The 144,179-nt window shown below is 33.7% G+C and overlaps 5 protein-coding genes, 2 long non-coding RNA genes and 1 pseudogene across 7 annotated transcripts in view; 3 read left to right on the plus strand and 5 right to left on the minus strand.

The window, feature by feature from the left end:
- Nucleotides 1-3,613: 3,613 nt before the first annotated feature.
- Nucleotides 3,614-4,885, plus strand: LOC136273957 (uncharacterized). Its single transcript, XR_010712197.1, has 3 exons — nucleotides 3,614-3,682; nucleotides 3,865-4,331; nucleotides 4,462-4,885. It is a non-coding gene; the product is annotated as an uncharacterized lncRNA (long non-coding RNA).
- Nucleotides 4,886-13,280: 8,395 nt separating this feature from the next.
- LOC117685603 (uncharacterized) lies at nucleotides 13,281-18,168 on the plus strand (annotated as a pseudogene).
- A 1,575-nt stretch (nucleotides 18,169-19,743) lies between these two features.
- On the minus strand, nucleotides 19,744-20,541 carry LOC136276057 (uncharacterized). Its single transcript, XM_066086831.1, has one exon. The coding sequence runs from the start codon at nucleotides 20,539-20,541 to the stop codon at nucleotides 19,744-19,746; it is 798 nt and encodes a 265-aa protein (XP_065942903.1).
- A 4,016-nt stretch (nucleotides 20,542-24,557) lies between these two features.
- On the minus strand, nucleotides 24,558-27,338 carry LOC136276059 (uncharacterized). Its single transcript, XM_066086841.1, has 2 exons — nucleotides 25,960-27,338; nucleotides 24,558-25,842 (listed from the first exon to the last, which is right to left on the minus strand). The coding sequence occupies exons 1-2, from the start codon at nucleotides 27,336-27,338 to the stop codon at nucleotides 24,558-24,560; spliced, it is 2,664 nt and encodes an 887-aa protein (XP_065942913.1).
- A 10,762-nt stretch (nucleotides 27,339-38,100) lies between these two features.
- LOC136275817 (uncharacterized) lies at nucleotides 38,101-46,030 on the minus strand. Its single transcript, XM_066086018.1, has 4 exons — nucleotides 45,726-46,030; nucleotides 43,622-43,744; nucleotides 41,644-41,758; nucleotides 38,101-41,538 (listed from the first exon to the last, which is right to left on the minus strand). The coding sequence occupies exons 1-4, from the start codon at nucleotides 45,964-45,966 to the stop codon at nucleotides 41,400-41,402; spliced, it is 618 nt and encodes a 205-aa protein (XP_065942090.1). The 5' UTR covers nucleotides 45,967-46,030; the 3' UTR covers nucleotides 38,101-41,399.
- A 50,549-nt stretch (nucleotides 46,031-96,579) lies between these two features.
- Nucleotides 96,580-107,342, minus strand: LOC136276061 (uncharacterized). The gene is made up of 4 exons (XM_066086852.1): nucleotides 107,247-107,342; nucleotides 99,571-99,746; nucleotides 97,194-97,399; nucleotides 96,580-96,648 (listed from the first exon to the last, which is right to left on the minus strand). Exons 1-4 carry the CDS (start codon nucleotides 107,330-107,332, stop codon nucleotides 96,580-96,582), a joined length of 537 nt encoding a protein of 178 aa, XP_065942924.1. The 5' UTR covers nucleotides 107,333-107,342.
- Nucleotides 107,343-129,304: 21,962 nt separating this feature from the next.
- Nucleotides 129,305-141,628, minus strand: LOC117688010 (uncharacterized). Its single transcript, XM_066086616.1, has 4 exons — nucleotides 141,272-141,628; nucleotides 133,640-134,080; nucleotides 132,903-133,115; nucleotides 129,305-132,678 (listed from the first exon to the last, which is right to left on the minus strand). Exons 2-4 carry the CDS (start codon nucleotides 134,078-134,080, stop codon nucleotides 132,421-132,423), a joined length of 912 nt encoding a protein of 303 aa, XP_065942688.1. The 5' UTR covers nucleotides 141,272-141,628; the 3' UTR covers nucleotides 129,305-132,420.
- A 2,452-nt stretch (nucleotides 141,629-144,080) lies between these two features.
- Nucleotides 144,081-144,179, plus strand: part of LOC136273958 (uncharacterized) — a 709-nt gene continuing 610 nt past the window's right edge. The window contains exon 1 of the long non-coding RNA XR_010712198.1: nucleotides 144,081-144,179. This exon is cut by the window's right edge and continues 63 nt beyond it. This is a non-coding gene — a long non-coding RNA (uncharacterized lncRNA).

Raw genomic sequence — 144,179 nt, forward strand, 5'->3', positions numbered from 1 at the left:
AATCAAATACATTTATTTTATTTTATTCTAACATTGATTTTAGAATAATTTGAAAAGTAAACAGTTTATTAAAAAGTCTAACTTAACGGAAAATGTTGCTTGCATTCATTGATTAAAAATGGAAAAAAAACATGTTATACATGTACTGTAATTAAACTAATATTCCATATGCAATGAAAACAAAATGGTGAAGTTCACATGTAATATAAATTATTATTGAATTAGACATTTCCTTTGCAGAAGTCAGAATGTCCTCCAGAAATATTGACGCATAACGCAATATCAGTGTGCATTGAGGGACAAGAAGTTACATTCCTTCTGGAAAATGGCAACATAGTAACTGCTCCATTAGAAATGGTGGAGTCTGCACTACCACAAATAGACAATTGCAAAATTGAGCAGCACCTCCTTAACAAATGTAATCAAACTTTAACTGTATAAACGACATCAAAGGACAACAAAAACATCGCTATTCAATTTTTGTAAGGGAAATTCTCTCATCGAAACAGAATTGCTTCAATATGTTACTAATATTTGTCTGCCTAGTATGTAAAGTTAAAATACTTGGTAAACTTAAAAATCTTTCATTCTAATTTGCATGTGTGAGATATAATTAAAATGTAGAAATTTTACTTAAACTAGGATTAGGAACTCAAACAGGTCATATTGAATTCAATATTTTGAAATGCATTCCCATTTTCTGGTAAAATGAACATTGCATGAATAGTAAGATGAAAAATAAAAATGTACTTGAATTAGATGCATGGCCTCTATTAAGTTACAGTGTTCATGTGATTTACTATTCAGGTTTGTTTAATTATTGTAAGTGTGACATTGTTTATATTGCTATCATTGTAACAACAACAAATCTCCACCCCAACCTGGTAAATATTTTTGCCATTATATTAACATATTGAGGGAGCCGCATTTTTATTGATCAGTTTTACTTGATATGTATATATAATTTTTCATGGGATTTTGCATATGTAGTTACATTGAAAGTAATTGGAATAGGTGTATGGTACAAACAATTCCTGAAACTTAGTATTTTATAAAAGCCATTTGACAGAATGAAAATGAAAAGTAAGACCAGTGAATGATCGTGCAATAGGCATCTTCACATTAAAAAACCTTTGCCATTTTAACATTGAAGTCACACAAAATAGGTTTTTTTTTATTGACATCTACTTTTTCTTTGTCTCATTTGGTGCTCTATGTTTTGAAGATGCTCATCAACCAACAGTTTATATTATTGTTACAACTCAGTTTCACAACTTTTTATAATGATGCTTGTGTTGTCACTGCTTACATTTATAAAGCATTACCAGTAGGTATTCCTACCTTGATTTTCTGAAAATTGTGCCAAGAAAATAATATAAACTATGCAATTGTGCTAAGATACGATATTGTCATAATCTTCATCCTTGTTGTTTACCATTTATATGACCTCAGATATTACAATGCAGATTTTATGAATCAGTACCATTCTTAATAACACGGTCAAAATTATATATAATCAATATTTTTATCATATAATTTTTAACTTTTATAACATTGGTGCAGCAATATTTTTAATGGAAAACATTGCTTAAATTTATGGAACTGTATTTTTTATTTACTGACAAAATTCAATCATTTTGTTTTTGCCAAAATAGCATTCAATCAGTATTAGTGCTTAAAAATGTCTCAGTTATTTAAAAATTCTACGTGCACTATACTTAAAAATGCCTATGTTTGCAGCTTTCCGCAATATATATTTTCACCCTCAAAGATAAACGATTTGCTTATAAACCTGCATGTTCATGTTCAATCCTCACATGTAGATATTTTTCCATTATATAGGAAAGTTGTAGTCCCAAAGTGATTGAATATTAATTAACCATTCAACCAATTTTGTTAAAATGTCTGATACGCAAATACATATTTACAAGGTTTTTTGTAGTTTAGCAAGTTTATTTTGTTGACCGAAGATTTGGAGTGTTTACATGTTAAATGTTTTGATCTTAGCATTCTTTGTTTACAGAAGCTTTGAAGTGATTACATGTTCCATGTTTTGATCTTAACTTCTCTTATAATACCGGTAAAGACATTAAAGCAGGCAATTCTTTTATTTTATGATAATCTAATGATGATGATTGTTGCAGTCATGGTTATGACTCAAACATTACAATGACCAAAACCCATACAATGTTGTCAAAATATCATTCCTATGATTGGTTATTCATCATACTGTGTCATATTTTTTGATAACTGAAGGTGATTTCATACTAAGTTTATCAATATCATACTTGTTTACACTGATAAATGTTTACAACGGTACTTTTACAATTTTCAGTTAACCAAATATATACTACTATATTAAAATAATAGACTCGAATTTTTTAGCTTTAAAACCGATAAATCGGAAGAGTACTGTCTTTTGTTTAATATATTCTAAACATCATTGGAAATTGGAGATTACCAATTTGTTTTTATTTTTTCTTAATCAAGCTTCGCTAATTAATAATCAACGAAAATTCCTCAAAAGATTCCGGAAATCATCTGAATTTTTGGATTTTACAATCTTTAACACCATTTTAACTCAATTCTTCACCTTCTCAGACCAACTCATTTGTTTATTATACCCCCGCTCCGAAGGAGAGGGGGTATACTGTTTTACCCTTGTGTGTCTGTCTGTCCGTCCGTCTGTCTGTCTGTCTGTCTGTCTGTCCGTCCGTAACAAAAATTTCTGTCGCATTTATCTCAGCAACTATTTATCGCAGATGCTTGAAATTTTTACACAGTGTTTGTTAAGGCATGCCATATCGTGGGATATATTTTTGTACCAATCGGACGTCAACTTCCTGTTAAATGACGACTTTGCTTATTTTTTAACCAACATTTTCAAACAAATTTTCGTCAAAGATTTCTCAGCAACTGTTTATCGCAGATGCTTGAAATTTTTACACAGTATTTGTATAGGCATGCTATATCGTGGGATGTATTTTTGTACCAATCAAACGTCAACTTCCTGTTAAATGACGACTTCGTTTATTTTTAGCCAAAATTTTCAAACAAATTTTCGTCAAAGAATTCTCAGCAACTATTTATCGCAGATGCTTGAAATTTTAACACACTATTTGTTTAGGCATGCCATATTGTGGGATATATTTTTGTATCTATCAGACGTCAACATCCTGTTAAATAATGACTTTGTTTATTTTTTAACCAAAATTTTCAAACAAATTTTCGTCAAAGATTTCTCAGCAACTGTTTATCGGAGATGCTTGAAATTTTCACACAGTTTTTGTTTTGGCATGCCATATTGTGGGATATATTTCTGTACCAATCGGACGTCATCTTCCTGTTAAATGAGTACTTTGTTTATTTTAGCCAAAATTTTCAAACAAAGTTTCCTCTGTTTCTTTCTGTACCAATCGGATGCCAGCTTTCTGTTAAATGTCGACTTTGCTTATTTTGCATATTCACATCAGAGCGGGGGTATCACTAGTGAGCATTGGCTCACAGATATCTTGTTTATTTAATATACATTTTCATCGTCCTCTTTATAAATGACTTGATTACTTTGATTGTTTGATTATTACTAATTGTTTTCATAGACTTATTTTTCATTTTCAGTTGTTTCAGACACCTGTTTCATACATGTACACATACATGTACATATTTGGGTTCAAACATTATGGTAAGTCTATAGAATTAGGTTGAAACAATAGCTTACATGTAAAGTTTTAAAAGTGAACATTTTAGTGGAAAAATTTCATATTGGAATTTGGTAAACTATTTTAATTTAGGTATCATAATTAAATAAATGTATATTGAGATGCTAATATTTTGATACATCACATGAATTTTTGTTTTTCCTAGATTACTATATACTACAATAGTGCCAAGAAGTCCCAGTTAATTACAAATGAGGCACACAAAAAAGTCTGTAAAGCTATTATATGGGGAAAAAATGTTGAAAGATCAATTGTTGATATTATAAGAAAACATAATTTGAGGAGGTATCTTCAGGAGCAGCTTCAGTTGTTGCCGATGAATGCAAAGAACTCTGTTTTAAGAATTCAAGCTCAGTTTTACAAGCTCGGGCTCATCATGATATTCTGTCTTTCACTTGGGACAAATTTCACCAAGAACTCACACTAAGAGCACCAAATACATTGAGGATTGTTTCATCAATGCTGTCAGATGTCCCTCTAAGTCCAGAAGGAAAACCATTTCTAAACTTGATGCATACTATATCAATGGCTCTACACAGCAGATACAATCAGATGTCATTGACCCAGTATCTTTGTGGATTTGTTCTTATGCATGGAGGATGTACAATGAGGGTATGCATTTTTGTAATAGGATAAACAGATATTTTTGAATGAGCATTTCAATTTTACAATTTTTATGAAATTAAAACATAATAATCAAATACTTTCATGTTTAACTACATGTATGTACTTTTTTGTGAAGGATATAGACAGATTGGCCCGAACTGGTCTTACTATGACATCCAAGTCCTTAACCAACAAATTAGCATCATGGGAAGACTGCCTGTACATGAGTGTTGAAAAAATCAGAGAAGGCTGGGAACGTGGAGAAAAGAAAAAATATCAGTTAGTAGGCGACAACTGGGATAGAAATATTTTGCCCTCATATAGAACATCACAGCAGAAGGCAATATCGCTCCATTTGTTTCAAGTGGTATGTGTGGTGGACAGAATTAACCCAGTGTGTGTTGAAAGACCAAACCAGAATCCTTATGACTTGAAGTGTATTGACTTCATCCCATCTATGCAGGACCAAAATTTGTTATGCAAGGAGTTGACATTTATAGTTGCCACTGCATTGCTGAACAATATAGATCAACTTAAAAAAATTCAAAATATTTACCCATAGCATCATTGATTGATTTTTGAAGAGACTTATTTGACATTTTCATCTTGCACGATGAACATCTGACAAATTTTGAGTCATCGTCGGGAAGCGAAACGTTTCCTTTAGAAATTTCACAAGTGAAATACATTACCAAACACACTTGGGTAATTTTCTCTTCTTCAATAAGTTCACTAGATGTCGCCTTGGTTGAGGTTAAAGCCTTCACATTATTGAACAATCGTGTTGACAACTGTTTAATTCTGTAACTTTGCCATCTCTTAATCTTTGACGCCATGTCATCCCACACCGTTAACTTCATCGATACAGAACAATCACCAACAACAAGCTAATGCTTCTGGATGGGAATTTCTCGCACTATTTGGGCTGACACTGGTCCAGTCGACAACACCTTTACCTGTACAGCAACCTTATTAATAACAACATTAATCTAAATATTGTTTTAAGTAAAAATAAAGACCAATTCATTAAGTTATATTAAACTATGTCTTAAGAAATTTACAAAAAGAATCCAAATAAATTGTTGAGCGATTCAATAAAATTGTATTTTAAAAATAAAACAGTGCTGCCACATATGCTGTTATACCCCTGTAAAACAGTTACTATATACACCTGTAACTCTATAAGAAATGATGTCCAACATTTTGACTGTTGGACTGAAACTGCTAGATTGTAACTGTTAAAAAAGACAGTTGACCGGTGGCGTCATATTCCGAAAAAAAAAAGTATTGAATTAATAGATGTATAACAAAACAGTTGTTGACTGTGTCTCGGACAACAGTTGATCTGTCCGACCGGCTCGCAAACTTGTTACTACAAACTGTTGCCCAAAGCCGACCCCAGTAAACAACTGTATATTACCTTGTATTCAATTAGGCATAATACATGTTATTGCTTCACATTGTGCTGAATTGTTGATAAATCAATTACCACACATTCCTAATTTACACAGAAAACCAAACCTTGTTGTACTCGGGCGTTGACTGCACATCCAAAATCGATTTTTTCTTTTCTCCTGCAGATTCATCCGTTGTTAATTTTTTATACGAGAAATTCAATTCCCTGCATACTTCTACCTTCGTCCTATAATTTATCAACACTTATGTTTTGGACGAATCAACCCGGCTAGGAACAATTTGGACCTCCGTGAGGTTCAGGGGGGTTCTTGCGTTGCTTTCCTCCATCAACGTTGAATGTTTCCCCACATCAAAACAAGCCACCTTACTGAATGTATCCCGTTGGACTTGTACACATGCGTTGAAATATCTGCTGTTAGTCCGACTTGTTTTAACTGGTGATACATTTTGAATAAATCCACATATGCTCGCTTTTTCTTCAAGTTTAATTTTCGTGGCCATTCTTGATTGCTTGGCGGGAAATATACAAAGAAAATCCGATATCATCCGAGGAACCACGAATGTTCAGGGCCCGTAGTTTTGTACTTTGCTTTAAGACTCAGTATTGAATGTAATTTTATTTTATTTAAGTTTTACCTTACACAATCAAAAACTTCTGTTAAACTTTCCAAACATCATTAATTTATATTCATTAAGAAACACATCTAAGAATTGAATTTGCCTTCTTCCGTCACTATTCGGATTGCCCTGTCCTCTCATCCCGAGAATTAACGAAGACGTGTACACTTCGACTGTGCATGATTTTACGCATCTCTTTATTTTCGTTTAACTTTTTCCTGAATGTTTTCATATAAAATTTACATTAATATGTAAAATATAATGACACATTGCAGTTTATAGAATTTAAAAAGGTAAATAGGATAAAGCATTAAGCTATATATATAGCGCCTATGAAAAACTAACGTACATTATGATTTGCTTATTCGAGACAGCAATAAATTTTAATATTACAATTTATCACAGGTGCTTGAGGAGAGGACCGCCCCCCCCCCATTTCCTTCACCCCCACCCTCAAGTGTCATATATTAATGGAAGAAAATCATATCCCCTTGATATAAATACAATTGTATTTACATATACGGTAGAAGGGGATATGATTTTTACTTCAAATGTTTGTTTTAATTTTGTGCAATGATTGTATACATTATATTATAAATATGTCATATAAAGATACTTTTAAAAAATTAAGTAAAGTCCAGGGGCTCTAGATACCTGTGGCTGGGGGATGAAAGGGGGGTGGGTTGGTCCTGTCCTTAACTCAAGCACCTGTGGAATTTATTGACATGGTGTGATTGTGGGTTGTCCCAAAGATAAACACATCTACTTAAGGGTTCTTCATTTATTCAGATACATGGATTAAAAGATTAAGTTATCAGCATAAAAATAATCAATTTTTATAATAAGTTTCAGCATAAAAATATACAATCATATTCAAATACATATTCATGACATCAAACTTTTTGTAAAGAGGGATAACTCTGATTATAATGCATCCTAATTTTAGTGTCAAGAAGAGTTACTGCCCTTTAACACAACCTGCAAAAATATAGAAATATGCTCTATATCTTTATCAATATCAATATTTAATTAAATAAAAACAAACTTTCAATGTAGCTTACATTATATCAAGATACATAAATTGAATATGAGAATATAACTTTGCAACGATCCCCTGTTTATGGAACAAGGTTTCACAATCCTAATTACTCAGATTATGTTCCTACTCTCTAACTTCAAGTATTAAAATGGTTCCAACAACTAACCTTTCACATTTATTAAAATGAGATACTATAGCTTAGTTATCAAAACTGTCAAGTACTTGGATACTTTATAAAATACATTCTTTCATAAATAAGGTATTATATCCTCAACAAGTAGAATTAACCAAATAATTCATTAAAAATCTCCTCCTCTAAACCAAAGACATACATAACAGAGATTGGCAATTCTGTCATTAGCGTGTTTTGTTGAAACATATTACGGGACCAACCTTGCTTTGAGAACTACATATAAGTAAACTTAAATAATGATCTTAACCAAAAGTATATTGTTTTTATGAAAAATGTGAAAAAGTTTTAGACATTTTTTAGCAACAAAAAATTGAAAAATAAGATTAATAAATAGAAAATACATTGGTCAACTATAAATCGTTGGCGAAATCTCGGATGACAAGTAGCCAACTGCCACCTAAAACTCCTCCTTTAATATTTTTATAAGACAAAAACTCATGAAAATATAGTATTTTTATTTTTTTTTTTGGTAATAGGGCTTAGCTGCCTAAATTTCGATATAATTGTTTATTAGAGAGATATACTGTTTAAAACTGGGAATACTTAACAATAAGGACCGCGTGGTTTCGAACAGTTGCCAATCTCTTCTATTTATGTCTCTGTCTAAACCAATCAATTACACATAAAAGATGTAACTCACCTGTATGTAAACATCCTTCTCATGTTGTAAAAATTTCAGAATGTTCAAATAATGATCCCCCACGAAAAAAAGGCACCACATTAGGGGTTCAAGTTTATACATAGGAGTTATACTAAAAAATCGTTAAAATGTTATCCTCAAAAACTACCTGGTCAAGTAAGCTAACACTTGTGTGGAAGCATTCTCTGGTTCTGTAAATTCAAAGTCATTCAAATAATGATCCCTGCGTGTAGAATAGGACAACAATTGGTATTCGATTTCTCACAGACATAAATATATATATATATATATATATATATAGAGAGAGAGAGAGAGAGAGAGAGAGAGAGAGAGAGAGAGAGAGAAAAAATCTTTAAAAATACTCTTTACTCAAAACCCGAATGATCAGACAACCTGTAAAAACTTGAGTGAAACAACCTCAGGGAAGGTTAACTTTGTCAAAGTCATGATCTTTGGGCATAGGGAAAAACTAAGTAAGAAACCTAAATTTTTATTTATAATTTTTTTTAAATTATTTCAAAATCCATATACTGTAGAAGCAGAAATATTCGTTGTGGATTTAATTTCGTTATTTTCGTTGGCCATATAATTAAACGAAATTAAATCCATGACGAATTTTTAACCCAAGTATTTATGAATGCAAAGAGATTACGATATGACGAAATTAAATGCCAACGAAATCTTATTTGGTTTAAAAACAACGAAATTTTGACCCAACGAAAATATATGTTTCTACAGTAGTTATTATATAGAGTATTACATGTGCTTATTTCCAAACATTTTGACGTACTGTTGATTCTGGTTGTTTACACTTCAGAACCCTGCACATTTCTGAAAATCATTTTTACAGAATATATTCTTCTACAAATATTTCATATATGAATCCGTATGTCACAAACGTGACCTTCTCATGTTGCTCATGTGAGCAATGTGGCCCATGGGTCTCTTGTTTTAGCAGAGGTGTTACTTTTTCCTCGAGCATTCCATTTCCAGCAGATGTTTCGGATTTTTTGTGAAAGCTTTTTGTTGAAGTATCCCTGTGTAAAAGTAAAGTATTTTAAAAATATGTGGAAAAATTTTTATGCATCACATAAATAAATATGAATTACCCATGGATCACCAAAAGCTTTATGTCCAATGCAAGGATAGTTCTGCGTACATTCCCCTACTTTCAAACAGAGCAGGTCTAGACAAGATAAAATATGCAGTTTCTTGGTCAAATTTGTCCCATTCTTTAAAGATCTCTTCTTTACTTAAAAGTTCCTTGATCAGTGGAGAGTAAGTAGGGATGAAGGAAGATACATCAGTATAATCCTGAAGTAAGGTCAACATTAAATACATTTCTTTTTAAAACTTTATTATGTTAAATAACTATGAGATTTAAAAAAAAATAAACTTATCAAACTAAGTTAGTTTTACCTGGCCTTGAATACTGGCGTCATGTGTTGGTTTTTTTTCCAGGGGTTTGAGTTTCCACCTCTTCGACTATTATTCCTCTATATTCAGAGCATTGGTTTGTAGTGTTTTGGTCACGATCCTTTGTGACTTCATCTACAACAATTCCTTTGTATTCCTTTTTTTGGACGTAGTGTCTTCCTGAATGTGGTCCCTTGACGCCTCAGGTTCATTGGATTTTTGCTGCTCCTTTTTAATGTACTGTAAAATCTTCCGCGCAGGACCAACCTTCCTTGGAAGCATCCTTAATATATCCTCTTCCGTTAGGTATAAAAGACTGAACCCATCTATTTCGTTGTCTGTAAAATCAAATCAAATACATTTATTTTATTTTATTCTAACATTGATTTTAGAATAATTTGAAAAGTAAACAGTTTATTAAAAAGTCTAACTTAACGGAAAATGTTGCTTGCATTCATTGATTAAAAATGGAAAAAAAACATGTTATACATGTACTGTAATTAAACTAATATTCCATATGCAATGAAAACAAAATGGTGAAGTTCACATGTAATATAAATTATTATTGAATTAGACATTTCCTTTGCAGAAGTCAGAATGTCCTCCAGAAATATTGACGCATAACGCAATATCAGTGTGCATTGAGGGACAAGAAGTTACATTCCTTCTGGAAAATGGCAACATAGTAACTGCTCCATTAGAAATGGTGGAGTCTGCACTACCACAAATAGACAATTGCAAAATTGAGCAGCACCTCCTTAACAAATGTAATCAAACTTTAACTGTATAAACGACATCAAAGGACAACAAAAACATCGCTATTCAATTTTTGTAAGGGAAATTCTCTCATCGAAACAGAATTGCTTCAATATGTTACTAATATTTGTCTGCCTAGTATGTAAAGTTAAAATACTTGGTAAACTTAAAAATCTTTCATTCTAATTTGCATGTGTGAGATATAATTAAAATGTAGAAATTTTACTTAAACTAGGATTAGGAACTCAAACAGGTCATATTGAATTCAATATTTTGAAATGCATTCCCATTTTCTGGTAAAATGAACATTGCATGAATAGTAAGATGAAAAATAAAAATGTACTTGAATTAGATGCATGGCCTCTATTAAGTTACAGTGTTCATGTGATTTACTATTCAGGTTTGTTTAATTATTGTAAGTGTGACATTGTTTATATTGCTATCATTGTAACAACAACAAATCTCCACCCCAACCTGGTAAATATTTTTGCCATTATATTAACATATTGAGGGAGCCGCATTTTTATTGATCAGTTTTACTTGATATGTATATATAATTTTTCATGGGATTTTGCATATGTAGTTACATTGAAAGTAATTGGAATAGGTGTATGGTACAAACAATTCCTGAAACTTAGCATTTTATAAAAGCCATTTGACAGAATGAAAATGAAAAGTAAGACCAGTGAATGATCGTGCAATAGGCATCTTCACATTAAAAAACCTTTGCCATATTAACATTAAAGTCACACAAAATAGGTTTTTTTTTTTATTGACATCTACTTTTTCTTTGTCTCATTTGGTGCTCTATGTTTTGAAGATGCTCATCAACCAACAGTTTATATTATTGTTACAACTCAGTTTCACAACTTTTTATAATGATGCTTGTGTTGTCACTGCTTACATTTATAAAGCATTACCAGTAGGTATTCCTACCTCGATTTTCTGAAAATTGTGCCAAGAAAATAATATAAACTATGCAATTGTGCTAAGATACGATATTGTCATAATCTTCATCCTTGTTGTTTACCATTTATATGACCTCAGATATTACAATGCAGATTTTATGAATCAGTACCATTCTTAATAACACGGTCAAAATTATATATAATCAATATTTTTATCATATAATTTTTAACTTTTATAACATTGGTGCAGCAATATTTTTAATGGAAAACATTGCTTAAATTTATGGAACTGTATTTTTTATTTACTGACAAAATTCAATCATTTTGTTTTTGCCAAAATAGCATTCAATCAGTATTAGTGCTTAAAAATGTCTCAGTTATTTAAAAATTCTACGTGCACTATACTTAAAAATGCCTATGTTTGCAGCTTTCCGCAATATATATTTTCACCCTCAAAGATAAACGATTTGCTTATAAACCTGCATGTTCATGTTCAATCCTCACATGTAGATATTTTTCCATTATATAGGAAAGTTGTAGTCCCAAAGTGATTGAATATTAATTAACCATTCAACCAATTTTGTTAAAATGTCTGATACGCAAATACATATTTACAAGGTTTTTTGTAGTTTAGCAAGTTTATTTTGTTGACCGAAGATTTGGAGTGTTTACATGTTAAATGTTTTGATCTTAGCATTCTTTGTTTACAGAAGCTTTGAAGTGATTACATGTTCCATGTTTTGATCTTAACTTCTCTTATAATACCGGTAAAGACATTAAAGCAGGCAATTCTTTTATTTTATGATAATCTAATGATGATGATTGTTGCAGTCATGGTTATGACTCAAACATTACAATGACCAAAACCCATACAATGTTGTCAAAATATCATTCCTATGATTGGTTATTCATCATACTGTGTCATATTTTTTGATAACTGAAGGTGATTTCATACTAAGTTTATCAATATCATACTTGTTTACACTGATAAATGTTTACAACGGTACTTTTACAATTTTCAGTTAACCAAATATATACTACTATATTAAAATAATAGACTCGAATTTTTTAGCTTTAAAACCGATAAATCGGAAGAGTACTGTCTTTTGTTTAATATATTCTAAACATCATTGGAAATTGGAGATTACCAATTTGTTTTTATTTTTTCTTAATCAAGCTTCGCTAATTAATAATCAACGAAAATTCCTCAAAAGATTCCGGAAATCATCTGAATTTTTGGATTTTACAATCTTTAACACCATTTTAACTCAATTCTTCACCTACTCAGACCAACTCATTTGTTTATTATACCCCCGCTCCGAAGGAGAGGGGGTATACTGTTTTACCCTTGTGTGTCTGTCTGTCCGTCCGTCTGTCTGTCTGTCTGTCTGTCCGTCCGTAACAAAAATTTCTGTCGCATTTATCTCAGCAACTATTTATCGCAGATGCTTGAAATTTTAACACAGTGTTTGTTAAGGCATGCCATATCGTGGGATATATTTTTGTACCAATCGGACGTCAACTTCCTGTTAAATGACGACTTTGCTTATTTTTTAACCAACATTTTCAAACAAATTTTCGTCAAAGATTTCTCAGCAACTGTTTATCGGAGATGCTTGAAATTTTCACACAGTTTTTGTTTTGGCATGCCATATTGTGGGATATATTTCTGTACCAATCGGACGTCATCTTCCTGTTAAATGAGTACTTTGTTTATTTTAGCCAAAATTTTCAAACAAAGTTTCCTCTGTTTCTTTCTGTACCAATCGGATGCCAGCTTTCTGTTAAATGTCGACTTTGCTTATTTTGCATATTCACATCAGAGCGGGGGTATCACTAGTGAGCATTGGCTCACAGATATCTTGTTTATTTAATATACATTTTCATCGTCCTCTTTATAAATGACTTGATTACTTTGATTGTTTGATTATTACTAATTGTTTTCATAGACTTATTTTTCATTTTCAGTTGTTTCAGACACCTGTTTCATACATGTACACATACATGTACATATTTGGGTTCAAACATTATGGTAAGTCTATAGAATTAGGTTGAAACAATAGCTTACATGTAAAGTTTTAAAAGTGAACATTTTAGTGGAAAAATTTCATATTGGAATTTGGTAAACTATTTTAATTTAGGTATCATAATTAAATAAATGTATATTGAGATGCTAATATTTTGATACATCACATGAATTTTTGTTTTTCCTAGATTACTATATACTACAATAGTGCCAAGAAGTCCCAGTTAATTACAAATGAGGCACACAAAAAAGTCTGTAAAGCTATTATATGGGGAAAAAATGTTGAAAGATCAATTGTTGATATTATAAGAAAACATAATTTGAGGAGGTATCTTCAGGAGCAGCTTCAGTTGTTGCCGATGAATGCAAAGAACTCTGTTTTAAGAATTCAAGCTCAGTTTTACAAGCTCGGGCTCATCATGATATTCTGTCTTTCACTTGGGACAAATTTCACCAAGAACTCACACTAAGAGCACCAAATACATTGAGGATTGTTTCATCAATGCTGTCAGATGTCCCTCTAAGTCCAGAAGGAAAACCATTTCTAAACTTGATGCATACTATATCAATGGCTCTACACAGCAGATACAATCAGATGTCATTGACCCAGTATCTTTGTGGATTTGTTCTTATGCATGGAGGATGTACAATGAGGGTATGCATTTTTGTAATAGGATAAACAGATATTTTTGAATGAGCATTTCAATTTTACAATTTTTATGAAATTAAAACATAATAATCAAATACTTTCATGTTTAACTACATGTATGTACTTTTTTGTGAAGGATATAGACAGATTGGCCCGAACTGGTCTTACTATGACATCCAAGTCCTTAACCAACAAATTAGCATCATGGGAAGACTGCCTGTACATGAGTGTTGAAAAAATCAGAGAAGGCTGGGAACGTGGAGAAAAGAAAAAATATCAGTTAGTAGGCGACAACTGGGATAGAAATATTTTGCCCTCATATAGAACATCACAGCAGAAGGCAATATCGCTCCATTTGTTTCAAGTGGTATGTGTGGTGGACAGAATTAACCCAGTGTGTGTTGAAAGACCAAACCAGAATCCTTATGACTTGAAGTGTATTGACTTCATCCCATCTATGCAGGACCAAAATTTGTTATGCAAGGAGTTGACATTTATAGTTGCCACTGCATTGCTGAACAATATAGATCAACTTAAAAAAATTCAAAATATTTACCCATAGCATCTAGAACACCAATATAGTGCACAGGCAGGACTGAAAACTCATCAGGTAAGTGTACACCAACAACAAAACACTTCCTTAAATCTATGAAATACATGTATTAGAGGGCTGGATGGTTGTGGCCATTTTTTAGACTGCACCGGCCTCCTTTATTAGAAGAGCTCCGTATAAGCATATAAGAAAGTACATGTAATAAGATTTAGAAGCTAAAATTTATGGAATTTTTCTACTTTCAATAATACCTTAATAAATCGTATCTGAAAATTTGAGAAAAATCTGATGATTAATCTGTTGACCTCCCAGCCTCCTTAACTTACTTAGGTTATGCAATAAGTTAAATTTGTTATTCCAACTAAATTGATGGAGGAGGATTATTATTTTAGATTCCACTCGGCCTATTTGATTGCAATGAGCAAAAAACACAGGATGCCATCAAGCTGTTAAAGGAATTTTCTCAAAAGTATGTTCCTGTCAAAGATGGTGAAATTGTGGAAGAAGTTTTCTTTGGAGGCAAGTACATGTAGTTAAAAAAAAACCAGGATCCTGACCCGTAAACCGTATATATATTTTTTAAATTTGTTTATATTAATATTTTATAACTAATCTTATTCTACAATTTTTTAAGTGATCGCCTTACAGATGAAAGGATCCAGTGTGCTCAGTTATCCATGGCAAATGCTGCTACTCCTCTAGAAAGTTTAAGAGGATTCATCTCAAAGATTGAAGATTTCCATCGCTTAATGAATTTCCTTGAGGTACCATACTTATGTTTTAAAACTAGCTATTGAAGCTGCTGAAAATTGTTGGCCTTCTCTCACCTCATTATTTCAAAATGGATTTTAGGTTGGGAGATGGATATTTTGATATAAAAAATGTGATTCTCAGATTGTTACATGTAGTAAGAATTATCTTTGTCATGTAAGGTACATGTACTTCACATCAGTCCATCAGGAGAGGATTTAATAACAAACAATTCTTCAAATGTGGCCTGGAGGATTTTTCTAAATATTGAATTATTTAATTATCACCAGTCTTTTGAAAACATTTTCTGACATGAAAAAGTTCCTGTAATAAATTCAGTGCAATTGTAAATGTTGCTGAAAGCAAAACAGATTTTAATGCAACACTTTTTATATATCTTTCATTTACAATGTTACCTTAATGGGTAGTTTTGAAACATTATGTTGTATTAAGGTTTCCTGGTATTTGATTTGTGTCATTACCTTGTAGGCAATTTGCACCTTGACATACAAAAGTACTTCAGCTGGAGATAGAGGGACATTTGCATATTTCAGAAATATTTTAAATGCCAGAAATGTGAAGGGTGAAGTCAAAAATTCCTACAGAGCTTACAAATTCCTACTATATACCATATTTGATGCAATGTGTTGTGTGCTGTTTTTTAAAGAATTTGGACTACGTAGCACAGAGGAGAAAATACCTGTGCCAGAACTGAGTAGCTCTGAAGAAAAAGTTTCGTGGATCAATGAAGTGAGTGAAAGAATAGTGAAATACTGGTTTTTTGAAAATACAGATTTAGTGCAGGAATTGAGAAATGTTTTTGAAGATGAACACCATGTTGAAAACTACTGGATCAACACTGCTGTTGAAAATCGATTTCCGTGCCACCACTGTGACAAAAGTTATGCTTTAATCGAAAGCTTAAAGACCCATGAGTCTCGAATGCATGGTTATGTTGACTCCTCTCCTAAAGGAGATAAAAATGATGAAAACAAAGATGAACTTTTTGATTATGTAGTGCATTTGTTTAAACTAGGTGCACTTCACAAAAATTTAGACACAGCTGTGGATATGGGTGATGGCCATAGATCAGTAAGAAGTGCAAAATATGAATTGCCCATATATAACAAAACCAACAAAACAAAGTATCTGATAGGAAGCATTCACATGACAGCCTTAGTTTCTGGTACATTACAAGCAGACAAACAGGAACAGTTGATCGCTAACAGGTTTGTAAACTTAAGTGGTGGAGCCAACAACAACATGGCATTAGATGAATATGTCGAACTTTTAAACAGAGACACAAAACAGGCTTGCAGTGGACATCAGACCAAAACCAGCATTCTCAAGCATTCCAAGGAATATCCTCATCTCATAGATGCAATTAAGCACATAGACATGATAAATGAAATAAAAAACAGAAAAGGAATTCATAAATACCCAAGCTACAAGAAAGATGTTTTCAAAACAGCAAATGAATTATTTGAAATTTCTGCCTTCAGTGAAATACCTGGTAGAACTCTGACATGTAGAGCAATTGTTTGTCCAAAACATCCGTTCGTAGATGCATATAAGAAACTACCAACAAAAATATTTAGACATGTTCCAACATTGCCTTTTTGTCGTTTAAGAAACAAACATATTTAAGTTTATCACATTACCAGTTTTATACTCATCAAAACTTATAAGTGTTCACCCAGTACACTAATGTATTTACTTGTCTTGCCGTCATGGCGACTGATTTCCACTTAAATTTCAAATTGTTAAGAACAATGCATTGACCTTGACCTCTGGCTGCGACCCGAGATGTTGACCTTTTCTCATTATCACTTACATTTCCAGTTTGGTTCAATTTTGCTCATACCTTTTGAATTGAAAAATTTCTGGATCCGCGCATGATTTTGGCCATGTTGAGGGGTTTTCTTTATAAACTATCATCGAACACTAAAATCAATCACAAAATAATGACAATCATGTTAAGCATGCGCAGAAAAATACCAATGTTTTGACGTTTCGTTACGGGTAATTGATTTCAATCATTGTTGTTTTACTTTATCTGTGTTATTGATGAGAAGACATATCAGTTATGAAATGTTGAAAATTTCACATTTTATTTCATAATTTCAAAATTATTCTATTTATTGAGGTGAACACTTAGAAGTTTCGTTGAGTTTAGGAATCAAGACTAGAATTGAACTTGCCAAAAACATACAAGTTAACATGGTTAATAAAGGAAAATTATAACTGAATTGTAATTGAATTTTTATATATTTCATAATTCTGTGGTTTCAATCATTTATTAGTGGACATCAATTTTGTGAAAATCAGTTTCAATGATATGAACAGTAATTTTGTGGCCAGTGATAATATCGATACAATGTAATATAAAAAATCTTTAATGAACATCTAATTTTGTGGACCAACCCGATAAATGAAAAAATTAAAATGAATATTGATGAAAGTCAAGAAACTAGTAACTCAACGACATGAAAAATTGTCAAAATAAATTTATTGATCTTCATTGTCTGAAAGACATGAAAATTGTTCAGATTCATAAAAGTATGAAATAGTTTCACTGTCGCTACTGCTGTATGTATCTTTGGCTGTATCTTCTGATGTGACACAATTCATAAGTTTTTCAATTGGTAATAAAATACAATGTCCACAAGTACACAATTCTGCACAAATATCACAGCAGTGGTGCTGATTTAAAGACTTCTTTACAGTTTCCATTTCAGCACTGGTATGAAAATTCTCCATAAGCGTTTGTCGTCTGCACACATCTGTTCGTAAAAAGGTCTTAACTTCTGTATCTAATTGTTTACACTGGTATGAATTATACAGTACAACTGCCACAGATGGTAGCCCATCTCGTCCTATTCGCCCCGAGATCAGCAACATTTACAGGAGGTCCGTAAATTATGACGCTGTTGCAGAATTTAACATCAATTCCCATACAAAGGGCACTTGTGGCTAGTACTATCCTAGAGAACTGTCATTTCCAAGTTTGTCTATTATTTCTGATTTGCAGTCTGATGGTGTTTCTGAATGATACATTTGAACATAGTTTAAGCTATCAGGGATTTCACTTGTTAAAAAGTTAAAAATGGTTGAAACATCCTTGATAGAGTTGCAATAAATTACAGTCCTTGGAGATTTTTCTTTAAGGTTGTTTCGTTGTAAGGAATTTGGCACCTTTTTTTACAACAAATTTAATGTTTTCTTTATTTGGTGACAATCTAAAAAATTCACATTTTTCTTATCAATTCCCAATACATTGAGCACTCTTTTCTCGATTGTTTTTGTGCAGGTTGCGCTTAAAGCTAATAATACTGCATTCGGAAACATTGACCGCAACTCTCCTAAATGCCGAAACCATTTCCGAAATGCATCGTCTTCATTTCCCATTCCTCCCCTGAAAATAATCCAATTTACTCTTGATCATTTATTTATATAGGCACATTAAAATGTTATTATGTTAAATAATTTTTTCACATTTTTACTAAAATGTTTTTATTAGAGATGTTATGCATTTGAACATGACTGTACATGTAAGATTGGTTTGGTTTGAACATATTTTATTGCACAAACATATACAAATGGTTCGAACACAAGTTCTAAACAACCTACGAGGTTCTTACCAAGGATTACATGTATGTGTGCAGTAACAAGCTTCAGACTTGAGTTGTTTTATTGCCTCCTCGGAGAGGGTGAGAAACTACAAAAGTTACAACATTTATAAGTACATGTAGACATCAACATGACAATCCACATTTCACATCATGCCAAATTTAGAAAATTCGAGCGTGACTCATGTACATAATGTAAGCTGTAAAATCTAACAATCATAACATGTCAAATTTACTTCTAAAGAGTTCAGGTAAGTTATCGAGACAGCGAATTATAAAATATATGGAATAAAATCATGTTACAGAAATAATAAGATAGTCCAATCTATGGTTTACTTAATGCTAACGTCCTGCCAATACACAAATCTCTATTTCTGCTGTAAATATGATGTGACATGTAAAAATAACCGATGCACTTAAAATGTAACGTAATTATTCGACACTATTAGCAATGCAAAGACATGACACTTTGAGTTTATAAACATCCAAGCCGTGTTTAGTCGGTTAACAGAAAACCATGATGTATGGCGCGAAGCCTTTCTCATTATAAAAATATCCCTCCGGATATTAGATAAACTTAAACAATCTCAAACCGGATAAAATTGAAAAATTATCAAAACAAGTAACAACACACTCCCCTTCTGATTTTGACTAGAAATCACCATTTAAGCAAACTATATCAATATGTAAAAATATAATCAAATTTGACAAAATATTCTGATACTAAACTGGTACAGATATCATGTATAAGTACATAATACAATAAATCCGATCCTACACACGAATACAAACGTTGTCAGATTTCGGTGGCACACTCACTTAACCTCAAGGAGCTTCACAAGTTGGGTGATCGGACGAACATAGGAAGTGGACGTATCCCCTCGCATTACCCGCACTTTGACCTTCTTCGCTTTTGAAGGCCTCTTCGATTACTCCCATCGGCCAATGGTTTCTGGGGGATCCACTGTCTTTCTGAAGCACAATGTCACCTTTATTGAAGTGGATTCCTGGCGATTCCCATTTTGGTCGGGTCTGAAGAAGGTGAAGGTACTCCGAGCGCCAGCGGGTCCAAAAGTTGTCGGCAATATACTGTACTCTCTTCCACTGGTTTTTGATAGCATCTTTCTGGTCGCAGCTCGGAAGGTCAAGATCATCCAAAGGATTCTTTTGAGTAAGCAGCTGACAAGGTGATAATACCTCTGGTTTTTCTGGGTCCGTTGATACTGGCACTAAAGGTCGTGCATTTAGAATGGCACAAACTTCAAGCATAAACGTTGGTAGAACTTCATGTGTTAGATCATGTTTGTTTTGTAGTAACAAGGCATCTAGGATCCGTCTACAACAACCAATCATACGTTCCCAAACTCCTCCGAAGTGCGAGGCATGGGACGGGTTGAAGATCCAAGAAATTCTGTTATTTTTCAAGTAATTGGCTACAGGGCCCTTCTCAATAAATTGGGCATCCAACTCTAGCTCTTTCACACCACCAACAAAACTGGTGCCTCTGTCCGACCTGAATTGTTTAACAGGTCCACGAATGGCCAAAAATCTACGAAGAGAATTGATGAAGGAAGAACTGCTTAACTCCTCAATGAGTTCGACGTGGACAGCTCTTGACACCATGCATGTGAATAGAATGGCCCAGCGGTTATGGTTTCTTTGCATGCCTCGTGTCTTCCTGTAAACAATAGGCCAGGGTCCAAAGGTGTCGATGCCAACGAATGAGAATGGTGGCCCGGTCTCTAGGTAAGTCTGCCATTTTTGTCCAGCCAAAGCTGCCTCTAAGTTTCTTGTATGTGACGCAACTTCTAAGCACAGAAATGATTAGTCGCTTTCCACCCACAAGCCAAAAGCCAGCTGCTCGTATAGCACATTCTGTTAAGTGACGTCCTTGATGTTGTATGTTACTGTGAAAATGATGTACTAGGAGAAGTGCAATATGATGGCCTTTGGGTATGATGATTGGATGATGATCGTCTTCATATGGTCGATTAGTGGAGATGTGCTGCAGCCGTCCTCCAACTCGAAGGATTCCGTTTGGATCTAAGACAGGGTTAAGGGGAAGAAGTGAGCTGTTTTAGGTGGTTTACTCCCATTCATGATTGATTGCACCTTTTCTTGATACACTTCATGTTGTACTTCCTTTATGATGAACTGCTCTACAGGTAAGTGATGATTTTGTTTTTCTCTTTGGAAACGCACAGCAATCTTCCTTAAGTTTGTGATAGCTCTCTTGAGACTATTCCAAGATGATAATTTTGTAAATCTGTCAGTCAAGGATAAAACTTTCTCTTGAGGATCTGATGTCTCGGTCTTCATGTTCACAACTTCTTTCCTGATCTCTACATCGTCGTCTGGCTCCACTACAGGGAAATACTCGTTCACATGAACAAATTCATTGACAAGAAATTCTGGTCTTTGTAGCCATACACTATGCGGAAGACTGGAAGTCTTAAAACTTCTGGTGGCAATATCAGCTGGGTTGGATTCAGTAGATATTTAGCCCCACTGCTCAGGTCCACAAAAGGATCTTATGCGACTCACACGATTGCACACATAGACATGAAATCGTCTCGCCTCTGCTGAGATGTAGCCTAGAACTACTCTGCTGTCTGAATAAAAGCGGAATGCACTCTTTGCAATGTCCAATTCTTTTTTTTTACAGTTTCTGCCAATTCAGTAGCAAGGACTCCCGCGCATAACTCCAAACGGGGAATGTAATGGGAATGATATTTCAAAGAATGTACACAATACTACATATCATTCAAATTTGACCTTAACTTCAAAACCAAGTTCATTTGCAGACACATGCAGTGCAGTAAATAATCTCAATGTGTAAAGCCTTGTGGTCTGACACTGCTTTATTTCTTGATATGCATACATATAGTATATGTATATACTATTAGACTAGTAAGAAACTGAAAAATAAAAATAAACATACATTTAGAAAGGTTACAATGTGTTTCTAATCCTTTTATGACATATTTGACAACTGTTCCTTTTATAAGTATGAAACATTTATGAGTCAAATCTAGCATGATCTTGAATATAATATTTGCTGTACAACCTTACTGAAAATGTTGCTATACAAAGGTTGCTTTGAGTATACAGAAATTGACTAGATACTTGTTACACAAGTTATAGCTTTCCAAAAAGCTTGCCTGACTAAACAAAATTATTCAATGGAAGCATGCATGTATCAATTAGGCTATCGTATCAGAAATGAATTTTTATTTTCGCTGCTGATCATAAATTTATAAATGGAACATGCAAATTTAAGACGAAATGTTTGTCTTTTCTTCGATCTAGAACATGTACATATATATCACTTGAAATTCATTTATTTTATTAATTCAATGTTTTTAGGAATACACATATCATATAAGTACTTGTAAGTTTGAAAGCTGGAGAGTAAATAGTCGTTTTTTTTTTCAAATTGTGTTTGTTATATTAATTGCAAAATCAACTGAAAGGCATTTTTTAAAACTTCCAACCTTATGAAATATGAGAGGGTATACAAACACGTATTGTGTTTGAATGTGTGTGGGCAGTTTCATTAAAATCATCTTGACAAGCAATTAAAGAAGGGTGAATTCTAAAATTCATGAAAAAACCCTAACTGTAACTTCAATTCAATTAGAATTCCTTATTTGCAGAACTTTTTATTATTTCATGCTCCTATAAAAGTGGAAGGGGGGGGCAAATCCATGATATTTCCATTTATCCTATAAAGTTAAGAAAGTGCCAGCTGTCAAAAAAGAGGGGAGGGGAAGCAGCCTCCCTCACCCCAACACCCGATGCTATGTGCCTGTGATGTAAACACATGGTGTGCACTGGGGTATTTGCATGATCCCAACAGACTCGTCAACTAATCGACGCACTAAAACTATGAGTGAGACATTTTGGCGCGAAATCCTGCTTTACCGTTCACGCAACGAATGAACTTATCCATTGGCAGAGATCCATGGGGGGGGGGGGGGGTTTAGATGAATTTGTTGACATTTGTTTTGTAACAGCTACATATATGTATATTATACTTTGGACCGGATGGTTTGGAAGAAATCTATCGAATTAAGAAACACACTTGATTAGTAATTTTTAAATGTGGTAATGTACATATAGTAAGATATGCGAGTTATGTTCCCTTTTCAAGATTAATGAAATCGCCCAACTAAACGAAAATGGGGTCACGCCCCGCTTTGTCCATTTAGTTCCTCCAGCAAACATTCCAGCTGTATAAATATATATTTGTTTTAATCCAAACTGATGACTCTCTTGAAATAATGATAATCCAACACCAATTATTTCTTACATTGTACCATAATAGACAATATGCTACAACTTGTTGCGATGACCCCCTCCCCCTTTTTCACCATTCAAATATTGTGGAATGTTGATCTATTTTTAAAGCAGGATTACACACGTGCTCTGCATGGTGACCGTCTCTTTTACTTGAAAACTCTTGCTCGCTGTTGTTATTACATGCCATAAAACATGTTCATCAATTATGAAACGTAAATGCTGACATTTTAAACATGCATCGGTTAATCTTTTCTATGAAATATCATGATATTGCTTGTCCCATTGTCTGCACTGTTTCGGAAATTGCAACTTTTAAACCTTAGATATGCCTGACGTCATGACGTCAGGCAATGAGTAAGATGATAATACTGACAACAAGTCGTACATAAAATATTCGATTGACTATGTAAGACGCGGGAAACCAAATGTGAACCCTAACTCTGTAGCTAACATCCGTTACTAAATTTAGACTAAGATACAAATCACTGAAGTCACCTTATGCATAATTGAACACATTTTACCAAAAAGCTACACCGTTATGACACTCGGAATATAACACAGATCAAAGGAAAACAGTTATAATGCAAGACTTACTCTATGCGGGACTATAACAGCATAAAATATATGCAAATTGGAGTGGGCGCCATGCCGTGTAGAACATTACAAATACGGAAATGCTACTAAAATGCAAAATGGTAACGGATTCAATCCGGAATTGAAATTTCTGAAAAATAAAGGGGAACAAATCTATGTTGTAACAATACACTCCCCGTCTGATTTTATCACCCTAAAAAAAAACCTTACAATGAAAAGAAAAAAATTTTCACAGTAAACACTACTTGTATGTAGCAAACAAATGTATAAACTGAACATTATTTTCACACAAAAAACAAGTTTATGTTATATAGTTCACACTGTCAGCAATGAAATCACTTCCGTCGCCGGTCTGATGTAAAGGCATGGCTTTCCATCCTTAAGAATACGCACTTCGATTTTACGTACCAGACCATCAGAGTTACTCGGGAATATGCGGTTCACGACACCAACTGGCCAATCAGTACGTGCACTTTCTTTGCCGTGGAGTAAAACGACATCTCCTTCTTTAAGGTTGTCTGTCGAAACTAGCCACTTCTGACGAGGCTGCAGGGTTGAAAGGAACTCACTTTTCCAGCGCTTCCAGAAGGTGTTCGCCATGACCTGGACCATTTTCCATTGACTGCGGTACATGTCTTTCACATCAAGATCTTTAAATTCAGTAGGTACTTCCTGGGTCTTTTGTGTCAGCAGCATCTGCGGTGATAGGATGAATGGTGCTTCAACATCACTGGATACAGGTACTAATGGTCTTGTATCATTATAGCCATGACCTCTGCCATAAAGGTCGTCAACACCTCATGTGTCAGTTTCCCGTGTTTGGTGTCCATAAGCATTGCGTCAAGGATGCGACGCGCAATGCTGATCATCCTTTCCCAACTGCCGCCAAAATGTGATGCATGCGGAGGATTAAACTTCCAGACAATGCGCTTGTCCTCCAGAAATGCCCTCATTCTGCTGTCTTCGACATTCACTATGTTCATGTTTAACTCTGAGGCAGCCCCCACAAAGTTTGTTCCCCTATCTGATCTAAATTCTGAGACTGCACCACGCATTGCAATGAACCGTCTCATGGCGTTAATGAATGAGGAAGAGGTCATTTCCTCAATGTGGACCGCTCTGCTGTACAGACAAGTGAATAATACAGCCCAGCGTTTTGAATGTGCGCTGCCCCCTCTTGTACGTCTTGTGATGATAGTCCAGGGTCCAAACACATCTACCCCTACAAAGGTGAAGGGTGGTGACTTTATGAGTCGGTCTTTAAGAAGATCTGCCATCTTCTGATTAAGTGGCTTTCTTCTCATCTTGCGGCACGTAACACAATGATGAATGATAGATGACACTAGGCGTTTCCCTCCAGTAATCCATAGTCCTTCACTCCTTATAGCACCTTCTGTAAGATGACGCCCTTGATGGTAAATTTTCTCATGATGATGGCGAACTAGTAGCCGAGCGATATGACTCTGGCCAGGTATTAGGATAGGTGTCTTTTCACAGACAGGTAAGTCACATAAATTGATACGTCCACCAACTCGCAGCAAGCCATCATCTAGGTATGGAGACAAAGCTAGAATTGTGCTGTCTCTTGGCAGTGGTCTACCAGCATGTAATGCATTTATTTCTTTCTGATAAAACTGTTTTTGAGTCTCTTTGATGATCAACAATTCTGAATCTAGACGAGATATTTCATTTCCTTTCTTACTGAGTCTTCTCTTGATAAGTGTTATGGCACGCACTAGACTTGACCAACTCCCAAAGCGGTTAAAGCGAGAAATGCCTAAAGTTGACTTAGATGATATGGTCTTTAGAGTCACTATCTCTGGCCGTATCTCTGTATCTTTATCTGGATCTACCAAAAAGAACTTCTCATTATTGGGATTTCTTAAGTTTCCTCTGAGGAAGTCTGGCCCATTTAACCATAAACTATCACAAAGTTGTTCTGGCATAAGTCCACGAGTTCCCTGGTCCGCCGGGTTTTCTTCTGTAGCTACATAATTCCACTGATGTGGAGAGGAACTCTTTCGTATCCTGGATACACGGTTGCATACATAAACATAGAACCGTCTGCGTTCATTGGATAGATACCCCAGTACCACTTTGCTGTCAGAGTATTACTTGATGTCCTCTAAAGGAAGGTCGAGCTACCTAGATAGCATCTCCCCAAGCTCTACAGCTAGGACTGCCGCACAAAGCTCCAATCTTGGAATCGTATGTCCACTTTTTGGTGCAACTTTACATTTCCCAAATACGAAACCTACGGATATCTTCTCTGAAGTCACACCCCGAAGGTAGGCACAGGCACTCACTGCCTTTTCAGAGGCATCGCAAAAGATGTGAAGTGTCTTGTGGACGCACATTTGGTATGATACAGAAAGTAGCCACCGTGGAATATGCACACCATCAAGTCTTTTGAGTTGTTCTAACCAAAGTTTCCATGCACCCATGATAGTTGTAGGTAAGGGATCATCCCAACTTTCAATCCCAGTGAAAGCTTGTCTCATGATGAATCGTCCATTTAGAATAATGGGCGCAATGAAGCCGAGTGGATCAAATAAACCATTTACAGTTGACAGCAATCCTCTCTTGGTGAATGGCTTCAGCTCCTCCGAGGCTTTGTAGATGAAGGTATCTGTAGCAAGGTCCCAACTCAAACCTAAGCTGTGGTGTATAGGCAGATCATCTCGATCTAGATCAAGCTGTTCCATGGATTTTGCTAGATCTGCAGTTGAAAACTGTTGCATGACTTCTTCACTATTCGATGCAATCTTGTGGAGTTTCAAATTTCCACCTTCCAGGAGTGTCTTCTGTGTTTGCTTTAGAACATTAACTGCTTCACTCACACTGGGAAATGATGACAAACCATCATCAACGTAAACATTTCTGGAAACAAACTGTTTCACCACTTCACTACAGTCATCTCTTACACAACGTCGAAGGCCGTATGTGGCAACTGCTGGGGAGGGTCTGTTGCCAAACACATGAACGCACATTCGGTACTCTAGAAGTTCTTGCGCTGGGTCGTTGTTTTGATGCCAGAAGAAACGGAGGTAATCTCGGTGAGGTTCTGCCACACGAAAACAGAAAAACATTTGCTGAATGTCTGCAATCACGGCTATGGGCTCCTTCCTGAATCTCATGAGCACTCCATCAAGACGATTCATTAAGTCTGGTCCCAACATCAACACATCATTCAAGGAAATGCCATCGTGTTTGCAGGAAGAGTCGAATACCACTCGTGTTTTGTTCTTCTTCTTAGGGTGGTACACCCCAAATATGGGCAAGTACCAGCACTCCTGTCCGGGTTGAACAGGAGGCGCAATCTCGGCATGACCAGAGTCAAAAATGCCCTGCATGAAACTCACAAAGTGTTCTTGTTTTGTTGTGTTCCGACGAAGGCTCCCTTGAAGCATGAGTGCTCGTTTCAATGCCATTGATCTGTTGTTTGGCAAGATTTCTCGGGTTTCCCGGAAAGGTAGCGGAGCAGTCCAATTTCCGGTTGAATTTTTGGTGAAGGCTTTATCCATCAGTTCAATGAATTGGTTATCTTCAATAGATTGTCCTAAATCATTGTCGTTTGCTTGGCGTCTGAAAATGGGATCATCATCTAATTTGAGTGATATATTGTATTCACATTTGTCAAATACACTAACTCTGCCACTTTAATGCACAGTCGTCTTCAAGACGTTCACACTAGCAGGTGGATGGAGGTTTCCAAGACAAACGTTTCCGATGAGAACCCATCCCAGGGCTAGCTTCTGGGCAAAAGGAGTTCCTCGTGGTCCTGTACGTTGATCTTCAATGTGGTGAACCTCTGGTAGATCTCGACCAATCAACAGTAGAACTTGTGCTTTTTGGTTAAGCGGAGGAATATCTACCCCACTAAGGTGTGAATGAAATTTAACAATATCTGGTGTTGGAATTTCACTTTCCTCCTCTGGAATTAGTTCGCACTCTGTAACCCGTGGCAGCAGTAATCTACAGGAACCATTGTTTGACTCCACCACTAGTCCAGAAGCCTGCCTCCCACTTCGTTGAAAGGTGCCGGCACATGACTTCAACGAGTATGTTGTAACTGAAGACATTGGAATATCTAAAACATCAAACAATTCAGTTCTGGCAAGTGTATGGGTACTCTGATCGTCTATCAATGCGTATACACTCAGTGATTTTACAGGCTGATTCACGCGATGTACTCTGACTAGAATAGTCTTGGAACAAGACCTCCCTGTAAATTCTTTGCCACACAGTTCTGTACATGAACTCAGGTTAGTCCTGGATTCCTCCCCGTCATAATGTGATCTGGGTGTAGAGTCTGACTTGTTGGATTCCTCCCCGCCATAATGTGAACTACGTGGAACACCTGGTCTCTTGGTGGACATGTCACTGACGTGTAGTGCTGCAGGATGATTTCTGTTTCCACAAATATCACATTTCACAAATGCACTACAACCTGTATAAGTGTGTGTTGTTGAATCACAACATTTAAAACAGAAGTTGTAGTCTTTCAGAAGTTTCTTACGTTCGTTAAGAGTAAGCTTTTGGAATGTCTTACACTGATTGAGCTTATGCCGGGACACGTGTAAAAAACAGCTGTTTCCCATGTTGATATTGGAATCTTCTTGCGATGTGTTTACAGCTGTTTTCTTCACCTGAACATTGTTTTTCTTAAAAGAGTCTCGGTGTCGAAAATCATTCACAAAGTTTGAACGATTTGAACAGTTGGTACTGGTTTCGCATGTTGCTTGATAATTAAAGCTGGGATCATTCCGGATACGGCTCATTTCAGTCACGAATTGTACAAGGTAGGTAAATGGTGGGTATGTCACCCCGTTTTGTAAATTGTAATTGGTTGCACGTGTCGTCCACTTCTCCTGCAAGTTAATTGGAAGTTTTGCAACAATTGGGCGCATGCCAGTGGACGAATCTAGATATGCAAGGGATCGGTTGAGGGTAGGATCCTCCATCCGCAGCTTCACTTCACTTAACAAATCTGCCAATTCAAATAGTCTCTTGCTGTCCTTACCGGTCAATGTTGGGAATTCTGACAATCTTGATTTTATAGATGATTCAAGTAGGACTGGGCTTCCATATCGGTCATCCAAGCGATTCCACAACTTCTCCAGAGCTTTCTGTGGGTTGTTGAGATTAGCAGTTCGTATGCTCACAGCATGTTTTCTAGAGTCAGGTCCCAGGTAGTGGATCAGTAAATTCAGTTCTTCTCTTGGATTGGCATTCAATTCTTGGGTAAGTACCTCAAAGCTATCCTTCCATAAGTTTCAGGACGATCATCAAAGGTGACCAATGACCAACGCAGAAGATCTTTCTTATTCATGTAGTTAGCAAACTCGCTGAGTAATGCAGGTTGTGGTGCTTCCGGCTGTGAAGGTTGTGATGGCTGCGATGATGCTGGTTGTGATGATTTTACTTGTGATAGTTTCGGCTGTGCAGGGCTGCTATGGTTTGTTGGCTGAAAAGTAGGAGCATATGCGTTCAACGAGCTTGTGATTGGTGGTCGAGTTCGCTCCGTGGATGGCATAACTTGATCTTCACGCTTAGTACACGTCCTAGTAGTTGCACCAGTCTTGGTGTCAGTGTGCTGTTGTACACTGAACACAGGAGGAACACTTCATGTTTGTGTGTCGGTATTGTTAGAACGCTGCTGTACACTGAACACGGAGGAACACTTCCTGTTTGTGTGTCGGTATTGTTAGAACGCTGTTGTACACTGAACACCGGAGGAACACTTCCTGTTTGTGTGTCGGTATTGTTAGAACGCTGTTGTACACTGAACACCGGAGAAACACTTCCTGTTTGTGTGTCGGTGTTGTCATTCTCCATAAGTTGAGAACAAAAGTATTTGGTGAGAATATCACTGTTGTTGTTATCATCACACACGGAGTCTTCATCCCAGAGATCTAATTCCTCTTTCATTCCAAGGTACTCCGCATCGGCTACAGCAGCTTCTTTTCTGACTGACAGAACGTCCATCTTTGCCTTTAACATAGCTTCTTGTTCTGCAAACATAAGTTTTACTTTGGCTGCTTCTCGCTTAGCTCGTTGTCGTCCGAGGAGAGATGCCACACTTGATGACTTGCTTGAAGATCTTGCAGATTTAAAGCTGTTGGATTTTGTTTTTGGTTCGCGAACTCTGTGAACACTATCCATTTTCTTAACAAATTGTTCTACACGTTGAGCATATGTGGCTTTAATGAGCGCAAGACCTGCCTGTTCGCGTGCACTGTCGTCTGTGTTGTGTCTGATGAGGAAGTTCAGAAAATCAGAACTTAAATTTTCATATGTCTTATAGACTTCAAATAAGCGTTTTGATAGTAGTTCAATATCTGTTTCATCACATATAGTTGTGTTAAGTAAACTGTCAAGATCTTTTCCAACTCTTGTTAGTTTTGCTGATAGATGGTCCACTCGAGACTGATAAAACATCAATCCTTTTTTGGACAAGGTTCTGTGTTCTCTTGTTGTCACCTCTTCACATGTGTCTGTAAGCTCTTGCTCTTGCTCCATGGACTGTGGAGTGGACATGGTAGGTGTTAAGTCATCCTCTGTTGGCTGTGACATTATGCTGAATTGCACCCGATTTCTTACTGTAAAGCCTTGTGGTCTGACACTGCTTTATTTCTTGATATGCATACATATAGTATATGTATATACTAGTAGACTAGTAAGAAACTGAAAAATAAAAATAAACATACATTTAGAAAGGTTACAATGTGTTTCTAATCCTTTTATGACATTTTTGACAACTGTTCATTTTATAAGTATGAAACATTTATGAGTCATGATCTTGACTATAATATTTGCTGTACAACCTTACTGAAAATGTTGCTATACAAAGGTTGCTTTGAGTATACAGAAATTGACTAGATACTTGTTACATGAATAAGATGATAATACTGACAACAAGTCGTACTTAAAATATTCGATTGACTAGATAAGACGCGGGAAACCAAATGTGAACCCTAACTCTGTAGCTAACATCCGTTACTAAATTTAGACTAAGAAGTCACCTTATGCATAATTGAACACATTTTACAAAAAAAGCTACACCGTTATGACACTCGGAATATAACACAGATCAAAGAAAAACAGTAATAATGCAAGACTTACACTATGCGGGACTATAACAGCATAAAATATATGCAAATTGGAGTGGGCGCCATGCCGTGTAGAACATTACAAATACGGAAATGCTACTAAAATGCAAAATGGTAACGGATTCAATCCGGAATTGAAATTTCTGAAAAATAAAGGGGAACAACTCTATGTTGTAACAATACACAATGTGACAGTTTAAGATAAAGCTTAGGATTTTCTACCTGTGGAAAATCCTTGCGGGGCCCTAATTATAATACACCTTTAAAATTTGATTGTTCTTTACATAAGTCAAATGAAGTTAAAGAAAATATAAAATTCCATTAGGACTGATATATACCTGTAACATAGTCATCATACCTTTTTTTCTTTCTTTGACGTGGGACCACCTACTCTTCTTCACTTGAGCTGAAATCGGCCGTTGTCGTTAAGCTATACTTTTTCACATTCACTTTTCTTACCTGTTAACATTTTTAAATTATAATTTGACAATCATTTTTATCCAATTGGCAAAAGATAAACAAGTGAAAAGCTGTCAATGTGACAGCAAACCGGGTTTTCTTTTATGTAAACTGTATCCATAATCCATGTCAACCCTTATCCAGTGAAATGGAGTACCCTACATGTATATGAAACATTTTGCCAAAAAATGACTAAGTTCAAAAGCTGGTATTTTTTCGATAAATTATCAGAAATCAAAATCCTAGCAATATGCACACCTCTGATATATGTACAATTGATCTGCAAAAGAACAACTTCCTATCTTGAGAACTGTAGGAGGAGTTATCCGTACAATGAGGGTACCCTATATGCAATATTTTGCCAAAAAATGACTAAGTTCAAAAGCTGGTATTTTTTCGATAAATTATCGGAAATCAAAATCCTAGCAATATGCACACCTCTGATATATGTACAATTAATCTGCAAAAGAACAACTTCCTATCTTGAGAACTGTAGGAGGAGTTATCCGTACAATGAGGGTACCCTATATGCAATATTTTGCCAAAAAATGACTAAGTTCAAAAGCTGGTATTTTTTTGATAAATTATCAGAAATCAAAATCCTAGCAATATGCACACCTCTGATATATGTACAATTGATCTGCAAAAGAACAACTTCCTATCTTGAGAACTGTAGGAGGAGTTATCCGTACAATGAGGGTACCCTATATGCAATATTTTGCCAAAAAATGACTAAGTTTAAAAGCTGGTATTTTTTCGATTAATTATCGGAAATCAAAATCCTAGCAATATGCACACCTCTGATATATGTACAATTGATCTGCAAAAGAACAACTTCCTATCTTGAAAACTGTAGGAGGAGTTATCCGTACAATGAGGGTACCCTTTTGGCAGCCGCCCGCCCGCCCGCCCGCCCGCCATTTTCACCATTTTAATAACCGGATTTTTCCGTTGGAAAACCCGGTTAAAAACTATAGTTACACTACCACAAATATAATATAAAAAATATCACATTTAAATATTTTTCAATATCAAATTTAATAATCCAATATCAAAATGAAAGTAATTGTTCTTCACAACTATGAATATTTATAAAAAAAATAAGTCTCTATTAACTTTACATTATATTTAAAAAATCATTACCTTGTTTTAAATTAACAGACCTGATGTGAATTTAATCTTTAGTAGGTCAATCTTGACCCAGGGTTTCTCTGGCAATTTCATTTCAAAAATTTTGGCTGTATAAAATTTAGGATTCAACTGACATGATACAATATTTTCATATACATATTTAACAATTATATTATTTTCACTATTCCCAGATGAATCGAATTCTTTCACTTCTCGCAACCGGCTCTCTTTCGGAGGATGTTTAAATTCCGCTAATCCTTTACCTCCGCACAGAGGGGTTGACTTTAGTTTCCCGAATTGGTGGTCGCAGATATGTCTTACCCGCTGACAGTTGTTGCAGATTGGCCTTCCATCCGTCGTTCTAAGGTTCCGGTCAGACCTGGGCTGCAGTCCACGGCCTCTTCCTCGCCAGGATCCTCGGAAGTTCTGTCCCCGGGTATTTGGGCCATATTGTCGCTGGGGAAAAATGCGCCTTATCTCGGTAGCCATCACTAATACTTGGGTTGAGAGGTCTGCGATGGATTTCTCCAGCTCCTCTGTTCTCTTAGGTTCGCGTGACATAGCTGCCACTCTTGTCCTCGAGTTGTCCACAAGAGAGTTGTTACATTCCTCTTTTTTCGCATGACGAAAAGCTTCCTCAAAAGTCTTTGGGTTTGAAAGTAGAACAAACCTTTTATTTCAGGTCTTAACCATTGAATGATATGTTCTTTGGAAAGAGTTTCTTGTTGTCGTCTTAGCATGTCCATGTACGCACGTGTGGCTAGCGTCGTTATATTTGCGGCAAAGTCGGCAACAGTTTGGATCTCTGCTTGTCTGTATCCAAAGAGGTTTGAGTAATACAATGACTGTACCTCTATTGGGATGAACCTTTCCCGGAGAGTCACAGACAGAGCAATAATCATCTTTTAAATCATCATCTAACGATTTGTAATAATCTGCTGCCTGGTCTCAGAGGAACGCCGGTATTGTGGGACACTTCCTTCCGTCACTCCAGAGATTTGCTCTGGCGGTCCGGTCAAAGTCTTTAATCCAAGAATCAACATCTTCGTCTAACTTTCCGTAAAAAGGAATGGGCCTAACTAATGTCGATGACTATGGCTCTGGTGTAACTTTATTCACAGTTATTTCTTCGACAGGCTCTTGCTTTTTCTTTGGCATTTTGTTACTTTGTCCTTTAGTTATCCCACCGCTGCCACCATAATATGTGACGGGGGTCCTCCCTGTCACCGGCACTGATTGATGACTATTGTTTATGTTTACAAGTTTATTTACATATTTACAACGAACATGAATTACACAATATATAGGAATCACAGGTTATATAAAAAAATGCGTCCTCACTCTTTGACATCCAAACTCATTCTATCCTGTCTCCGACGTGTTCCCTGGGTATGGCCATACCAATTATCTCTCACTCCTCTCAACCATAACTCAATCAACTGCTCACTTTCATCTCTCAGAACTTTATCATGCACAATAAACAAATGACAACTACAGATATTAACTCAGAAATTATAGACTCGTATGTTCGCTCTCTCTCTCACTTGCCTAAGGAGCTGAAATGATACTCTTCGAAAAAAGGGCTACAACGCCTGCGTCGCGCACCTGCAACCTTATCAAACCTTTCATACCACAATTTTTATCCGACACTTATTAAAAATAATTAACCCAAGGGGATGGCCCTGTAACACTAACTTGAAAACTGTAGGAGGAGTAATCAGTACATGAGAAATGTTGGCAGCCGCCAGCTTCAAAATTTCAATTACCGGATTTTTAGAATGGCAAAATTCTTATAGTTCTCACCCCTTGTATCACTTTAAATATCAAACCGTTTACGAACAGTTTCTGACGAGTTTCCTCAGAGTATTATCATCTTATGATTAATATTAATTTTACACATTTTTAAACTTTCCTTCTCGACAAAATGCTGCGGTCAGGTTGTTTTTCATTCGAATAACATTCCAGAAAGGTGATAAGGAACAAAGCAATAAGAAAAACGGTGAGTTTGTGCCAACAGTTTGTAGAAAATTGGAATACTTACTGTGTATGTAGTGTGAATGAAGTGAGTTACCCCAAGACTTTTCATTGAAGCAGTTGAAGACAATTTTGTTAAGGTTGAAACAAATGAAGACACAAGAGAGGGAGAAAGTAAACATTTCTTTAATCCATGCAATACAGAAGTTTATTTTCTCACACACCATTTGACAAGAAAATCTTAACCTTGTGTGGAAGCATCCCCAGGTAGTGTAGATTCGAGTTTGTTCATATCATGTTACCCTGCAGTAGAGTTGGGAAAAACTTTTAAAAAAGCATCTTCTAAAACATAATTTGTCTAGAAAAGCTCTAACTATAGCCAGTCGAAATAAATTAATCAATTTGAAAGTTTTAGAATAGTTTCAGGCTTAATTAAGAAAGATGAGACAGTTTATGTTAAAACACTTGTTAACGCCATGGGCAATGAAGATCAATCCATTTTTCATGGTTTTGGTTTAAAGGAAGAGGGCACAAGGATAAAATAAAATACTACACAGTTAATGTAAATTCCAGGAACATTTTATGTCGCGCAGAAATGTAATCTTTGAAAAAGCCAAATTTTAAGAAATGAAAACAAGAGTGTAATTCTGCAGACAGTGTAGTGGAATTTATGTATTACATTAATTGCGCTCCAAACATCCGAGCTAGAATTATTTCCCTTTTTTGATGCAACACGTGCCAGCACACTGAACAAGAAACGTTCCATTTTGAAGCTTGTTGACCAATACAATGTATGTTTTTGTTGTTTTATATGTGCTACTAAGATGTTTAAGCTTATGAATACCCTACATGATAGTTTTTTTCTTTGTAAAATTTACTTATCAAGAAGTTAACGGTCAGCAATGATGTCAATACATTTTGAACGTTGAAGTTAAAATTTCTGTTTTAAACCTACAACGAATGTATTAAACGTTAGGAACTGTTTATCTATGCTTAAAATGAATAAAAAGATAGACAAATAAGCCGGAAATGCATTTCTAAAGCATTGTAAATAGCAAAAACTTATTAAAATAGAATTTGACCAAAATCGTAACCATGCTCCTTTAAGAATTACATATATGTCAAAGTTAATGTAGGATTTGTCAGTTTTCTTAGTCGAAGTATTTTTCATTTTTGTATGTATGGAACGCCATTCTTGTCATCAACAGTACATGACAACTGTTTAAATGTGATTTTTGTTCTTTTGTAACTTTTTACTTGCTTTATTCAATGAATCATGAAACGAATAAACTGGTTGCAAACTTTCTGTAACGGAGACAGAACAGTAAAAAGATTGTAACGACTTGGACAAGGAGATTCTTTCAGCGACGAAGATGAAACCCCGGATTCTCCTCACCACTTATTATGACAATTCTTTGTGTTACTGGGGTAAACTTGTCATAATGTACGGGATCTTGTAATCGCTGTTTAACCGAAGGAATCTGGACTGCTCACCGCTATGGGGAGTGGCGTCCTACCCGCTCTGGGGTGTAAATTCTTTACCCAAGCTCTGAATATAGAACAACGCAGACAAGACTTCGGTTTACCACTCATTTATTAAATATTATTAACCTTTTATTTTTATAATTGATAAAAAATTCCAATTTTTAACCAATTAACAAATCAATATAATACATAATAATTATAAATATTGAAATCCTCTGAACAACTAATAATATGATATTACCTGAATATAGAACAACGCAGACAAGACTTCGGTTTACCACTAATCCAAAAGTCCTATCTCCGCCGTCTATATGCCCTAACCTACGTCACCTCAACCTCCGTACCCTTATATGTTTATCTCACAACGCGTTCACTTACTCCGACGCGGCGTGGTCAGTTTATATCGTATTTTATATTTAACACTTAGCCACTAACTCGGTTCCGTGTTTCTTAACATATATCAGCAATACAATTCCCCTAATGATGCACACATTTCCCCTGGTTCATCTCTTTAGAATTCTCTATCTACTGACCAGCGGAAAATAATCTTATGAACGAATCTGTACACGTGTTTCTAATCATAGCGGCGGTATATTTAGCCTATATTTACCCACATGTACTTGAAGCAAATTTAATGTAAAATATTATTATGATAAATACACCCCCACAGTGTGCATGGTGATAGGAATAGAGGAACTATTTTGATTGAGAGTCTAAAAACTGGTGGCATCTAACATCAACATGGTTTTATTGGAGTAGCCTTTGGTGATTAAAGTAGTCTTGAGCTTTTTTTAAAAAATGTATTGCATTTATTCACACTTTTAGTTCATGTTTTTCGAAATAGATGCATATTAAAAGTAATTAGATTTCAAAATGTTTGTCAAATAATATATCTCTTACTTTGATGGTAGTGCTTTGGGTAGAATGGAATTCTTTTTTTTCTTTGTATGACGCCACCTTCAAGCATTTTGCCTCAATTCTTGAGCCTACTGCTGTGGAAAGGGATAACTTGGTTCCCCACAACTTAATAGCAACACATCCCCATCCACATCCAATTTGTATTTTTTCAAAAAGTTTACACACTTATTATGTTAACATGTTAGATTTATCAAATCCTCTTACACCATTTATTAAAAAAAAATCGTAAATATAAGTCTGAAAACGATAGACATGAATTGATAAAACTTTTGACGCATCTAACTCCCTAATTATAGGGGCCAGCCCCTTTTTCTGTATACCGAATGAAAGGTCTCGGTTAGACCAAAAACATTTAAAAATACATCTTATAACAACTTATTATCAGGTAGAAAACTATAACGGAAAATACGTGAATTCATTTGCATTTTTTTTCTAACCTTTGTTTTAACATCCATACAACTCCTTTTATTTGCATTTTAATATCAAATGAAATATGTCTTGTTCCAATTCAATGTATCAGCTTCGAAACCAGCCAATCTTCGAGACTCTGCCAGTCATCGTTAAAGCATCGGACAAAATAAGTCGTTAAGTTTTACTAAACGGGGAATAATTCACAACAGGATTGGGATTTTCATCAAGTAAATTATGAACAAATGAGCGAGATAATAAGGATCAAAGTTGGCGTCTAGAAGAAAAAAAAAATAATATGAAATCTGAAAAATTCTCATAATAATAGTAAGGTCTTCCGCTCGGAAGCGCAAGACCTTAAAAATAATAATGAAGAATTTCCAACAGAATCAGTTCAAGGTCTTCCGTTGGAAACGGAAGCCTTAATTATACCTTACTGACAATGGAATTCAATTTTAAAGCATAATTGTATTAACATTTCGAATTTTTTTTTCATAAATGCGTAGAAATAATTAACAGATTCAATGCTCTCTCTCTCTCTCTCTCTCTCTCTCTCTCTCTCTCTCTGTGTTTAATCATGTTCTGTGTTATATCATCATGACTAATGTACTGTAGGGAAAAACCCATTAAATTGACATTGTAAAACAACTCCATTCACAAGCACAATCACTAGATCACTTCCTGTGATGTCGATATCAACAAGTGTGTATTACATAGAAATACACACAGAGACAAAACAAGAGTGATACTTGTTAATTCATAAGGAAGGAAATAAAGGGAATACTGTCAAACTTTTTCACAAAGTAGCAAGCAGTAGGTGAGAGGGAGAGAGAGGGGTGATACGAAAATTTGAAAAAACCCTGTCCGGATGAAAATTCCCTGTTTTACATAATGAACTCCTATGTTCGCCCTTTCATTAACTATACTTTCCCCCATCATTTTCAGTTCTCATCCACTGTATTCTTCTTTGGTCTCCTGAACGCACCACTCATCCCTTTTACGGCCTCCCACAATGCTCAAGTAAACCAAGAAAAAGTTGGTATTTAATTAATATGTTTTTTATTTTTTTTATACAATTAACAATGAGTAATAAAATTAAAAGCAATAAAATACTTATCTCTTGGATGGTTTTAAAATATTTGTGCATCCCACTTTTGAGACAACAGACAACAAAAAAGGCCAAGTCAGTTCTGACAACTTAAGAGGTATTCGCAGTTAAAACAAAAATAAATTAAATATGATATTAATTACCATTCGTTTAAAAATTTACAAACAATGTCAAAACAGTTCATCAGCCTTTCGACCTTCGGCTGCTTTCTAAATCCTTTCAAAGAAGTCAGCAAATTAAATAAAATGGAATAATTTTGCTTCAGTTTTTTTTTACAAGTATACGAACAAATGTCCGTGTGGTATTTTTTTTTTTTGGAACTAAAAAGTTGAGGGGGGGGGGGGGGGTTACATGTTCAGAAAATCAGTAATTTTTTGTGATGTAAGCTTCCTGAATTTATTTAAGCACTAAAAAGATGCATGTAGAGTCTATTTATCAGGAAGTAAATGAGTTAATATATAAATGATATAAATTGTTATCATTGATTTTTATAGTCAACCGTTAAGCTCTTTTTCTCTGAAAAAACTTTGTATAAAAGCTTGTCGTTTGTTATTTTGTTTTACTTGGTTTTTGTATCATGTGTGCATATAACTGTTAAGTTAGTCGAATACTTTACAATTGTCAGTGTCATGAATCCTTTATCAGTGATCTGGGTGCATAATTTTGCATTGTTGTATTATAGATATTTAAAACAAGCATTCTGAGAGTATTGCATAAGCAATACACGTCCCCTGCCGGTTTGTATTATTCTATGAAAGCTTCCAAGCACACAACTATTTTAGAGCTATTGTAAACAAGATGTCATGCTTTAATCAGAGATAAAAGAACAGGAAATTAAAACTATATAGTTGATATAGAAATTAAGTAGGAAATAGGTAAAATAATACTCTTTATTTCATCTCCTGTAATTTCGCCAAGTCTATTCTGTATTCGCTGGTAAAAATTTGTGAAAACAATGCACTGTTATGCACAATATCATTTCTTACCGTCTTCTGTACCCCGAATCAAACCAAACAGTTAAACAGCCCAACCCGACAACGAACCCGATTGTAATAATAATACAAAAAAACCTGCGGATTAAATTTACAACACAATGCTTGACACTATTTTATAGAATTCATTTGTTTGTTAGAAATGATAAAAGGAATGGTACAGGAAAAGGAATGGTACAAGTAACGCACAGTATACTGACTACATACTGACCTCGTTTATTCAGTTACACACCGAACCCGATAACGAAACCGTACATTAAAAAATTGGAATATAAAAAATTAATTTTCTCGAAAATATGTCAATCAGACGCTACAAAAGTGTAAACTTGATCTGTAGTTTGACATTTTGAAGCTGTTCAGCAAGTTTCATATTATTCCTCAAATGCATAAAGAAAAAAAAGTGTGGAAAACTGAAGTGGGACAGACAGACGGACGGACGGACGGACAGACAGACGGACGGACGGACTGACGGACGCAGAGGAAAGCTATAGTCCCCTCCGGTAAAACCGGTAGGGGACTAATAAAAAGGATAAGGCAATAAAACAGATGAACTTAATTTTAGGATTCATATTATTTTCTGTTGATAAAGCTTTAGATAATAACGAAAAGTTCGACATTCAAATATCTAATGCTTTCTAAATTTTGTCCAAATATGTTGGGAAAAATGTTTTGATCAAGAATATTCATGAAAGTTTATCAAAAGCCGACACTCAGATCTTAAGAAGTGTGTTTATATAAACGTACACGTTTGTGTGCATTAAATGTCTTTCAACTCTTTGTTTCTCTATCCGCTATCGTTCACTTCAAGTTGTCAAGAGGGGTGGTGTATATTTATTAATTGAAAATATATGTCAACATCCTCTCTTTTAAAAACTGCAAAACTCAATTAACAAGTTGTTATTCCTGTTTTTCCCATCATTTGATCTAGTGTAGATATTGATAAATTAAAAACAAATAGCTTCAAAGGGGTATGGTTTCGATTTTTGTTATATATTTTTTTTCAATTTTTTTATTATAATGCTTTAGTAATGCATTTCAAATAAACAACCAAAATTTTAGTATCAGTAATATAGTTTTAAGCGAGATACAGAGCTCAAAATTCTTTGTTATGTAAACGAGACTGGTGTCATGTTTTTCTTTGCATTGTTTCAATATACTGGTAATTGGTTTTTTTTTTATCTAAGTGAATTTTAACATAAATAAATAGTTCCTACAATTTGTCACATTAATTTTAGGTCTTAATTCGAAATTTTCTATTAAACAGTCAAAATTTAATGCAGTACCTGAGCATGTTTCATAACACAAAACTGTCAGCTATGTATCTCGCTTGTAACTCGACGACTGACACTCAAAATAAAAGGATTATTAGAAACGCCTTACTGCAGTATTGTGGACAATAACAGTGACCTTGTCCATTTAGGTACATGTATATTTAAATGATATAAAACTAAATTAAACTAATTACTTTCTTTTAAAGGGATGTTTTCTATTAATTTTAAAATATTGAAAATTTTACGATACTTAAATGTAAATAAAATCAAAACGTAAACAAGTCTCTCTCTCTCTCTCTCTCTCTCTCTCTCTCTCTCTCTGTGTGTTTCATATTTTTTTGCGGTGAAACACATAACCGGCAAGTGTCTAAGTTTTTCAAAGAACAACTTATAAAAATAAAATGTTTGACATTAAGTAGAAGTCAATTATTTTGTAAGCAGTCAGACACCATCAAGAGGGTGACATGGGAAAATTGTACAGGAAAATGAACAGATAGATCGATAGATAGATAGATAGATATATAGATGATTCTTTTCTCACTGAGGAGTGTTATTTCACATATGAAAGATTCGCAGACTGACAAACGCTAAATAACCTATCTGGTTTAATTGTTTTTAATAATTTTGCTGGACTGAGCTTTTGCCTAAAACTAAGAAACACAAGAGTGATAAATAACCAAATCACTGAAATACAATGCACAGCAGCGTGACCATCTACATATATCAACTATACGACAGTATCGTATATTTCAACAGGAGTTTGTTGATGATTTTCATATTCATTACAGTTGTGCGAGACATTAAGAAGTTCGCCATTTCTCCATTGTGCCTCGTCATTTGTTCTCTGTTTCTTCAACCGTCTTCCTCTGAAAATTTAATTGACAAAAATGATAACAAGTAGCTTATGAGTTAAAAGAGGAAGCTTTTGTTTAATTGTAATAATAACTAGATTTGAAGTAAAGAGTATTTACCGTGAATGCACACACTTAATAAGCATTCCATTGATGATTAGCGAAACGCAAAAAACACCCATCATACAGTAGAGCATAGTCTGCCAGTGATTCACACTGTCTTCTTTTAGTGATTCTGTAATGATAATCACATTTATTATTTTTTTCTTCTATAAAATATAAAGGATATGATGAAATCTTCATTATTCAGGTATATATGTAATAATGATCGAATAATACTAATAAAAATGTTTAAATTCCCCAAGTTCTTTGCCTAATATTTAAATATTCATATACACACGGGAGCCAAAACCACATGTTTTCACTACAATGATCAGAATACACTTTGAGAAGTTTTTTCAGAGCAACTCCTACATTGCGTCATATCAAAGGATACAAATATTATTGATTATTATGCCTTCTGTCAGTTTATCACTATATATTCAATACTCATCTATTTTCGCATAGTATCAAAGGATTTATATAGCGTAAGCATACTATGTCGAAATAGAGCACGGCGAATATTTTCAACGAAAATCTGTCAAGCGCCGACAGCGGGATTCGAACTCACGACGCTAAAATCATTGATTCTGGCATTAAGTCCAACGCGTTACCGCTACGCTAAATTATCTGTTATTATGAACATCGGTAATTAGGTATATAAAACGTAGATATATACGACTGACATCAAGCAATTAAAATTATTCATTTTTCCAAAAAAAACTTCATTATTGACGGTAATTTTAAAGTCAAAGTTTCCTATAAACTTTTGAACAAATTGATTGAACATTTTTCAAAGAAATTCTACATGAGAATCACAAAAACGCTTTTTTAAATGACGCTTGATAAAGAATGTTCAAGAAAAAAAATTCACTGAGATTTCGTCTGCTAAACATTTCGAGTTTTCTCGGTAAGGCCAAACGTCTCTCTATTTCTTGAAAAGAACATAAACCTTTGTTGACTTTTTATTGTACAACAACTTGTTGATTAAATAAACAATCAAATCAATTGATTACACGTAATTTGAAAAACAACAACAAACGTTTGCTTTTCCGGTGATTATTTTAAGGGACTTGTCAACACTCAGAGATACTTATAGCAAAGCACGTCAGTATATTTAACAGTCGGCATAATAATAACAATAGTGTTGTGTTGTGCATGTACTATGCCTAAATAGTAGTCAGGGTTTGATACATAGTGCACTCGCCTCCGGCTCGTGCACCATGTATCAAACCCTGACTACTATTTAGGCATAGTACATGCACAACACAACACTATTATATAAAAAGTCGACGGTTATTTTTGAAACGAAAATAATGCCCTAATAAAATTGATCAATGATGTTGAGCGAGCTGTTTCAAGAACTTCCGAAAAGATAAATATGAAATATTCAGTATGGAAATAGTTTTTACTTTTTAACCGGGTTAAAGGAAGGTAACAGATAATTACAATTTCCTAATCTTTACTGATAAGTGTATGTATAAAGTAAATAAAGTAAAGTAGGACAAAAATACGTTTCATTGTAGCAGCTCTTTGAATTTGGATCAAAGCCAAGAGACAATGATTGGTCTGTGTTGGAGATAAACACACTAGGGTGATTTATTAACCTTTAGTACAGGTGAACAAGAGACTATTTTGTCCAATATTGTGTATAAATATATCAGGACTTCGACTTTTCGCTTTAATTTCAAGAATCAATTTACTTACAAAATTGTGTAGCATATAGAATTCAGTATAAACATTTTCTTTTCTTTATTATCATCACATGTGTTCATACAGTTTTGATCATAACCCAACTTGTTTTCAATGTAATTGAAAAATTAGCAGAACTACCTAGTAGAATCGTTAAATATAAAATTCACAAATGTTTATTTTAATATATCTACTACATAACACATCCTATAAATGGATTTGTGTTTTTTAGTTTGTTTTGGATAATGTTATTAACTAGATATATTTTATAACAAGCCACTGAAACCACTGAAATGCAGTGTCGTACCCTTCGCGTGCTGTTGACCATCATATCCAGATTCACATTCCTCACAGACGCCCCTCTTTGTATCACAACTACGACAACTACCGTCGTCAAAACGTGAACAGTTAGGTCCTGTTTGTTCGCATCCTTCAAATTTTATTGAAAAGAAAGTAGGTTAAAGTGCTTCATGGAAAAAAGTCTTCATTTAAATAACTAATATATTTCTAAAGCTGCATAATATCCTACACGTACATGTAATAGTTTTCCAAAAAGATTGCCAGACTGAAAAAAAAATTCGATTAGAAGTAACCAACAATTACCTTAGAAGAAACGAATTCTAATGTTCGCTGCTGTTCATAAACTCATAAATGGAACTCAAGTAAAATGTAACCTTAAGTCTGTCGCCTTTTTTTTTTATATATAAAAGTGTATATATCATATCTGGCAATAAATTATTTCATCGTTTCAAATAATTTCAGGGAAGTATCAAAAAGTCACAGCAGCTAGGTTTTTAATTTTTTTATGTGCTATGGAATCAGTCGTTTTGTCATTTTTAAGCAAAAGGTTATCATGAAAAGATATAAATGCAAAGTATTTTAATTATATCAAGCTGCATACATGTACGTGGTATGCTCTATAGTATTTTTATTCTTTGGAAGTGATTGGGAGGGGGGGGGGGTGTAATTCAAATACTCTTTTCAAAGTTTTGACATTTTTTAAATGTGATAAACACTTAAGGTAGCTCCATACTCGTAAAATTCTCTGAGGAAAGTTGAAAAATCGAACTGATTTCGACTTAATAGACTTAAATGTCATCAATTGTTAGAAAAAATATACATGTCATCACACTTTTTGAGATGCCAGATAAACACAAACTAAAGCATATTAAGGCATTAGACAAATGTAGTTTTTTTCTGTTAAAAGTAAAATCTTGTAGGCAGAAATGTGTTTTTCTTGTTTAATTTTAATGTCAACTTTATCAGAAAACTAAAATTACAAAAATATTTTAAAATTAATCGTTGGAATAAGAAAAACTATAGCATTTAGACATACAACTGAGAGAAAAGTCAGAAAAAGAGTTATTTCCCCTTTGCATAGATAAAATATATAAAAATTTGGAAATTAAGTATAAAATTAAGTGCGAAAATATCTTTAACCTACCAATAATTCTAATTACATCCATGTGATTATATTCACATAAAATAAATAAAACTATCTTGCACAACTTTTAAAGAATTCAAAGTTTTACAAAAAAGTGTGACGTCACAGAACACTGGATCTACTTTAAGATCTTTTTTATTTTGTAATCTACTGACAAAAAAATGCAAAGGGAAACTATATTACAACCGACTGCATTTCTTCTATGTACTTTTAGGAAGACAAGCAATTTACACCATTTTTAAGATGAGTGAACCCTCCCCCCTCCAATTGATCAATATAAACAAATAAAACCCGCTTCGGCGATTAAGATTCTCGTATAAACAATCCAAACCATATAAATATATATGTACGTCAATCCAAACTGATAATTTTGTTTATTGATACCGTAGTGGACAATGAAGCGATGCGATGACCCCCCCGCCCCCCCCCCCCCCCCCCCCAAAAAAAAAAACCCACCATTGAACCTTTCGAACATGGTCATTTATTTTTAAATTAGGATTAAACGCGTGCATGATGAACATCCTTTTTTCTTTAAAAAAAACTTTTTGCTTTTACATCCAACATTTTCTTTTATTAGGGATTTGAAAGTTGACACATTAAAAATGTATTGTGTTATCTTTCTATGAATATTAAAAATATGCTAACTCTCGTTGCCTGCACTGCTTCGGAGAATGCAACTTTCAAACTTATGAAGTCATGATGTCGTGCAAATAAATTGCATCCTTTCAATCGATTTGGAATACCAAAAATCGTAATAGTGCTTGCCTGCTAAATTCTTTATCAAGAAACCTTTTGAATTTCATTTTTAAAAATGTTTTCGGAATTCCCAGGCACAAAATCAAACTCAAGCCTTGTTTTGTTGATTATTTATTTGATTATTTATAATTAATAATGTGCCATTTTTTAGTTGTCAATTGGTATTTTATCCAGACGTTTTTTAAAATATTGTTCTACAAATTCCACGTACCGTATACCTCCACTTCACATACGTCATTAAAGGCGTACATAGAATAGTCGTCAGGGTATGCAGTAGCAGGGAGTCTCTCGTTGTAGTAGATGACGTACTGTCCGTGGACGGAACAGTTGATAGTGAACACTGCAGGCAGGCTACTTGTGGTAAAATTGTTGTCCTTGAAACACAAGGTTCCCTGTGACCTATCTGTTGTGTTTGAGACATACACCGAAAAACCAAGGAAGTTGGATGGCATGTACGATATGGTTTCTGTCAAAAAGAATAAATAAAAAAATATATCCTGTCTAATTTATTTGAAGATCAAGAAACAAAAGGGAAACTAGCGTGCTTGCAAAAATAACTGTAAAACACAACACTAACTTCAACTAATTCGTGTTAAGATTATGAACATGGTTTTGAAATGTTATTACAAAAAGAATGAGCAAGTAATGAAAATTGAGTCATTTGAGTTAACAGCATTGATGTGTTTTACATGTGATAACATCAGTTCCACATAGACGCACATTGAAACAATTCTTTAAAGAAAAACTAATTTCATTACTTAACAAAGCTTAAAAGAAAGATTTTTAACCCGCAATACAAATGCTCGCTATATAAATTGCATATTATGTTTAATCTAAGCTCATTTTTTGTTTCCTGCTTTCCCTCTTTTGCGTTTTCATAAATTTTCTAAGCAATGCTTATTTCTTATACAAAACCAAATTTCGAAATCATTACAAAAGAATGAATCAGAAACAGATATACATTGTTTTATTAGGGAAGACTGACATTACCTTTATTTATTGAAGGTACTTCATAAATTTGAATGTTTTACAAGAGTTATACGAATAAACATGCGTGGAGCAAAAAAGTTTTACATAATAAAGTGGAATAATGTGCAAAAATACATCTTTAAGCCTAAAAGTTCTTATCAATGTATATTATATTATCCAACGATAAGATAAACTGTATGATTTCTAAAAAAAAATTTAAAAGAACATGTATGTATTTTTCTGTTGTTTTCTTCTTTATTATACAGTGTGCTTGAGAAGGGGCAAAAATAATATATAAATGCTCCCTAAATACAATACAATACAACTTTAATTATCAACCCTACCGATTAGGATACATTTGATACAAAATCTTTTTTTTTCTTTACAAATATCACACAACTGAATCATAAATTATAACTAACCTGCCAAACAAACATCTATTAAGAACAGGATAGCCAGGCCCATCTCTACCATTGTGCAAAACAGGTATCACCTTTGCACGAATTTCTGAGCAATCAGATGTCTCAACTGTAGCAAAAGCATTCAAATCATTACTAAGTCATGAAAATGACAGGCGGTACAAAACAAAATATTTTTTTAACATGTTATTAAAGGAAAACAATACAATGGTAATATAAACACTGATAAACACATAAACACACTACACTAACATGATAAGTACTATAACAACAATTTGATAAATATGAGATTTAAAGCAAGTCACAGCCACTGTAAATACCTTATTTAACGCAAGTACTTAATTCTGCAATTCAACTGTTTTATATCGAATTTAAAATCCGAACACCAAATTTTTATCAAAATTTCACTTAGTTTTCATGTAAAATAAAGCGAAGCATTAAAATCTGTGATTTTAAGTGGACATTAATTCCAAATGTTTAATTGGGAATCTACAGTAAACAAAAACATTTCCAGAGGTTCCTTCAAGAGTTACAGGCAAAGTGTTTGAAAATCTTTGAAAAAAATGTGAAAAATTATAGGTTAAACAAAAACAATAAATGCTTAATCCTCTTTCTCTCTCTCCCTCTCTCTGTCTTTCTCCCTTCCTCCCTCTCTCTCTGCCTCTCAATAACAATAATCACCTTCTCCAGGCTGCGATCCAGCATTTTCTTCAGCAATTGTCATGTTGTTGGCCAAGGAACGGGTCTTAGAGACCAGTGGATCTGAATCATAAATAAAAGATAATGATAGTGAGAGTCCATTTAACATGTGCAAAATTGATGACCTTCACACAAACATACTTACTAATTTTGTTTTTACATGAATCAAGATGACAAAACAGTGATCAAAAGTTATTATCACAAATATAAAAAAACCGACATCTTTCTGCTGAATAACCTTCTCTCTCTCTCCCTCACTCTCTCCCTCACTCACTCTCTCTCTCTCTCTCTCTCTCTCTTTCTCTCTCTTTGTGATCCTTTAAGTCATGACTTTGCTTACACATACCTCAAGCCACTACATCAAAATTTACACATCTCAAGTCACTACAGCTCCGATACACACATCAACTCACTACACCAATATAATACAAGTACATTTCAGATATTCTCAACAAGTTTCCATAATGAATACAAAAAACAATATCAAAGAAATCATTTATAGGGAAAAAACCCAATAATCACCTTCTCCAGTCTGCCATCCAGCATTTTCTTCAGCAGTTGTCATGTTATTGGCCAAGGAATGGGTCTTAGAGACCAGTGGATCTGACTCATAAATAAAAGATATTGATAGTGAGAGTCCATTTAAACGCAACTCTGAAACCTCTCTCTCTCTCGCCTCTCTCTCTCGCTCTCTGTGATCTTTTAAGTCATGACTTTGCTTACACATACCTCAAGTCACTACATCAAAATTTACACATCCCAAGTCACTACAACTCCGATACACACATCAACTCACTACACCAATATAATACAAGTACATTTCAGATATTTTCAACAAGTTTCCATACTGTAATACAAAAAAAAACATCAAAGAAATCATTTATAGGGAACAAAAAAAACACCAATAATCACCTTCTCCAGTCTGCCATCCAGCATTTTCTTCAGCAGTTGTCATGTTATTGGCCAAGGAACGGGTCTTAGAGACCAGTGGATCTGAATCATAAATAAAAGATATTGATAGTGAGAGTCCATTTAAACGTGTGCAAAATTGATGACCTTAACACAAACATACGTAATAATTTGTTTTTACATGAAATAAGATGACAAAACAGTGATCAAAAGTTATTATCACAAATATAAAAAAACCGACATCTTTCTGCTGAATAACCTTCTCTCCCTCACTCTCTCCCTCACTCTCTCTCTCTCTCTCTCTCTCTCTCTTTCTCTCTCTTTCTCCCTTCCTCACTCACTCTCTCTCTCTTTCTTTCTCTTTGTGATCCTTTAAGTCATGACTTTGCTTACACATACCTCAAGTCACTACATCAAAATTTACACATCTCAAGTCACTACAGCTCCGATACACACATCAACTCACTACACCAATATAATACAAGTACATTTCAGATATTCTCAACAAGTTTCCATAATGAATACAAAAAACAATATCAAAGAAATCATTTATAGGGAAAAAACCCAATAATCACCTTCTCCAGTCTGCCATCCAGCATTTTCTTCAGCAGTTGTCATGTTATTGGCCAAGGAATGGGTCTTAGAGACCAGTGGATCTGACTCATAAATAAAAGATATTGATAGTGAGAGTCCATTTAAACGCAACTCTGAAACCTCTCTCTCTCTCGCCTCTCTCTCTCGCTCTCTGTGATCTTTTAAGTCATGACTTTGCTTACACATACCTCAAGTCACTACATCAAAATTTACACATCCCAAGTCACTACAACTCCGATACACACATCAACTCACTACACCAATATAATACAAGTACATTTCAGATATTTTCAACAAGTTTCCATACTGTAATACAAAAAAAACATCAAAGAAATCATTTATAGGGAACAAAAAAAACACCAATAATCACCTTCTCCAGTCTGCCATCCAGCATTTTCTTCAGCAGTTGTCATGTTATTGGCCAAGGAACGGGTCTTAGAGACCAGTGGATCTGAATCATAAATAAAAGATATTGATAGTGAGAGTCCATTTAAACGTGTGCAAAATTGATGACCTTAACACAAACATACGTAATAATTTGTTTTTACATGGAATAAGATGACAAAACAGTGATCAAAAGTTATTATCACAAATATAAAAAAAACGACATCTTTCTGCTGAATAACCTTCTCTCTCTCCCTCACTCGCTCCCTCACTCTCTCTCTCTCTCCCTCACTCACTCTCTCTTTCTCTCTCTTTCTTTCTCTTTGTGATCCTTTAAGTCATGACTTTGCTTACACATACCTCAAGCCACTACATCAAAATTTACACATCTCAAGTCACTACAACTCCGATACACACATCAACTCACTACACCAATATAATACAAGTACATTTCAGATATTCTCAACAAGTTTCCATAATGAATACAAAAAACAATATCAAAGAAATCATTTATAGGGAAAAAACCCAATAATCACCTTCTCCAGTCTGCCATCCAGCATTTTCTTCAGCAGTTGTCATGTTATTGGCCAAGGAACGGGTCTTAGAGACCAGTGGATCTGAATCATAAATAAAAGATATTGATAGTGAGAGTCCATTTAAACGTGTGCAAAATTGATGACCTTAACACAAACATACGTAATAATTTGTTTTTACATGGAATAAGATGACAAAACAGTGATCAAAAGTTATTATCACAAATATAAAAAAACCGACATCTTTCTGCTGAATAACCTTCTCTCTCTCTCCCTCACTCGCTCCCTCACTCTCTCTCTCTTCCTCCCTCCCTCCCTCACTCACTCCCTCTCTCTTTCTTTCTCTTTGTGATCCTTTAAGTCATGACTTTGCTTACACATACCTCAAGCCACTACATCAAAATTTACACATCTCAAGTCACTACAATTCCGATACACACATCAACTCACTACACCAATATAATACAAGTATATTTCAGATATTCTCAACAAGTTTCCATAATGAATACAAAAACAATATCAAAGAAATCATTTATAGGGAAAAAACCCAATAATCACCTTCTCCAGTCTGCCATCCAGCATTTTCTTCAGCAAGTGTCATGTTATTGGCCAAGGAATTGGTCTTAGAGACCAGTGGATCTGAATCATAAATAAAAGATATTGATAGTGAGAGTCAATTTAAACGCAACTCTGAAACCTCTCTCTCTCTCCTCTCTCTCGCTCTCTGTGATCTTATAAGTCATGACTTTGCTTACACATACCTCAAGTCACTACATCAAAATTTACACATCCCAAGTCACTACAACTCCGATACACACATCAATTCACTACACCAATATAATACAAGTACATTTCAGATATTCTCAACAAGTTTCCATGCTGTAATACAAAAAACAACATCAAAGAAATCATTTATAGGGGAAAAAAAACCCAATAATTACCTTCTCCAGTCTGCCATCCAGCATTTTCTTCAGCAGTTGTCATGTTGTTGGCCAAGGAACGGGTCTTAGAGACCAGTGGTTCTGAATCATAAATAAAAGATATTGAAAGTGAGAGTCCATTTATAACGTGTGCAGAATTAATGAAAAATTTTAAAATCATCATAGCATACTGATAGTATGAAAATATTAAAAACTGAATATTTAATATGTTACAGAAATCTAGGAGTTTTACAGCATTATTCATTTCTCGTGCCCCTATGCTATCAGGTAAATGGGGCGATTCCTGCTATTTCTCAAAAACATGAAAAAATCATCAGGTTTTTTTTAATTCAACAATAGAAAATATGGAGTGCAGAATATATAGAAATATATCATTTATATATGTATTAATATTTCTTAATACAAATATCTAAAGCTCTATTCATAACTTTGAATTTTGGGGCATTAACACAACTCATATCCCACACATAATCCTTTGCAAAAAATAGTGTCATTATGACAAAGAATAATCTTGCATACATATATAGTACCAATCAGACCCAACCTAACAGAAAGTAGACCCCAACTAAAAACCCTGGATTTACTTTTAGGGTTTACACTAGATCTACTAGAGCAGATCCAGAGTTAATCCCGATCAACCCAAAGTACACCCAGAGTGGACACAAAGAGTAAACCCGATCAGAAGTATACCCCTAAAAGCAGACAAGGTGCAGGGCTTACAGGCAGTAAGACAAATAGATAAATGACAGGTCTGCTTCACATTCAAGTGCGAAAAGTGGACCCCTAAAGCAAACCCAAAGTAAACCCTGAGTGGACCCAAAGTAAACCCAGACTGGACACAAATTCTTAAAAGCAGTCCCCAAGTAAACCCAGGCTTTAATTGGGGTCTGCTTTAGCATATGGTTGGGTCTGACCAGTTACTTCTTATGAACCTTGAACATTACATGTGCGAAGAAAAAATGATTCCTAATCTGTCAATAATTTGTTTAGTACAACAGACTAACAAAACATGTCATTATGAATACAATCTGAAAAATTATGAATTCAGAAGATTCAAGATTAATGTATTCCTGCAATTAATAGCAACCACAGCCTGCTGATGCAAGTGAGCTTTAAGAACCAGTGCATGAGAAAAAGAACAAGCTAAACCTACAGATTCATTAAAAAAAATTGGCAGCATGGCAGCATCCTTTTGAGCTATAGTATAATACAATACTTATTTACTCACTATTTGGATGATAGCAAGTTTATTGTCCCCCTCGACAGCATTATTTGTTGTTCACTTCTACAAACAGATGCTGTCTCAGGGGTCAATAAACTTGCAATCATTCTCACAGCCAATAAACAGCCAGGTACTGTATATTTCTTTTTTTACGCGAGTATTTAATTCCCCGATCCCAGCGTTTTGTATCAAAACGCGAGAATGTAAAATCGCGAATGTGGAACTTTTATCCTAATTTATTATAATTCTCAACTCTCAGAAAATAAAAGCGAGATTTTAAAATCCGCGAGGGATGCTTCTCGCGATTTTACGCGGATATAAATTCCTCGCGTTTAATCATGTTAATTAGGAATTTACAGTATATAATATCGAGTAATAATAAAATGTGCTCCATAAATATCTTGGGACAGAGAATAGTTATTGTAGAATAGGTCACATAAATTTAATAGTTAGAATATCATCCTGATTTGCAAATAAATATGGGTCAGGTGGGTGGACTTTATTTTTTATTTTTTTTAAAACATCTTTTTCATTATTCATGTCTAATGCTAATATGAGTACAAAAACCAATATATGGAATATGTTTAACTTATCTTTTAATTCCATCTTATTTCAACTTAACTGAAAATGCATGAAGACATTAGAATCCTTATGTTAACAAGCATGACCAATCTAATTATTTAGATGTTTGATCCGCTCGCTTACTCGCAATTGTGAAGTGAGTAAGCGAGCGGATCAAACATCTAATTTTAATTAGATTGCAAGCATGACTGGGATCAAACGATGATCCACATGTTAAGCAGCCTTTAAAATGTTCTGAATTTTTTGTATACCAACCTGATTTTTTTACCCCCCATTTTTGTTTTGCACAATTTGTTTTTTTAAAGATAAAATGCATCAGGACGGGCCACTTTCAGAAGGACGAGTGGTGATGAGAATCTAAAGATTAATTTCATGTGGCCATATACATGCAAATTTTTATCTTTTTTTATCTTTTAATCTGGAAATGATAAATCATCAACAATAATTTAGAAAAAATATATTACCTGTTCCAACCATGGTAATGACTTGGTTCCATAATCATAGAGAAGTTCCTCACTCTCACATATATCTCTGGTAAGAAACAAATTTCTTAATGTAAAAAATATGTCTAATCTAATCTCATAGATTCAAGGCCCTGTCACACCAAGTTGCGTTCCCACAGCGTTGTAAAATTAATGGAATCGCCATAGGATAGCAAGAAATATCAGAAGAAATGTACTATTTTATTTGACATTTTTACAAGTGAAGATGTCATGGTGTCCTGACGGCAACCGAGGAATTTCTATGGAGCTCCCGCAGCGTGTAATTGCGTTTCCACAGGGTTCTACTTGGCAATAGACTGCGCTCTCGCTGAGTATCTGCTGAGCGCTCTTGACATAATAAGAGTTTTAAACTTCCGTCTATGGTGTGCTCTGTGCGGTGACTGCGTGCACAGGACATTCTTTACTTATTGGTAGGTTAATCTTATGAAATAAGATTGTTATCTACGTTCTTTAATAGATCCTGGAACATTATATAAATAGTGCCTGTTTGGGAGGGTAACAGTTGAAATTGACACCCCGAGAAAACCATTGTTTCATTCCCTCTTTTCTTAAATTTCAATTGTTACATGTACACTTGCAATGGTTAAAACAAATAAAATTTATAATGAATAAAAATTAGTCCTTCCAGGCACTTTGCTATAAACATGTTTTACTGTATGATCAAATTTGAAAAGCTTCATCAATCCTTTTCAGTGGTCGCCTATTATAGCAGATTATTTTTTCTTTCAATGAAATATGATCCTATACAAATAAATCTACTAGTACATGTACTAAGCACTGAAAGCAGTCACCTGTAACAGTATATGGTGATCATACAGCATGTTGTTATTTTTAATTGACTTACAAGTACATTATAAATATGTATTGTATTGCATTATTTGTTTAACAAAAGAATCAACGAAATTGGACTAAGAACTTTCAGGAAAACATCTCTATAAAATGAAAATTCAAATGAAGGGTCCATTCCCTAGTATAACCATTTTTTCATGTTCTGTGTCCAAACTGTAAGTTCATAGACATTCCACAATCTTTAATTTTTTAAACAAAATTTATTGCAATGCTTGGTGGATTAAAGAAAATTACACACCTTGTTGCAAATAAGCATAGGTGGACTTTGTCTATAATTTTCATAGTGCAATTTCTCTCGGAGGGTTCACCATGGTTAACCAGACGGCCCAGTCTATTAGATTCCTCAGATGCATCCACACTGTAATACCAAATCCAATACACACACTCTACTTAGTGTTTGATAACCTTGAAGTTAAAATGTTAAAAAATAAAGATTTAATTAAAATTGTTGATTACTTATTAAATCATTTGCTGCATATTTATTATCATATATATTCATAAACACTGATAAATTAACTTTAAAATTAAATTTCCACAACAATTGACCAACATACATGTATTTTTCAATAAAATTATTAATAATATAATTAATAACATTCTTAATGTATGTAAGAAATTGTCTTTCATTTAGTTTCCTAAACAGTAAAACTTTGGAATCATCGTTGTGGGTAAATATTGCCTTAAATGGCTACGAATTGGCTTCCCCAAGCACTAAAGTATATACACACATATACTTAATAATATATTAAAATTATCCCAAACTTGCTACCAATGAAAAAACATCTCCACAATCTAAACATTTTTTAGCTGCCTATGAACATTGACCCCCAGAGATAAAAATAATTCCACTGAATAAAAATTTAATTTCGGTTGTAACACCATATTTGATGAGTTATATAATTTCATTTACAATATATATATATATTATATAACTTGCCTACATCACGGTGTAACACATTAATCCGTTTCACGTTACATTTGAAAGTTGTCACTGGATGAAATATCTGGTTTCAGTGCTGCGGAAACCCTTTGGAAACTCTGCGGAAACTTAAGGTTACTAAAAGTTTCCGACAGGTTTCAGCACGGAAACTTCAAGTTTCATTAAGTTTCCGCAGTGCTGAAACTTAGGCTGTCCATGAATCCAAATGGTTTCCGCAACGGAAACTTACTGAAACTTGAAGTTTCTGCATAGTTTCAATCTCCATATACGTTTGGGATACATATTGTTTACAAATGGTTTCCGCGACGGAAACTTACTGAAACTTGAAGTTTCTGCATAGTTTCATTTACCTTCCTACATTTCACTACTTTATCTACATTAATATTTTTAAATCCAAGACATGAAGTAAAATATACATTGTTTATATATGACAAGTATTACTACATGTACATGTACTTGCTTTTTGTAGCATGTATGTATAAAATACAAAGAATCACACAGATAATTCACCTTACAATTCTCATCAATACCAGCATTTTACTTATGATATAAAAGCTAATTCCAATTATATATTAGTTACATAACACAGATTAAAATAAAACCCACATGGAAACAACTTTCCATCCAAGTTATTTTGTTATATAAAAATTGTAATACATGGGGTATATGTTGTCTTTATATATTTTCATATACGACATAATTGAATATTGTTTGGTGTATTTTATCATTTCTATGACCCATGCATTCATCTCCTAATGCAGTGTTTTTACATTTAAGATTGGTTTCTTAATTTTTCATATATTGCTGCAATTAAAAACTAAGTTATCAATAAATGTTTAAACAAAGAAAATGAAAAAAAAAGTAGTTAACACTTATCAACTTGGAGGTGTGAGGATATATGTTACATGGAGTCTAATATTTTATGCAATATTTGCAAATTTAACAAATTATTTACGAAAATGAAAGTTAATATCTGCAAGGTCTAATCAATCATTTAATAAGTCAAAACCATGTGATTTTCTAAGATTCTAGCTTACAGACAGACATTGTAATATACTGGTATTTGATCATATAAAAAAAGTACTTTTATAGTTTATAGGTTTTTTGAAATGAGAATACTTTACAGTTAAAAAGTCTTGTTCTGCAGAGGTTTAGTCGGGTCGTAGAGATGTGTCCATTCGAATCAATAATGCGTTGATTCTGTAAACATGGCAAAGTGTGTAACGAATGAAAATGACCATGGGATTGGAGTGTAAAAAAACGGGTGTATACCGACAAATGAAACCAAGCGTAATTTTGATTTTTTGGGGTATAATGAGCCAAAATATAGCTATTCCAACAGAATTGCAAGTCACTACAGTGATTTGTGTAGTGAGTTTCCGAAATGAATTGAGTTGGTTGATGTGTAAACAAGATACTGTAGTGGGTTGAAGGTGTTTACAAACACACACACACACACACACACACATATATATATATATATATATATATATATATATATATATATTTATTCTAATATTTTATTCATGAATTTTTATTAACTATTTTATACTTCTCAATAATTTATACAGAAATGTTACTCTCATTGCATCTTCAAAATCATTTAAATAAAAATTATTTAAAATTAAGATGATTTCAAATCACAATGAAATTAAATTATAGATATTATTAACTGATTCATGTCCTGAAGTTTTTCCAGAAAGAAATGAGTATTATTCTCCAAGAGATTACAGGAGAGATTTCCCGCGAACATATCTGTGTAAAATTAACATGGATCACCTTTCCTGCTTTAAATTTCTTTGTTTTTTCTTCATTAAAAAATACAAATCTTCCATCTACATATATTCTATTCATCTTCAAATACCACACTTTTAGGGAAAATGCACTACATTTGCATAGGAGCCCGAACCTCAAAAACTAAAGATGACCACATCGCCATAAATTCACCGTGGTAGTGGTATACCACTAGTTTAAAAAGACGTATAAGCGATGTTCAGACAGAGGCTAATCATCTTCAATTTTTGATAGAACATATAAGGTACTTTCGATAATATAAATTGATAAAAACCGACGACTTTTATCTTAGGAGAAAAAAAACAAAGACAAGACATTGTAAAAAGTACAGAAAACAAAAATGTTAAAATATTAAATACAGGTGGATATTAAAGCATTGGTTTTTTCCCCATGGTTTACGTATATCATTATTAAAAAGATTTGTCCTTCAAAAATGTCATACATGCTTTAGTGCGAATTTTTTGGCGAAGTTGTACGTGTTCTATTTCATGTTCATGGGAATATTTCAATTGTCAATCATTTTATTTGCTAATATAACTATTTGTTTATAATGCATAATAACACTTTCACTGCGTTATTCTAAACTGTTGGCATTGCTGGTTCCGTGAATGTAGCTCAGTACTCGTGAAAATAAAAAAAAAATTAGTAAACCCGTTTCATTTTACATTTTGTGTTATTGAAACCAAAAAAAAATTCTTGGTTTCATTTACATGCATTTAAAATACCATTTATCATTCAAAACTAAAGTATGAATAATTTACTTCCTCACTTATCAAATTAGCATATTGACCTTCACATACAATGTTGTATTTCCACTCTCCGTTTGACTGACAGTTCAGCCGTCCTGAACCAGACTGGGAGTATCCGTCAGCACACGAGGCGTGTATTCTCCTGTGTAGACCAATAGCGTCCTCACGTCTTGTTTTACTCAAGTCTATTCCTTTTAGATTGGGTATTCCACAATCTTATGTATAAAGGCACATGATAAACAATGTAATACTACACTGAAAATAATAATGATTAATACCTAAGAGCCTACATTTTACTTTTACAAAAAGGTACGACAATGTTGTCAATTTTTCTAGTCTATTGAATATTTTCTTCAACTGACAGTTAGTTTAATAAATATTTATATCCAACAATTTTAATTACTTGAAGTATTATATTATATTGTGTTAAATTTAAACATAATACTTGTCGACAAACGGGCTTTTATAGATTTTGTTTGGATGAGTTATTTTTATTTTTAAAAAATAGCTCTCTTTGTGACACTTGAGTTTTTGTCAATAATTTGCATAAGGAAAACCAATTGTGTACATGTAACACATGTTTATTTTTAATGGTATCTATTTGCATTAAAGCAAGTTACCGGATGATTTTACCTGACAAAACACATTCAAAGAATTTATCCTCGGAATATCTCTTGTGTTTACATGTCTGGTTGATTTCACAGGTTGAACTCGAACAAGCTCCAGCCAGCTCTTACCAAAATGAAACATTGATGAACACGAGATTTTCCAGTAAATGTAACTTATTTAAGCCACTTTCAAATGTTGAATGTTTATTTAAATGTACAGTTTATATGTATATTGGGTGATTATTTCAAAAATTGTCTGCAACAGAGTTTTGAAGGTTTTAAAGTGGTCCGCTCAGATGACAAATTTTGAACTGCGTGCATATTTGCGAAAAAATATGCTTTTCAGTCTAAATCTCCACAGTGTGTGACATATACCAAAACTGGTTACACCTGCTCTTTGGTATGATAACATCTAGAATATCGTTTAATTATATACCATTTTTGCCAGAATATTTGTATACCTACATGTAACTAACTTATCCTATTTCATGGTTAAATGGGTTAATGTTACATTAAAGTTTTAAAATTCGGGGAACTTGAAACTCTTACATTAATGTAACTTGTTATAACTTCTGAATTTTAAATTCAGGACAAGTTAATTTTTCTACTTTTAGCATTTTAGAGTTATAATTTCTATTTCAAAATCATCTAAATTTTACTTATATCAGTTGTTATATAAAGATATTTATTAGTAACGTTTTACTTTTTCGTTGAATAACCATGGCATCTAAACAATTTGGCACTTTTCTGGAAATATTTTAGTTACCACAAATTGTCGGACAACAAGTTAATTTGCTTAATAAACAGACAAATTCCTCGTTCGGGCAAACCTTTGAAAATAAATTCTGTGTGCTATCAGAGTGACACTTTATCGACTCGCGAAGATTATTCATTTTTATTACGTCAGAAAGCTTATTTACTCATTTCGACTTTACTTAATCTTCTCTTTGTTTACATCAAAAATCATCTAATTGACTTTATTATCTCTTTCGGCCTTTAGTAATCAGTGTCAGCTCGTAGACAAAAGTCTGTGAAATTTGCCCGCTAGCGTTTAAATCAAGTATCCTGATTGGTCAATGAGAGCAATTCCAATATATGCTGTCATTAGACAGTAATACCCGCATCAAGTGTTTGCCCCTAAATAACACTGTTTTGTACCAGTTGAATTAAAAATGAAGGCCACATGCAAACTCCGGTAATTCATTAAAAAATTATAATTTTCATAGCTGATGGATGAGATCCCTTCCCATATGATAATACACATGAGCAGCATTTTATGTGCAATTTGGGGTTGAACTGTTTGCAGTGAATTTTCAGTTAATCAATAAAATATCAACAAAATTGAAAATTAAATTATGCCCCCTCCCCGTGACGGTTGCCGGTTTTAGATTTGATCATGTGTGCATACATATGAACAACATCGTATGCACAGACCCCCCCCCCCCCCCCCACCCCATGAAAATTCATTCATATCAATTGTAAAATTACCAAAAATACACCTTGGACCCCAATGCTCTTACAGACATGTAAACGCTCTAACCCACTTCAATGTTAGGTAACATTATTTTGGGGGGTAAATATTTAATTAGTATTTAATATACTTTATTGTTTATCTCAATAGGAAGTATACATCACAATATGCAGGTGTCCTGCACTACCTTAAAGCTGTTATTTACCTAATAAAATAGTGCAAGTGGGTTTGAAGAATAGGTCATAAAAATACATACATGTTACAAATAACTGATCTTTGTCTGAAGTTACGTACACAACACAGGTCTGCAGGTATCATTAACGGGTACTAGTTTTACCCAGCTCTTCGATTAGATATGTTCGCGTGTATGTCTGTGTTTTCCATATGCAGAAAAGGATTAGTTAAGATGAGCTAAAGGAATTCATTATTGTGTTTTAATTGGATTATCATTATGATGCTGATCAATATAGGTAAGCATAATACATGTAGTAGCAGTAGCACAATATAATGAGATGCCAGCATACATAAGTTCTACTTTCACTTTCTAAATGTGATCTCCGTTTGACAGCATACTGTATCATCATCTTTTAATATTTAAATAAGCTGATCATCGTTACCTATCCTATTGCATTTGTAAAGTTTCTGTCATTTTAGTTGCAAAAGTTATTTTTTTCATTTGTCAGACTTGCACTATTGAGTTGACCCCATCTTGACCCTGTATAAACAATTTCTTATTAAATTTGTGTATTACATGTAAGTAAGTGTACTAAACACTTAATTATCATTTTTATATGAGTTATAATAGGAAGGAAGGAGTATTTCTTTCTTAATGTATAAACAATGTAGGTCATGACCTTATGGGACTAAGCTGTTCGGACCCCACGAAACAGGAAAATACAAAATGTCTTGTCATTATGATGCATCAAATGGTGTAAAGTACATTAATGACCCCCAGGTGTTGTCTTTAACTCGCTTTTCCCGAGTAAGTGCATAGGAGAGTTGATTAAAATCAACTGCCATTAAAGTATATTATCTTATTCATATGTTACATGTTACATGTGTTTGATCCATGTGGGTAATTCCTATAGCCTAATGATGTCACTGCTTTGTTTAGGAGACTTTACAATTGCCCCAAATAGGCGAATACACATGCATATAACATTTTGTTTATAAATCTTAAAAACTGAATTAAGCAATTTCAAAATGTTAATGTGCATCAGGAGAGAAAAAGCAATCAAGAAATGATTAAAAATTTGCTACTGCAAACATGTAAGAAGACTGAATCTTAAGAACCAGGTTAGATTGGGGGGGGGGGGGTGGAGTATAAACATTTGTAATTTGAATCATTTATTGTTATTATATGTAATTTTAACTTGTCAATGAATACTAGTTATTGATCCCAAGGTAGAAATATGACAATTACATCAGCTTATAGCAGCCCAAATCAGGAGTCTCATTAAGCGGAATCTATCTAAATCTGTTCAACATCATTTTACATGGGTATATATAACATTTTATTTATGATGGACAGTTTTGACTAGTTCGGCCCATTTACGACGATCATGAGTGAACAATTAGTGTTCAAAATTAAGATTAATATTTTATTTCTATTTTATTTCTAAATAAAGTTACAATTACATCAGCTAATAGCAACCCAAATCAGGAGTCTCATTAAGCGGAATCTATCTAAATCTGTTCAACATCATTTTACATGGGTATATATAACATTTTATTTATGATGGACAGTTTTGACTAGTTCGGCCCATTTACGGCGATCATGAGTGAACATTTAGTGGTCAAAATTAAGATTAATATTTTATTTCTAAATAAAGTAACAAAACCGTCAAAACTGCCAATCAAAGAGTCTGGATGCAGGATGTAAGTCTCCGAGTCCTGGGTCTCGGAGTCCCCCACCTAGTATGAGGCATCACTTACTCACAATACGTTCATTCATACACGGCATAAAAGGTTACAAAGGTTAATATATAGAATACACAATACATGACTCAATATAGAGTACTAGAGCTATCGTTGCAGACACAGAATCGCCAAATATGTCACTTGTTGTTAAACTCTCAATTTGGATATTATTATGCCCGTATTATGCACCTGGTTTCATAACATCATTTAGGGATACTACGCATTGCTACAAGAGTCACAGAGTTCATTCTGTTAATTATCATTAATACCATTCAGTGCGCAGTATTTAGGTACACATAAATATCATAGTGACCATTATGTAATACTAGCAATTCAAGGTCATAGCATGGCTATCTGTTTACATACGTCCCCCAAACAAAAGAAATATCCCGAAGGGAGATTTCTCATGCCTGGCGCCCGGAATAGGAAAGCGTCCTTGATCTACCCTTGATCAGACGAACTTCCTAGTGACATACCAGTCAGAACATCTATGTTAAGAGATAGTAACAAGTGACATGTTTCCACCTCCGGCTTTGGAACATCTTTCATCTATAAAAACAAATCTATAACCAGGGTGTATACATGTTCATAAAATCATATAGCTTGATTATATCGCATTACAACCATGAAAACAATAATGAATAAAGTATGATAATAATGACCAAGATGAAATAACCATAGTTGAATATAATCGTAATTCATCATCAAAGTAATACTAAGTATGGTTAAGCTTGATGTCATATATATATATTTATACAAAGTCAGTGCATGCTTGTAAGTTCACAAAAATATCTATTCCTTCTTAGGGGCGAGGTTAGCGTCATAAGTTCGGAGTCCATCGGTTTCTTCCTGAATTTCTCCAGAGTGAATCAACAAATACAAGATTTACATTAGCACAAGATAACGCACATTTCTACTTTAACGCATTTCACATTTTTTAATTTTCGCTAAATTTCACAATCCTTTCATAAGGAATACACAATTTCTTCGCGGCTGTAGCTTAATTATTCATCCATCATCGGCACCCGTGGATAGAGGGTCGGCGCGGATGGCGAGGCTCCTGCGTTCCTCTGTTGCGTAGACATCGCGGCCTTCTCTTCCAGGTATTTACGTGCCAGCTCTGGGTCCGGTCGATAGTATTTGGTTCATGGATAGTCTTCATTTTCCTCCTCTCCAAGAAATTGTTGTGCTAGTTTAGTCGAAATTGTCCCCGTGTTACTGGTCAATTTGTGAGTTGCGATTCTTCCGCCTCGTCGGGGTTTCTCTTGGATCCTAGTGACTTTCGGGATTGGTTCAAGTTCAATAATGTCGCTAGAGGTCCTTTTCTCTGGATTCTCACAACAAAATACAGTGTCTTTGGAAGAACCTTTCTTATCTCCGTCACTACCCCTTTTTCGACAACCTGTCCAGCAACCACCACAGCATATACCACCCCACTTTTTAATAGTTTTGCGTTTCTTAATACAAAGTCCCATCGTTACTGTTACTGCCAAAGTTAAACACACATAAAACCAGGGATTTCCCACCCAAGACGAGGTTTTCATGGGTTGCCAATTAATTACTGGCAATTCCGCCATTAGTGAATTCAAAGGGAAAACTTTACGCGGGTATGATAAGGCAACTTTCAGCGATCAAATTCCTCTGATCGATATGACGTCACAATAAGCAGCATGATGTCATATTTTACTCAGAAACATGTCGATTTTAACTTTATCTCTGGTTTAAATTATAAAAACTACAGGCATAAAATATCTCAAGAAACTCTTCTAACTGAATATATCTTCGATTTCTCTCTATTATGTATAATTATCATTGATGACGTCACAAGCATGTTTAATAGAGAAGATCATGTCGGGAGACAAAACATCGGAATGCAGTGTAAACAATGCCGAAATAAGACTTATTCAATAAAGATACATAAGATTTAGATGAGTGTCAATTAGGATATTATCAGGATAATACAGGCATGGATATTTTGTTTATTCAGCGAGTTTTATAAGGTAAGCAGAATGACATTTTTATGGCTTGACCAACCTTTCCTCTGCCAGTGTGTACAAACAAGAGGCCCAGGGGCCACATCGCTCACCTGAGCAACAATTGCCTTAATTCTGATCAAATTAGCATTACAGTATCAAAATATCTTGACAACTGAGTACAGTAGATCTTGCTAAAAAAAAATTGAAAATCTGCCAATTTTTATCAACCTCTTATTTTTTAGTAAAGCCCCTTTTGTTGTTGTAAACTTTCCCAGAATATTTTTAAGGATTGTAAAACTTGATCCCCCAATTGTGGCCTCACCCTACCCCCGGGGACCATGATTTGAACAAACTTGAATCAACACTTCCTGAGGATGCTTTCATTTTAATTTGAGTTTTTCTGGCCAAATAGTTTTTGAGAAATGTTTTTTAAAGATTTTCTCTATATATTCCTATGTAAAACTTGAACCCCCAATTGTGGCCCCATCCTACCCCGGGGACCATGATTTGAACAAATTTGAATCAACACTTCCTGAGGATGCTTCCATTTTAATTTGAGCTTTTCTGGCCTAATAGTTTTTAAAAGAAATTTTTTAAAAGATTTTCTCTATATATTCCTATGTAAAACTTGATCCCCATTTTGTGGCCCCACCCTACTCCCGGGGACCATGATTTGAACAAATTTGAATCTACACTTCCTGAGGATGCTTCCATTTTAATTTGAGCTTTTCTGGCCTAATAGTTTTTGAGAAGAAGATTTTTAAAGATTTTCTCTATATATTCCTATGTAAAACTTGATCCCCCAATTGTGGCCCCACCCTACCCCCAGGGACCATGATTTGAACAAACTTGAATCTACACTACCTGATGATGCCTCCACTCAAAGTTGAGCTTTTCTGGCCTAATAGTTTTTGAGAAGAAAATTTTTAAAGATTTTCTCTATATATTCCTATGTAAAACTTGATCCCCCAATTGGGCCCCACCCTACTCCGGGGACCATGATTTGAACAAATTTAAAACTACACTTCCTGAGGATGCTTCCATTTTAATTTGAGCTTTACTGGCCAAATAGTTTTTGAGAAGAAGATTTTTAAAGATTTTCTCTATATATTCCTATGTAAAACTTGATCCCCCAATTGTGGCCCCAACCTAACCCCGGGGACCATGATTCGAACAAACTTGAATCTACACTTCCTGAGGATGCTTCCATTTTAATTTGAGCTTTTCTGGCCAAATAGTTTTTGAGAAGAAGATTTTTAAAGATTTTCTCTATATATTCCTATGGAAAACTTGATCCCCCAATTGTGGCCCCACCCTACTCCCGGGGACCATGATTTGAACAAATTTGAATCTACACTTCCTGAGGATGCTTCCATTTTAATTTGAGCTTTTCTGGCCAAATAGTTTTTGAGAAGAAGATTTTTAAAGATTTTCTCTATATATTCCTATGTAAAACTTGATCCCCCAATTGTGGCCCCACCCTAACCCAGGGGACCATGATTTGAACAAATTTGAATCAACACTTCCTGAGGATGCTTCCATTTTAATTTGAGCTTTTCTGGCCTAATAGTTTTTAAAAGAAATTTTTTAAAAGATTTTCTCTATATATTCCTATGTAAAACTTGATCCCCCAATTGTGGCCCCACCCTACTCCCGGGGACCATGATTTGAACAAATTTGAATCTACACTTCCTGAGGATGCTTCCATTTTAATTTGAGCTTTTCTGGCCAAATAGTTTTTGAGAAGAAGATTTTTAAAGATTTTCTCTATATATTCCTATGTAAAACTTGATCCCCCAATTGTGGCCCCAACCTACCCCCAGGGACCATGATTTGAACAAACTTGAATATACACTACCTGATGATGCCTACACACAAGTTTAAGCTTTACCGGCCTAATAGTTTTTGAGAGGAAGATTTTTGAAAAATACCAACAATTTTTCAATAATTCTCAATTATCTCCCCTTAAAAAAGGGCGTGGCCCTTCATTTGAACAAACTTGAATCCCCTTCACCTAGTGGTGCTTTGTGCCAAGTTTGGTTGAAATCTGCCAAGTGGTTCTTGAGAAGAAGATGAAAATGTGAAAAGTTTACGACGACGACGACGACAACGACAACGACGACAGACAACGGACAAATTGTGATCAGAAAAGCTCACTTGAGCCTTTGGCTCAGGTGAGCTAAAAAGGCAAAAGTGTAACACTACCCCGGATATTATGAAAGATGACTTTGGTAAATATCAACGGTATATGACCTAAACTACTTGAAAAGTGCTGCTAGAATCCTGTGCTTGTTGTTTTAAACGAAAAATACGTAGCATTGTCAATGAAATTATAGAAGTTGAGAGGGTTTCCGATTAATATTTACAATATTTATTTTATGCGATTAACAATAGGATTCTAGCAGTAATACTAATAAACATGAACTAATTGCCGATCGAATTATTATAGCAAACATACAAATGAACTTCGGGGTAGTGTTACACTTTGTTAAAGTAAAAAAGTGATCTATTTTTAACCGTCACGTGATACCATGGTGCGGCAGCTTCAAAGATCGAGTCGATTCCGAAGTAGAAAAATAAAATCTTGGTGAACACATTCACTTAGTATTAATATTCAGCACTGTTTTCATAAAAATAAACAGTTTTTAAATTGATCATAATTTGGACGGTCTTTAAACTCGCAGTTGCCTTAACCTACCCGCGTAGTCTTAAGACATTAAACCATGAAAATCTGAGCAACCTTGTCCCATACTCAAGATGTCGATCGCAAAATTTGATTGTTTTTGCCAATAATCCTAAATTTCGTACAAAAATTAGTCTTACAGTTTCTTTACTTATTCGCTGTCTCATGTATTTCGAGTATATGTTAAATCTCTTTAACTCCGCATATACATACAAATAACCGAGGTGCTGAGTCCGCGTTTACTAGTCGGCGTATCTCAATACATGTTTTATGTCACAGGGGGTCATCCTGTCATACCTTTTTAAAAGCGTGCAATATATAGAAAGCTAAGCTTATTCAAGATTATTTACATCTACATTATACAATAATATAACTTATTTAGTTTATTATTTTGGCTAATTCCTTCATAATAGCCAAACAATCTACAGCAAACTTTTGTTTGCCATTTTCCCTACGGGGCTTAGGGATTAGTTTACGCGGTTTAAGGATTGGTTTGAAGCCTAGACCTACTTTAGGGACTATTTCATCTATTTCCATATTTTCATCTAAGGGTACATTTGGGTTATCTAAGGGTATTTCATAGTCTTGACCACTATTTTCATCAGATTGTTCTGACTCAACCCCGCGAATTGTTTTTCTAATTGCTCAAATTGATTTTTTAATTCTTTTTTTATAAAACCCATCACCTGTCGCCATATTGGTTGCTTAGACAAAGTTGTTTACTTTGAGATAGCTATAAGAGACATATAGAAATGGTTCTTACCTTACTTCACTCAGTCCTGGTCACAGGCACCAAGAAAGTTCATGTAAGCCTTCTGTCTTACAGGATCCTATTGAGGGTCAGCTCAAGCTTAGTGATGACAAGTCCAGTATTTCTTTCTCAAGCGGTTTTATTCAGCGTGATCGTATAGTTACAATTACATCAGCTAATAGCAGCCCAAATCAGGAGTCTCATTAAGCGGAATCTATATAAATCTGTTCAACATCATTTTACATGGGTATATATAACATTTTATTTATGATGGACAGTTTTGACTAGTTCGGCCCATTTACGACGATCATGAGTGAACATTTAGTGTTCAAAATTAAGATTAATATTTTATTTCTAAATAAAGTAACAAAACCGTCAAAACTGCCAATCAAAGAGTCTGGATGCAGGATGTGAGTCTCCGAGTCTTGGGTCTCGGAGTCCCCCACCTAGTATGAGGCATCACTTACTCACAATACGTTCATTCATACACGGCATAAAAGGTTACAAAGGTTAATATATAGAATACACAATACATGACTCAATATAGAGTACTAGAGCTATCGTTGCAGACACAGAATCGCCAAATATGTCACTTGTTGTTAAACTCTCAATTTGGATATTATTATGCCCGTATTATGCACCTGGTTTCATAACATCATTTAGGAATACTACGCATTGCTACAGGAGTCACAGAGTTCATTCTGTTAATTATCATTCATACCATTCAGTGCGCAGTATTTAGGTACACATAAATATCATAGTGACCATTATGTAATACTAGCAATTCAAGGTCATAGCATCGCTATCTGTTTACAGATGATTGATCTATATCTTGGTTCTTAAATTGAATCATGATGGTATGTAAGGACATGATCCCAAGTGCTCTTCCTGAAATTATCAAATATCATAAAAACCATTGAGATCCCCACCTTAATCCAAAGATATTATTCCTCCTTATGTCATGGCACATCAGATCATTATGGCATGTAAGGCATGACCCTAATGGGTGTCAAAAGGGTGTGGGGTCTAACATTGAACCTTGTAGGAAGAATCGTAGACTCTATTTTAAATGGTAACTTGAAAAAAGACAAAGATTACATTATAGGGTTTTCATAATCATATATTGACTGTTACTGGCAATATATAGGGTTTATTAGATCTGACCCCTGGGGTCATCCCCACCCCCCCAGGAATTTGAAATTACCATATATCTCAGAAACTGTTATAATCATGACCCCTAAACCATATATATTCATGTTTCTGATGTCAAGGGGCATCAAATGATATGTAGGTCATGGGCCCTGTGGGTGGTCCTGACCCCCTCAAACAGCAAGTCCCTTAATATCTTCAAAACAGTTGAGATCCCCACCCTTAAACCATATATATTCTTGTTCCCTGTGTCAAGGGGCATCAAACGGTATGTAGGTCATGGGCCCCGGGGTTGGTCATGACCCCCCTCGAACAGGACGTACACGAATATCTCGAAAACGGTTGAGATCCCCACCCCTTAACCATATATATTCTTGATCCTTAAAGGGCATCAAAAGATATGTAGGTAATGGGCCTCAGGGTTAAATTTAATTTTTCAAAACCGTAATGCACATCTACATTGATCTATGGAACAGTTCCTATCATATCCCAAGATATAATGTGTCTGTCCATTAAATCATAAAAGGAGTTCTAGGATCTGTTTTTTTTAAGTGATAAACGTCAATTTTATGCTTCTTTTTGACTCCCTGGATGAAATTTAAATTTTTAAAACCTTACTGCACATCTATAGAACAGTCCCTATCATATCCCAAGATATGATGTGTCTATCCATTAAATCATAAGAGGAGTTCTGGGATCTATGGTTTTTTTTAGTGATAAACATCAATTTTCTGCTAATATTTGACTCCCTGGATGAAATTTAGATTTTAAAAATCTTATTGCACATCTATAGGACAGCCCAAATTATATCCCAAGAGATGACATAGCTACCCCAAAAGTTGTAAGAGGAGTTCTGGGAACCATACTTTTTTTGCAAAAAAACCTCATTTTTTGTTGCCCACTGATCCCCTTAATAAAAAAAATTTCTGGAACCTGATCACACTTCAATATGACACCCCCAATCATATTCTAAAAGATCATTTGGCTACTGCAAAATGAAAATGACGTTTTTGAAACCATTTTTTTGTATAAAAAAAAGTCATTTTTTAGCAATTAATTGACCCCAGGACAAAATTGAAAAATCCGAAACCTTATTGCGCATCTATAGGATACCCTAAAACATATTCCAAGAGATGATTTGTCTACTGTTGAAAATGTAGGAGGAGTTCGAGGAAGAAGGTATTTGTGAAAAAACGTCATTTTTTTCCAATTATTTGACCCCCAGGACTACCAGAGAATTTTTGAAACGTTTTTACACTACAACATGACACCCCAAATCAAACTCTAAGAGTTCAGATAGCTGGTTTATAAGATGTAAGAGCAGTTTGAGAAAGTAAAACGTGACAGACGGACGGACGGACGGACAGACGGAACAGAGTAACAACAATATACCCGAACTTTCTTTAGAAAGTGCGGGTATAATTAAGCCGGATGGTGGGTGAATTTACTTAATTCACTTTCCATCCGACGCTTGAAGAATAATGAACTTGTTTTAATTTTGCGGAATTGTTTCTCTTTTCCGTTAGGTAAGCTTCAATGAAATGTTATCTACTTTCAGCATTTTAGGTTTTCATTACATTATTTTATTATATTTTTCTGTTGCTAATTTTGATAGATTTTAGTTTGTTTTGTTTAAAATACTTAAGAACATTGATTAACTATATATTTCTTATTATTCTACGGAACTATGAATTTGTCATTTATAATGCAGAATTTTAGTTTTTATTTTCTATAAAGGGATTTTCGCGTCATTGTTTATGTTTATTATGCCATGATACTTATTACACAATTTTGTTTCATTTTGTTTAAATGTGTGATTTTTATTATTGCTGTTAAATGCTGTTTTTATAAAGTTTGAATTGCCCGCGTAATTATTGTTAACTTGTAGTGAACTCTTCGGTGTGAGAAGGGGAATTTAAGAATCGGTAGAAATTAGTCGGCTAAGTAATATTTGTTATTTCCTCTTTAATTATTTAATGACAACAGTTTACATTACGGCTTCGGCCAATCACAGTTGTCTCCATACGAGGCATCCGGCAAATTTACCTATTTGCGGACGCATTGTGCGTTGCACTAATTTACTTACTATGCAATGACAACCTTATTTAAATCTGTAAATAGACGTAGATTACTATAAACGTTACTCTTATCATTTTACCCTGGAAAAAAAACCCACATTTATAGGTATACATACATAGTGATTCAAATCACGTTTTTTGGCGTAAGACTATTAGTCGGAAGTATGATTCGCCTACTAAGTGTAAAGTTCATTCATGCCTGGCCATTTCGGAAATCATTAAAACGGTGTTATATGTTTTTTACTACATGTAGCGTATATTATATCAACAGAGTTGACCAATGGTATTTCATGCCTTAAAGAGGAATACTTGTCTAGTTTTCCTACATTTTATAAGCGTTATGCATTTTTATACTTATGCAGAAGAATTATCGATCCTTAGATTATAAGCGTAAAAACAATCTCGCCTTCTTTCATGCTGTGTTTTACTACAGGGGTGTTTCAAAATATGTTTTTGTTTTAAGACACTTTCCATCTTGTTTTTTTTTTATTTCACGGAATTGTTTCTCTTTTCCATTAGCAACCATTAGAAAGCCTAGTGACACCCTACCAAGCTATTCCCTAACGTAATCATATTCACAAACAGAGGAAATCTCTGTGTGACATTAAGACTACTTTAAAAAAAAACAAACCTCATTTCTATTCTTTGGTTATCAAATTGTTGATTTTGGTTGGCAGAGGAAATGAAAAGAACTAGCTTGATTTTTAGGTTCATGAGTATTTTCGATGTAAACAACTGTCTTGCATAAATTGCGATATACGTTTTATAACACGGTGACCGGTGGACAAAATTTATTTACCTTTGTGAAACAAGTTTTGCAGCGTTAAACTTTCTTAATCATCCAACAATTAAATTATGCAGTAACCGTGATATCGATAAAATATGGTGATTACAAAGCACAAAGTTTTTTTTTCCGCTTAAGTGCCCTCAATACCTTGATAATTTAACTAATTTTCTGCTAGCTGCTTCAACCTGCGTGGTTGCAATAAATGGGTGATGGATCAATTCTTTTAAATGTGACGGTAGTTTTATATTTCTTTGCTGCGGAAAACACACGAATCGTTAATAATTAATGTGTCTGAACGTAACTCTTAAATTAAACATTTCCTTGAAAAGCTGTTCTCTGTAGAGAAATTGTACTGATTTCTTGTCTCAGTTACGTCATCCCATTCGGTTCTCACTAATTCAATCAGTACCCGAAGTGTACAGAAGCTTAAACAAGTGTATATAACCTAACACATGTCTTTAGAACACATTTTACTCGTGACATTGAACTTTATAACAATCCGATTTTGAGAACTTTAATTATCCAAATTATCCAATCGGAGAAAATGTCTCTTTCTCTAAACCGACTATCGCCCAGGTAAATGACTATTTATTTACGTACGTTAGTCGGCTGATTGTTATGTAATGACATTGATTCTTTTTGTGTCAAACACATTTGTGAGCGTTTAATAAGGGATCTACAGTACATGTAATACCCCAACTTAAAGTTTAATGAAACGTTTACACCATTAATTTTCTCACCAAATAAAACTTGATAACGCTAAACCAAAAGTACATTTACAAAAGCATCTAATCTTATTGACGATCTCTTTTTTCATAGCAAATATAATCTCTTGTGAAGTATTACTATACTCTGTCCCAAGATATCCTCAATTCACATTTTTCTTAATTGCTTGATATTTATAAATACCTTGGGTTCAAACGAGGTTCATCCAAGAGTATGAACAATTTCCCAGATTTCTCAGTCAAAACACCCCTGATAGCTAATCAGATTTAAATACAATGCTAAAAAATGTGATGTCTACGGGGATTTTGTATTGCAGCAACCCCGGTTGATAACGTTGAAATATCGCCCGATTTATTCCGAGTGTATTCCGAATGGAGAAATGATGTAAACATTTCCCATTATAAATGTCTGTAAGGAATCTGTTTTCGTTCCTGTGAATTTTTCCGAGTGAAAGATGATAATGTGTCAATGAAATTATTTCAACTATTTCAATTGCACTTCTTTCACGGGTATGTGTATTTTTATTAAAAATCGTCCATATGTGCTGCACATATATCTCTGTAACACACTATAGTTTCTTTGTAACTACAAATCACTTTAATCTAGCAGGAAACAGGTTCTTCTTTGTCAATTTCATTTATGAAAATGGGATTGAAATTCATCATATCGTGTTTGTCAACCATTTTAAGATTTTAGCTGTTTTAAAAACATTTAAGAATATTGTTGCACATTTAAAAATAAAATTAAAACTACAATACTGATTTTCAAGTTACAATAAGTATAGAAAGTATAGAGAGTAATCAGTAAAAAACACCATACCACAATAATAATCTTAAAATTAAACAAATTATGCATGATTCGCTGGTAGTGTCACAGACCATATGAGTAGTAAACATGTGCTGCATAAATGTCTTTGCACAGAGTATAGATAGTTGTTTTTTAAGGATTTTAACAAATTTACCTTAGGCCAGTGCTCCTTTTCACTGTACACAAACCCAGCATTGTCCATGTATTTATTATCTGCTGTCGTCTTATTTTCGTAGTTAATTTCACAGTAATTAGCCCCTTTGCAATAGTTAACAGATTTACACCGTGGTGTTACTAGACATTCTATCACACAGTCCAGGAAACTGAGTTCTGGGAAGGATTGAATCAGTTTCCTGTCCAGTCTGTGTCCACGCTGAAGTTTTGAGAAGCCCGGTTGTAGGCTACCATTACACGACACGAGGAAACTTATTAAAAACCACGGACATCGGACGATTCGGAACAGCAACATTGCAATGTATGAAGATACAGTTTATTTCTACTTTGAACAGTGTGAATGCACCGTTTGAGTCTGTAATTGATATAGAGGTTGTTTTTTTTTATTTTTTGGTACTTGACTAAAATGCAATCAATAAGCACACGTTAAAATGAATAATTAACATCAATTCTCTGTAAAGACCAAAATATTACTATAGGCTCGGCTCTTGGCACACATCATCTCAGATTTGCATTAAACTTTCTCAGGTGATTACTACTTATAAGGTATGATATTACCCACAATCAAAATAATGCCTACTACCTTGGTTGCCATCGTAACCAATTTCATTCATTTAGGGCCCAAATAAACAGTTTTTTTAGTTGGAAAATAAGGTTAACCCAAAGTCACAGGACAGGCTTATTTATAAATTTTCAAGATAAGATACATAGTACAAATATAGATGTATATGATGCAAGAGAAAGGAATCTCAATGTCCTTGTTTTTTTTAAAGCTGGTGGCTCACAGATGGCCAACATTTCGAAATTTTAATATTTTAATTTTTTACCCTGTATTTTTTAAAGTCTCCCAAAAATTGCTGGCAAAGAAAAAAATAAATCAATTGCAAATTTTAAAACATCATATTTATATAACATATTATTTATTAAAACCAGAGGGGTAATATTTTTTTAATTTTGTTTATTTTACTTCCAAAATTTGGTAATTTGACACCTTCAAATTCCCCTAAAAAATTATAAAATATTTTTTAACAATAAGTTGATCATAAAACTCCTCTAAAATATTTTTTTCTGCTTAAGTAAATGAGAAACTGATTAAAAATATTAAAAATATATTCCAAATCATGAAAATAGAATAAAAATACACAACAAAGTGACCATTAGTTAATGTTGAATTGCGCAATATTTTAGCGAGTTCAGTTTGTTTAACTCGCATTGTATTTCTCACTGGTCTGGGTATTCACTGGACTGTTCTGATCATTTCCCTCAACACTCTGCAATGTTGTAAAAGTAAAATATTACATGTATGATAATTTATTGTATGGATCATTAAATAAATAATATTCAGTCTTCCCAATCGGAAAACATTGCGAATGAAAAACATTTTGATTCTTAATAATCGAACAATTACTCCTTTTGTCAATTGTAGAGCTAACAGCTAATAGAGCTAACGGATGGATGGTGGTAATAGTGATATCTCTGTAAAACAAAAATGATAGAAAAAAATTCGATGTAATGCATGCTGAAACATTGTTTTTCAAGGAAACTTATCTATAAACACTTCGAAAATAGTCAAATTTTATAAACTACGTACAATTATGATATTTTTGTAATCTCATGTATTCCTACGCCAGAGTTAATATAGTCTCGTTCAACCAGACGCTCGGCTGTCTCCGTAAATCTGCGACAAGCAGAGAGGGGGCTCTCTTGCTTGCCGGATATTAACGGAGACAGCCGAGCGTCTAGTTAAACGAGACTAGATTTCGATATCAATAGTGCTTGGATCCATACAATTTTTAGTATTGTTTCGATAACTAATACATACTAGTAGTTTAAATCTATCTTTAAATATAACACAACATGATTCATATGGGGTTTCTCGAAATTCTTGTCTGAAAGGTCTAAAAATTCATATTATAAAAAAGTGCGTAATTCAAATACAAACTATAAACTAATTGCCATGCAAGATAATTTGATTTTAAAATAAATGATAATCGATAAAATCAACTCCCCTCAGTACTTCAGTACTTTGATTTTTTAATTGTTTTTCGTCATGAATTTAGGTCGGTCTGATCCCCCTCTCACGCACACACCTATTCAAAATACAAAGCTTGCGCAAGCCTGTTAAGATGCATTCGTTCAAAATGCCATGCATTCATGAAACATATATAGACGCAGTAAGTATTGGTGTCTAACCAGGCAGCGACGGCCATCAATTCAGACAGCTGCATCTTCTTATGTACGATGTTTGATCAATGACAACCATTTAAATTTCTCAACAAAACAGATTTTATGTAATAAATAGATATAACAGGGTTAAGAGGAATGACAGTGTTCAAATTAGAATTCATTGCTATATTATTATATAGATTTCATCGAAATGAGAATTTGTTACCGGTTTAAAATAAGACGTACTTGTTTTATTCAAGCCTTTGATGAGACTGCTTTAACACACCTTTTGAAGTTTGTTTGTTTGTTTTACCTTTAGTACCTTTATTATTTTTATCATTTATCACAGTACCCTTTATATAATTGAGTTGTACTTTATATACGTGCCATCTGTAGCAAACAAATTATGGTAAAGTGCGAGAAAATATTAAAGCTGATTTTAAAAAGAAATGCACAAGAGCAAAATTAATATCAATTAGCCATACACATGAAAACCATGTTTAGGAATGAACTATTAATATAAATATAAACGTGAATGTTTTCGATCGAAATCGTAACGCAACTGTAAATGAAAACATGATCGCAAGTAATATGCGAAAAATTACGCCAAAAGCTAGGTTGCGAATATTTTAATCCGTTATCTCGTAAATTCGCATGATGAAATCCAAATTAGTCAATAATTAATCTAAATGAAATCGATCAAGTTGAAGTATAAAGTAGCGACCGCCAATGATCAGTGCAGATATGTAGGTATAATGCCTATCGTTGTACTTAGACCTACTGATAGAATAAACAATTCTCTTTATACAGGTGGACAGACGTGTCTTTATGATTGTTTTGCATGTCCACTTCACTGGAAAATATAATGCACAAGTATCAGCTGAAACTACACGTACGCACTTCATCACAAGCAATAGCATTAATTATTGGTTATAAAGGAAGGGGAGGCAGAGAACCCCCACTTCTTCTTGCAGCAGATAGTGTTCATAAGTAAACATATAAAAAAGTGAATAAACATAAAGAAGTTATAATAACCATTTGTTAACTCATGTTACGAATGATAACTCCAGGTTATGGAAATCCCGAATACATGTATGTTTTTCGCATAGAATACCACTACAGACATGTTCAAATGTGACTGAATGTTTTTTTTTTATCAAATAAGAAACAAAATGCTGATGGTTTTGTTTACATGTACAAAATTAAAAAAGTAAAAAAGAGGAAATGATTTTTAATTAATATCTCAAGATATATTGAGTGTTATTTCACATAGAATATTAGTCTATAGCTGCATGCACTAATGAACGTTTGAAATTTCATCTATTTTTTATACTTAAAGTTTGATCTGATCTTCTTCCTGTTCCATACAGTGAAAAACACAAATGTTTATTTTTTCATGATATTTAACGAGGTCTATCATTATATGATAATTGTTTGAGAAAAATGAATTGTAAAACAGACAAGTGTTTGTGTAGATTGACATCTCTAAATACAAAATCAGCTGGACACAGCAACTAAATAAGTGTTACTGTTGAGCTCTGCATGAAAGATAATATACTATTAGCTGATTAGAATATCTACATGTGACATCACCTTTTGATTAATTTTGTTAAAAATCATCGACTCATATTTTCTGTTCTATGTCTTCCTTTTAACAGACTCTGTTGTGATGATGGTTCCTGTTTAGAAATATATGAATTAAGCTATATTTAGGCGGGTTAAGAAAACGTGGCTAGGCTTCCTGAACCCTCTTCACGTTCTCGACCCGAGCCAAAATATAGCTTATACTTCGAGACATTTATGTGTATTCCACAACATAATATCAATTTTACGCATCAAACGAAATATTTTCAACAAATTTCGCTAAATATCTGCAGTTGAAACTATCAGACCATGGCGTCAACAAAGCAAAAAGATGACGTCACAATACAAATGAAACGCTGCGCGAAAGCGTGCATACTCGTTCTGTACACGGTCTCGTTAAGAAACAATATACAGATAACCTGAAATGGTCAATTAAAAAATATAATAACCACTGTGATTTTGCAATGCAAATAACATGACGAACCTGGGTGACGCTGGTAATAATTTGAGAGAGTGTTTTGGGAGGGGGGTAATTATGTTTGCCAGGGAAATATGATGCCTGAATTTTTATATTTACTCTGTACATTTTGACATGAGGTGTATCCATTTAGACAAAAAATCAACAAGCGATGGAAGCTGGAACAGACTATAAGATTAGATTTGATTTGAATGTGAATATACTTACCTTGGCCAAAGCGAATAAGGACTGCTATGGACTGCATGCTATCTCATTAGACAACCTTTTTTCACTTGTTCATGAGGGTTCTCAAAATGAGTAAATCCTACATAATGGGGATATAGGTCTGGTATTTTAAACATATATATTCCAGAAAATGTCCGTCAATTTAATTAAACCACATCACTGACACCAGATCTGACTTCCACATCAAATGCATGGCAATGATGGATTTCTGTAATCGCTGTGGGTATCTCAGAACTATGCTCGTCATGGGTTGACACTCTGGAAGAGTACACACTGCGATTCTTTTCATATTCCCCACCATCAGGATGGGGTGAGGGATTTTAGTTGTATTGAATTCCTATATAATGTTACAAGTTGGTAACTCATTAGTGCTGGATTCGTATGTCAGATTACCGAAACTTAAGTAGAGGAAATATCTGTCTGTTTTATTTGATCCAAATTGTTTTAATTGTACAAGACAGTCACAAGTTTACAAAAGGTTTAAAGACAGCCCAGGTCCGTAATTAAGCTAAATTCCGATAGAACATTGTTAATTTCATATTCAACAATTCATTAGAGACTTACTCTAAATACTCGAAAACTTAAATCACATGCTTTATCCACCCCATATTGATCTATCTTTTTCCAATGTCTGCTTTTGCCATGTTGTCGTGACTTTTTTGTACTTCAATACTGAAAAGTAAACAAAGGGAAGTAACTTTAAGTTGGAATTTGTGGAAAAGCGATAATTTCAAATAGTTGTGTGTGAAAGCCTGTGAATATACCGTGTACTATGTATTGAACATAATGTCATATTGGAACTATGGATTTTAAATATATCAATGTAGTAGAGCTGTAACATTATTTAAAGTTATCTCTCTTGGTTCCGCGGTTTTCATTGACAACAGGTGCAACTTTAACTAAATAGTAGTCCACTACATTTTCCTTGCATTTTGTTGTTTACTTGAAATTTTTTGTTATTAGTTTTGATTCATCAATTATCATATCATAAAAAAATCAAAGTAATTTAAACATCTGAATGATTAATTGTTGCTATTCTTTATTGGGTATGAACTTTCACGTGATAATCCGGGATAATTAAAGTGGAAAAAACATAAAGCATTTATAACTCATTTGTTTTTCTAACAGCTTCCTCGAAATTTGTGAATTTTGCCAGTGCTATCATCTAGTCATTTATAAGACCTTAAAGAAACAAGCCTAGGTGAATAAGACTAATTTTTATTTTTATTTTTTTGAAAGTTTTACACCGAAACAACATGCAAGAGACCGACTCAAACCACCCCGTGGCATGATTTCTACAAAACTCACCCCTGCAAATGTGTTCGGAATGTTTTCTTTATCGTTGCTAAGTATGTAATAAATCTAGAGGTGCTCGAATGAAAGTTCACGAGACTTCACCGAGATTTGTTCCTGTGAAATTTCGAGCGGAAGTATAAGTTCGGATAATATTCTCAAAATACGTAAGTACTGGTCGATTTTCTTATCATATCCTACTTGGATTTATGCTAAAACATCAACATATTTTAAGATTTATGTCTTATTTCACCATCTAGCGTTTTTTTTAAATTTAAACAATGATATTCAGAACGGAGTTATCGTTCGTTTAAACCACATGAAGAGTGGTTGATAATCTAAACATTGGGTAGCTTAATAAAATCATAGCCATGTTTGATGCTTGTGGTGTGCAATACCATGGTTTTTTAAATAATGGGTGAATGTTTTGCATAAAAACTTAGTATATCGAGCCATTTTCAATGAACATTCTGCATTAAATAGTACAGTCTGTTTCACTATTGATGTTATTACTAGGTCAGGCGCGGATCGAAAATTAATTCTTAGGGGGGGATCTCTACTACGCATGTTAATTGTCGCAACAGTAGAAAAGAAAACCTTTTTTTGTATTGTTACATTTATTTCTAGAACACATTTTATCCATCAATTAATGAAGATAAAGTTTAAAATCAATAAACCTCTAGAATTTATATCTGACGACAAGTACCTAGATTCTCTGAAATAGAATATAAGCACGATTTTTACTGCGAAACTGAAAGGGTAAAATAAAACAACGTGATTTAAAATTTAAATGACAATAACATTCGCAGGGGTGAAACTGTCGTGTTTGCAGCATGAGATAAAAAGCTATAGAGCCCCTTCAAAATGATTTGTTATAGGTTCATTCGTTACCATGACAATAACGGTGTTTACATTTCGTGTAAATATGTCCACTTTAAATCAAAGGATTGCTGTTAAGAATTTTGCAGAATTTTGATTAATCAAAATTGTATTATAAAATGTCCTATTTCTGTACAGTGATTTCATGCCTATCTTTTACAATTTTATGCTATGCTACGATAAGAGGTTTTAATGATATCCTATAAAATTTCAATGCAATGCTATGAAATTTGTATGCTTTGCTATGAGAAACTTAAATGAAGGGCTTGATGATATTGTATGCTATGGTGTGCTATAAAATTTTAACAAAAACGCCTCTATACATAGAAGAGTTCCACACATTTGGAATTGAAATGATGAAAAGCCGAAGTTTACATGTGCACCACTTATCTGCAATGTGAACATTTATTCTTTCGTAGAAAAAACATTAAACATTTAGTTAAACATTTATCCTTTCGAAAAAAAAACACAGCATTTAAAACTTAGTTAAATTTATGTTGTATGCTATGCTATGGTATGCCATGGTATGATATGACGAATGAGATTGTATGTTATGGAGTGAGATTACAATGCTATGCTATGATATTTCATTGCTATGCTATAAGATTCCAATGCTCTGCTATGTTGTAAAAGAAATGCTCGAACTGACTGTATATCCAATAAAATAAATCACCCTGAAGCACGGTTAGGGTTGCAATTAAAGAAGCCTTGGGTTGAATTTCACAAATGGATTTACGACACAGCCTCGTAAATTGATCTTTAAAGAACAAAATTGACATAAAACTATTTGTTTACAAATATTTCAATTCTCATAATTATATTTTCCAGCCATTAGACTATAGCATTGATTAGTTGGTGATAAATTACCATTCAATAATGTGGGCGTAAATTATTTTGTTTACCGCAGCCATGAATTATATATGAAACTAATAGGTTTCAATATTGATTTATAAACGTTATTACTTGTACATCAATCAAAACTTTGCAAAAGTTATGTTTTACCGTAAAGAAAAGTGATTAGTTCAAGTAATTGCACTGAAACTAATATTTTTGGTAAACCGATGTGTTTTTGATTGATGGGGGTTAAAATAATCTACTCATAGAATACTCTTTCATGTAATTCAATAAAATCAATAAAGATGCAGATGACTATCATGAAAAAAAACCCTGAATTTAGATTTTAAAAAAGCTTCTGCATACTGAAAAGTCACGATCAAAAATTAAAGCATTAAGTAAATATTGCCATTTCCCGAATCCGCGGTGTATTCTCTCTCTCTCATTGAATAGCCTTATTGGCTTGACTAAAAGAATAGTAGAAAATGAACTCGGAGTAATAGAAATATTCTTTTATGTGACTGCTTCAAAATGATTTGTTCATGAAGATATTACATTATGTTAGAGTTTAGAGTATAACCTGAATGAAAGACATTATAGTTTTTATACCAAGGATAAGCTCGGTTTATGGTTTGTAATTATTATATGAATTTTAGAACATGTTATATTCGCGCGCATATATGAGAGAAAATTGAACTGATGAACAAATAAATATAAATAAAATACAACTTATGTAAATTCTTATTTGAAGTTCACGTACGTAATTTGTTCGACAACCAAAATAAATTAGCTGTTATACCAAAGATATACAGCTGTGGCTACTTTTCTATGGACTGCACTATAACTGGTTTGTTGAAGGATAATGTTCTCTTAATTCCTCGTAATTAAGGGGTGGGGTGGGATGCCCGGGGGAGGGGGAGGGGGACAATATAAGTGGGGACAATATAAGTGGTTCACTTATATTTATATCTGTTGATCTGTTAATGATTTCGCATGTTCTTTCTTGTCATATCTCAATAGCTATTATCATTTGTCAATAATGCAAGGTGTAAAATGATTTTTTAAAACACTTTTTACCAGTTCATAAAAATGTTTTTAAGAAAAAGAGAGAAAAAATATCTTATTTAGAGTGTTATAATAATCCAACAACTGGTTTAATAATGTCTAGAGTAGTATTTGTTGTTAATGTGCTAAAGTGTTCACCATCGCATGGGCTTTAATGTTTGATGTTACAGATGTGTCTTTCCTTCTGATTTTATATTCTGAACTCCATCTATGTAAATGTATATAAAAATTGGCATATGCAACGGAAAATGAAAACAAATTCACTTTTAAATGGTGGTATGTTGCATACAAAAATGTTGTCTAGAGTAGAGCCTGCAATGGTTTGGAAATGGATGACCAGCTGGAAACCAAGTGATTAAAATTATATATATAACACCAGTGCTGCTGTTCAAGTCACAAAAGTCAAATATTAATCAGGTACTTTGGTACATGTAAGAGTTTAGATTAAAAGAAAGGGATTATAATATAATGAAAAATATCCCCATAGAAGAAACAGAGGACTATGAATAAAGTATCACATCCTGTTGACAACGTTGATCATTTTTAAAGAAAATTTCCGGTCATGGGCTTCCTGATCTGATATTCCGAACCGTTTAACGACAGTTACAATGAACTTTAGAAAACGTCCTAATATATATATAATTAATTGTATAAGAAGCCACGACGAAAAAAATCAATATCAGTTACCAGTTATAAGACAATACGCGTTTGGTATTTACAAAATTTTGTAATTCGTCAGCAAAGAAAACAGAAATATTATTTAACTGTTTTCATTCTTTAGAACAAGCACAGAATGGTTAGCTCTCTGATTAGTAAATCTTTGAATGAAGTGACATTTACAACAGTACTGCTTTGTTTGGTATCATTATACGAAAGAGCGACAGCTGCCGTTGTTCATGGTGAGAGGTACCGTGGTCCTTTTGTACGGGTGGTGGGAATCATTGGACAACAGCAGTGTGTCCGGGAATGTAAACACAGACCCAAGCTATGTCGAGGAGTCAACTACCAGAAACAGGGACTACTGTGTGATCTCGTGTCGGCCATCAACGAAACGGAATTAAAATCTGACTATGTTAGAATTGAACTCGATCAGGTACATGCAATTCATTCTTTACATCTCTCTCTTTCTCTCTCTCTTTCTCTCTCTCTCCTCTCTCTCTCTCTCTCTTCCTTAATCTTCTATTCAAAGAGTCTTTAACACATTAAACAAACCGGAGTTTTACACATTATTTGCTCAATTAATCTGCAAAAAATTGTTTTTATCCCATATGTATCTGTCTCTGATTTAGTTTAGGAAATGGGAATTATTGTGATTATACAAATTTTGTTTATGTCATCACCACAAAGTACATAGTAGCTTTATAGGCATAGACTAGATTCATATATATATATATATATAACAATTTTTAAGTGATGTTGTCATTAAAAACACACAATACAATGGCGGACCCAAGAAGGGGAACGCATGCACTCAGTGATTTTCTTTACATAAGACATGTTCAGTGGTGACATGTACATAAAAACCCATTCAAGTTATGGTTTTCTTTGATTTGGTTTAAATGTGACCTTTCAATCACCTCTAAGTAATATTGGTTATACTAGCTAGCATTATTAACGACGCCTCCATTTTTTAAAGTACAAGTGAGCGTTGTTATTTTTTTTTCTTAAAAATCATCTCATTGAACGGTTTCTTTACTGACTAGTGTACATGTACAGCTACTCGTACATGTAAGACGAAAACAAAAAAATAAATCTTATATTTCTGCAAGGCACAGAGTTTTGAAGGGATTACTGATTGTCTGTTATCTACAAACCTTGAAAGATTATAGATTTTATTATTACACATTTAAAGTTTAATCGCGAGAAGATATATCACCGAATACTCCTTATTTACCCTACAAAAAACCCCTTCCTAAAACTGGCACCCTTCTCGCTTAAAATCCTGGATCCGCTCCTGCCTTAAACAAAAGCAAACAATGTCATGTATATGATGTACACCTGAGGCTAGCTCAGTAGAGCAAATGTTCAAGAGCGCTCGCATATATTTACGATATATTTAGTGCACCTGCCTATCTGAACAAGGTCCCTCTTTTATCCATTCCCACCAAAAATCATCCACCGTGATTCTCTTGTAGACTGGCCAAATTCCAGATGAATGCCTGTCATGCTCTATTGACGATCTGTGTGTGACGCTCTCCAGTAGGAAAGTCCATTGTATTCGAGGTAGGTTGAGTAGTTGTCCATCAAAACATTATATTTATAACACTATTATATAGCTGTTTTAATATATTTATGTTAAGTACAGTGATAGGAGATTTTAGTCAGAGTACGTAGTAACTGTATCATTTGATACAGACGCCAGTTTTTTTTTTTATACAATTCACTGCAGCCAGGGAATGTGTGTCTTCGGAACTCTGTAACTAGAATTTCATCTGTTCAATTCAGCACAAATACATTTAAGGTTTCTCCAACCTTGATTATTTATGGTTTAATCTTTGTAATTGTTGTTTAAAATTGAAGAGTTATATGTAAACAATCCAACTGAACTATAATATGGATATGTTGCAAATATAATTTTCATGTTGTGGGAGCTAATACAGGAACACTATTAGAATAATTATTGCGACAATTGCACCCCAACTTAACTGATTTTTATCTGATTTTCATATAAATGTATAAAAGCAAATCCTACTGAAGCTAATCAGAATCCTTTTATCGTATTTTTATAATAAATCTAAGGCCATTAAAACTTGCACGTTTTTATATTATGGCATTTGCAGTGCATTTTAAACCAATTTTACAACATTGAAAAATACATGTCGGCATCTCAAAATCTTTATAATTTTTTTAATAATGGTTCAAACCCACTCATAATTGCTACATTTGTAAATTATTATATATCCGATCAAAGTATGCAAAGAAAAGCATACCAAGCGGGGTAAAAAATGTTAAAGTATGGTGTCTGTACATGACTGCTTCATACGGTTTTGTCAGTTTTTCATTGAATTCTGCGAATCAATTTAAAAAAACTATTTTAATTATTGAATATAATTGTCCTTTCACATTAAATAACCTAAAATGTGCTGAAAAATATCTAAAATGATTAAATATTGCCAAAACCAATATTCACATTTTACTAATAATAAAGTCGATAACGTTAAATTAGTCCGAAATGCTCCTGATGATGTCATGCGACAATCGAAAGACCTTAATTCACTCCTTATGACGCCAAACACCAATTTAACTGAGAAAAATACATAGTCAGCTTGAGTTAAGTTTTCTACATACATGTAGTGGTTTCTTTGAGTTTTCAATCTTTTCATATTTTGGCCATTTTAAATGATATTTCGGCTTTATAGACCTCCTGCAACTTATTCCCTGCAAAGAGTTGACCTTCGGTAACATGTGCATGTTCCACCATCACATGTCAGAAATTACCGGTTTATAGTTTACTATACCACCTTTCGTGTTATTTCACCTACTGTCTTTCACTTCCAATTTCACTGTGTAGCCATAGTTGCAAGTTTCGAAATTAACCTCCGATTCTTAACATTAGGGGCCTACATATTGCATATCAATTTGAACAAGAGACATCCTTCTCACTAAGGTTAATTACATGTATTAATCAAAGTACTGAAGTACTGACGGAAGTTGATTTTATCGAATATTATTTATCTTAAAATCAACGATATGTTATTTTGCTTGGCAAGTAGTCTATAATGTCTATTTGAATTACGCACATTTTTATAATATGGATTCTCGGACTTTTCGGACAAGAATTTGAGAAAAACCCCGTATGAATCGTGTTGTGTAATGATTAAAGATAGAATTGATTCCATCAAACTATTAATAAGTAATCAAAATATTCAAAAAATTGTATGGATCCAAGCAATAATAAACTCTTGTCTCGTTCAACCAAATGCTCGACTGTCTCCGGTAATCTCCAACAAGCAAGAGCTTGTGTACACCAGGTCACGTGATAGCTCGATGACGCGACCGCTAAATATAGAATGACTCTCTGGTTGTCGGAGATTTACGGAGACAGCCGATGTTTGAACGCGACTTTATTGAACTCTGGTGTATGAATACATACGACTGCAAAAATATCTAAATTGTTCGTACTATTTAACATCTGACTATTTTCAAGGTATTCATAAATAAGTTTCTTAAAAACCAATGCTTCAAGATACATTACATCGAATTTATCGATTATTTTCAAGAACTAGATTTTGTCAGCTGTGATAATCTGTGCTTAGGTCCAAACACTGTTTCACTTTCGGTTTGCCAGAGTGACTGCATAGGAGAGCTGATTAAAAATCAACTCCCAAAAACCATTTCATGAATTTTTGAATCACTCATAACCTTCCAGAACAGCAACTCTCAAATTTTCAAAAATATTTGCTTTTTTTTAACTGACACTAATATTCTTTGAAAAGAAATTTTGTCTTCGAATTAAAAAGCTTTTCCAATTTTGAGAAAAAGCAGATTACTAATGGCCAGTTCCATTGAGGTTTATGAAAAAATATGGTCATTTACATGTAAGTGAACCCATCATTTTCACATACCTCTATTTAACACAGATTCAAAGGTTTTCCTTTAGAATAACATATTTACCTAATATTTTTGCAGTCAATTGGTGATTAATAAGAAACCTTCTCCGATACTATATACATCAAAATAATTTTATCATAATTAAAGCATCACATCACTTAAATATACACTTACATGTATACATTTGTACATGTGTATCCTCCCTGTGTCTTCTTTTATTTTTATAACAAAGCATTCGTTTGAAATCTTTTACATTATATATGTATCATAAAACTTGTGGTAATTTTCTTGAGTCATTTTTCACACATATTATAAAACTTTAACTTTAAAAATCTTCTCTACTCTCATGTGGCTGTAAGAATAGAAGGCCGGAACGGCCACAAAGGCGTCGAGCTGACATTTACTTTTAAATAGATATCATTACTTTGAATTTCTGTAGTAATAGTCGTATATCAAATAATGTAAATGAATTATGTTTTGTGCTGCTTTAAATAAAAACTCAGTATATTTTCTTATATCCTAGGAAGTGATGAATTCATTATTCAATGACCCATCATGGTTACAAAAATTGAAGAAACTTCAAATTATTTTCTTTCTGCTTTGAACAGTCTTTGAGCAAGGTTCATTATTTGAATTCGAAGATATAATACATTAGCAGTTTGTCCCTTATTATAATATTAAAACACAATTTAATTTATTCAAATTCCCGTTTGAACAAAATAACCTATAATATTGCTGTTTACAAAGAAATCCACACCACGTGCTATCGATAATGATCGACCAAGTCATGTTTACTGAAATAAAACCACTAGATACCTTTATCGCTTTCATTTTTTTTTGGAGACCGTGACCGATAATTAAAAAGGACATATTAAATGTTATTCCATCGGGCACAGTATCCAATTTAAATGTAAGCGATAAACTAAAATGATATTTAGTGAATTTTTACACCTTATGGTATTCAACGGCCATTTCTTTATTAAGTATATACTTATGCGATAAGTTGTCAATAACCAGGGAGGCAAAATGGGTTTTTTTGTACACAATTAAGTTAAATAAATGGAACAAAAATATTGTAATACTTTTAATACTTTAAAGAACTCATTTCTTTGCGCATTTAGAAGGCGGTAAAGAAGAAACTCTGGACCATTGCCAATCCAGACGATCGCGAGTAGACTGCCGAGTATAACCTACATGCCTTAAAAACTGAATTCATAAATATGTAGACCAGGAAGCCCTTTATAAAAGTTAAATATTTCATGTTCCTCCGGATATGAGTGTTGACTCTATTGTGGGGTCAAAATGGTCACCGAGTTTGAATGCATATAATGTTTAAAAATCATCTTCTCTGTTTCCAAGAATCTGTAGGAACTTTATTCATAACTAGTAGACTAATTGTTCTCGAACAATTAAAGGTCTTTCCACCTCATTATATTTTTAATGTATTGTTTCAATATAATCAATAAAACATTTTCTCTTCCTTATTTGTTTTTAAATCAAATAGAAAAATATGAAATTTGATTTTTTTTTTACCTTGACCTTTATGTCATATTGACTGGTAGCGGTCAAAATTTCAATTAAATTTGGTCTGATTACCCTATTATGTAAGGTTAAAAAATTTGCAGTGTTTTTAACAAAACTAAGAAATTTGCAGGGGCGATAACTGCTAGAAGGGGGGCCTTGGGCCCTTTCTATACGAATAGATTGAAGGGGCACCTAAATTTACTGAATACATAAAATAGAGTTTAAAGTTTCTACCTCTAACGGTTTAGGAGAAGTAGCGATGACAAGCATTTTGTACAATGAGGCAGTAACTCTTTAATTGTTTCCAAGAAGGGGCTGAAGGGTTATATTTTGAAATGTCCAAAAAAGTCCTACTACATCTAAGAAAACGAATTTCTGTATCAACCTAAACAAAAGAGATCTAAAACTCAAAACATATTTCCTATTGACCTTTGAGTCATTTTAATTGGCCAAGGTAGACGCTTCCATCTTAAGTAGTCCGAAGTTTCTATGATAAATAATAAAAAAGTTGGAAGTGATTTTATAGAAATTTCAATACTTTCAGGGGCAATACCTACTAGAATGAGGCCTGAGATCCTAACGGTATAAAAAGATTGAAGAAGCCTCTAAAAGTACTGGATACATTTGTAAAAGATCCAAGTCTCTATCTATTATGGTTTCAGGGGAGTACTGATAACAAGAATTTCGTATAATAGGGCCAATAGCTCTTTAATTATTTTTAAGGAAAAATGACCTTGACCTTTATGTCATTTTCTTCAGCCGGGGTAGACACTCGAATATCTATTATTCCGAAGTTTTTATGATAGATAGTAAAAAAGTGAGAAAAGGTTATACAGACCCTGAAACGTACTACTACACCAAAAAAGCGTGCGACTTTCGTGCGAGAAACGTTTCGTGTAAACCGTTTAGCGTTTCGTGTAAACCGTTTAGCGTTTCGTGTGAATCGTGAAGCGTTTCGTGTAAACCGTTTAGCGTTTCGGGCAAAGCGTGCAGCGTTTCGGGCAAAGCGTGTAAATCGTTTCGAGCAAAGCGTGCGAGAACCGTGTGAAACGTTCATCAGATTTCATTCGGAACTCTCTGACAATTTAATTGTTTCAAAATAGCGCTCGTGTTAAACATTACTTAAAACTGATTGGCAAAACTCCTTTGAGATATTCTCGTGAAATAAATCTATAAGAAATAATATACTTATCTTTTGACAAACTTAAATTAATTTTTAACAAACAAAAGAAAAATACGCGTATTGAAAGAAGACTAGTTACTGAGACTATTAGGCTGTGTACAACCAGTACACATACATGTAACCTCGGACATCGGGTAAGACCTGCACCTGGCTGAACCTGTCAATCAAACTCTGTGTATTCGTTTTCATTGGATGGTCACCCGTCTCTTTTTTTGTCAATAGCCAATAGAAATTTAATGACTTCAAGGTAGTCGGAATCAGTATTTGATGATGCACACAATTTCAATGATAGATTATTAAACATTAATTTAAACAAAATTAAATGTAAACATAGAAAGAAAATATACTGTTCATTTCTATGAAATGCGGGAAGTAAATTCTTCTGAATCCCGATTAAAAATATTTCTACAAGTTATTATTTTAATTTTTTAAACACTGATACCGGAAAACAACAAGTAATTTACACACTGAAATATTCCTAAAATGTACATATGTAATTAATTATTATGGGAATCTATATGCATGGTACTTAATTCAAATAGATTAATTTATGATAGATATATTGTACGCCGTTATGCAGGGCGCCGGTTATGTATACGAATATTGAGACAAAAATCTAAATCATTTTTTATTTTTTGTTCTTTCCGAAATCCAAAATAGTAATGACAGCTTTCTTTATTGTTTAATCCATTGATTTTTCTCTGTGATATTATGTACGGAACATTTATTTACGCGAATGATTCGACATAAAAAAAATTAGTTGGTTGTTTTATAGCATTTTTCTAACTTATGTGACTATTTTAATTTTACATAACTTTCAGAATTATCAATGTAAATAATTACAGGTTTATTTACAGTTAGTTTTTTTTACATCGTATTCTCTGAAACCAATAAGAATATTACGGTGAGAAGAAAAAACAAATCCCGCCGAATACTGAAAAACCAAATTATCAATGAAAATAATTACAGGTTTATTTACAGTTAGTATTTTTACATCGTATTCTCTGAAACCAAGAAAAATATTAATGTGAGAAGAAAAAACAAATCCTGCCGAATACTGAAAAACCGATTTAGTTTGTAATCATACGGATTTATTTTTGGTATTGAATATTGTGTTACGGTAACTTTTTTCTCTGGAATTTTTATTATTTACGGGACTAATAAGAATCATGGATATTTCTTTTGAGCAATAAATATTTTTATAGAAGTAATATTTTTGACTAGTTCTGTGAATAAATAATTTTTTGCTTTAAATAAAAGAACCAAATTAATTTAATTCATCAATTCAATACTTATGTACATGTTTCTAATATCAGTATTTCAATTATTTCGTGTTTTCTTAAAATTAATTCCTACTAACTGAGTAAGAAGAAAGAGAAAGGGTAAAATCTGAGAGGACCCGAATCGATCAGGATAAAAGCGTGTCCAAAGCGTGTGAAAAGCGAGCAAATCGTTTCGTGCGAGAATCGTTTCGTGTAAACCGTTCAGCGTTTCGTGTAAATCGTTTAGCGTTTCGGGCAAAGCGTGCAGCGTTTCGTGTAAACCGTTCAGCGTTTCGTGTGAACCGTTTAGCGAGCGTGTAGCGAGCGTGCAGCGAGCGTGTGGTGTAGTAGTACGTTTCAGGGTCTGTATGTAAATCTAAATGCTGTCAGAGGCAATAACTACTAGTAAGGGGTCTCATTCTTTCGATATGATAGATTGAAGAACCATCCAAGTGTACTGAAGACATTGGACTTCCAAGTCTCTATCACTTATGGATTCAGAGGAGTAGCGTTAACAAGCTTTTAGTACAGAAGGGCAATAACTTTGCAAGTTTTGAGAGTAATCAAGCAAACGGTTATTTGGTACCATAACTTTTAATAGTCAAAAAGATAAAGAAAAAAATGTTTCAATGTTTCTAGATATAAAAAAAACTGTCCTAAAAAAAGAGAAAAAAGAAACCTATAAGAAATACGAAAGGTCTTTCACCTGAAAGGTGGAAAGACCTAATTACTAAATTAAAAATTATGTAGACAAGGAAGTCCTCTACGAAAATAGTATATTTCATGTCCACCAAAGTATGGGATTTGATTTTGGGGGTGGGGGTAAATGTATAGTGTTAATTCATATAATATTTAAAAATTATATACTCTACTCCCACACATCTGTAATATCGTTGACAGTTCTGCTAGGTCTAGCATTGGGTAAACATACGGAGCAGTCGTCAACATATTCGTCCTATAGGGCTGAATATGCAGTAGACGGCAACAGAGGTACAGACATTTTCCAAGACAAGTGTACACACACAGGAGGAAAAGACACAAATCCCTGGTGGAGGGTGGATCTACTGACTGTGTATACCATCACCTCTGTCAGAATACTCAACAGAGGAATAGACCATGGTGAAGGTAGGCGTACACAGTATCAGCATAGCAAAATAAATATATAATGGATTGATACAATGTGGTTTTATTAGTTTTGCTGTAATTGTCCATCACTTCTACAGAATCATTGAATCTATAGCGTTAAAGTAAAGTTATCATTTTGTTTCTTGTTTTCACTGCAGGAAGAATTTTATTCCTTATCAATTTTAATTTGTTTAAAATGTATTCGTTATGAAGTCATTCATATTCTAATATAACATGCATAAGAGTAATATAATGAGAAAATGAATAATCACAATTTGAAAAATGCATTTCTTGAAGTGTTATTTCTGTTATTGATTTTTGTGATGTTTTTTCACTATTCTAGATGTTTCAAACCGCTTCGGGATGTTACCGTCACTGTAGGGCTGACTGAATCAGACGTCAATACTCTCTGTGGTGTCTTTGCTGGCCCCGGTACTGCGTCAAAGCTGGTCGTCATCGACTGTCCAACGTCACCTCAGGGGAGATTCGTAAAGATCTCAAAAACAACTGAGGCCCTCACACTATGTGAAGTCGACGTGTTTGGTTCATCCATATAAATATCATAACTATGTTTCAAGGTATCACACCTGTAAATGTTTCCACTATATAACACTATATAGGTAAAACAAAAACTGTTAAAATTCAGTTTGTATTTCTGTTGACAAGATATTATTTGTTAAAGGGGCATGGTTACGATTTTGATCAAAAGTTATTTTTCCGATTTTAATGTTTACGATGCTTCAGTAAGGTATTTTCAATAGGTAACCAAAATTTGAGTGTCATTTGTTGAGTAATAAGCGAGTTACAGAGCTTACAATTCTTCGCTATGTAAACAAAGCATTTGTTTACATTTTGAAAGTTGAAGTGAAAATTCCAGTTTTAGACCTACAGTGAATGTGTTAATCGTTAGGAACTGTTTATTTGTGCTTAAAATGAATAAGAAAATAGACAAATCAGCTTGAAAAAGAATTTTTACTGGTATATTGAACATATGTAAACAAGGCAAGGCACGAGCCTTGTTTACATGACGAAGAATTGTGAGCCCTGTATCTTGCTTAAAACGCATCGACTGGCACCCAAATTTCATTTAATCATTAGGAATGCATTTCAAAAGCATTGTAAAAAATAAAAACAGAAAAATAACATTTGACCAAAATCGTTACCATGCCCCTTTAAGTATTTCATCAGCTGACACAGAAAGGGCAGACGATACGGTTTTTTTCTCCAAATATTTAGCTCCAAACCTCAAAACGACGTGTTTTCCGTTTGTATGTTACAGTGGTAACAACGTTATTGTTGACAAGCTTATCGTGCGTGATCGTTCGTGTACCTTGCGTGATCGTTCGTGTACCGTGATGATAGTGCGTGTATCAGAATCGTTAATTTGCGTTTTTAATCGTGCGTGATCGTGCGTGTTCGTTTGATTTTTTTCGTTTTGTTACTTTTTTTCGGAATGTTGACCCGAGAGAACCAAAATGGCGGAAAAGTGTAAAGGAGGTAGATTGACTGTGCGTTTGAAATTGAAAATTTTGGACTTGTACGAAAGAAATTTATCGGTGCTGGCTATTAAAGATCGTCTACAGAAGGAGGACTCTGTGAAATTTTCACGAACAACTATCTACAGTTTTCTTAAGAGACACAAATCTTGTGGAATCTTGACCAGACGACGAAGGACCGTGAATCCCGCCAGTGTGAAACTGAAAGAATTACATCTGAAATTCATTGATTTCTTGATGGACAAAAATAATGAACTTAAGGCGTCGGAGTTGCAGAAGCGATTGTTTGAGACATTTGGCTTGAAAGTATCAACCTCCCTTATTTCAACGAGAAGGCACAGTGTTCTTGGATGGAAATCGCAGACGAGCAACAAAACCTGCCAGATGATAAGCAGAAAGAATAAGACGGTATGTTTTTCATTAAGCCTGTTTTCCCATGTTAGATCGGAAAATAATATCACAATAATGCTCTACCATAACTCTTATTATACTTGTTGTATTTATCACTCTGTTCATATAATGCATAAATTATTCTGTTCATATAATGCAATAATATGTATCCGATTTTATATAATGTACAGTAAATAAGTACCAAACTTATATTTCTTAGGTTCGCATGCAATGGTGTCTTGATGTACTTCAAACCAGAGAGAGGTTCAGGGATGTAATCTTTGTTGACGAGAGCTGTGTGGAGATGTGTGCCAATGGTAGAATCGCTTTCCACCAAAAGTCATCTGACTTTGAGAAGAAATGCAATAGAATTCCCAGGCCAAAGCATTCATACAAGGTACACATAAATCAAATCAAAATTTATACAGTATGTTCATTTAAGGAAACTATGAAGACTGTTAATTTTCATTTTTGAATAATGTTATGACAATCTAAATAAAAATTATTGATATTATGAGACTGAATAAAAATAAAGGAAACTAAAGTCAGAAGTGATATACATCATGAGGTGCGATTTGTTTTCTTAAAGTTTTTTTATTCACCCATTAGGTTAATGTATGGGCTGGTATCTCCTACAAAGGCAAAACAAGCATTTGCATCTTTACCGGGATAATGGATTCAGAGATCTATCAGAAGATTCTGAGGGACAATTTCGTCACCTTCACATCAGAAAACTTTCCAAATGGATATCGCCCCTACCAGGTAATTTCATTTTAAGCGCATTTAAATTTTGTTATTCAAAAATCAATTACTAAACCACTTGTATAATTTATCAAACAATTGAATTTACATTTCTCTATTCATAGGACAACGATAGCAAACACACTTCCAAATCGACCAAAGCTTGGATGGAAGATAATGGTATTCTGGACCATATCATGAAGACCCCTGCCTCATCACCAGATTTGAACCCAATCGAGAATGTCTGGGCTTCCATGAAGCAGTATCTTTCCAACGTTCACAAGCCAAAGACAAGAGACGAGCTAGTGGGAGGCATCAAGGCTTTTTGGGCATCTCTAACAGCTGCACAGACCACATTCATCGAGTGATTCCCTACATTGTTCTCAACAAGGGTGACGCTTCTGGATTTTGATATGTGTGCCAATGAATTCTATCAGTGAAACTCTGATTTGGTTTTGTTTGATGTACATTGTAAAAAATGCCATACATTTACCTGATGTTTATGTGTTGATTTATGTGAAACTGAACTTGCCATTTCCAGTGTCATTTCATGCTTTGCAAAATGTTTAAGATTACTGGTATATGACACTATACATATTGAATATATGTCGATAAATGAATTTTGAAATCCCAACTGTGTTTTATTTTCTGAGAAGTGAGTCTACTCTATTGTCACCTTCTAATAGTTAATAATGACAAAATATTTAAATCATGCATTTTGTTTGCATTTCTACAATAAATTCAAGGAAGTATCGAATAAGGGGCATAATCACAATAAAGACATTTTAAATGATCAACCAAAATTTGAGCGTCAATTGTAGAGTTACAAGCAAGACACAGAGCTCACAATTCTTTGTATTAATGTAAACAAGGCGTGTGCCATTTTTTGTTTACATCACTTCAATATACCATATAACTTCTTTATCAAGCTGATTTTTCTATCTACTGATTGGTTTTGGACAGAAATAGTTACTAACATTTGATTTAAAACAAACACATGACCTGAGCTTTGTTTACAAAAGAAAGAAATGTGAGCTCTGTTTCTCACTCTGACAAGTGTTCTATTATCCTGATGAACTAAAAACCAGGAAAGATGTTCAAAGGAATTTATTAAGTTTCAAAGTGAATGTAACAATATGCAATAATACATACTAGTATCTCTGATCATCTCACAAAACATCATTCGTGTTGATCTTTGCTAAGTGTTGATAAATATATGTAAACTAAAGTGCAATTAATTATTAAATAAAAAAAAACATTCATGACACATGAAATATACAACATGTATATAAATACATACAGAAAAGAGCATTACAATGATAATGCACCGATCATTTACTACACAATACATACATGAGGTACATGTTTTATAATGTAACTATGAAGTAATTTTTCACAGAATGACAGATTGTTTTAATTGAAATATACATGAACAACAGTTGAATTTGCAATGTTGTACAGGTTAAAGTTATCATTTATCTATACATATTGCAGAAGGTTTTGCATTAACTATGTAGCTCAAATCGATGCTAATACTCCAAATTCAATTGTACTTTGTCACTTCCTGGAAATTGCTCTGATTCCACTGTTGATCGCATTCACAGCCTTTGTGAACTCGTCCATGTTGTCACCACAGAAGTCCAAATAACAATGTTCAATAAGATGCACACGGCGAGGGGATAGAGCGGGTCTGTTCTTTCTTCCAAAAAAGTTCTTTCCAACGAGTTCATGGTCAGAATACACCGTTTTAACAACATTCCACAAAAAGTTCCCCTCTGAACAGGAGGATCCATGCAGCTTCTCAAGTTGTTCTCTTCGCATCTTGAATTCATACTGCCCGGCCTCAACATCCTCTGGACAGGAGATTTCTTTCAGTGTAGTCTTTCTTACAGTTAGGAACCAGGATTCGTCTTCTCTTCTTGTTTGGCACCAACTCTTTCAGTGGTTCACGATCACACAGGGTTTTTTTGGGCACAGTCACATTAGAATTTGCAGCATCTGTGTCGGGGCTGTCAACACTTTCCCTCTGAATGTTCTCCGAGTTGGTGATTGGTGACAACTCGGTTACAACAGATGGAATGCTCATAGTCCTTGGAGTTGTTCCAATAGGCGTAGCAGTGTTTTCCATGTTATCTTCCTCTCTGTAGATGGATATAGTTGGAGTTGACTGGATAGTGCTCCCATTCGGTACATTGGCCATTGCCCACTGGTACACCTCACTCACACTAAGAGACTGATCACGGCGGTCATTCTTTTTCACAATGGATAGAATTTCATCAATTTTGCGTTCCATCCTGCGGGCGTAATCTTCTTGGGGTGTAGAAAGACAAGTCTGCACAGCGGCATCTGCAAATGTCGGGCCAGGCTTTTGTATGGGCGGTGTGGCAGTCTGTTTGGCTGTCTGCGTGGCTGTCACTTTTGTTGATACCAATGTTGTTTGGGTGGAAGATGTTTTCTTTACTTTGCTGTCTGTAATCAGCTCCAAAATTTCTTTCTCATCCTGAATCACAATAACCTTATCTGTTTGGGAAGAAGATGTTGTTTTCCCTTGCTCGTAGTACAGAACTTGTTGAACGACGATTTCTTGTTCATCTGTTGTCAGATCATCCAAATACATTGGAGAACGTTTTGGTGAAATATCTGAATTTGTTGTGTCAGCCAGTCCTTCAAACAAAACTGTAATCTTGCGGCCTTTGGATCCCTGAAAAAGAAGGTTTTACTTTATTATGACAGGTTACGTTAAGATACATATATATATTACTCCACACAAAAGGACAGGTTACAAAATATAATGGAAAATTGACAATATATTCATTTGTTTGAATAATTGTGGGAATTAACCTATTTTAGTGATATCATTGATAAACATCTATCGGGCTGTTGACTATAATGACTAATATTAAGAATAATGCAATAGACAAGATCTGTTAATGGTTTTACGAAGATCTGATTTGGATACTATTTAGTATTTGAAAATTGCTTAAGATTGGGGGCAGATATTTGGCCAAATTAACTATAATTCTTTTACACTGCATTATTAAAAGAAAGATTTTTAAAATAACCCATACCTCTTTAAAGATCTTGAGCTGACTGGTGTATCCTCTTGCTGTGATTGTTGCTGCTGTAATACAATAAAGACGGTGTTAAATTTATACCATTTTATGATTCTCAAAATAAATTCTAAAGAAAGATCAAAATTATTGCTATTTGGCTTTTTTTTTCTTGGACACACAATTAAAAGTCAAAATATCATGAAACGGAGTAATGTTAATAATAATTTACTTCATTTACAACTGTCATTATGTTTGAGTTCAGACAAAGTCTAGAGGGCAAGCAAACTATAATTTTACTTTTGCCCCCCCCCCCCCCGCGCCCGGGCAACTTATTGTCTTCAAAGTGATGACAAACCTTGAAAGTGTAAAAATTTTGTTTAAATTTCAACTTCTCTATTAGTCAATTAAGGGCCCTCAAGGGGCAATAAAAAGATTATACAATAAACATATAGCATGCACATAAACACATACACAGGAGGGAGGAGTTGGGTGATTGTCATTGATACAGAAAAAACATAAACATTTAATTAACACCCATAAATAATTATGGCAAAATACATACATGTTTAAAATAAGTTATAGTTTAATAGTTTTATAGTTTAATCATAACTACCTGGGATTGGGATGTACTATGAATATCTTCTGCAGCTTCATCATTATCAGATGTGATACTCTCTGGATCATTCCAAATGTCTAAATATCCACCCATCTTCCTTCTCCCTCTTGAATTCTGCCGTTTCTCCCTCTCACTGGATATGGCAAGTGCACGGTGTGTCTGTTCCCATTCAGTATCATAGTCCTCAAGTTCTTCTTTCGAGTCTACAAATGAAAGTCAAGTACATGTACATGTATCATAACTCTGAAATCAAATAACTATCAATCTGTTATCAAAATGTATTCACATTATTTTAGAGATAATCGGGTCATGCAACATTGCACCTTGACATGAACCAAATCATTAACAAGAGATGTTTGTGGAACACTAATGCCCCCTGCTTTGGAAACATCCACAAAAAAAAGGAACGTAAACTGTAAATAAATAGAATTTTGCTGAGTCCAAGGGGCATAACTCTGTCTAAAATTGATAGATTGTACCCAAAATTGAATTTGATCTAGATATTGACACGATATATCAGTATACCAAATTTCATTACAAAATATGCGCAAACATCTGTGAAGAAAATGAACTGAAACTATAGTGGACCGAGCAACCAACCAACCGACTGACAGACAGACAGCAGCAAAGCAATATGCCCTCCCTTCTTTCGAGGTATTAACTTATAACTTATTTGAATTGAATGAACAGTAATGGTTTGTTTGAGAGTAGATACAGGTGCCATAAGTATGTCAATGTCTTTCAGTTCTTGTGATATGATTTTCACAATCCAACATAAGATTTTTGGGCTCCCATTTTACAAAAGATATTTAGCAGAGCACATAAAAAATATCTTCATGTTGTGTTTGAAACATCAAAATTTTACAAATGAGTTGTTTAAAAACCATTTCAATGTTTGTCAAAAAGTGCAAATTGAATCTTCTTTAATCAACATAAATTTCTTCAAACCTGACGAAAAATAACAACAAAACCCCTTTTAAATATTAGTCTTGTTTTCAATGAAATACATAGAGAAAAAAAAAGTTGACATACTTTTGACACATTAGTGTAGTATTCATGAAATTATAAATTACAAATTATTACGGGCCGCCGGAAGGCGGTCCGTTATTTGATACACATTTAAATATTGTTACTGCGTTTCTGCGGGATAGTTCTTTTTTAATAGAATTAATACTATGCTTATTTTTATGAATTAAACGTAAATTTGCATGTAGAAATATGTTTTATGCCTTTTAGAAAATATCACATATTTTTTGTTTTACTCGTAAATGAAAAGTAGGTCATACTTAGTAGATTGTCGTATTTGGCGCGTTTTTATCGAGACTATAATCTATTCGGAAAATTTCGGAGTTCTTCATTCTTTTCAAAACAATGCATCAGGATCGGTATGCGGGACATACTAAAGACCTGAAATACGAAAGACCTGAATGTCATTAAATTTTATATAAATGATACATTTGAATTTCTATGTGCCGTGTCAAATAAAATGACTATATAATGCATTAAGTTTTCATTCAATACAATGCAACAAAAAAAAAACCCCAAAAAATGGTTTGAAATACATAATCTCCAAGAGAAAAATGATAAGTTGAACTTTTTATTAGAGTACTGTAAAAATCAATGTGTTCTCCATTACTTCATACTATGGCAATGATCATACAATTTCCGTTAGAAATGCTTACAGTAACGAAATCGATTCTTTATGATAATAGTAAAATATTAAACTTCAAAACAAGTTGCTGAAAGTATATTAAAATTTACCATACATATTAGTACAACCAATTCTTTTTTTCTTCTTTGTGGTGTGTTTTTATGTAAAAAACCCAATGATTTATACAACAATTATATTTTTTGCGGCCCATTTGACGCTTGCGTCAATATGATTTCTTGTTTTGTTATGAAATAAGAATTAAGGGCAGACAGACGACACGTTTCTCGAGCATTTTTTTTTGTATCTTCTCATAATAAAGAGTTCCAATAAATATTATTATTTTTATGATGATTTTTAAAATGAATACAATATACTTGTATACGGATATATGCCTAGATGGCCGAGTGGTTAGAGCCGTGGCCGCTCTCTTCCAGGAGCGAGGCTCTAGAGGTTTTGAGTTCGAAGCCCGGCCCAATATAGTGATATTCATTGTGCTGTATTTATTTATTTTTAGATCAGCAATTCAAGTTTATTTACAAGAAGATTATATAAGAAATTGCAATCTCTAGTATTTTGCAGAAATGCCTGGTAAGGTATCCTAATTTTTTGCAAGAAAGCTTGTCAGAGTACCAGTAAACCATTAACAAATTCCTGGAAAAAGTTATATAAATATCAACGTGTCGTCTGACCTTAAGAAATAAAAAAAATATCATTTGGTCATACCTGAAAGTTCTAGAATTTCTACTTTGTGAAGTCGTCCTTCATATGAAAGAGTTCCCCTGCTGGACTTTGAGAAAACTTTCTTCCTTGAACCCTGGACTCTGGAACTTTCAATGATTGCAGTACAGCCATCCCAGTCAAACAGGATAAGCAAATGTTTTGGACAAGGTGGCATAATACTGAAAAAAAAATGAACATGAAAATAGCTGTTTAACTTTTCATATAGTCTAATATAGCAAAAAATGGATATTTGATGTGTTGATCTTCTATCTATAGCTATTGGACTTTAATAGATTGATGTGTATACAACTCAGACTACCCTCTACTCCACCCCCAATCGACTAGGATTTACATGATTAGGCGAACTTCTCATTTAAAATTTTTTTAATAATTTCTTCTCAAGATTTTTGAATGAATCTGGTTCACACATCCCCACTTTCAAAAACGATGCTCAGAGCATGCACCCTCACTACCTAACAAAATAATTCCATATTGTTGGACACAGTTGTATGTATCATGTATATAAATTCATCTCATAAAAATAACACTAGTATCCATTTTATTCTGAAAGTAAAGTTTCACAATTTTAACAATATGATTTTCCTTGCAAGCTCCATAATAATTCTGTGTTAAAAAGCAGGATACTGTTTCTATACAGAATACATGACTTTTTGTAAGAAAGATTCTCAGAACAACAAGATTACCCTTGCGAATGTGTTCGAAATGTTTTCTTTATCGTTGAAAAGCATGTAATAAATCCAAAGGTGCTCGAATATAAGTTCATGAGACTTCCCTGAGATTTGTTCAGTTTCTGTAAAATTTTGAGCGGAAGTATAAGTGTTCGGATATTATTCTCAAAATATGCAAGTCCTGGTCGTTTCGATGACAAATAGTGTTAATTAGTTTTTGAAACGTTACAAAGCAAAATGCATTGTTTGGAATGTATTTTGGTCTGAAGACATATCCCCCCCCCCTTGCCCGTGAAACAACAAACCCTTTGGTATGTATAAAACCCCTCAAAAGCTCAAAAGGAATATTCATGGTCATTATTTACATACATGTACCACATTGAATGACCAATCTTAGACAATTTTCAGTTTGGTTTGGATCCTAACATTGTTTAAATGTTTTGACATAAGGAATTCAAAATAATTTTTAACACTTTAAAAAAAAACATTGTTCAATCTTAACAAACTATACATGTACAATGATATACTTTTAATATTTTCGCAATAGCAAGCACCACATTTTTAAACTCTGAAAATCTGAAAATCACCCTTATCTAAAGGAGAGTAAAATACCTATCAGGTCTTAATCGAAATGGCACTGTCTTTTATTTATCCAAAAAATAATATTTAGGTTTTAATATTATTATAATATTAAGATTATTGATAAAGTTTGACACATCATGATTAATACTTCAATGCAGCTCAAGATAACAACCATTTTGAGAAAAAATGGTGAATATATATATATAAACGTGCATGCATAGATCAACATATCATTGTTAATCAATGAGGCTCGGACAATCATATGATTTACATAGGTTATCAATGAAGTACTAGTCAAGAAAACTTAATCATGAAAAATGTACATTGAAGCAGCAGCTTGATGTAAAAGAAACAAATACTATATACTAATCTAAATAAATTTTATATCTTTCTTATCTTATTATTGAGAATATATATTTTATATTATTATATATCTATAACTTACTTAATATGATTGTGCGATGCTATTCATGGAAAAGATTCATTCTTGTTGATAACATTTCAAACAGTTAGTGTTTCAGCCTTGGACTTTAGGAATACAGAGCTAAGCTAGAGAGACGTGTTGGGTGTTTAGCTAATTTATGAGACAATTTCTGCATTCCAAATCCTATTCCTCTAAATTACTAGAAGATAGGAACAAGACTTGCTCATTAATGTTACCTGCCTGTGTAAACTGAATTATCTAACATTATTTTGATCTTTAATATATTATTTCTTTAATCCTAGCTGTCATTTGGACTTTTTCCCTTTTTTATATTTTAATCCCCTTGAGCTAAATTCCCCAATCGATACACACAGTCGCTGAAGCATGTACTTGACAGCAGGGCATGGTCACAGTGCACAGCTATAAATCATTTCTTTAATTTGCATTAAACTAGTCTATGTATTGCATTAAGTCAAGTTACCAATTTAACAATAATGGTTTGACTTTTACATAGCATTTAATTTTCTAGGACATGTATTAATTATGATGTACATTGCTTTCTTAAACAATTCTCTGGATAAAAATGCACTGATTAGCATAGCTAGTACTGACCTCAGGTATGTTTCATAACTCGACAAATTTGAGACCTACATGTATAGTTGTTAGATAACAATTGAAGCTCCCTAAAGGGGAATGGACATAAATAACAAATTAAGGTGGTATTGAACACCTCGGTCCTCCATATTATGATGTTCTATTTATCAAAATAAACAATAAAATCAAGTGTAATTTTATAAATAGTTTCTTTCCCAAAATTGTCACCTAATAACCAAGCGCAGCGGGTTGAAGAGTTCACTTTGAATCTGTAAGTCACGACTCATGAGTTTGAATCACATTGGAGATTTTAAAATTGTTTACTTTTCCAAAAATTTTTACAATGTATTATTTCTTTGGTTAAAAATTGTAAAACTTGAAAATTCTTTAGCGGCAAAATTAATTTTATTATAATGTACTCTAATCCACAATAATATCAACAGATGTCGTATACTTTACAACCTTAAATCATTTCTAATATCAGAAACATTTCATTAGTATATTCATATCATATATATGATCCTTACCATTTTGTACATGTATGTTTAACAATTTCATAAATAGTATTCACATTAGTTTAGGAAACTATTCTAAATAAGATATAAGCAAGTGGATTATTGATACAGAGTTACCAAACATAATTATGAGTAGGTCCATAATTACAAATATACAGTACTTTATATGTTTTTGTTTTGATTGATATCCAGGTGAGTGCCCCCTTTTCCATAAACCAGTTAAGGTGCCTCACTACACCTTGAAATAGTTTCTCAAATCAGCAGAAAATTGCTTGATTTTGATAGAAAGCATGATGGATAAGAAGTATAGATATAAAATAGGCGAAAAAATGTGCGCTTTTAGATAAAACATGGTTACATATTCTCTATTTCATTCAATAAACATAAACAAATTAAAGCCCCAGCCCCCAGGTGGATTCGAACTCATGACATGCGATTTCCAAGCCTGATACTTTAACCACTGAGCTATGATGATATACATCTGAGTCGATTGATTACAACCAGTTTAACAAAACATTTAAATCGCCATCTTGTGGCGTAGTACGTATCTTAAAAAGTATAAGTTTCAGTGTAGTGAAGTACCTTAAATTTTTGGGACAGAAGCTATTTGGTATATCAACTAAAATAATGTTTAAAAGAGTAAGTTTGATTTTACAATTGTTTTCTTCAAGGTCAACTTAATTGCTATACTGGTACTGTACCAGTTATCGGCTAAGACCAGCTATCGGCTAAACATAGAGTTCGGGTTAAAAGCATGCGACTATCTGAGATTTTTTAATTCAGTGGTCTGTTTAGAATAAAGAAAAGTAAGTTTGCTTGAAAACTTTCTTGAATATGTTTTAAACATGCGCTTAAACGATCATTGTTTACCGCTAATTTACATCTTTGCACTTTCAGCAGTGTGGGATGTGACGTAATAAGTTCAAAATAGAATTTAACCTCTTTGTAATACGTTAGTATATCCCTTAGATTTGATTTGACATATATTATCAATACAAATAACATGCATAAACAACGGTAATTCACTTAATTCCGAGAGATTCATAGCGCAGTTGAACGCCTGATTGCACAATTATGTATTGAATAGTCAACGATTTTGTGTATTACCGTATGATAACAAACGAATAAGTTTGTGAGGTTTGTTTATGTATCATAACCCCTATGGCCTTTAGTCTGACCCCACAAGGGGCATAATTCAAATTACATTTGAGCAAAGTATAAAATCAACATGTACAGGGATTTTACTATGTTATTATCACGAAGCCGATAACTGGTACAGTAAATCGTAAAATCTCGGCAAATTCGGGGCGTGCTAAAAATCACAGAACAAGATGTTTTTGGGTTCTAAATAATGATATTATCTAACAGATGGATAAATAAGGAGTTCACCATATAAAGTATGTTAATTGTTATCCAAAAGTATCAAGTAATAAGGAAATACGAAAAGAAAACGTTAAATTTTAGCCGATTACTGGTACAGTGCCAGTAGAGCTTACAGTGTAGCAAGTTTTCCGTCAACATATTTTTTAGTTTAACAAATCATTTCTAAGACGTAGTTCTTTAGAAAAAAAAATACCATTAATTTAGGTTCCAGTGCATAAAAATAGTTAAATTACTAAAATTGAGACCTACATCTAATTTAATAATTTTGTATTCTATTCTAATATGGCAGGCTAACAGAGCTTTTAATTTGCACAAAAATAATAATGTAATGTGGCTTTAACAAATGTTTTAACTTTACTGGCGTGGGAACTGTTCCCAATGATTACTATTTCTTGCCAGTACATTGCGAGAACTGGTGGCACGGCAGTATATTATGAATTATTTTAAAAAAGAAGAAGACTTTTTGCAAAATTTATCATTAAGTTTTTGCAAGGCAGTGCACATTTCAGAGAGCTAAATACCCCCAAAAACCACACATAAATGTGTAAAAATATTTTTTTTTTTGTGTTATCAATATAATTCTTATTTATTATTTAAAACCTGTTTAATTTTCATGATTGATCCCATTAACACGTGGAATAACACATAATCACAGAATGGCTGACCTCTGATCGAAAGCACATTTCGTTTTATTAAAAGGATTTTATCGACGAAAACATGTAACTTATTCCAAAGCCGAGTGGATAAAGTGTTGGGCTTGTGATCCGTACATCCTGAGTTCGAATCCCGCAGGGGCTTTTGGTGATGCTCACTGATTTGAATTTTTAGATATTCATTTTTTTTATCCCCAAACTGCAATTTTTTTAGCTCACCTGAGCCAAAGGCTCAAGTGAGCTTTTCTGATCACAATTTGTCCGTTGTCTGTCGTTGTCGTCGTTGTCGTTGTTAACTTTTCACATTTTCATCTTCTTCTCAAGAACCACTGGACAGATTTCAACCAAATTTGGCACAAAGCACCACTAGGTGAAGGGGATTCAAGTTTGTTCAAATGAAGTGCCACGCCCTTTTTAAAGGGGAGATAATTAAGAATTATTAAAAATTTGTTGGTATTTTTCAAAAATCTTCTTCTCAAAAACTATTTAGCCGTAAAAGCTTAAACTTGTGTGGAGGCATCCTCAGGTAGTGTAGATTCACGTTTGTTCAAATCATGGTCCCCGGGGGTAGGGAGGGCCACAAGAGGGGGATCAAGTTTTACATAGGAATATATAGAGAAAATCTTTAAAAATCTTCTTCTCAAAAACTATCAGGCCAGAAAAGCTCAAATTAAAATGGGAGCATCCTCAGGTAGTGTAGATTCACGTTTGTTCAAATCATGGTTCCTGGGGGTAGGGTGGGGCCACAATTGGGGGATCAAGTTGTTTATAGGAATATATGGAGAAAATCTTTAAAAAAATCTTCTTCTCAAAAACTATTAGGCCAAAAAAGGTCAAATTTAAATGGAAGCATCCTCAGGTAGTGTAGAATCAAAATTGTTTAAATCATGGTCCCCTTGGGTAGGGTGGGGCCACAATTGGGGGATCAAGTTTTACATAGGAATATACAGAGAAAATCTTTAAGAATCTTCTTCTCAAAAACTATTAGGCCAGAAAAGGTCAAATTAAATTGGAAGCATGCTCAGGAAATGTAGATTTAAGTTTGTTCAAATCATGGTCCCCAGGGGTAGGATGGGGCCACAATTGGGGGATCAAGTTTTACATAGGAATATATAGAGAAAATATTTAAAAATCTTCTTTTCAAATACTACTAGGCCAGGAAAGCTCAACTTTGAGTGGAAGCATCCGCAGGTAGTGTAGATTCAAGTTTGTTTAAATCATGGTCCCCTGGGGTAGGGTGGGGCCACAATAGGGGGATCATGTTTTAAATAGGAATATATATAGAAAATCTTTAAAAATCCTCTTCTCAAAAACTATTTGACCAGATAAGCTCAAATTAAAATGGAAGCATCCTCAGGTAGTGTAGATTTAAGTCTGTTCAAATCATGATCCCCGGGGGTAGGGTGGGGCCACAATTGGGGGATCAGGTTTTACATAGGAATATATAGAGAGAAAATCTTTAAAAATCTTATTCTCAAAATATAATAGGCCAGATAAGCTCAAATTAAAATGGAAGCATCCTCAGGTGGTGTAGATTCACGTTTCTTCAAATCATAGTCCCCGGGGGTAGGGTGGGGCCACAATTGGGGGATCAATTTTTACATAAGAGTATAAAGAGAAAATCTTTTAAAAAATTTCTTTTAATAACTATTTGGCCAAGAAATCTCAAATTGACATGTAACCATCCTCAGATAATGTAGATTCAAGTTTGTTCAAATCATGGTCCCTGGGGGTAGGGCGGGGCCACAATGGGGGATACCTTTTTATATATAGAGAAAATCTTTAAAAGTCTTCTTCTCAAAGGTATTAGGCCAGGAAAGCCCAAATTTGAGTAAAGGCATCCCCAGATCATATAGATTCAAATTTGTTTAAATAATAGTCCATGGGGTAGGGTGAGGTTACAATGGGGGATGAAATTTTACTTAGTAATATAAAGAGAAATTCTTTCAAAATCTTCTTTTTAAAGACTATTTGGCCAGAAAAGCTTAAACTTGAGTAGAGGCATCCTCGGGTAGTGTAAATTCAAGTTTGCAAAATCACTAGTGGTAGGGCGGGACAGTGATGGCGGTTTGAATTTTTACATAGGAATATATAGAGAAAATCTTTAAAAATATTCTAGGAAAGTTTTTGGTCCAAAACTCAGTACTTAGTGTGAAAGCACAGGTTATGAGATTAAAGGTAGATTTAAGTTTGATGAAACCATGATTCCCTAGAGAATAGTGGGGCCACGAAATGGGGGGGGGGGGGGGGTATATAGGAATAGAGAAAAATATTAGAGGTACAACAACAAAAGGGGCTTGGTATTTACTAAAAAATAAGAGGTGGATAAAAATTGGCAGATTTTCAATTTTTTTTAGCAAGATCTACTGTACTCAGTTGTCAAGATATTTTGATACTGTAATGCTAATTTGATCAGAATTAAGGCAATTGTTGCTCAGGTGAGCGATGTGGCCCCTGGGCCTCTTGTTTTATTATTTGACATATTTACGGTTTATTTATCATTATATCTTTTATAATCAAATAATTTTCTGTTAATTTGAGTGACTTTTTCCAGGTGTATTATTTCACCTAAGACCCAAGACTACCTCAAGCATTGCATTTCCAATAGTGATACGTACAATATACTGACTGAGTGGCGAGAGAGGATTCTAAGTGAAAACTGGTTTTTGGTCAGTAGGTCTTTGGACATTTCTGTTGTAATTGAGAAATAAGTTTAATACTGTACATGTACAATTATACAAGGAGAGACTACAGGCCTAACATTGACCATGCTATTACGAGAACAAAATGATAATTCAAACTGACAGTGCTCCACCCCCACCCCCAAAAAAGGACTTACTTGGGAATACTTTCCATTTTGCATTTGAAGACATGTTTGTTGCAGCACAGGGACTTACAATTTTCCAATGAATAAGTAAACATCATAACAGTTCCGCCTACGTGAAAGATAATTTTGCGAATATCGCGCCCGATGAATATCTTTCTGCTCGATGTGAATGTGTTGTTTTTTTTTTATTCGAAGCACATTTAAGTAGAAATATAAAACCCAAAATTGTGTATTACCAAATAGGAGTAAATTGCAGCGATTGTTTGATATGAAAATACTTGTGTATGATTTTTCCCGATTTCCTCAGGAAATTCACACAATTAACTGATTAAATATGGTACGTGTGTGAAATTTTTTGATCGCTTCGCACAGTTTAATTATTTTTCTTCTTAAAATATTTGGGGCCATAAAATGATATAACAAAGAAAAATAATTTATATAAAACCTTGTCATATCATTACACGATTTATAGAAAACAGGATATCAATAATTAAGACATGTAGTCAGCACACGGGGTTTGAATATTTTCTATATATATGCTGACAAAATTGAAAATAAATACTTACATTTACGGGACAGGCAGAAAATTTGTTGATCTTCTTTATTCAGTTGATGAACTGGAAATGATTGAATATCTCCTTTGATTCCCCTCGCACGAACACCGTTACCTGTCAAATTGGGAGGGCCTACGCGACACGGGGGAAGGGGGGTGTAATGTCTCATAATTAGACCCCTTCTTAGCACCTGTTGTATGTTGACGCTTAATTGTTAAATAAACAATGCTTGATTAAAGGTATACCGAGGGGATCATCGTACGATGTAAACTTGAAATATCAATTATGATTTATTATATGTAATCATCTTCTCATCATTATACATATCAATCGTATCCGAATATATAAGTGCTTTTATTGAACCATAAAAATGACTACAACCCATAACAAAAGTTAAAGTATCGGTCATTAAACATTTTACTGGTAATTAACAAGTGCAAAATATGAAACAACAACAACAAACAAACTATTTCTATGAAGAACTGCACATTTTGAGTTTGAGAAAAAATTGAAGTTGCCGGCCTTATCAAGTATTAATTAAGGCAGTTAAATTAAGCAACAAGAACAACTAAACCTTTCATTTGCTATTTAATATTTACATGTTTTATTCTTTCGTTTTCTTATTTCCACTCTTAAATATTATTTTGAATTTTGCGTGAAGAAAGGGGAAGAATCGTGCGTGAACGTTTTTTATCGTTATCGTTCGGGTATAGTGAAAGTGCGGTACGTTAGTGATCGTGCGTGTATCGTGCGGAATAGTTCGAGTATCGTGCGTGATCGTGCGTGTATCAGGATCGTGCGTGTATTTTGTCAACAATAACGTTGTTACCACTGTACGTGAACCTGTACTTAAGTACATAAAAAGTCAAAGTTCTTCCACTAAAACGAACCACCCTTCGATTTCGACGTCATTTTGTAAAGAATACGGATTTTGAAATACAAACCGAAAAAATGGAAACGGAACCAACTATATCTTTCCGCGGTTCTCGGTTATTTCGAGATTCCAATTAATGATCGATAACAGAGGACAGTCCATAATTTTCAACGAGCCCAGGGTCTATACTATCTTACGATTTCAAAAGCACGTTGAAATTCTTCATCTAAATTGCCTGCTCTTTGGTCACTATTCGAACATTATATAAATAGTGCCTGTTTGGGAGGGTAACAGTTGAAATTGACACCCCGAGAAAACCATTGTCAACCGACGCAAAGCGGAGGTTGACAACGGTTTTTGAGGGGTGTCAATTTCCCTGAATGACAAATAAATTGCATGTTAATTACGATATTTAACCAGATTTTGACAGAGATTATAATAAAAATAATTGTAATCTTTTTAAATATTTTTTTTATTTCATAGCTATTAAATAAATTATTATAGTATTTAATTTAATACTTGTGCAGCAAAATAAAATATTTTCGATTCCATGATCATATTTTAATAAGGTGGTTAAAATAAAAATTATCATGAAATGATTTTAAAATTATAAATGTGTACGCAGTGTGATTGTGTTTTCTTAAAAATTAAATGGTCCGCTTACATTTGTATTGTTTGTTGTTGAAGTCCATGCGTGTCAACTAATGATGAGCAGGTGATTCAAAATCAGGGCTTCCTATAATTAGCAACCCGGTATATTTAGCACGTTCGGTTCATTTTTTCAAGGTCTTCTACGTGTAAAGAACATTTTTTGTGTATTCACGTTTTAGTGATTTTGTGTTACGTTACTTTAAGTTTGGCACGACGTTTGTCATTGCGCGAGGACTCCCACTTTCAAGTGCGTTACGTTTGCGACGACAATCTTCAAGTGCGAAGCCGTGTGTTCTTCAACCCTCAGTCTGACTTGAATATTCAGTGTGTCCCATGGAGATAAGTCGTCGACGAATCCCAGCTACAGAATTACCGCTCCGATGCATTCAAACTATCTCCAAATTCAAATCGTGTCGAATACGCCCCATCGTAATGCGAAAAATCAAATGAACGTGTATCTCTAACAAATAGAGAGTACGGAGCATAAGAGATACCCAGAGTTGCATAAAATTATGTAATCGAAAGATATTATGGGTATCCCTTGTCATGTTGTCGTGATGGTGTACCAGCTACCCGCCGTGACGGAGGTTAGCGTTCGCTCGCGACCGAGCCCCCTCCCCCCCCCCCTCTCTCTCTCACTCTCTAAACAGAATAACTAGATAATTTATTTTGAGAACGAAATGTTGTTAAACCGTATTCCTATGTTCTTACATATTTCAAACGAATTAAGAACATGTTTTGAAAGTTTTGCTGTTGATATTTCATGCTTTAAACATTTTAGTAAATGTATTGATATCATTTTATGTGTGCTTGTAATTTTATTGTATATAAAGCTACTACACATATGTAAACCCGTTTTCGTAACCTTACCCCCCCCCCCCACTCACCTCAAAGTTTTATGTCTGTCAAAGTTAACTTTATTTGACTTTAGTCCCTATTGTTTTACACAAAGGTGTGAAACTATCGCACTGACAGGAAATCACTCTACGCTTGAACGCACAGAATACACAGGAATGAGGCAGGTAGATAATCTGTGTAACGATTGACCAAGAAGAATTCTACATGTATATCAAACAATTTTACTAATAGTTATATTAAATAATTGATTCATTTTACTGCGTTCTTTAACAGTGAAACGTGTTTAAGATGTTCCTTCCCGCAAAAAACCTCCATTATTAACTAAACGAGAGAGAGAAAAAACACAACGAATTAAACTTTCTAAACACAATAAATCAAGCATCACGAACATTGTAAAAACTTAACTGTTAGACATACTTCTTATTTTCTTTATTAAAAATAAAACTAATAGAACTAAACTTTGTCATGGAGGGAATACGTGGTAGAGCTAGCGGGCTGATTTGATTGACAGGTGCAGCACGTGGACTCAAATCTGAAATTGCATGATGGATTCAATCACAGTGTACCATATTCTTTTATGAATACTATTTTTTTTATATTACTATATTTCACATAAGTGTACGTTAAATTACACCTAAACGCCCCACCCCCTCTCTCTCTCTCACTCAATCTCTCTCTCTCTCCTCTTCTGTTAGGTGTTGAGCGATTAGACGAAGCCGTACGCGATTTAGACTTTTTCTTTTGTCGTGAATAGGTGTGAAAACCCTCAAGGGCATGTCGTCTTCTACCCTTTAGTTTGTTAATCACTACATGTATACACAGAAAATGACCGTGACTTAAACTTTATATATATCCACAAGAACGCATACTGACATAACACGTTGTGATTCAAGGTGCTTTAACACAGCACCAACATTATATATGAATGATAATTTTATTATTGAATGGAAAAAAAAAGATTTGTTAGTTGATTCCCGACATTTGTTCATTTCTCAATTTAAAACATACACATGTACTGACAGTTTACGGCGCTATGCGTGTCAACTTATAAAATGAGAAGATGAAATTGCTCTGCATTGATACGATGAAATATTTAATTGTAAGAGTGTTCTAAAAACAGGATTAACAACTAATAGAAATAATAACTGAAATAAGCACGTCAAATACAAAGATGTGTGTTCTTATTTACACATCACATAATTTATTTGCGTAATGTTGTGTTATGTTGTAATTCAAATGTAGTTTACAATTTCACGAAATTCTATTTCATAAATATTATTTATTAATTTTATATTAATATGAACCACAATTTATTTACAATGCAGCTGTTATGCTTAGATCTGAAGTCGCATATTTGACGTGGATTTACGCGACCCGCATTGCCTGTAATGTACAGTACAGGTAAAGTAACAACAACAAGCAGCAGCAGGAATAACGGTAAATCACACCGTCGCGGTGTCATCACGGTCGCAATCCATACTGCGATCAAAAACAGCGATGGTGTATCGCGGGAACGATAAAAATACCGTGACGGTAACGCGGGCCAATACGGGATCCGCGTTGCCTGCACTGTACAACATTTTAAAGACAATACTCTGTTTGAACTTATTTAACATTTAACTTGATTTGTTATTAGGGCGAAAAAACTACTCTGTCAATCTTACTTTTCGAGAAAGTGAAGATTTTATATCGTTGGGTTGTCTACAGACAAGACAATAGCAGTATGTGCGATATGCATGTCATTAATCAATCTGCATCCTTGTCTTTTTACATAACGCTTAATGTTATTCAGAGAGAAAGAATTATATAATTTTATTCATGTTTTATAAATGTTATATTAAATTTGATATTTATTGATAAACAATTTTAACTCATCATATTTGAAATTCATTTTTGATTCAAAACTTTCTCGATACCATAAAAGCCACCATAAAAGCTTTTTTCTTTTTTCTCCCTTTGTATTCTTTCCCTGTGGTCTGCTCTCTCCACCTATAATATTCTTGAAAATACACTTGAATTGCTGATATAAAAATAAATACATATACAGCACAGTAAAATTCAGTATTTTGGAACTCTATCTCGGCCGGGGCGTCTGACCTTAAAAGCAGCACTGATTTTTATTTACAAACTGATAAGCAATTGAACCAATCGCTAAGCGCATATCTATTCATTGGGCTTTTCAATGCTGCATTAACACTTTCCGGAATGTAAACACGCATTTGTTAAGAGTCGCCGTGGCCTCGTGATTAGTGAATAGGAATTCAAAGCTTTTTGTCGCAGGTTCGAAACCCGTCGCGGCTGTTTTTTTCCTTTCCTCTTTAAATTGAGTCAGATATATTTTATTACTCTTTAATTATCAACATTTTGAGGATTCTTAAAAACCATTTTGAAAGGTGGAAAGGCCTCTAATTGTTCCGTGAACAAATAGTCTACTTGTTCGATATGTATTTGTTTTTTGCACACTTGTCCGATATGTATTTGTTTTTTGCATTGATAAGAGATCTTGGATTCAATCGTTCTTGATTTCCGGAATAAACCTCAGTTTACACCATCTTGCAAAATGACTCGAATCATTAGAAAAGAACACAAAGAATTGTTCTCCAATCCTATCTTCTGCTCGTTTCACAACAAATGCGGGATGGTACAGAGAAAATGGGGACGATGTGTACAAAACGTTGACGCATGAACCATCCAAACGGAATTCCATTTTTTCTCTCTTTATTGTTCTGTGTTCATTTATTCCACAAAAAGCATAATGTGCAATGGATAAAATAACAGCGGTTTTATTGCTGGAGAGTCCTTCGTTTTCTAGAACCACGGCATCATGTAAAAGATGGTAATAGGAAAAGCGGACGATGTCGCCTTCTTTAACATCCTTTGCTGATTTGATTGGAGCAACATCGACATTGAGAAGATGTTTATTGTGTTCAAAACATGAATGACAAATTAGCTGGCGTTCATGCAATACTTCATTTCTTTTTTTCTCGTTGCTTATTCCTCTAAACCCCGTTCGTAAAAGCATTCCAAATACAAGCTTAAATTTCGACACCTGTAGGCTAAATCTATGTCCAGTAACGCAATAAGTGGCAAAATGTTCACAATTGTTACTGAATAAATGATAGTTAAAAGAACTATTTTCTTTGGCATAATGCTTCGCACGCTCAACTGTCCTGTCTTTTGGAAGTCTTTCTTTATAATAGACAAGCGCAATATTTTCTTTTTTAAAATTCAATGTAATTGTATTTCTCTGAATATTTGCTTTGCTTTTTGCAGATATTGGGAGCGAAGAACTGCTGACCCCGGATGAAGCTCCTGCAGAAGTATTTGTCACTTCAATTATTTCAAGAGATCCACTTCCTTTTATAAATGTTATTATCCCATGGTGGTCATAGTTTACATTTCTAAAAACAATATGGTCACCAGGTTCTAAATTGTTTATTGAAATTACTGGCACTATTTTCACGCACTCAATGCATTTTGCTTTTTCTTCGTCAATTCTTTCGTCATCGTAAGCCGGGTCTTTCTGTTGACTTTGTGTGTTCCCCATTATTTCCCACGTCAATGAAATGTTATTGGCCTTATGTTTGATAGTGGTGCTGTAAACAAATACTCGAAAGTCTTCTTCTCTGTAAAAAAATGAATTCTTTTCGTTAAACTGTAAATCTGTATTACTGAAATTATGGACGAGAATTTTTGGTCTTAACTGGTAATAAAAAGTACACGTAATACAATAAATAATCAGGATTTACTTATACTAACCTATCCTATATATGAAACATTAATGGGGGACTCGAGAAAAAACTTAACAACCCTGCTTTTTTAAACTTTATATGTACAATCTATGTTATATTAATGTCTGAATGTTGGATAGAGAATAAATTTGATTTTGATGTACTGGGGTTTACATGTAGATTTATACCAAGATTACTATCTTGATCTAAACAAGGAGGTGGGATGGCTTTATGTATAAGGGATGAGTTTCGGAAACATATTACAATAGCTGATGTTATTTTCGACACAATTTGCTGGCTAAAGATTAACGGTGATGTAATAGAGTCGAATGAATGTTTATACATATGTTGTATCTATATTCCACCGGATAAATCCTCATTTTTCAAGCAATATAACTGTGATATATTTTGTTAATTAGAAAATCAAATTGCTAAATACTCCGAGAAAGGTAAAGTAATGATTGTCGGAGACTTGAATAGTATGTGCTCGGTGTTAAATGATTATATTGAATGTGACAAGGTACATGAACAAATCTCTGATTTTATATCACCTATTTGTAATTATACGGAGGACGATAGATAGACCGTGTGTGTCCAGACAAAACAGTGATTGCCTATGGGCTAAAGTTGATTCAGATGTGTATTGAAACTGGGTTATGATATCTAAATGGCAGACATGTAAATAATATGGCTAACGATTTTGCATATTGTGGTGCCAATGGATGTAGTGTAATTGATTATGTATTGAGCACCCCTGGCATATTTTGTTTCTTTTATAAGTTAATAGTTTGTAATTTTAACACTTATTCTGATCACGCACCATTGCACATCGAACTAAGAACGGGTATGAACATAGCATCGAATCAGTCAGAAGGGAATTCATTCAGTAGTCATGATCATGTAAGATATCACTGGAAGGAAGATTTAGTAAATGAAAGTAAATTCTCACTGCACCAAAACATGTATAGATTAGAGGGATGTTTAGAACAGAATGTTTAGTACAGAATGTCTAGTAATACAGGGTTAGAAAACGGTGTCAAGACTTTTGTGAATGAATTGTCTTTTCTGATGTCTGACTTTCATAAGGTGCCCAATCCTCGTCATGTCAAAAAGAGTAGTAGACAAATAGGTAATGTTGAACCTAGACATGACCAACCATGGTTTACTGCTGAATGTAAGCGATTATATGATATTTATCGGAAAGCGCCAGCTGACTTTTACAAAAGGAAATCTGTAGAAAGTCATGCATTTTTAAAATCAAGTAAAAGGCAATATAAAATATTTGAACGAAAAATCAACAGAAAATATCTTAATGAAAAAGGTAATTTAGTAGAAACAATAAGGAAATCTAATCCTAAAGTATTTTTTTTCGAAATTTAGTAGAAGAAAAGTTAATAACGTAAATGTTTCACTTGTGGATTTACACAGTCATTTCAAATCCCTTGCTTGTTTTAATCAAACAGCTGAGGGAAATGACATGGTCGAAGTTGAAAAAGAGGTAATTTTTGAAGAATTAGAAAGTAACATATCTTTAAATGAAATTGAAGATGCTATAAAGACTTTAAAACCAGGTAAAAGTCATGGACTGGATAGTATAATTAATGAATGTTTCATTGAATTAAAGGATATGTTGGTACCTTTTGTACACACAATTTTTAACGCTATGTTTACAACAGGTCATTTTCCACATATACTGTGTGAGTCTCCTATTGTACCAATATATAAAAAGGGTGGGACAACTGATCCTGCCAATTATAGAGGAACTAGTTTAATTACTTGAATGACAACACTTTTTACTTCAATTTTGAATAAGAGATTTATGTCATGGGCCGAGAGAAATGATGTTATTACAGACGCACAGTTCGGGTTTAGACCATTTCATAGTACTGTTGATGCCATTTTTGCATTACAAACAATCGTGAACAAATATCTCTCGCACAAATGTAGATTGTATTGCGGCTTCGTAGATTTCAAGCGTGCCTTTGACACAGTGGATAGGGTTAAAATGTGGAATAAAATTTCAATGTATGAAATCCGAGGTAACCCTCTGAAGATTTTACGTTCACTTTATAATAATATTCAGTTTTGTTTTTTAAAAGATGGTAATTTATCTCTGCTTTGAATTTGTATTTCGTTTTATGGATTTTTGAGATGGTTCGCGGTTTGTTATTTTCATTTTTTTTTATGTATCGGATATATTCTTTCTAAATTTACAAAACGTAAGGTAAAATATATGTTCCTTTGCTCATAATTGAACTTCACGTAAGCAACTATCGGCCACCAAATCTGAAGAGCATTTATCAATCATCTAAATCAAGACTTTTAAATACCAATTGATTGTCCCTGAGAAAACACCAGTAAGTTTAATGATAGAAATCATAAATAATGGTGCAACTTATAATAGAATTACGTTATTTGATTTAAATCTGCATATCATCATTCATAACGCTTTTGGCAAAGTTATCATCAAATCATTTTTAAATGTGTTTGTAATACAATTGCCGATATTTATCTCATGTGTTTAAAAACCACAGACTGGTAGAGTTAATAGTCCGTCGCGCTAGTGTCTTCAATGTTTAAAAAACAGTTTTATTGCCTAAATGCACCCTATTTAGTTCATTTAAACCTTTGAATTTGAACCAAAAACCGCAGGACTTTTTATAGACTTTCATAAAATACAGATAAATAGGTTTTGAACTAAAACCTTTTCCCTTTGCAAAGCATAAAGTAGATGTTTAGTCACAAAGCAATTTAAACTGTTTAGAAACGTTAAATGGGTGTTATTATGTTGATTATCTCGAGTAATTTTCTGCATGCCTGACAAATGCTATTTGTGTTTAAGGTAGTCCTATACTCGGCACTAAATTGGCTCAATCATATAATAATTTTGGGCAAATTTTTGTAAGTAAGTACGCTTTATGGATCTGATAGAATACAAAAAATGCAATGCTAGTATCGCGTTTGGTAATTTTTTTTACTATTTTATGGACTCAAACTTAAATTCATGGTGTTTATTCTATAGATTGACATCTTAGAAAAAAGATTTGGTAAAATAAATTATATGTTGACGGATTACTTTTCACGCTATAAGCTCTAAACCAAGAAGACCCTGACGAAAAAATCCGTAAAAATCACATTTTGCTACAGTTTTCTGCCTAGATCTGTCAACAATGTTAGGTATCATTTAAACATTAATTAAGGGTGTTGTTTACTCAGGGTTTGAGTTCTCAAATTCCGATTGTTATAAAGTTCAATGTAATGAGTAAAATTTGTTCTGAACATAAAAAGTATTTATCAAATGAATTATTATTGACAACACATTCAATATTTTTACTTTAGTATGGAATTAGGCTCAAACAAAAATTGACTTTTAGCCAAACAGAGGAAATTCGGACTAAATGTTGCAGATTTTGTTTTCTGCTAAAAGTTTATTGGCAGTAGTCTATTATTAAAAGTTAGGATTTTATATTTAAATCTATGTAATTTTGCATATTTTCCGATGGTTTTACCTCACTTATTCATTATAATAATCTTATGGCACGATTTATTAAAGTCTTGAAAAATGCTAAAAAACGATAAAAGACACCATATCTCAAAATTTTGATCATTGACCTCATGTAAATTTTATGCCAACAGAATAAGGACAATATAATTAGTTTAATACCAAAAATGTGTTTGTATTATCATCATTCAATTTTTTGTAAAATTGGAGCAAAAATGGGTAGGGATTTGAAAACTGAAAGAGGAAATTCGGACTGGATTATTTCTTAAAATTGTTGCTGAAATATTAATGCTGTGTTCTTATTTAGTGCCACTACGATTCATAAACTGTATCTTATTTGTTAAAGTGTTTACTTATTTGTAATATTTTTATAATTAAGAAAATTATTGACCTACTTTTCTGAAAGTGAAAAATAACAATACAAGCAGGGGTCTATAACACACAATAGATGGTTTTTCATTATCATCAGTGGATTTTTTTTTCATTCTGAGTAAACGTCATCCTTAATTGACGATTGATTAAATTCGAAATAGCTTCTGTCTCTAAATTTAAACCGGTTTTAGTAAAAGAAAAATAAAATTTTGGAAGGGGGGGGGGGCATCATAAGCATACCTGAGATCCTGGTTAATCAGAAACTTCGATTTTCTTTTTACTTTAACAGAATCGAGTTTCTCAACATTAATCATTTCTATCTCTCATAGAGTACATATATTACTGTTCTAATTGCTTATTATTGCTATTGTTTACAACAGCGATTTAGAGCATAATCAATACCGGGTATCTAAAACGCTTTGTAAAAGTCGAACCAATATTGTAAAATCCGTATTGTGACGTAGTGCGATACTCGGACTACTTTAAGATGGTTTATAAATAATGTTAGGTAAGCTAAATTGAAAAGATAATAAACAGAAGTTGCAGATGATATTTTTATTACCGGTGTAACCGTGAAAACTGTCGCTCAGTGAAATCGGTCGCTCTACAATAAAACATATCGTGAAAAGAGCGACCGTATTCTAGGTACAGTGCTGCTATACTGAAAGTTCACAAGGATAGGATAGGTAAATGCACGATACATGATAGAAATATAAAAGTTAAGTTCTATCCTATCCTATCCTATCCTGCATCCTGTAGCCAATCAGATTCGAGTATAAATTTCAGAGTTATTTTGCGAAACGAAAATTGGCTTAACAATGTATTTTTAATGTAAATTTAATACGTTTTACAAGTTAAACCATTTAAGAATAATTATTATATCAAGAACGCGGTACATAACATTAATACGCGCTAAGGTAGCAAGGGACAGTTTCGAATAAAGTACCCGTCAATATTTTTGTAAAATTGAGAATTGCTGTACTTGAAGGCTTATGAGTGTTGCTAAAATTCATGAAATGATTTTTAATGATTTTCATTAGTTAGAGGGGTGTCTCTTGTTGAAATTGATATGCAATATGTAGGCCCCTTATGTTAGGTACATGAGAATCAGAAGTAAAATGCGAAATCTGCGGCTATGACTGTTGTGGTGACTTTACACAGTGAAATTGCAAGTTACAGACGGGAGGTAAAATAACACGAAAAGTAGGTGGATGGGACATTGTCAACTATACACCGGTAAGTTTCTGACATGTGATAGTGCAACATGCACGCGGTAAGGAAGGTCAACCCTCTGCAGGGAATTAGCTGGGGGAGGTCTAAAAAGCTGAAAAATCATGAAAAATTAGCAAAATATGAAAGGGTCAAAATCTCATAAAAACCAGTATGTAGAGAATTTTACAGGTTTTGACTAGTAAATTTCTTCAGAAATTGGTGATTGGCCTTATAAAGAGTGAATTAAAGGTATTTGTGCTGAATGGGAACTGAGGAAATTCTAGTGACAGAGTTCCGAAGACATGCATCCCTTGGCTACAATGAATTGTATAAAAAAAACTGTCCCCTGCCACCTTCAAGACTACATGGTATTTTCATATTTCTCCTTTAAGTGTAATTTTGAGTGGATTTTGTACCTTAAATAATACATTTTGTGAAAATGGATGATTTTCTTTGCTATAGATGTCATTACATGAATTATTAGCTAAAATGGTCAAGGGGAGTAACTCCCTCTTAAATGTGTAGAATGACCACCACTAGAGTAAATTGGCTAAGAGAGTAGGTATTTCCTAACCTGATGACAATTAATAGGCTTAAGTTAATTACTGAGATAAGAATAAATACTTTAAAACAGTTTTTATCAATTAAATCATTAAATTTATGAATTTGCAGTCATTTTGCTGTCTGATTTTATGAAATAACATTAAGCCACCTGACTTATATCACCCAATATTTTTAAAACAGCATATTTTTATTTCAAATGAACTTTACATGTAGACAAATGCAGTTATCAAAGCATACAATATGTCAAAAAACTCAAGTTTTTGCTCCTTCCTATCAAAAAATGGTATTTTAGATGTATTTACAGAATTGAAAAAGCCACCCCCTCTTTCCAATGGACTCCATTACCATTACATGTAGGATATGTAAATGTACATTTGACCTTGAAATAACATCTGCTATGATAATTACTCTTGAAATGAACAAAAACAACATATTTTTACCATTTTATTGTATAAATGCATCAAAAATGTAGAAAAACATGAAAAATTTGAACATTTTTCATGGAATTCTCATCCGTCCCCAGGAACCCGGGTGTGTTTGAATTTCATTTTAATTAAACGCACACATCACACTCGTAGGTCTTACTAATTTAGCAAAGTTAAAAGGAGACTAGAAACCAGAATATATAAGATAACCATTAAATATGATTATAGGCTTAGTTTTTCATGAAAACAAGAAATCACATGTAGGGCGACATGACTTTTTGTGAATGAAAATGCTACAAATCATCCATTTACCAAAAAAAGATTAATTTTAAATATCAGTGATGGTTGTTTTCAAATATGTGTAAGAAATGACTCAAGGAAACTGCCACAAGTTTCATAATATTAGGTTAAAGTGTTCAAACTAATACTTCTTGTGAAAATCAAAAGATAGGGGGAGGGTATACATGTAAGGGTATTTCTAAGTGATGTGATGCTTTTATCATGATAATATCAAGCAGATGTATGTAGTATTGAATAAGGTTTCTTATTTTAGGAGGTTGAACAACAGTTGATCTCTAAAAGATTAAGTAAAGATGCTTTATTTGTGGAGAGCCCTGTGAATCTGTGTTAAATAGAGGAAAGTGGAAATGGTGGGTTCACTTAAGTGGCCATATTTTTCTTAAACCTCAATGGAATTGGCAAAATGTGGTGTACTTTTTTTCAGAATAGCATAAGCTTTTTAATTTTAAGACAAGATGACTTTTCAGAGAATATTAGTGAATGTTAAAGGTAGCAAGGGACAGTTTCAAATAAAGTACCCGTCAATATTTTTGTAAAATTGAGAATTGCTGTACTTGAAGGCTTATGAGTGTTGCTAAAATTCATGAAATGATTTTTAATGATTATCATCAGTTAGAGGGGTGTCTTTTGTTGAAATTGATATGCAATATGTAGGCCCCTTATGTTAGGTACATGAGAATCAGAAGTAAAATGCGAAATCTGCGGCTATGACTGTTGTGGTGACTTTACACAGTGAAATTGCAAGTTACAGACGGGAGGTAAAATAACACGAAAAGTAGGTGGATGGGACATTGTCAGTTTCTGACATGTGATAGTGCAACATGCACGCGGTATGGAAGGTCAACCCTCTGCAGGGAATTAGCTGGGGGGGGGGGGGGTGTCTAAAAAGCTGAAAAATCATGAAAAATTAGCATAATATGAAAGGGTCAATATCTCATAAAAACCAGTATGTAGAGAATTTTACAGGTTTTGACTAGTAAATTTCTTCAGAAATTGGTGATTGGCCTTATAAAGAGTGAATTAAAGGTATTTGTGCTGAATGGGAACTGAGGAAATTCTAGTGACAGAGTTCCGAAGACATGCATCCCTTGGCTACAATGAATAGTATAAAAAAAACTGTCCCCTGCCACCTAAAATGTCGTGCTACATCTTTGTCAATTCGTACGCAAGTACGGAGTTACTGCGAGAATTCGATGCAACATTTGACAACGACAGAAATGGATTTATGTATTTACTTCATATGAAGTCTGCAAAGTAATAAAAGCTTGAACTTATAAACGACCAATTTGGTATTTTAAAAGATAAACATGTATATAAGAAACAGACATTGTTTCACGTTTCATATAGTTTCTTCGATGCCCAGTAAAAGGGACGCACATTTCTGTCCGATATAAACCTGAACATACCGAATTAATAAATGTTAGCTAGCTATAAATGCTCAAGAATTTATACTTTAAAAATAACTCCGAGTGGTTTAACTTTAAACGATATAAACTTCCTAGAGGAATTATTTCCAGATCGTGTTTACATATTTCGCCGAACGAATCGCTCGAATAATGATAAGTACGCTCAGTTATATGTGAAAAGAAAATAATTTGATAAAAATATGTCACTAAACAGTTCTTCAATAAGTGGATCTAAGTTATTTATCTGTTTTTTTTATGAATAAATATATTGAAATCAAAAATCGATTCGCTTACCTGTTTGTTTACGTTATTGTGTCCATCCCGCGTACGATTTAATTTTACCGTAGCACAGGTAAGTAAGTTATTCCGCTCGAAGAATATTCGGTTTTAAGATTTAATTATTCTTTTTAAGTACTACATTAATTGACAAAATCATTTGATTCTTAAATTTCGTTTCATTTAACTTGCATTCCTATATTTTGAAGGTATGGGATAGGATAGGATAGAGCTTATTTGCAAAATAGGATGCAGGATACAGGATATAGGATAGGATAAGATAGTTTTGTCAACTTTCACGATAGCAGCACTGTAATATTGTTGCGTGAATATGTGAGGGGCTCCAGTTGATTTTAAACCCAAAATATTTAAATCCTGTCATGCCAAAACATCGAGTAGGCAAAGTGTAGAGTCTGATGAGGGGTAAATTTTAGTGTAAATTAAGAATGGAGCAATGTCTAGAGTGGTCAAGTTTTATGGGCTTTTAATTATTGGAGCTATGGGAGCTATTGTTTGTAGAATTGGGAGCCAAGGTCAAATTGGAGTTCAGGCAAGATAATTAGAATTTTATAGAAATAGATGTAGAAATGGAGCTAATTCATTAATAGTTTGGAGCTAATGATTTTAGACAATCATCACTTGGAGCCGTAGTAGTATATTTATGATGAGCTTAAGAATCAAGGGGCGGGGGGGGGGGGGGGGGGTAAGAGTAGATTTAGAGGTGCACATGGATAAAACATAGTATGTAATGTGACTATTCCTTGGGATAATGTGAATAAACTTGTAAATAGCTTTAAGCCGTCCTTCAAATATGTGTAATTAAAAAGAACTGATGGTCACCTCCGTGACATTTTTGGTGTCAGAAGTGGGATCCTTATTATGTGGAATAATTAGGAATCAGGATATAAAAAACATTAACATTCATTTTAATCGAAGCAAAGGACATGTGTCATTTTCTTGTTGGATATTTGTAATTTCTGCTGATTTTGGACCAAAAGTTTATCGCCAGTACCACCACCGTCTCCAAAGATGGTAAGTATGAGAGAAGCATCGGAAACAAAATCAAATGTAACTCCTTCTAAATTTCAATAAGTCGGGCACGTTAAAACGAAACAAAACGGGGCGTTTCAAGAACTCACCTGCAAATAAGGGCTTTGTTGATCATAATTATGTTTCTGGAAATATTTGCGACAGGGAAAGCTGAGAGGTATGTTTGCCAGGAATGAAGGCGTAAATTAATAGTAGGAGATTCAGTGCTACCAAGTGACGAAATGGCAAACGAGTCGTAGAATGGATATCAGTTATCGAAGGCTTGGAATATTGCCGACAATGTAAATGTTGGCCCCTCTATTTAACGAAGCATTCTGTTAAGGGCAAAGTGAAGCTTGAACTTGGTGGTTATCTAAATATTTAATTTAATTTCTGCCTGGCACTGAACAGAATACCGTATGAGAAGACACACAGGAAAAAATGGGAAAGAGACAAAGACATGCTGAGTTCCTGTATACACGCAAAAGCTCGACGCCTTTGTGGCCGTTCCGGCCTTTGATTATTTTGTTGTCCTGAAGAAGGGACGGGTCGTCCCCAAAATTTGACAATATTTTACTTTATTGTTCGTGTCGGTGGTGATTATTAGTGCTTATATATATATATATATATATATATATATATATATATATATATATATATATATATATATATACATACAAAACCTGAGTAAAACATAAGCGCTTTCATTGTTATCTTCAGATTTTCCACAACTGGCTTGTGAGTTGTGAAAATCTGAAGATGAAAATGAAAGCACTTATGTTTCACTCGGACTTTGTGTTTTTATTCATATAAATTTTTTTTCTCTCTCTCTCTCTCTCATCATTAGTTCATGGATTTGGGCATTAAATTACCATAACCATTGCCTAATTTTCTTGAAGTAAAGCATTACATTGCCATAACATGAGTAAAGTAATGCATTACCCTTATCAATATTTTGTAAAAAGTCAAAAAGTTTTTAAAAACTTATTTAAAAGCTGAATAAAAGTCATTTTGCAGACGTTTCATACATAAAACACATATTTACAGGTTCATTTTTACTATCAAATTCAAATTTAATAACTTGCTTTTTAACTGCAGCATGCCAGGTTTGAAAAAATAAGATATAAGTGTTCAGGCAATAAAAGTAAAAAGAAATATACGAATTCTGTATTTATTATCAGTCCAAACCATCGTACTTAATATACAACACAGAGAGAGAAGGGGGGGGGGGGGGTAAAATTATTTTCAAATAGTTTAGAATACCAGAAGTAAGTTTTAAGCTTCCAGAGATCATGGTTGAACAATGCATTCTCATAAGCGTGTTCTGTTTTGATTTTAAGGGTGTATGAAGATATGAGACGCCATGCAGTGGAATATAAGAGTAAAAATGATCAAAAAATGAGAGAAGTTTGAAAGAAATAAAGATAGGATATTTCTGAGACTGGACGCAAAGTAAAAAGAAGCGGATCTTAAACAACAGAATGATTTATTGAAAATGATGATTTGTCAAGTCTCGTACAAACAGAATAGACACATTTACGACAGGTATTAGCATTGCTTTTATCGTTGCTAAACTATATATGATATTTCCTAATCGTCACAAAATGGAAAGGGATGAAAACATAATCAAGAACCTAAACTTTGTAAAAAAAAAAGTGTAGTTTATTTTCTACAAAACGTTACGAAGTTTAAAAAACCGATAGATATGTTTATTTAGTTTATTTACAGAAAAGAAATAAACAAAGAAAAAACTTTTTTTAAACTCAATTTTCAGGTCCATGCGGACTTCGGCGCCTTTTTAATCAGACAGATGTGATTGGCATTATACACATCTACAATCTTTTGTTTACCATCCCTGAAAATTTGAACTCAATTTATTTGTAGTGTAGGAGTTTTATGGACAAACCAACCGCCAAAAAACGCTAAAACGTCAATATTTCGAAAACGAAAATGAAGTCATCAATATAAAAACAATCCAATTGGTTTGCGGCCAATATCTATCAGATCTGAAAGTTTCACGGAAATCGACAGAACCATTTCTGCGAACTCGCGTGGACAAAATTTGTAATTTATCACAAATTGACATATGTGGGAATATTTTCAGGTTAAATCTTGTGCTTTATGTTGATATTTCATTGTTACCAGTTTCAATGTTTAATATTGTTGATGTATTTGTTGATTGTATCATTTTTTTATTGCAGTCTTTTACCATTAAGAATGAATTAGTTAACTGACTGTAATCTTATTTAGAGTCCCACGGATCAACAATATTAGTGGCAGTATAACATAACTTGTTACTTTTTTCTATGCCATTCCATCTACCATTTTCAATAGATAATTTATGGTTTGAAGTTCAAAATCTAGGTAAAACCTCCTTCATATAATTACTTAAATTACAATTAACATGTGGTTGGTATCGAAAGTCCAAATTAGTTACTTGTATGTAACACCTTGTGAAGAATTATTGCAAATTGATTCCCAGTTTTGTTAAAACTGATGTTTTAATTAGCCAATCATCATTAACTACAAGGTTATTCATCCAAATATTACTATACCCACTGTCAGCTAAAGTTGATTTCAAGTTCTTTAGCCATTTAGATTCTTTATCATTTACATATTTAGCATAAAGCAAATTTTACATTATGTAACACTATTTTGACTGTTTTCCATGGATAATACGCAATAATTCTTGTATGATATGTACAATGAATTTTACGCTCCCCAATTCTCCATATATAATATAATTTGGAGTGAAGACAAGATGTAAAGGTAGTTTACAAAACTGAACATATATTCTTTCTATTATATCAACATTACTATACCCCTATACTTCTTAGCCAAATAACAGTATAGGAACTACGATTTTATCGTATCAAACAAATGTATATAATTGATCTAAATACATATGCAATTGATTAATATTTTTTAAAATTCCATACGTAGCTTTAGTAGCTCTTTCAGTTGCATATTTTTTTTATCTGGATAAAGAAACCCGCTGATAAAAATATAACTCAAAGATATTTAAAGTTTTTAACAATCTCATTTTTTAAATTTAACTGAATTAACATTGCGATAAAAATACAAGTTCAACCTAATAATGGCAAAGAGATTTACTCTAAAGCAGAGTTAAACTGTTTCACTCACTTGATCTTGATATATCGGTGCCCATCTGTGCTTTTCCAAGTTCGTTTAAATTATAACTGAAATTTCCAAACATGTATGTTTTATTTAAATACTCTGTGCAGAATAACATTGAACATGATCTATTTTTGTTAACAAAACTTAACGCTGAAAATTTCCAGAGTTTTGACTAGAGGGCATGCGCGTATACTGTTTGCCTAGCGCATATTACATTCAATAATAATTGAATAAGTTTTTATATAGTGCATTTAAAATTGCCGAAGCATTTCTTAAAGCGCTTTACAATTATTACCCCAGCAGACCTTAAAGCAATACAAATGTTAGGTTTACCCATGACGGCCATTTAAATTATATTGCCGAACTCGCCGATCTAAATGACGAACTTAATTCAATGTCATAGAACTGTGTCTATTGCTTAAGTCGTGCCTAAATAAATACTTTCCGACTTTACCTTTTCTCATTTATACGTACTTGTGATTATTTAAGTGAATATTTTATATAATTTACGATAAAATGTCGTGGAAATGCATATTTCCGGAAAAATGAATTGTGTATGAAATCACAACTGGCAAATTTTTTTTTTCATACTTATCATCTTACATTTCTATATGTAAATTATGTTGGATTTTGATACTGAAATCATAATGTTTTGTCCACTGTTACCGTTTCTGTACTCAAATTTTCAGCTTTTCTTTTCTTAGTAGTAAATTAATTATCTTATTATTTATTCTTAGTTAACAAACTAAATTCAATATATAAGTTTCAAAGATATTAGAGCGAATGTAGTTGTTTCTTTGTCACAGACTCAGTTAAGATTGTGAGTGAACTAAGGCTCAAGTGTACCATACTTTGTTCTGTAAAGAGGTTATACTTAGTTTCTCCAAATATATACCTAATTCAATACTTTTAAGACTAATATATAAATGAATATTACGATGATCAATCATTATCATGATGATATATTTTATGCCTGTGGAAATCATTTAATATATGAAACCGAATTATTTTCATCTTTATTTACGAGGGTAGTTTTAAATCACAAATTAATCATGCAACGAACCTGCAGGTGTCCATCATTTTTACTTTTATTATAAGGACTCCTGTTTCATTAATGCTAGTTTTTACATCTCCTCTCTTCAACAATCTTCAAATTCTTTACAATGATGCCTCAATTGAAATATCAATATCTTTTATTTATTTAATTTCTGTATTATCATTTATTTGAACAATATTAATAAAGTAACCTGTAATTAAAATTGTGAATTGCCGAGGGTTATAATCTAGTATTTATTAATTTATATGCTGACAAACTATTTTATTTTATATCAAAAGGATAATATTTGCATTCTGGTTTAGGTAAGAGTAATTGTCTAATCATCTGAAACTTAACGCTGAAAATTCCCAGAGTTTTGACTAGAGGGCATGCGCGTACCCAGATAGCATGCATATGTTGGGACAACGTTGGCCCAATGTAACACACTTTGTTGGCCCAATGTAACACACTTTGTTGGCCCAACGTTGGCAAGATAACATTGGCGCAATGTATAAGTGCACTGTGGCCCTTTGTTGGCCCAACATGTTGGGGTAATGTTGGACCAACGAATAACATTTTTATGTATTCGTTGTGCCAGCATTATACCAACGTTGTATAGATTACCAGCACGCGATGGCCCAACATTGGGCCAACGTTGTATATATGTTTATTAATACATGATAGCCAACATTAGACCAACAAATAATATCACAAAGTAGACAGAAGTACACCAACGTTGGGCCAACGTTGTACATAAAATGTTTCTTTCACTGACAGAAAACGCTTGAAAATGTGCATTGTAAGCTGAATAAGTATTTTATTTCAAAAAGTAAACCATTTCAAATTATCAATTGTAAAAAATCCTAACGTGTGTCTTCCTTTAAAATTCTTAGAAACCAAAGATGACCTGAATGTTATGTTTCAGAATTTGCAGATCCACATATTTAAGTTACAATATGCACTTTGCAAATATTTAATCAGACTGAGAGTCGTTTGTGAGAGAATTATCACAGTCTCTTTCCTTTTCCTTCTGGGCTGCTTTCTTTCTCTCTTCCCGCTTTTTCCTCCCCCCTTCTCTATCTCCAGCAAACCTGAACCAGTCCTTTATTACATTACAAATTTCACTATCGGTTGCGTTCGATGTAAATCGGTTTTTCCTAACTGTCTCTAAAATATACAAATATATAAAAAAAAACTAGACACGATCTCGTTGCGAGCAACGAGTGGGTCTTCCGTCCAATTTTTGAGAAAAATTAGAGAGAGAGAGAGAGAGAGAGAGAGAGAGAATTTAAGTAGGCCTAGATACGATTTCGCAAACTATATAGCATCTTTTTAAATATAAGAAGATTTTAATATTATGCAAAATTTCGTAAATATAAAAATATATATCAAGTAAAATGCAAATAACACCGGTAACACTAATAAGTAACTTGCTTTTTAAAAGAGATAGTATAAAACGACAGCAATAACTCGGCATCTTCATGTGTTTAATCAAAGGCCAGAAGGCCTGAGCGGCGCATCGCATTGAGGGTGGATTAGCTGCAATAATGGAGCCCTCTCCCAATTTTTTATTTTTTTTTGGGGGGGGGGGGGGATCTCCGTAATGGTGCAAGTGAGGGAGTGATTCACTCCCGCAACGATTTCGTCTCAAATCGTATATAAATGACAATAACATTTGCATTTCTCACCTGAACTCAAACATTGTAGATGTCTATGGCATAAATTAATCAAAAATATCAAGTATAGTTGATATATCGGTTATTTTTCGTGTATGTCAACATGTATCGGTTATTTTTCGTGTATGTCAACATCATAAGTTGAATTTGTCCGCCATGTTTACTTACCTTAACCGGTCTTATTTTTGGACAGCCAATGAGAATTCAGGAGCGGATCTTGAACTGAATATAGGAATTCCGCTATTATAAACATAATTAACGCGGTAAATATGAATTTTCCATTATACACGTATACTATTTATTTAAATGATGTTTTAGTAAAAGAAAGAGGTAAGATCGATTATCTACACTGACATTCACGCGAGAACTGTCATGGCTGCTGAAAAAGACGACTGGTAAACATGCTGATGTGTTTTATCTGGTTTTGATTTATATACGGTCAGTTTGTTCAACCTGAATTAAATCAAAGTACTGAAAGTACTGAAACGAGGTGACTTTTTGGGTAGATGTTATTGGATCCATATAAATTCGAATAATGTAATACAGGGTATATAACTTTGCGAAATACATATTGGCATATAAAAAAGGGGAATCAATAAATGGTAAAGAGTATTACTTAAGGAGTAAAAAATCATATGTTGGGTACAATGAGGTGATGAATCATTTCATAATGATACCTCATTACTTGTATCTATATATTCTTTTTCAATTTATACAATTAAAAAACAACATTTACAACTTATTATTATTTCCACATAGCATGGTATGTAGTATTACTACGCAGCGCAGCCAGTGTTGTTTTCCGGTTTAAGATATGCCCATTATGTGTGTCGTTAATCTTTAATGAAATTATTGGGCTATACGCTTTAAACAGATACAGTTGAAAAGGTAAATATACCGGTATACCATTAAAATTGGTTTGAAAATTGGGGAAAAAATAAAGGCATGTAATTTATCAAAATGTTTATTGAATACTTTTGAAAGAAAAGGAAATTATTGCTAGGACAAATTTTTGAAACATAATACAAAATCTTGGAAGAGAGTGAGAAGAATGTTAAAATACATGTACAATAGAAATTGGAATGAATTAATATTATAGAATAGACAAAATGAAAAACAATATAGCAGATATAGTTGTGTTTCAAATATATTGAACATGATATAATGCCAAAGAAATATTCAGTAAAACTATGTAAAAAAACCCACAAGACTAACAAGTACTAGTCGAATGAAAATGTCAATCAATTTTTACAAAAATGGAATGGCAGTTAATGTGTATCAAACAAGTGGTAACATATTTTAAAATTATCCCTGATTGGCAACAACTTTGATCAATTGGCACAAAAGATACATAATACATGCAAAAATCAGATAAAGAAACAATATCAAATAACAACAAAAACTCATATACATGTATTGGTATAAAAGTTATAAAAAATGGAATAATTGATGTAAATAATACAACGGGAAGATTTAGGGGTAAAGCTTGTGTTATGTTGGTTGCAAACCAAATCACTTTTCATGTGGCAAGTTTTCGGTATATATATCTCAACATGAAAGCATCAAATGAATATTCTATTTGTTGTGGCAGAGAAAATATTGCAAGAAGATAGTAAAATTTTCAAGTATCACACAGCTGGTTACTTCGTTGTTTTGACTAGTTTGTAAACTGTTCACTTGATAGATATTTCTATCATTAAGATAATTAAACACAGAATATAGGTAAAACTAGCTATCAAACTATTGAACTATGAGAACAGTAATAAAATGTAACAAAAAGGAATACATGTACTAGTAATAATATCTATACACCTCAGGCTAATGATATATGTATCAGTAACTAAACACATTTGAGAACTGGTTCCTTGGTGGTAGCTACTTCTGTTCTTAGGAAACATTCAATACAAATCATAGTTAAAAGGAACTTATCAAATCATTACTCAAATACTCATGTCTAAGTCTACTGGCAGTAAAAATACAAAAGGGATAATACTGGAAATATTACATACAAACAACGTTGTTATCACACATGCATTATTGAACTGGTCTTTGATTGGTAGCAATTTCTTTCATATAGGCACAAAAATGAATCAAAATTGTTCAAATTTGAAAAAAAATCAAACAGCAGAAGTCAAACAAATACAAGATATATGCTAAATCTTTGGTATACACACAAGCTACACTAAGTCATGATATTGTTGATAATAAAATAAGGCTTCTTTCTGCACACAAAAGGAACCATATTATGGCTGTGAATTGAAGCACCATTGAATGTAAAAAATTTTAAGAATATAGCTACCATTTGAAGATTAAAAATATAAAAATTTCAATATTGAGTAATGGTTTAAAGAGTAACTATTATTGCAATAGCTGTATCAGAAAAAGTATGTCATTACACATTGGCACACATGGCTTTAAATACTATTATACAAGAAATACAATAGCAGCGTACAACAAATAAACATTAGGGAAATCAAGCTATTAGGTTTGTAGAACTTTGTACTTATACAAAATACTGCTCAAGTTTTACCAACATCACAAGAAGTGAGACAGAAAAAACACTATATCTTCTAAGAATAGCTTTCAGAAGATGATAATGAAAAAAATGCTTTATATGCATTTAATATAAACAGGTTCTAGTTTCAAATGCCATAAATTCAGGACAATTTTTACAACAGTGTGTTAGGAAATGGAAAAAAGTCTTTTTGTATTATATGTTATGTACTGTGCAAATTGTAAAAAAAATATGATGTACACATAGCTTTTGTACAGTAAGGCAATAATGCAATGCATATATTTTTTACAAAACATTGGAAAACATTACCTTTTACAAAGAATGTTCAAGTGTTTAATTTGAGGATAGCGCTTGTCATGTTTGGCAAATGATTGTCAAAAAGGAAGTAAAAAACTTTCTGCATAATATATGGTTGAAAAAAGAACATATAATGTTTTGATATACACAATAAAAGACAACGAGTAAACCTTATTATCCCCCCCCCCCAAAAAAAAAAAGATTATACTTTGTCCTTCAATGAAATAAACAATGATTTATTACAAACAGAATGCTTGGTCTAAGATTGCAATACGCTCAGTCTAAGATTGCAATATGCTCAAAAGGTAAAATAAAATACACAATTACAAGAATGATTTTTTTAAGTAAAGCAAGTGGTTTGAGATGAGCATATGTGTAAGGCAAACAATTGTGATTGCAAAAACCTTAAAACTATTTTGTATTGCATTTTGATATGCAAAATCAATTCCAACTGTACTCAATAACAAAAATCAATACCTAACTTGTTTTTACACAAGAATTTTTAAATTAAAAGGAAAATGACGATATTAACATGTTCATTATAAAATAGATTTCTGAATCCATTTTGAATATTTTCATTGTTTACCTCTACAATTATAGTTGCAAGTTAAAATTCAGATTAGACTATTCTCATACCCCCCCCCCCCCCCACCCCTTTTATGAAAAAAAAATCTTTATATTTCAAAAATCTCAAAAATGCTAGCATAAGATATGATCAGAGTAATATAGAAAAACGAAGTTACAAAATGATGGATTGGACAGGAAGGCATTTATGAAGATTTTGTGATGCTGATGATCTCTTCAACTGTTGAGTCTTTCAAAATGAAAGAACATTGAAGTGGCAGATTATTCTGTAGCTCAGTTTCTATGTCTTCAGTGTTGCAACCAAGAGCAGCTGCAATCATGCAAATTGGAACTTCATATGTTGCATACTCATCATGTACATTCATCAGGAGGGAGATGTTCAGCTCTGTTTTCTCAAATGCAATGGCTGATCCATGTATTTGAGAAACTGGTGGCTCACACTCCTGAAACAAAAAGAAAGATCTTAAGTAAAGAAATGTGCGCTAAAAACACCAATTTCATTGGGAATAACACTGTGTACTGCTAAAAACAGTCAATACCATATTAAAGAAAGGGGAAAGAATCAGTTCAAGCATTATGCATTGTCAAATTATAGAGAAAACAATTCCTAATATTATATTCATGCATGTTTCTATTGTATTTTAAACATTAAACAGAGCCATCTTACTTCAAGAATGCTTTTTGAAGTTGTTGAAACAGAAATTTCTTCATTGAAGCTGGTCACAACAACATTTGTGATTGACAGATATTTCCCGACTATGGATGAGTCACTTAGGTTTCTCCACAGGGAGACTTTTATACTGTCTGTCTCGTCCTTTAGAGCAACACTTTTAACATTGACATCAACACCTTTCACTTTCACGGTCTTTGTCATGTCCTCCTGAAATAAAATAAGGAAATACATATTATATTGTTTGTGAATTAAGCATATTTATAATACTCTATTTGTTTACAATTTAAACAAAATTCATTAGAACATCATGCTTATCTGCCATAAAAGTTAGTCGAGCTCACACTTGATCTCAGTCTCACTTTTCCACTATGTATTCCTTCTGTAAAAGTGAGACTGAGATTAAATGTGAGCTCATCTAAGTATTATGGCCCTGGGGCCAGAAATTGAATAGTTGTATGCATGTACTTTAACTGATTAAAGAATGTAAAATTCAATCTGAGAGAATTCTAACTGGCAATATAAAATGCATTTGAGCCCAATCTATTTATAAATTATCACATCTGCTCATTTGTTGAACTTCCTACACTTAGGTAACAGTTTAAAATAATCTATGGGCAATTGAAGCTGTCATAAAGATTTGGTATTAATATATAACATCAAATTTTATGACAAATGTTTTCAAACCGTATCTGGCAAAGAATTATACAGAAGTAGTTGAAGTGTATACTTACAGAGACAACTCTACCCTTCACAGACACTAGTGACTTAACAGGGGAGGTCTTGACGGCCTTGATAGGGCGCGTCACAGCAGGTGGTGGATTCGCAATCCTCTTGCCCTTCTCCAATATATCCTGTGGAACCTCCATGGTTCCTGTTTTCAATACTTTTGTGTTTTTTGTTATGACAATCGCAGGTTCGCCTTCATTCTTGAAAATATAGTTCATAAGGATGACAGTGCTATCTCCAGTTAATGTTTTCAGTTTAGAAGTGTCATAGAGAGTGCCTTTTATTGCATCTGTTGCATCCCCCATTCCAACTGTCACACATTCTTTTTTCTCACCACTGTCGATTTGATAATTCTGAATATTGCCAACAGCACAGACTTTCACTTTCAGTGGCTGTGCATAAGGTTTACCACCTCTAGAATCCTTTAGTTTTGCAACTGTTAGCATCTGTAATTGAAAAATGAATGAATTTGATTAAGTGTTAAGAAATCATTGTAATATCTTGCTATAATTATAGTAATAAAGTGCAAAATCTTCTATATATTCAATTTCTTGAAATAAAATATTGTAATAATGTGGTAACAACCTTAAATACTGTCATGATATATATTAACATTAAGGCAGATGTCAACAAAAAGCAGACTTTTCAAGATGTAAATTTTTATTCAAATAGGAATTAATATAATGAAGTATTAGCATTTATAGTCAGTGGCCTTTCTTTGTTTATATGAGAATAAAGTGGTAGCAATCCAAGTACTTTCTAAAGCAGTGAAAGTACATGGTTTATCATTTTTAAAAGAAATTTTAAACAGTGCAGAACAAAAAAGTTCTATGTCATGAATACAGCTATTTCAGTGCAATATATAGGGGCTTATGATCTGAGAAGTAAGCTTCAAGTGTCCCCCAAGTTTGAATTTGAGTTTCTGAAATGTTTGTGTATATGTGGTCAAGTGCAGATCCATAGTCAGTGGTAGAATTTGTTGGTAGGTATCTAAAATTGAATTCTGACAGGAATTTGATGATATTTCCTGTTTGTGATGAAAGGTTGTCAATATTGAAGTCCCCAGTCAATACTACAGGTGTTTGATCATCTAAACAATTTCGTAACATACCCCCAAGCATGTTTTTTAATGTCAACAAATTTGTCTTTGGTGGAATATACAAGAACAAAAATAATATTGGTAACCCACTGCGAATTTCAATATCCAAGGAAAAGAACTGAACATTATGTTCTCTCTTTTTGTTAATATTTTTTACAGTGAGTGATTCCTTGACATAAATAGCAAGACCATATGAGGGTCTTTGGGTACCATGTTTTGGGGAGTCAAACCTATGCATTGTATACCCTGGTAATGACAGTGTCTCTTCTTCATCAGTTTCAACAAGTCTTGTTTCAGATATTGCTAATACATCTGATGACATAAGGTTTAAATCCTTTTCTAAATCCTCCTTGTGCTTATGAAGTGACCTTATGTTAAATGATGTCAGAACTGTAGTACAAGGACCATATGCTGCCAAATTGTCAATGCAGACATTCAATTTTTCCTCAGTTCTAAGCCTGTTCATTTCTTCTAACACAACTGGAGACAGCGACATTTTTTTTTCATTCAAATAGGTGATGTGCAAGTTTTCAATATGGGTAACCCTACTAAGTCCCACATAATGCATATGGTCATTTTTTCTAGAGCCAAAATTTATAACTGCCGATTTCATAGTTGAGCCTTGGGCTTTGTGAATTGTTTTGGCAGCTCCTAATCTTAATGGAAACTGTCTTCGTTTTACATGATATGATCCATTCATTTGAATTTTAAACTGCCTTGTTATTTCTAATATTGGTGTCCAAGTTTTCTCAATGTAAGTTTTGAATAGCCTTGCATATTCTCTGCGCAACTCCTTTCCAATGTTATCATCATCAAATTGCACCCAAATAATGCTACACCTTGTTGATCCTTCAACACGATAATCAAAGAGTTTTACTGTGCACGATGCACCATTTGTTATTCCATCTTGAACATTAACATTATTGGTTATTTCAGCTGGGACTCCAATAACTAAGAACAACATTGAAGACAACCCCATTGTTTTGGCAGAGTCATCAGGAACTCTTGCTAATACTTTTGACTTTACTGCTTCATCAGATGTGCCAATAACCCAGTCAATAGCATTAATGCTGACTTTGTGTGAATCATCTGCCATATCATATATCTTGTTATTGTAAAACTGTACTTCATTTCTGGTAGCAAACAAATGGGGTATATTTGCAATATCTGGAGTCTCTGCCTTAACACAATGACACAGTAGACTGATGTCTTGTTCAGTTTGATTTCCCTCTCGTAATCTGTTCAGTAGTTCAGCGAAAGTCTTGTCATCTTTTTGGCGCATTATTATGGTTAATTCAAACAGCTTGAAATTGTCTCTCCACAAATTTGCTGCTAATGGACCATAATCTTTATTTGAGTGAGAAAAAATCCAACTATCCATGACAGGTTTTAGCTGAAAGAGATCACCTACTGCAATAACATTTACTCCACCAAAAGGCAATGTGCATCCTTTAATTTCTTGCAGTCTGAGGTTCATGAAATTGAACATGCCGTGACCAACCATGGATATTTCATCAATGAATATCACCTTTAAATTCATGTATCGTGTTCGAAAGGTATTTAGTTGTTGCATGTCTAGTGGTTTGTATGCAAATCCCCTGCCAACTGGAATACAGAATGCTGCATGGATTGTAGAGCCATTTATGTTATGAGCTGCTTTTCCAGTAGGTGCACAGAGAAGAACATGCAAGTTGTCAGGATTTTCATGAACTTGGTGAGAGTAGAATTTTAACAATGCTTGATATAGGGCTCTTGTAAGTACACTTTTTCCAACCCCTGCTCCGCCAGACAAAAATGCATACAAAGGGTCTTTCTTAGTTTTCAGCCAGTGTAACACATGATAAAAGAATTCCCTTTGCTGGTGGTTAAGAACTCTTAACATTTCTCTGTATGGAATATCTTCCATTTCACCCATTTGCGAAATATCATCATCAATTTGTTTTCGTTGAATTCCAAGCTCAAGGCCTATGTCATAATCTGGTGCATGTTTACCAGGATCAAAACAACCCCATCTGTTTGAGAGTGTTGATCCTTCCTCTCTATCTATTTCTTCTTCATGTTCATTTCCTGGAGCCACAAAATCTGTACACAAATCCTCTGCATCTACATTATGAAGCATGTTTTCTATATCATTCAAAACCTTTCCTCCCAGCTGATATTCAGAAAGCTTTTCTTGTATTTGAATTTCACATGACTTGTATCTTGCTTCAAAAGATTGAAATGTATTCATTAAATCTTTTTCTTCTTTTCTCCATGGAGTAAATAACATCAAAAGTTCACGATAATGCTTTTCACTATCTGTTTCAATATCAAAATGTACCCATCTTAAAACCATTGGCTTTTTTCTTTTGATTATTTCTGTACCATTCCTAAACATGTAACTTTGAGCAAATTCACAGGAATCTGTTATGACAGAAATTGCATCTTCTGAAATTTCATCCTCTGGTTCATTTTCAGGCAACTCCTCTGAAGTGTTCTGTTTGATGCTTTCTTTGTGATATTTTACTTGAAACCAGGCCACAAAATCAGCGAGACAGATTCCCTCAAGAGCTTTTGGTCGTTGTTGATACAGTCTTATGATATTGCCCGCTTCAATGTCTGTACTGCTTTCTTTCAGGCCTTCTAAAACATGTCTAGGTTTTAACAAAACAACTCGCTCATCTACTGGAGCAGTATTAATAAATGTCACAGATCTTGATGTATGACGCAGTGGTATTTGAAGTACCAAGTATACTGCTTCCTGAGCACCAATCTCAACATGAGAAAGAAACTTGTTTCCTATACGCCTGACTTGTTGGCGAATATCTGAGTCATTTTGTCTTGCTTCTTCACAGGCATGCCGCAGCAAGTTAGACATTCCTCTTTGACCTTTAGAAATGTAGGATACTATGTAAGTAGCACATGCATATGCATCCAAAATAAATTGAATGTCCATATTTGCCTGCCAGCTCTTTAGAAGAATATCATTGTATGAATTAATTCTCACTTCGTTTGGATTTCGCTTCAAGAAAACTTTTTCTTGTTTCAAAGATGACCTCACTGCCCTGAAGTAGCAATCCATGTTGATTTGCAGTTCTGATAAAAAGTCTTGAAATGACGTTTCAACTGCAGAGTCTCTAAACTTTAATGAATTAAGGTATTCTACAATTTTTTGGTAAGTTGTTGCTGCTGTTGAGAAATCATCATCATCTTCATCTAAGGGTGCAAGAACAACAGTTTGTGGCATTGGTGGTATGGGGAATTGAAATCTACATATAGGTTTATTCTTTTTCATACAAGTCCTTGCATGACGATGCGTTTGGTAATTTATCAAAAAATCCTCTGCCCCATGCTTTTCACAAGTTGTGTACTTATCAATAAACTGAGCCACTTCTTCGTATGGGTGAGTTTGAACAGTTGGAGCATCTTTGATCCAAAGAAGCATATGCACATGAGGAGAACCTCGCTGTTGGAACTCAATCCTGTAAAAATAATCTTCAATGATGCCTACAGGATTCATTTTATGATTCAGTACCTCTGCAAAGAATTTGTTAAACCTGAAGTCAAAATATCTTGCACAAGTTACAGGGTCAGACTTGATGAGTTTACTTTTGTGTTCCCAGCTCATGTTCCTGATTTCCTCTTCTGTGTATGTCACATTTTCAATTAACTCCCCGAGTGTTCTAAGAAGTGGTGTCCATTTTGTTTCAGCTGCAGAAAATGAACAGAACCATGTGGGTAAACCCAGTTGTCTGATCATAGCAAAAATGTCCCTTTTTGCTTTTTCCCAGTAAGGGGGTGAGCCTCGTAAATTTCGTAAAACATGAAATCCTTCATTCAATCGTACAATTGAATCAGCAGTCTGTGAGTCAAGTATTTGTGCTGCAGTGTATTTCTGACCCTGTAGTTTACATTTCCTCATGGCAAGCATTACTTTGTCTTGTATTTGCTTAATTTGTATTCTTTTCAACTTGTAAAACAGATTTGGAACACATTGAGCGCATCTCCTATCAACATTTCTTAACTCCCATTTGCAAATAGTACTGTAATGCAACGGAACACTTCTAAATTTGTTGTCTGGTCTTGCTTCACCACAATAAATGGTAGGAAATGCTAAAAATTCTGCGTTTTTATCTTGAAATATACTTAAAGGACTAAAGTTTTCACCTGGGGCAATGCTCAAAACCTGATTAAATTCTCTGAAGTCAACACTTTGCATCATAGTGTCCATATTGCCTGTTGGCCGTTCTTCCACACTACCTTCTTCTGTCCAAGCTTCTATGATGGACTCTTCCACTGAATTTGCGGTCAATGTGGAATTTGAATTTGATTCATTTTCTTCTTCCGTTTCGACATCTTGGCAATTCCATGACTCATTCAATTCTATACCTTCTGCTCTGAATAAAGAACTATTCTGTATTAACCATTTTGTTGCCGCAAGGACTTTATTTGGGCGTATTCTTTCAAATGCCATCGAATGTTTAAAACTCATGCTCCGCTTGAATTTCAAAGGTATAGTTTCATTTTCACTTAAGAGTCGAGGTAATTTTTTAACTGTAGAAGTTACATCAGCAGGAACGTTCACAACATTTCCTGTGATACTCATTTGGCCACCACGAGGTTTTTCTCGCAACTGCATAAACGGGATTCTGGGGGCAATAAGTCTCTCTTCAAGAGGTGTAATGTTCAATTCAGGAGGTTTTGAGGGGAATTTTAAACCATTTATAAATGAACAAGGAGGAACTTTTTCTGCTTTTAAATATTTGTGACAGGTGTTACAAATAATGTCTTGCTTTTGAAAGCCATGCTTAATCAAAAAATCTTCACATATTCCAGTGGCTTTTCTAACTGAATGTTTAAACCATATCTGAGAACAACTTTTACAGACAAAAGATGGGCCTGTATTCACAGATGAATGAAATTGCTTAATCACTGTCTCCTGTTTGTTCGATAAATGAATATTGTTGCTTTGAGTCTGACTAGTTCCTGTATGACATGTTTGGCACGGACTAGAAACTGGTTGTATACTATCCATTGTTAAACAACACCTATCTTCATTTTGTCTTTGGACATGTCTTTGGACAAAAGTCATCATTTCTACATTTACAAGTGAAATTGTATACAATTCAAATGCTGCACTTTCACACCTAAATAGCTTTCTCAATAAAGCTTGTAAGTTTGAAAAACTACTGACTGTCAACAAAACAGAGTGACCATCTGCATCAACGTTTCCATTTGAATCACGTGCATGTGGATCAAATATGTGGAACAAAGTGCCAGAAGAGAATATAGCAACAGAACTGCCTTTGCATATAAATATACCCCCATCTCTGGTATTTGCAAAGCATAAATTCAGTGCTGTAGCAAGCGAGAGAAAGGAACCATTATCTTTATAATTGGCTTGTATTTCCCCTGAAAAAACTGGTACAGCTGATATATGAAGCAGTTGATTTAGAATGCAAACATTTTGGGGCAAGTCTTCTGGGTTAAGGTATTCATGAGGACATGTCTGTCTTGCATGCTTATACAAAATATCGCCTTTTGCAAGTACAAAATGAATATCATTTGAATCCCAATTTTCAAACAATTTTTGATTAACTGCATTATAAGCAATGCAAACAAGTGAATTTGCAATGCATTGCTTACCTCTGCTAAACTCCGAGAAATTATTTGAACCTTGATGAATGTTAGCAGAAACGCATTTTAAAACTGTCGGATATTTTCTCACATTAGGTTTTGGTTTTTTAACAGAGTTCGGACTCTCCCTTTCATGACTTTCTATATCTTTTTTTTTTCTTTTCCTGGTAGACTTCATATCTGATGACGACATTTTTTCGGACTTGGTTTTTAATTTCCTCAATATTTCAGTTTGATGTTTTCTGGGATTAATTTTGTAAGTCTTTTAACAATTTCATAGCTTAATCAAAAGAGTTTCAGAATTATCTTAAATTTTAGTATTTTTTTTTATGCTCCTGTAGTATAATTTATTCAGTTCATAAAAACATTTTGTCAATATCATTATCTATTCCACTCTATGATGAACCACTCCTAGAAAATATCCACTCTTGAAATTTGAACTCTTGTTAGTCTTGTGTCAACTCTGAGATATAATTCAAAGTATTGTATCAAAGTTTGCAAATCATTTATCTAAATATCAATCGAGTTTTTCATTTACCAACACCACTCCAAGAAATTTTCCACTCTTGAATCTATGTAATACAATGTATCAACTCTTGCAAGTGTCAAGTTTCGCATTAAAGCAATGGAATATTGATTCGCAAAATACTGCAAAGAAAGCTATCTCGAAATAACAAATAAGTTTTACTCTTCAATATGCAACATAATTACAAATACAACTTATCCTTTATTTTTCTTAACTCAGTTTATGTTTACAGTTACTGATATTTCATGAAAGAGCGCGGGAAATGGCGCTCTGCCTTTTCGATAACGCCTATTGTTTACATCCAGTTAATACGGTATTAAAACTAACAGAATGTATCCCAAAACAAACATGCGATAAGGTTGTCTAAAATTAACACATTGTAACTTTTATAATTACCTTGATACATAAAGCGTTGACAGAAATATCTTTTTCAGTTCTCTCAGGGCCAATCTTTCCTCTCGATGATGTTGTTGACAAACACGATAGCGTGGCGCGTATGGATACAGAAAATAGTACGCTGCTTGACGAGTCAATAAATTTCTGCTTTAAAAAAACCACTTTTCACAAAATTGGAATAACTATTTCAATTTAGTATTAATTCGAATTTATAAACACAATTTTTCAAAATTCAATATAATTACAATGTGAACTATTTTTTGATAGGTGGTGAACTAACTAGGTCATTAGCATTTTTTTCAGACACATGGAGAACGCGGTAAACTCAGAGCGTTAATGCCGACTTTCTCGGATTATATCTATTTTCTTTTTATATAGATGTATGCGTGAGTGTATTCAATGCAGTAAATATGCAATGATTGTATGAAGCAAAACGATTCTCATCGATATGAAAGTAATAGATATTATTATTATAAAAATCAGAGTAGGAGAGAGTACTAGATTTACCGCTTGCCGAGTCTGGCCGCTTGTTTTATATAATGCGAATGAATACAACAGCAACCTTATCTTTTTATTGTTATTATTTTATTTTTGAGGATACAATTTGGTTGATTATTCGAGAAAAATATTTTTGTTATGTTTTAAAACGCAAACACTTATTTGTGACTCCTTTTGAAGTCTACATTTCATATGAACTATATTTCATATCGAAGGGATAAAAATTGAAATTTCATAAAATCTTATTAAACTTGTTTATTCCATAATGTAAACTATTTATTCGTATATCAGTTTCAAAATGAATTTGAATAGCATTTCAGTTGTATTAACATAATTGACGAAAAAATTCTATTATAAAAAAGCAATGCGATTCTACAACTGGTAGTGATTAAAGGGGGGCGCCATTGAAGCTGGACTCTGACTTACGAGGCTGACTTACGTCACCTCGAAAAATCATTTTATTTAAAGAAAGTCAAATATAAAATCGATCTTTTCAGACCGAAGTCAGTCGCATTTAAGGTAACTCCGTACCTATAAAATCATGGGTTCAAAGTTAAAAACTTAACTTTTTTAAAACTTATTGGACTTGAATTTCATCAAAAAATAAATAAAATATATATGTATCCATACTATTTAAAATGTCAGGTAATAAAAACCAAAGGCTGAAATTATCATCTGAAAATCACACTTTTTTTTGTTTAAAAATTAAATATAAGTGAATGGATACTTGTTTGTCTATTTAAATTTTATTGCTTACTTTACTTTGCCAGAAAACTAAAATTAATTACAAAAAAAGAAAAAAATTGTTTACATTAGAAAAATTATAGCATTTAGATATATCACTTAGAGAAAAGTAGAAAAGAGTTATTTCCCTTTGTCATTATTGAATTATGTCGAATATAAGGATGAAAAACGCTTATTAAATATCTCAAAGTAAACAATGATTTGAGTTTTTGATGTGCACCTATGATAACATAGAAATTACAATTATACTTGCAAGAATTTTAATGAATTCATGGTTTATGTAAAATGTATGACGTCACAGGAGGGTGGATTTACTTTAAACATTGATTTTGCACCGTTACAGAGATCCTATGGAATTGTAGCCCTCTCCAGTAAACATCAGATATAAAAAAAAATCGAAGAGGGCTACATTATTGCAGTTAAGGGTAGCTTAAAACATCACTACAAGTTGTTAAATATCGCCATTCTACATGGGGAAGGTGGCGCGCTTTTCCTCATTCAGTTGGACATCGTCTTATTCGTTTTATCAAGTGATAAAATACGAAATCTGTTCCTAGCTATAGGAAGACAGCCACTTACTCTCATTTTAATATAAAAAATTTATATAAGAAATTATTACATTTTTTCACCTCCGATATTCGAACAATTAACCTCTTTTGAATTGAAGAACGAACTGTTGTTATGCAAATTATCTCATCGGTTGACTGGTCCTCTGTCCCTATCGTACATTGCAGGCATTGTCTATCTCACCTGCGTATTAATCTTTGTTTTGTTCTTTCATTGATGTTGATGTTTTTTTGAATGTGTAAAGGAGATATCTGCTGTAATGATTTGTTTATATTTTTTAAAACGCATACTGAATATATGTTTCTGGTTGAAAATACGTAACAATCAGAACGGCACTATATATTCATTGGCGCATTGATACTTGAGTTCAATGACGCCGCTTGTATATAAGCCGAGAGAAGTGAGCTGACAGCAATGAGGCTACATCGCTGATAGCGATGCGCCTCGAAAATGCATGGAAAATTGATGAGAATACAATAGAAAGATATTATATATATATATATATATATATATATATATATATATATATATATATAAAAGTTTATTTGAACCATTAAAAACCATAATCCCATGAACAATTCTTGTATACTATATGTTATAAAGATATCGTAGTGCACAATAAAATTTAATTCATTCATTTTGGCATCGTCTCAAGCCACGGGTTTTGTGTCCATTCTATTGTGGAAATAGAATGGATACAAAACCCGTGGCTTGAGACGATGTCATTTTGGTTGAACGCCGTCTTTGTACTGAAGATAATGTAAATACCGGGCGTATTATTATATATAAGACATTGAGAATTTTTGCTGTAAGTGAATATATGTTTGAATAGTAATCACAACGAAACCGAGGTCTTGATTCTCTTCCAACACCGCACCCCTGTCTACATCTACATGTAATTGTTTGGCAAGTTCTCTCTCTCTCTCTCTCTCTCTCTCTCTCTCTCAGACAAACGTTTGAAATAGAGCCGGGTTCAATTTCAATTATTTATGGTACGTACACTTTTTTCAGGTTCTAGTGACAGTAAGATACTTGTCGAAGGCAGCTTTTTTTTCAGAGTGCGGCGACCTATACGGGATTTCTAGAGCTAGTGTTTCTA

The sequence above is a fragment of the Magallana gigas genome, chromosome 1 (genome assembly GCF_963853765.1).
Source record: "Magallana gigas chromosome 1, xbMagGiga1.1, whole genome shotgun sequence".
NCBI lineage: Eukaryota > Metazoa > Mollusca > Bivalvia > Ostreida > Ostreidae > Magallana > Magallana gigas.

Excerpts from the sequence above, each read along its gene's own strand:
- LOC136275817 (XM_066086018.1), bottom strand. The coding sequence starts at position 45,966 with ATGCCATCCAACTTCCTTGGTTTTTCGGTGTATGTCTCAAACACAACA. Across the intron at positions 43,745-45,725 it reads ATGTGAAGTGGAGGTATACG|GATGCGAACAAACAGGACCT; the intron begins GTACGTGGAATT and ends TAAAATTTGAAG. Across the intron at positions 41,759-43,621 it reads TGGTCAACAGCACGCGAAGG|AATCACTAAAAGAAGACAGT; the intron begins GTACGACACTGC and ends TTATCATTACAG.
- LOC136276057 (XM_066086831.1), bottom strand. The coding sequence starts at position 20,541 with ATGGTGTCAAGAGCTGTCCACGTCGAACTCATTGAGGAGTTAAGCAGT.
- LOC136276059 (XM_066086841.1), bottom strand. The coding sequence starts at position 27,338 with ATGGATAAAGCCTTCACCAAAAATTCAACCGGAAATTGGACTGCTCCG. Across the intron at positions 25,843-25,959 it reads CTTGGGGAGATGCTATCTAG|GATACGAAAGAGTTCCTCTC; the intron begins GTAGCTCGACCT and ends CCGTGTATCCAG.
- LOC136276061 (XM_066086852.1), bottom strand. The coding sequence starts at position 107,332 with ATGATGTTTACTTATTCATTGGAAAATTGTAAGTCCCTGTGCTGCAAC. Across the intron at positions 99,747-107,246 it reads AAAATGGAAAGTATTCCCAA|TATTATGCCACCTTGTCCAA; the intron begins GTAAGTCCTTTT and ends TTTTTTTTTCAG. Across the intron at positions 96,649-97,193 it reads ATAGTACATCCCAATCCCAG|CAGCAACAATCACAGCAAGA; the intron begins GTAGTTATGATT and ends ATTGTATTACAG.
- LOC117688010 (XM_066086616.1), bottom strand. The coding sequence starts at position 134,080 with ATGCTAACAGTTGCAAAACTAAAGGATTCTAGAGGTGGTAAACCTTAT. Across the intron at positions 133,116-133,639 it reads TGAAGGGTAGAGTTGTCTCT|GAGGACATGACAAAGACCGT; the intron begins GTAAGTATACAC and ends ATTTTATTTCAG. Across the intron at positions 132,679-132,902 it reads CTTCAAAAAGCATTCTTGAA|GAGTGTGAGCCACCAGTTTC; the intron begins GTAAGATGGCTC and ends TTTTTGTTTCAG.